At 36.4% G+C, this 144179-nt stretch overlaps 1 long non-coding RNA gene across 2 annotated transcripts; it reads left to right on the plus strand.

The window, feature by feature from the left end:
- Positions 1 to 1045: 1045 nt before the first annotated feature.
- LOC129531738 (uncharacterized) lies at positions 1046 to 52972 on the plus strand. Of its 2 annotated transcripts, none has more exons than XR_008677123.2 (4): positions 1046 to 1217; positions 3495 to 3589; positions 43028 to 43243; positions 52777 to 52972. It is a non-coding gene; the product is annotated as an uncharacterized lncRNA (long non-coding RNA). The 2 variants fall into 2 exon arrangements; XR_008677122.2 differs by lacking the exon at positions 3495 to 3589 and adding an exon at positions 17453 to 17590.
- The last annotated feature ends 91207 nt before the right edge of the window (positions 52973 to 144179 follow it).

Raw genomic sequence — 144179 nt, forward strand, 5'->3', positions numbered from 1 at the left:
ATGAGGGATATCCTCTCCTCTGCTCATAGGTGGACTGATTCACTGAATCTTTTGGCTGTAACGAATGTCAGGAAACCAAAGTAACTGGGCTGGGCCTGGGGATGGGGTTGGGGCTGGGTGCAGGGAAGGTTGTGTCAGGGCTACGTGGGCGGTGGAGGCGTTGGGGTGGGGTGAATGTTGCAGAAACCTCTGTGCTCCTCTGGCAGGCATTTCAAAATGTGGCTTGGACTGAGGCACAGGCCCCGTCCAGGTTCCCAGGTCTTCTTTGAGTTCCCTTGGCACTCAGAGAAAGGCCACTTGTTCCCCCTTTCCACCGGGCACATGCCTAGACACAATTGTTGGTTTTGCCATCACCCCATATGCCTCCGGTGACGCACATTCACCTCATCTTCTGTGGGATACGCCAGTGCCACGCGTGATCGCATTGTCTCCACCTCAGCTTCACACCGTCCCTGTTTGCACCTGTCCTGGAAAGCTGTGTCCTCTTGCAGGAGCCCTAGGACTTTTAGAAGCGAGGCACGCCCTGCTCTTTCAATGGAGGAGGGAGGCAGAGGGCTCACGGATCAGTGAACTTTCAGCTGACACCACGCCTTGAGGGCCATGGGATCATTCTGTGCTGCAGCGAGGACCTGCCTGCCTCACCAGATGTACTGAGCCCATCGTTTCTCACCCGGAGGAGTCCAAACTAGGATCTGAAGAGGAGTCCTGAGAACCCAGCAGGCGCCCTGAAGATCCCCCTCCATCGGTGGAAGTCAGCTCAAGGAGGTCCTGAAGACTGGACTTCTGAGGGTTTGGCCCTGGGACAGGATACTCAAGGACTCCTCTCCCACCCCGCCCCAAACTGGACCTCAGCCCCCACGCCACAGCCCCCACGCCACAGCCCCCACTTTCTCCCCAGAGCTGAGGGACAGACAGAGAATTGCGACTAGAAATTCGATCGATTGGTACGAGGGACCACGTGGCCAGAGGCTGGTCAATGACCAGGCCGCCCGGAATGAGCTAATAAAGGAAGCAATTTGTAACTTTCAGTAGCTCTCTAGGCCTGGGTACCAGAGGGAGGGAGGCAGGCAGAGGAGGGGAGATGGGCACCCCCAGTCTTTCCATCCTCCTCATTCGTCTAGGGGCACCCGAATCCCCTATTCCTTATTTCCCCTATCACTCAGACACCAGCAGATTCCTTTGCCCACTCCTGTTGGCTGCCGCGGCTCCAAAGCGAGGTAAGCTGGTCCTCTACCCCTCAAACTCTTCACAACCCTCACCCCATTTACTAGCACCTGCAAACCACAGCCTCCCTTCCTGTCCCATTAGTGAATTTAAATCGGATTTTGTTTTTCCTCTTGGTTGAAAGAAAAAAATCTTTTTGTATTCTTTTGTGTAACCTATCTCAGATTTGGAGAAAATTTTAATTCAAATTAATACACTTACATTGGGGGGGTGAGTGGTACTTTCCTCCTTTTCAATAAATTTCTATACTTGCTACTTTACGGAGAGTTACTTTTCTTTGGGGATGAGCTACACCTTATGTTTTCACATGTGTTACTTCTTTAATGATAAGTTCAACTCCTTTCTCCATTCCATCCTCCAATTTTGCTATTTATAAATATCACCTAATGGATTTAGAGTTTATTCATTTTTCTCCCCCCTCACTAGTTTTTCAGCTGTTACAGAATCACCACAATTTATTTTTCTCTGTATGTGGATGAGGTTTTGTGTTGATTCCTCTTTTTGTTTTGTAAATGAATTTATTGTTTGGGAAACTCTTGGGGGCGTGTGTGTAAAAAAGGTCTTTTGATTAATTCCAACCTCTCCTCTTCTGAAGAACAATTTGCCTGAAATGTTTTGTGTATTTTCCTCATTTTTATTATGTTTAAATTTGAGGCATTTTACCTTCTTTAAAACCTGACCTCTTTTTAAAATTTAACTTTTGTATGTTAAACCATTTTTAAGGTTTTTATTTTATAAACTGCAATGGTTAGTAGATTTACTTGCCTTTCCCTGACCTCCTTCATGCTCCTGCCTCCTCCATCTCAAAACTCCCATCTTCAGCTTCCACAATTCTCAACTTCCAACGGACTCATCCTCCCCTCTCCTCCCAGCCAAGGAGGGATGCGTGGGAAGTAGACAGTGTCCTTCTTGGGTCAGAACTTATGCTCTGGTTCTAGTTCAGGACACCTCCAGTCTGACCTCCAAGCTGGCAAAACGAGTGAGAGCAGAATTTCTGTTCAACTTTTTCATTTGGGACTAAGTTCTTTCCACTTGGCTGTATTCTGGAGAACTCTGATACATGAAATTGAATTTTGAATTCTCATCTTTTCCCTAAATTCTAAGAAAAGTGCAGGCAGATTGTTTTTCTTCCTTAAATGTAAGCTTTTAGCTTAGGAGTCAGCCCTTTTGGTCTTTTACCTCCTGGGGGAGACTTCTCAGAGAGACACACAGTGTTGATTCTTCCTTTTAGTTTTGGGTAAGGTAGAAAGGGCAGGGATTGGGGAAGCCCATATTGATCTCTGGCTCTAGCTCTGAACAAAGAAGGGTAGAGAGCTGGCCTGGGGACTTGTCCCTTTGGTCAGTAAGGTTTGGCTTAGGAGAGGGTTTGAAGTAAATCCCAGCTCTGAGGAAATTCTTCTTTTTAGCATTACTGTGAAAATAAACTATTAAAATCGTGTGACATGGCTTCAAACTATTCAGATTCCTTGAAGTAACAAAAATAAACTTACAAGAGTAATTTGTGTTTCCCAAAGATCTGCCTCCAGTGACCGTCTATTTCTCTCAGGGATACAGAACCCAACTGGGCAGAAGTAAAACTGTCGACCCTCCCCTTTCAGTTCCCCAGTCACATTGACATTCTGGGCACATTTGGCCCAGCCCCCGTCCCTGCGTCTCCCAAGTATGAATCTAAATTACTATTAATAAGGGGCCGCTCCAAGTTAACTTGCATTAAAAGAATTCATTTCAATTTGTTAATATTAAATGAATGCTCTGCACTTTAGCTCCCTTCTGCACCCTGGATTCCCAGATAAGTGATGGGAAGAGGGGGCAGGGAAGTAGAATGAGGATTTTATTTCTGGCTTTCCAGCTTAGTCACTCTGGAGCCTCCCCTGAGGGTGTGCGATTAGATGGCACATGTTGCCAAATGTGCGATTGGCAAAACCCTGTCTCTACCAAATTGTACAATTTTACTTTAATAAACCCTATGGAATCAGACCTTACATAACTCATGTTCAAATGGTTTAATCCAAAGATCACGGTGTAGATAACAAAAATGGTTTCTTGGGTTTTGTTTTGTCTTGTTTTAATGCATTGACAGCATGTGATCTCAGGAAACCCACTAGAGATGGAATGAGTGCTAGGTTTTTGGAAGGTGGAAAAGATGAAAGAATGAGAATGTCTGGTTCTGTGTAGGAATACTCAATCTATCCAGCTCCGAGGTGCTTCTTTTTCTTTCTTTCCTTTATCATCAAAAGTCTGTGATTTATTACAGCTCTTCTACTTTCTAGAAGCTGCTGGATAAACAGCCTGACCAAAGAGGTGAGAGTGGGTGCTCTGCTCCAGAAATGCTTCCAAGAAGGATGCAACAGAGTGTTCAGGGAAGGTAAATTATCTCAGAATGTCAGTGAGTTAGTTGGTTTGGACTTCTGTAACACAATCCTTATAAACAACTTAGACACAACGAAAACAAATCTTTCTCACGGTTCTAAAGGCTGGGAAGTCCAAGATCAAGGCACAATCCAACTAAGCATCAAGTGAGGGCCTATTTCCTGGTTCATAGATGCCCTCACATGGTGGAAGGGGCTGGGGAGCTTTCTGGAGCCTCTTTTCTAGAAACACTAATCCCATTCATGAAGGCTGTGGCCCCAGGACATAACTGCCTCCCAATGACCTCACCTTTTAGTACTATCTTCTTGGGGGTTAGGATTTCAACACACACATTTTGGGGAGATACAAACATTCAGACCACTGCAGTCAATGACCTGTCAAGTTTGGAATGATCTTTCTAAGCACGGGGAGTGTAAGAAAGCATTTTCAGGACGGGATGGGAGTGAGAAGGCACAGTGCTGTTTTATTTAACTCCTTGGTATTCTGTATGATTTTTTTTTTAATTCCATGGCATTCTGATGTGGTTCACTTCAATAGAAGAGGCTTGCCCTAACTCCTGTTTGATTTGTCTTTGTGATTGATTTTATGGGAGTTGACTTGGAGATTCAGTTTTGCAGTTTCTGAACTTTTTGGCTTAAAAAATCAGAATGCATGCCATCGGCATTCTGAGTTTTCTGTCATAATTCAAGGGCCACCAAATGTTTGCAGGCAAAGTCCTAATGTAGTAGAAATTACAACAGCAAAGCCTGAGAACAAAAATATTTTAGGCCTTGCTCCAGTTATCATAGTAATATTTGACTCATTACCAAACAAAACATTGAAAACTTAAGTACTAGTCTTTCTTCTGCAGCTAACTGATTATAGAAATGTAAGCTTGAGATTTACTTCTTCTCCGACCTCAGTTTCCTTTCATATGAAACAGGTTCTTCTTCAAAATTCTATGATCCTTTGTGTTTGTCATAATGATACTTTGCACATTTTCTAAAATAGTAGTTAAGGACAGATTTGCCAACATCAAAAGCAACAGTAACAAAATGAGTCGTCTCTTTAATTTAAACTTCACCTACTCACAAGTAAGAAAGACACACAAAAACCACACAATAATATCAATATACAATACTTTGCATAATTACATAAATGATCTCATATCCTTAGGCTGTTTTTTCCATTATCAACGGGGTGATGTTTTACTTCCAATAACTTTTAAAAAAGTTTCTTGTCCACACCATTAAACACCGCAACCTAATCTCACATTTAAAGCATTAATGACTGTCACCACAGCTCTCTGCACTGGGTAGATTTGGGATGACAGCTGTCACTGCAGCAGGATACATTTTTTATAATAGTTTTATGATTCACCCTTTGAGATGAAGATTTGGACACCTGATACCAGCCTATGATTTTCTCCCTGTAATTTTCAGAATGGGTAAAACCAAATAACAGCCTCCCAGTCTCATAGGTCTTATGCCAAGTGTTTCAGAAATGACATCGGTGGGAATTGAAAACCATACTCATTTTTTTCATAGCATATGCTGAGCACTTTCATTTGCTAGTATTAGTTGATTGGGGGGGTGGGGTGGAGGCTGGCTTTCCATCAAAGTCATAGCAAAGCTATAGTTTTTCTCCCCATTTCACCTTCACATTATTATGGAGGTGTTTACCAATCTTGTGTCAGTTCAGTCTCAGCAATTTTCATGACAAATATATGGCCAAAAAAAAATCTATTCATCAGTATCCTGAGGATGCTCCTTTAAAGACCAGAATATGCTAACAAAATTTGGCTTGTCCCTATGGACAAGTTAAATGCAAGTAAGAAGGGATATAAGTAAGGTGAATTTTTTTAAATTGGCTTAATATTGACAATTTATAAGCTGATTTCCTGGATTTAGAACAGCAAAGAGGAAGAGTTAGTTCCTCCCTTGACTTTTGGTATAGATGTAAACTTTGTTTTTGATCAAAGCTCATTAAATTTGGGTTCTGGAGCCTGGGCAACATGACAAAACCCAGTTTCCCTACAAAAAACACACGCATACACACACACACACACACACACACACACACACACACACACACTCACACACAAATTAGTCAGGTGTGGTGGTACCTGCCTGTAGTTCCAGCTACTGGGGGTGCTGAGGCGGGAAGATTGCTTGAGCCCATAAGTCGGAGGTTGTTTTGAGCTGAGATCGTGCCCCTGTACTCCAACCTGGAGACAGAGTGAGACCCCGTCTCAAAAATAAATAAATAAATAAATAAAAATAAATTAGGGTTCTGAGAAATCTGTTTGTGCTCAATCCAGGTTCAAAGTTCCTTCTCTCTCCCAATGTGGCCCCTCATTCAAGACACAGGCTTCTCCTTCTCCTTTTAGACCAGTTCCCTGAAAACATCAGACTAATGACTAGTCCATCCTGGATGGTTGCATGAATGAGGAAATTTGCAAAAACAGGTACTATCATTCTTGCCCTGGCAGTAAAATCAAAAGGGGAATATTCAGTATTTTGCAGGGGGCTGAGATTATGATCTTCATACAAACAGGGTAATGCAAAAGAAAACAGGCTGCTGCTTTGTAAAGCAAGAGCTGTTTTATGTGAATGTTTAAAACCGCAGCCTGAATGATGTGTGTCAAGAAGTCGAGGGCAAAGAATGGATACAACGGTCAGTCACTACCAACATTTCCATAGCCTCACATGCAGTTAAATAAACTTCAGCTGGATGGAAGAGACACATTAACCTTCTCTGAGCAAAATAAAAATGAAGAATGACACTATGCTCATGTGTTCCTCAGGGGCTAACTCAGCCTCTCAAAGGCAAAATCCTCAGCCTCTTGCCACTCACGTGACATTCTGGGATTACATTTCCTGACCACAAAGTAGAGTTTGAAATAATTCCAATGAAAGAAAGGCATACGGGTGGGTGGTGTGGTGGTAGAAAATGTAGGCATTGGGGCGTCAGTGGCAGCCTGACTTCCTGGTATTTGGGAAGAGCGTGTGAGTATTTGTGAGATGCATTTTGAAAACTTAAGAATAAGTGGGAAATTAATGGTACAACATTGAGGAAGAATAGAAAGAGCAAAATTACTGATATTTAGTAGTAATAACAATAGATGTTAGGATGTTCTGTGTGCAAGATCATGCAAATTAAAGGAAAGGGGATCTGAAATAGCAGGATCCTCCAAACTACCACTTTGTGGTTTAGTGTTCCTCACTGAGAAAGATTAAGGAGCAGTAGCTAAAATGACCCCGAATTAGAATGGATCCTTAAAAAAAAGTTAAAATATGGATTGTAATTGATAACATTATTTACACAAATACAATTAGAGATAGTGTAAAGTAATATTGATTTCTCCTTGAAAAAACCTAAGGGATTTGTGAAACTTAGAAATAATATAATTATCAATTTGTGATGTAAATTCATAAAGCATTGTAGCATTCTTTGTGTAGGGCTTCACACAAAGCATGCTAAGTTTCAACTGGACTGTTACCAGTTTAGAAGGTTACCAAATTCTACTCTCTATGAAGGCAATGGAATATGGTAGAGGAATAGGGGCTCTGAAACCGAAGTACCTGAGGTTCACATTCCATCTACTCTAGCTGTGGGACCTTGGGGATGTGATTTAAACTAACCTAAACTTCAGTCACATATTCTTCAAAAGTAGAAATAAGAATGCAGGCATCACAAAGATGTTAGAAGGATTAAATTTCATAACATTTACAACTGGTGAATAGTCCCATCTCTGCTTGGAGAAGTGTCAAGGTTAAGAGAGTTGACTTTTCTCCAATCAGTGTTTGTAACATTGCTCTTAGATCTCTGCTGTTAGTATCTTAATGAAATTTCGGGTGGGTCTGTCAACTTTCAGATTACTTTGAGTCTCAAATCATTTTTGACTTAAAACATTAGTCTAAAAGGAAAGACTAAGTTCTCATTTCCCATTTGGAGTTCTGGCAGGATGTCTAGTGAGTTTGTGTGCCCCTATGCCTAATATGGAGAGGAGAGACGAGAACTGGAGAGCTGGGATGCTGGAATAGCCTGCACTCCACAGATCGACAAAGCAAGACATTTTCATGGACCCTACAGCTCACAGGGCTTAATTTTGTTTCTCAACCAAAATGCCAAGATCAAGCTGAGCTGAAATACTGACTGTTTGGAGAATGGTATGATCTCCCTCTGGAAGACCTCTCCTTCCCTATATTCCCTCTCCAAGGACAAGTTATTTCTATGTGTTGGGAAGGGATGAAAAAAGAGAGAAAAGAACAAGTCTCTGTAATTAGTTGACTTTTTTTGGTGGTGGTCTCTGATTCCCACTGATAGACTATTGATGTCCTCTGTGCCAGACATTTAAGGAGGGTTCATGTGTAAATTCTTCAGAGGAGCTATTGCACTTCAAGGTGCCTGACGTGGGAGATGAAACTCTGTTGGACATCTCCTACCCCTTCCCTCTTCCTACTACTGGCCCCATGTCCCAAAGCCTCTTAGGTGGGGTACTAAAATGATGGCTCATGCCTAGCATTTGGCAGAGGCACCTGACAGCAATAACTTAAGCATACCTTGAGAATGATCCTGTATGGCAGACACACCTGAATATGTGTTCTGAATTCCAAGCTAAAGAATATGGAAATGGCCAACCCAGAGATCTATTCCTTATCTATGAGGAACATCAAAACCTTCTGCCTGTCTTGTGGAACATGGGCCATACAGGGGATTGAGGTCCTTTGCTTCTGGTTAAATGAACGTTTTCAGTTGCAAGATTTAGGGAGAGGGTTGTAAGTGAAAATGCTATATAAACTGCATTCTTTTTGCAAGAGTTTACAGTTCTCCTGTCCAGCCCACTGTCACTGGACCATCCCTGTATGTAAGGTTCCTGCTTAAAAAATCCTTTGTCTCCTTTGCTGGCCCTGGGTCTCTTCTGCCTCTTGAACCTGGTGCCATTCCTCCTGAAGTTAATAGGGGTCTGGCATGGCACCTATCTACCTTCAATGTTGGGTCAACCCCACGAGCTACAGTGTCCATAAAATAACTCCAAATGGGAAACAAGAAGTTAATCTCTTTTTCTTGCAGGTATTTCTTTTTGTAAATTTTTTTTTTTTTTTTTGGTGGATATGGGGCTCCTATGTTGCCCAGGCAAATCTTGAACTCCTGGCCTCAAGTGATCCACCTCAGCCTCCCAAAGTGTTAGGATTACAGGCATGAGCCAGATATCTCAACTCTTGATAAGAAAATATCTTGGAACATTCCCTCATGTGGCTGGAGCGGGGTAGGCGGGAGTTCACCTACCATAAAAAACCGGCTCCCACAAGTCCATAACTCCACTGGGTCAGCAAAGGTCGCTGGTGGCTACCATGCTGGCAGCAAGAATGATTCTTTTACTTCCTAGTAAGTCTCAGGAAAGTACTGTTACGTTGTAAATGACTTGCTTTCTTAGAGTGTCCATCTCTCTGCTTACAGTATCCATCTATTCTTTCATGTTTTCCACTTTTTCCATTTGAACCCATAGCAAATTAATCATTCAAAATTCCTGGTCTGATACTTCCAAAAATCTCTGCCATATCTGAGTCTGGTTCTTGTGCTTGTTTTGTCTCTTCAGACTGTGTTGTCTGCTTTTTACCATGACTTGTAATGTTTTTGTTAAAAGCCAACAGGATGTATTAGGTATAAGGAACTGGGGTCAAACAGGTCTTTAGTGTGAGGTTTCATGTTTGTCTGACTAGGATTTAGTCTCTGTTGGCTGTTTGCTATTCCTGTAATGTCAGAGACTAAAATTTTTCCTAATGTCCTTATTTTGGTCTTTGGGTTTATTAGAGACTCCATCTGAAATAGACTCTGAGCTGTACAGTTCTTTTAATGAAACTCCTTGGCATTATACAGGAGCCTGTAGAAGGGTCAGAAGGTGGGAAGAGAGGGGAAGTGTTTTATAATCCTTTATTGGTTCTCAGTCTTTTACTTATCCTGAGTTGGATATGCCCCTTCCTCCATGTCGAAGTCTAGAAGGAGCTGGAGTTGGGCAGTTCCCTTCTTCAAATCATGGGTTAGAGTGGCCTAGAGTCAGGTATTTGGTATCGAGTACCAACATTGGGTAACTGCATGTTGGTTAAACTCCGGTGAAATAGATTTTCTCGAGGGAAGGCCTTTTTTAAGGAGAAGAGAACACTCTAGGTATATGTCAACTGGTTACCTTTCCCCTCTCCCTGTCAGTGGGGATCTTTTTCTATTCTTCACAGTAAAAACCTGGGTGGACTTCTTGAGGTGAAACTCATCCAGTTTTGGGGTCTTTGCTGAGCGTGTGACACCCCCCTCCACCCCCCAGCATTTTTACCTCTCAAGCTAGTCTGCACAGCATTCCCAACAGTTAGTCAAATCCTCTACAAGTGTTCCTACCAGTTTCTGGCCCTGGCATTGATTTCTCTGCCAGTAAGCTATGATCCCCCTGTCTCTTCAACATTCAAGGTGGCAATTTGTCCTATGACTTCAGTTCGCCAGTGGATCTAAGGGGAGTCGCTTTTTATTTTGTTAGCCTTTTTGTCATACTGTAAGGATGGAAATAACAACATCCAAACTCTTTAATTATTGGTTCAGAAACCAAAAATCAAGTGCAGGCTCCTAGCTCTGTAACCTAGTGCCAGTGTATCTTTATACATTCATATAAAATGTCTAGTATTTGGCATGGGGCACAATAAGAACATCACTTTGATAAAAGTTTGCTCCTTTTTATAAATCCTTTAATCCTGAAGTTGAAAACATAGCAGGAATCATGGAAACAGTTTGAATGTGAAGAACAGTAAGAAATACAAATGTACCAGGAATCAAAACTGTGCTAAAAACAAAACAATACAACACAAAACAAAAACTACTTGTATAACCATTCTGAAAACATATGACTTCTGAGTTTTACTGAATAATAACTAAACATTTAGCTTCATGGAACAAAAGTAAAGAGCTGACAGAAATGAACAAAAATACGTAGATATCACTGAGATGGTTGTATTTTATGGCAACCCTTTTGGATAACAGGACATATGCAGAGCCCTCGTCCATCACCATTGCTCCACGTATATACTCAGACATACTCAGGAGTCTGTCCAAGTCAAAGTGTAGCCTTAAGGAGAAAGAAGTAGAGAGGCTCAAGTGTACCACCTATGTCTACTGTTAAAGAACAAAAGAGACCTCTCTCTCAGAGTTTGTGGCTGGAGGGTTAGAATTTCAAAAGAAATTCTAACTGTGATGTATCTAATCTGTGTCCTCCCACATGAAAACCTTGATCCAACTACTTGTGTTGTGAGAAGGAAGTTTATGTGAAATGTGATGTTGTTGGCCACCACTAAGGGTGACTCATTGTTTAACCTTCCAGGGAGTTTTGAAAAATGTGTCTTAGAATCAGCTTATGGCAGATGAGAGGTGAAGAATTTATCCATTGGCCCTTGTCTTCCGTCAGTCAAGGGTGGCCCAAGGAGCACCAACCTCCTGGCTCTCCCCAGCTCTGCATTCTGCAAGCCTGAGCACTTCATGGTCCCCCTTCCCTGAGGCATCAGGGAGGTAGGGCAGGGAACAGAGTGATTTGGGGATGAAGCTCCATCAAACCATACTTGTGTGAAGCTGGTCCTGGCAATGTGTGGGGGCTGAGATTTGACAGTGCAATACAAGATAGTGTGACGCTTAATGGTAGTATGTAACTCCAGTTTGCAAGAATCAATTCCATTTCCTGGGGACCCAGCAATGTTTAGGAAATCTTGAAAATACAGTGGAGCTAGAAGCAGCTAGCTATCTTCCTTCTATTTTCTTGTGAACACAAAGTTGTTTGTTTCTAAATAATAATAAGACTATTTCATAATCATCTCAAACACCTGGATCAACCTTCCCTGATGCCATTTTATTGACTCCCTATGATGAAGCTGTGAAATTGTATTTGAACATGGAACAGACTGGAATAATGTTTTATTTTTTCCTTACTTCTTTTGATTTGTAAAACATTGCTCTTTTTCTATCATTCTGGATCATGCTTCATGGTATAATTATTGACCCTACGGGTTTGTCTTCATTTATATAGCACCATGTATAAAAAGCCTTTCTCAATTCAAGAGAAATTGAGAAATTGTGTCCATAAATTCCCTTTGTAATTTTGTTTCATCATTTCCTTTAAATATTCAATCAAGCCATCAAATGTGTTAGACTAAATCTTGTACATGTGTGTGTCTCACGGTGACTCACTTGAATTAACTTGTGAGTTTCTAGATGTCTTGTCATTTTGTTCCTGATTACTCGAATCCCTCTCCAACTCCAGAGGTTTGTGGTCTTTTGCTGCCATAGATAGAAATGGTGGGCTGCCAGCAGCTTCAGATCTTTCCTTGCATATGACTTTATAAGAAGTTTTTTTTCAAGGAATGAATTTTTCAAAGAACACAGTAGCATTTCATGACCTGAATTCTCTGCCATACACAGTAATAGAACTCGATATGAGTCTATTGAAAAGTTAGTTACTCCTTTTCCCAACTAATTATATGAACTATTAGGTAAATATGAACTCCAAAGAAATCCCCAAATTTATAATATTCGTTGTTATAAGTAAATGTTTTCTTCCCTATAATCTTGCTATCATGAGCTAATGAATGTTTAACTTTTTAAAAATTTCAAGCTATTAGTCAAAATGTAAAAGTCTAACAATGTGTATTAAATACATGCTATGTGGGTGTGAAGAAATTCTGAGAAACTTTCCTGTAACTAAGTCTTTTAGAATCTAAAGAAATGTTTTGGTTCTTAGAAAAAAACCTTTATGAAGCAACCCACCCAAGGCCTTAAGTTCCTCCAGGCAGGAGGCCACGCCACATCTCTCTTATTGTGACAGTAAAATGTGATTAAAGCAATCCAAAGAAGCTATGGCCTGCAGACTCAAGAGTCTAACATTTTTATCAGGTGCAGCAAAAGATGCATTTTCCAGTCAATAATCCAATAATGTCCTTGCCCTTGAGTCTTGACACACCCATCATCTTGGTATGAATATGGGGGCTGTAGATGGACAGAGGGGACTGAAGATTGCTTTCCATGAGCTTTCCTTAAGGACTAACATATGATGCTGAACAGAATAAAGACCTACAATTCAATTTTATTTACTTTAAAATCATGCCTATATATTGAAACGCTAATACTCTATCACACCTATATAACCATGCAGATAACAAGGGCTCTGTATGTTCACATTATAAACTCATCATATATTTGCAGACACTGTAACAGATGGCTTTTAGCTCCTGACTGAAGATAATACATAGCTGCCATGCATGTTCAGTGTATTAGACCATTCTTTTAAGAAAACTTGTGGGTACATAGTGCATATCTTCATGGCTTACATGAGATGCTTTGATACAGGCATGCAATGTGAAATATGTATTAGACCATTCTTGCATTGCTATAAAGGAATACCTGAGAATGGGCAATTTATAAGAAAAGATATTTAATGGCTCATAGTTCTGCAGGCTGTACAGGAAACATGGCAACAGCATCTGCTTCTGTTGATAGAAACTCTAATAGTGTCTTTTGTTATTTTCTCACTGAAATGCTTTGGATAGCTTATTTTGGGAACAAATTTTATCCAAAAAATAATTGCATCTGCTTCTGAAGAGGCCTCAGGAAGCTTTTATTCATGGTGGAAGGTGAAGCAGGAGCAGGCATGTCACATGGTGAAAGCAGGAGCAAGAGAGAGAGAAAGAGAGAGTGGGGGTGAGGGGCACACACGTTTAAACCACCAGATCTCATGTGAACTCAGAGCAAGAGCTCACTTATCACCAAGGGGATGGCCCAAGCCATTCATGAAGGATTTGCCCCTATGATCCAAACACCTCCCACCAGACCCCCCCTCCACCAATGGGGATTACCATTCAACATGAGATTAACTATATCACTTAATTTCTGCCTAGACAGGGCCATTCATTTTTTCTGTAATTTGTTAAACATAGTTTTTTAAAATGTTAAGCTGGGAACTATGGTGGGTGCAGAGATGACCTAGGCACACAGTCTGTCATCAATTAACTTCTAGTCTAATTGAATAATGCAAAAATATACTTAAATTTTAAGATACAAGTATGGGAGAAGGTCAGAGGGGAATATGACTGATGGATGGAGAAGTTAGCCAATAGGCAGGCTTTCCTCCCAGAGAGAGTACAAAGGATGAACCTCCAGGCTCCAGAGAGAATGAGAGGGGAAGGCACACGCAGGTGGCGGTAGTCAAGGGGTTGCATGGGGAGGAAGCCTTTCTGGTACAGTGGAGAGTGGGGGCATTTTGTCACTAGGGCATTGTTTCAGAAATGAGGTTTTCGTGGGGTCTGCCATTTAAAATTCACGTTACAGTATGTAAATGCTCAGTCAGGTACTGAGGCCGAAAACAAATCAGGCAAATAACTCTCTTGGAAGCCTCAAAGGATAATCTTTACAACCAATTATTTTTCGGATAAAATGTGTTCCCAAAATAAGCCATCCAGAGCATTTCAGTGAGAAAAGAACAAAAGACACTATTAAAGTTATTTAAACTGTTCAAATGTCACAATACGTTGTGGTCAAGAAGAGGAGCTTCTAGTCAGTTGAATTCATGTACGTTTTTATTTCCAAATAGAGATTTGATATCTCTGCATATGTATGTAAGTATATAGATATAGATATAGGTGTATTGGTATATGTTTTATATGTATGTATATATAGAGAGAAATTAATATGTGTATGTATTTGCACATATACACACATACGTGTGTGTGTATATATATAACCCAAGTACAGAAGGACGCATATGTGTATTATATATATATGTGTTTTGAGAAAAAATTCCCTGTCATGTACCATATATAAGTGTATAAATGTGTGTGTGTGTACCACATTACCTATTACCAAATCCACCCAAAGCCTACTGTCTTCTCTCTTTCCTGGCAGTGGTTTCCTGCTTATGATCAGCTATTACATTACTTGACCATCTTTCCTAAACTTACTTCGAGTCCCTGAACTTATGAAAATTTGGGGATATTAGTAATTTTCAAAGCCATTGACACAAGAATGTGATTGTAATATAAAATACTTCCATCCTATTTCCATAGATTTATCACTTTATTTAAATAAATAAGAATTTGTTCGTCATTTGGAAATGTTTCCTAGAAAGTCAGCTAAACACACGCACACACATTTATACACTTACATATAGGAGGGAATTTTTTTCTTAAAACAGGACACTTTCAACTCAAGCAGTTTAAACAGAATATAAACAAGATATACTGTAAATATTAGGATATAGAGAATTTAGTTATCTTTTTAGGCTTAGATTTATTCTATGATGTTTTCTCTGATACCCAAGTTTAACACTTACTAATGTCTTTTGAGTAAAAGGAAAAAAGAATGAGAAACTTATTTACTGTCATATATCCTAATTCCTTGATCACTCATTTCAGCCACCTCATCATTTCACCAAGCACTGGCTGAATCTGTCTCATGCCTCCACGCACTCACTCCCCTATTTTTTTGTGAAAAATAAATGAAAGGATGCATTTAATTCTTTAGATTCCACTATTTGGTCAATAAATTACCTGTCTCTGTCTTTCAACATTTACTGTCTCTTATGCTGACCTCTTTACCCTTAGTGCTTTGAAAAATGTTCTGATATTTATCTAAACTTTCCTGCAATCTTCCTTTCATTTTTCATCTTTGCTTTTCTTATATATTTTTTACACTTGAATTCATTCTATAATCTCCTCTGTTACATCTGGATGTAGTGTTTTATATTTCACATATTTCTCTCTCATACCTTGATTGCTTTCTGCACCTCCTGATTTATCCACATTGACTTTTGTTCACTCCGGCTGTACTTATTGGTATGTGACATTCCTAACCCTTGGGCATACATTAATTTGTCATTAAATATTTTCCATTTCCCCTTGCTGGCCTTTGTAGAATTCCATTACTTTATCCCCCTGGATTGTTCCCACCTCTTATCACACTTTTGCAAAGAATGTACTCTCCCCAAATCTAGCATTTTTATTATTCAGTATTTGGATCCAAACCAGGATCATTTTTATGGTTGGAGTGACTATTTTGCAGTGAGCTGTCTCTGTGGAGGGCACTAAACTTGGCATGGAGTGCCCTTTTTTTTTAGTGAATTCTCTTCAGACAGAAATTTAGATATGCCATTTAAACAAATTTAGTTTCACCTGCCAATAGAGGAAATGTGTTGAGCAGGTTCATCACCCTTATGTAATAGAACATGCTTTCAGTTTGACCTATGTGCATAAACAGCAGGCCTATTACCAAATCCACCCAAAGCCTGCTGCCTTCTCTCTTTCCTGGCAGTGGCTTCCTGCTCATCATTAGCTATTGCATTACTTGACCATCTTCCCTAAATTTACTTTGAGTCCCTGAACTTATGTACATTTGGGGACTATTAGTAATTTTCTTTATATATATATATATTTTTTTTATTATACTTTAGGTTCTAGGGTACATGGGCACAACGTGCAGGTTTGTTACATATGTATACATGTGCCATGTTGGTGTGCTGCACCCATTAACTCTTCATTTAACATTAGGTATATCTCTTAATGCTATCCCTCCCCCCTCCCCCGACCCGACAGCAGGTCCCAGTGTGTGATGTTCCCCTTCCTGTGTCCAAGTGTTCTCATTGTTCAACTCCCACCTATGAATGAGAACATGCGGTGTTTGTTTTTTTGTCCTTGCGATAGTTTGCTGAGAATGATGGTTTCTGGCTTCATCCATGTCCCTACAAAAGACATGAACTCATCATTTTTTATGTCTGCATAGTATTCCATGGTGTATATGTGCCACATTTTCTTAATCCAGTCTATCATTGTTGGACATTTGGGTTGGTTCCAAGTCTTTGCTATTGTGAATAGTGCCGCAATGAACAGATGTGTGCATGTGTCTTCATAGCAGCATGATTTATATTCCTTTGGGTATATACCCAGTAATGAGATGGCTGGGTCAAATGGTATTTCTAGTTCTAGTTCCCTGAGGAATCGCCACACTGTCTTCCACAATGGTTGAACTAGTTTACAGTTCCACCAACAGTATAAAAGTGTTCCTATTTCTCCACATCCTCTCCAGCACCTGTTGTTTCCTGACTTTTTAATGATTGCCATTCTAACTGGTGTGAGATGATATCTCATTGCGGTTTTGATTTGCATTTCTCTGATGGCCAGTGATGATGAGCATTTTTTCATGTGTCTTTTGGCTGCATAAATCTCTTCTTTTGAGAAGTGTCTGTTCATATCCTTTGCCCACTTTTTGAAGGGGTTGTTTGTTTTTTTTCTTGTAAATTTTTTTGAGCTCTTTGTAGATTCTGGGTATTAGCCCTTTGTCAGATGAGTAGATTAGTAATTTTCAAAGCCATGGACACAAGGATGTGATTATAATACAAAATACTTGCATCCTATTTCCATAGCTTTGTCACTTTATTTAAATAAATAAGAATTGGCTCATCATTTGGGAATGTTTCCTAGAAAGTCAACTTAACTATTTACTGGCATATCTTCTTTCTTCCCCCTTACTTCTTTCCACTGTTCCTGTTACAATAAACTTCCTTTTATTCTTCACAAAGAAAACTCATAAAATTCAGTTTTTGTCAAGGAGTCTTCCACAAAAAGTGCTGTTAACTTTTTTTTCAGTTTTAACTCCAGATGCAAACCCACTTTCTAACATGAGATAGCTCTATAGTTATGTGTGTGCAATCACACACACATCGTTTTTCTTTTTACTACGTTCATTGGCAATTGACAATGGTTGTTCACAGTTGATAACTTGAATATGTTTTAGATCGAAAAGTAAGAAAATCAGCTGACTGCTTAATGTTGTTGTTTTTTTTTTCTTTTTGGTGTCTGGAAAGTGTCTTTGTGACTGAGAAGGCCAGAGATGTAGTGAGAAAGAACAGTGCCATATTTGGAATCTGCTAGTCTGCTTCAAATCTGAGTTTGACAAGCAATGATGAGTCCACGGGCATTTATCCCTCCTCTCAGAGTCATATGTAGGTACACTTATCTGTAATGAGCATCTCCTATGAAGGCTAGAGATTGCATACTCAAGCCACTGGCCATGTGAGAATTGGCTAAGAAGTGATAAGTGCATATTGAGAATATTGACAAAATATTTATTATTAAGTATTGAAATATACATTATAATTGGTTGTGATAAAAACTATTTGTGTAGGTTGTGGAAGTATTTCACAAATCCTTCAAATAAATTATCTCATATGATTTAACAAAATTCCTGTGAGGTGAGCAGGAAAGTATTATAATTATGATTTTACATTATTGAAAGGCACCTGTGTCTAGATATGACCTTGGATTTAACATTTTAGAGTTTCAAATAAATCTGGGACTAGAGTGAATGAAGAGTATAATCATAACAGTGTAAAGTTGAGTTAATTGTAATGACTTTGAATATATTTACTTTGAAATGCTCAGTATTCACATTTAATGATTTCGAGTGTATGATCATATGGAGAAGTCTGTGGAGTACAACGTGCAGCACTTTGTTAATTTTCACATGATATGGAGAGAGCGTGGATACAGCCGCACCAGAGGGAATATGGCTTTTCTTCAGGCTATAGTCATGATCTTGCTCAAGACTAGGTCTCCTTGCCCCTGGGTCAGTGGTTTTCAAACTTCAACATGCATCAGATTCACCAGGAGGCTCATTAAAACACAAACTGCTAGGCCCACTCTGAGAGTTTCTGACTGAGTGGGTCTGAAGTCAGGCTGAGTATTTGCATTTTTCGTGAGTTCTCAGGTGGTGCTGATGTTGCTGCTCATGCTGGTCCTAGGACCATCTTTATAATCACTGGACTAGAATGTTCCCATCATTTCTTTTCATCAATAAAAAGGCAATTCTGTTAGAAAGATACTGAAGGTTGAAGACTAGTTATTATTTCTTAAACATTTTATTTTGAAATAATTATGGATTCATGGGAAGTTGCAAAGATTGCACAGAGAGTTCCTGTGTCTTCTTCACCCAGTTTGCCCTCACCATTAGAACTTAGATAATTATAGCACAACTATGAAAATCAAGAAGTTCACATTGCAGTAAAGCGTGTGTTTGCTTCTGTGTCATTTTAATCACATGTGTAGTCACCATCCTGATCAAGACAGGTAAATATTCCTTCATCTCAAAGATCTTTCTCCTGTTCCCTTTTTATAGTTGCACTGACCCCTTTCCACCTCCTCCACCATTCCAAACCAAAGGCAAACACTAATCTGTTTTTCAACTTTGTAGTTTTGTCATCTGAAAATGTTACATCTATGGAATTATCAGCAAAAGGGAGTTCAACTATTTGTTGGGTGTATCAGTAATTCACTCCTTTTCATTATTGAGTGGTATTGCCTGGTGTGGGTGTCCCAGTTAGTTTAATCATTGATCACCCATTAAGAGACATTTGGTTTTGCCCACTTTTCGGCTATTATGAACAAAGTTGTTATGAGCAATGATGTACAGGATTTTTGCGTAAATATATTTTCATTTCTCTGGGACAGATGCCCAAGGGTACAAAAACCAGATTGCATGGTAAACATATATTTACTTTTTAAAGCAACTTCCAGACTAATTTCCCAAGGGGTCACTGGAAATTTCCATCAGTAGTGCTGGAGAAATTTAGTTCCTCAGCATCTTGTCTAGCATTTGGTGTTGTCACTACTTTTATGTTAGCTATTCTGAGAGATGTGTAGTGATATCTAATTGTGGTCTTAATTTGCCTATCTCTTATAGCTAGTGATTTACACATCTTTTCATGTGCATATTTGCCATTCACAGCTCCATTTTCATGAAACATTTCTTCATGTCTTTTGCCCATTTTCTTACTGGCTGTTTCTTAGCCACTGAGTTTTGAGAGTTCTTTATATATTTTAGATATGAGTTCTCTGTCAGAAATGTGGTTTGCAAATATTTTCTCCAAGATTGTGGCTCTTCTATTATTTCTCTTAACAGGGTCTTCCAAAGAGAAAATGGTTTTAATTTTGATGAAGTTCTAATTTATCAATTGTTCTTTTGTGCTTTTGGTGGCATATCCAAGAACTCTTTACCAAAAATTAGAACCTGAAGATTTTACCTATTGTTTTTTCCTAAACATTTTTTGCTTTTGTTACTATTTTTAATTGGCATATACTAATTTTACATATTTATGGGGCACAGTGTGATATTTTCATACATGTATACAATGTATAATGATCACATCAGAGTAATTAACATATCCATCACCTCACACATTTCTCATTTCTTTGTGTTGGGACATTCAAAATATTCTTCTGTTTGAAAATATATAATAAATTATTGTTAATTATAGTCACCCTGTAGTACTATAGAACATTAGAGCTTACTCTTTCGATCTAGCTATAATTTTCCATCTATTAACCAACTTCACACTATCTCTTCCATCCCCTTATTTAGTTTCATGTTTTACATTTAAGTATATGATCCATATTGAGTTAGCTTTGGATAAAGTGTGAGTTTTAGATTTAAAATCTTGTTTCCTTTTTCTTTTTTGCTTGTGGGTATCTAATTGCTCTAGCACTATTTGTTGATAAACTATTTTTTTTGCATTGAATTGCTTTTGTATCTTAGACCAATACAATATGATCAATATGATTTATAATAGTACAATATTATTTTTTGACAATTTCTGGATTTTCTGTTCTGTTATGTTGATCTACCTGTAGATTGCCAATACAACACGATCTTGATGACTATGATTATATAGTAAGTCTTGACAACAAGTACAATAATGCCTTTATTTTATATTTATTATTTAAAGTTGCTTTAGCTATTCTAATTATTTTGTATTTCCATGAGAGTTTAGATCTTTTCTATATCTATAAAAATATCTTCCTGGGATTTTGATCAGAATTGCATAAGCCTGTGCATCAATTTGAGAAGAATTGACAACTTCACCATGCTGTCTTCCAATCCATGAATACATTAAGTTTTTCCATTTATTTACTTCTCTTTGATCCCTTTAATTAGTGTTTTTTCACTTTTTAACATTCACCTCCTATACATTAGATTTACACCTGCATATTTCAATTTTTTGATTGATTGTAAATGGTATTGTAATTTTAATTTTTTTCCATGTTTTCACTGCTAGTATAAAAATGAGATTGATTCAGTGTCTTGATCTTTTATCCTGCAACTATGCTGAATTCAATTATTAGTTCTAGGGTTTTTTTACTCCTTTAGATTTTCTATGGAAACCTTCATGTCATCTGTAAATAGAGATAGTTTTATTTCTTCTTTTCTCATCTATATGCCATTTTTTCTTTTGCCTTATCATGCCAGCTAAAATTTCCAGCACTATATTGAGTAAGTTGGTAAGAAAGAACATCCTAACTTTGTTCCTGATATTAGAGAGAAAGTGTTTAATTTTTTACCATTAGGTATGTGGTTAGCTATAATATTTTGGTATATTTTTTCAATCAAGTTGAGAAAGTCCCCTTTAGTTCTAGTTTTCTGAGTTTATTTTTAACATGACCAGATATTGAATTTCGTCAAATGCTTTCTTTTGCATCAAATATTATTATTTAACTTCTTTAGCTTGTTAATATGGATTAATTAACTTTTGACTGTTGTTCCAGCCTTGTATCTGTGGAAGAAATCTCTCTCAATCATATTGTATAATTATTTTTATATATTGCTGAGTTCTATATGCTAATATGTTGTTGAGAATTTCTGCCCCTATATTTATGAGGGTTTTGTAATTTTCTTTTGTGGTATTGTCTGTATGATTCTTATATAAGAGTATTACTGGCTTCACATAACGTATTAGAAAGTGTCTCTTCTTATTCCATTTACTGGAAGAGATTGTGTAGAATTGATGCTGATTCTTACTTAAATGTTTCACAGAATTCTCCAATGAAAACATTTTGATCTGAAGATTTCGCCAGGTGGGGGAAGGTGGGGAATTTAATTATGAATTAAAATTTCAAGCAGTTATAAAGCTATTAAAGTTGTATATTTTTTATTGGGTGAGTTTGCATCATTTTTGATTTTCAGGAAATTGATCAATTTCATCTAAGCTGTCAAATTTATGTTTGTAGAGTTATTTCTAATATTTCCTATTATCCTTTGGAAATCTGCAGAGTCTGTAATAATATCCCATATTTCATTCCTAATATTAGTAATTTGTGGCTTCTCTCTTTTTTTTCTTTGTCAGGCTAGCTAAAGGTTAGTCAGCTTTGTTGATTTTTGTTAAAATAAGACATTTTTTCATTGTCTTTTCTCTTTTTTTGTTTTCAATTTCATTTATTTCTGTTGTTATATCTTTTCTTCTGCTAGGTTTATGTTTTTCAGTTCTATTTTCTTGAAGTGGGAGCTTAGATTACCAATATAAGACTTTTTCTCTTTTTTTTTTTTTGGAGACAGTCTCGCTCTGTTGCCTAGGCTGGAGTGCAGTGGTGCCATATCAGTTCACCGTAAGCTCTTCCTCCTGGGTTCAAGCCATTCTCTTGCCTCATCCTCCCGAGTAGCTGGAACTGCAGGCATGTGCCACCATGCCTGGCTAAATTTTGCATTTTTGGTAGACAATTTGGTAGACAATTTGGTAAATTGTACAATTTGGTAGAGACAGGGTTTTGCCATGTTGGATTTTTAGATCTATGAACAAATTTGAGTTCATGTTTATATGTAGCATGAAGTAGAGATTGAGTTTCTTTTTATTGTTTGCATGGAAATCCAAATATTTGTTGCAAAGGCTGCTTTTCTCTATTGAATTTAAAATATATTTATTTGTTATTTATGGAATCATTTTATAACTTTTTCATGACTACATTTTTGGAAAATAAGTGAAATACGTTGAGAAATTTTTTTAAGTAATAGTCTTTTTGTTGATATTCTTTATTTTAGATATCATTGATTTAAAATATGTTGGTGTCTTGTGACTCTTAAACATCTTTTTCAGGCATAATTGACATATAAATTTCATATATGTAGGTAGTGTGATTTGATAAGTTTTGACATATGCATATGTCAATGAAACTACCAACACGTTCAAAATGACGAACATATCAATCACCCTTTTGTAATCCCTCCCTCCTCAACCTCCCCACCCTATCTCCAGTTAATCACTTATCTACTTTCTGTCATATAGATAATTTTACATTTTCTAAATTTTATGCAAATGGGATGGCAGCATATGTACTCTCTTTTGTCTGGGTTCATTCATTCAAAATAATGAGTTTGAGATTCATTCATATTGGTAAGTACATAAAAAATTCATTTCTTTTTCTGCCAATTAGTGTTTCATTGTATAGAGATACTACAACTTATCAAGCCATTAACCTATTGATACACATGCAGGTCATTTCTATTTTTTGGCAATTACAAATACCGTTGCTACAAACATTTAAGTACAAGTCTGTGTAGACATATCTTTTATTTATCTTGGAAAATTACTTCGAAATAATTAGCTAGGAATAATAGCTGAATCATATTAATATAATAGATGTCTACCTAACATTTCAAGAAATTGCCAGACTATTTTGTGAGGTAGTTACATAACTTTACATTCCCACCAGGAATGTATGAGAGTTTTGGTTTCTTCATATTCTTGGCAACACTTAATACAATCAATATTTTAAGTTTTAGCTATTCCAGTGTATGAACAGTGGTACATCATCATGGCTTTAATTTGCATTTCCCTAGTGATTAATGATATTGAGCATCTTTTCATGTCGCTATTTGCCATCTTTATATGCTCTTTAGTAAAGAGTCTAGTTTATTAAATTGTTTTTCTATTGTTACATTTTGTGTCTTCAAATACTTATTCTAGCAAGAAGTCCTTTGTTGGATGTGTAATTTGCAAATAGTTGTAACGTTCTGATGCTAAGTTTTTTGGTTTCTTAACAGTGTCTTTAACAAAGCATTTTTTAAAATTTGGTTGAGTTCAGTTTATCAAATTCATATTTTTTAGATTATGCATTTTGGATCATGTGTGAGTACTTTCTGCCTTACAACAGGTTACAGAGATTTTCTTCTGTATTTCCTCTAGAAGTTGTATTGTCCTATATTTTCGATTTAAATGTAAATTTTTACTTTATGTGTGAGGGTTAGGTCAGCATTCCATTTTAAAAATATGGATTTACAGTTGTTCCAATGGCATTTATTGAAAACAATATCCTTCTGTATTGAATTGTTTTGCACCATCGTCAAAATGGGCAGAGGAAGATAGGATGGAATAAACAGGTTTCCTATTACTCTAAGTACAGCTAAAAACTCTGGACATTAAATTTGAAACAAGCAAAGGATTAACTCTGAAAAATAGAAGAATACAAACAGCTTGAATCTTAAGACCGAAGGAATGAAAATAACTATGAGTTTATTGGGTTTTCTTTCTGCTTCATGTATCCCAAAATAGGTGTTGGAGAAGCTGGCAACCTACAGATGCCAACAGTCAAAGAAGAAAATTATTCCCAAGTAAATCTTCCTTTCTTTAGCCAAAGGAAAGGATAGCTTTGCTTTACATCACAGGAAATTTGCAAACAATAGCCACTCTACTACTGCCAAGTACCAACATAAACACTGTGACTACACACTCCACCTCTGACAGGAAAGGCTGAGTGGAGACCCTAGACTTCCACTGTCAGAGGGCTATAACAAGGCCTCCAGCCCTGTCTCTGAGGCCAAGTGGGTACCTGGGACTTCATCCCTGTGAGATCGTAATTAACCTAAACTTCTACCCTAGCTGTCAGTACAAGGTGGCACTTTTCCCCCAAACCTCTACACCCACCAGAGCATGTCATACAAGGTCTGATAAGAAATAAGATTTATATAAGATGCAGAATCTTATAAAACTCAAAAATGTCCAGGTCTCAATTGAAAATAACTCATTATACTAAGAACCAGTAATATCTAAATCAGAATGACAAAAGACAGTCAACAAAAAGCAACAAGAGGTGACACAGATGTTAGAATTTTCTGAAAAAAATGTTAAGCACATCGTAAAAATATAGTAAGTCTTCACAAAACATTGTCAACAGGTTCTTGGAAACTTTGACTTTAGCACAACAAAACAACTTATAACAAACCAATTTCACCATAAGTTAATTGATATAAATGATACTTGTTTCTACTGTATATTTCTGGTCACAAAAATATCACCAAACTTCTAAATAAAGAAAAAAGGCTCCAAATATTAAACATTGAAATAAATGTGAGTGATACATACACTGAAGACAGATTTATAAAAAAAAGTAAGATCATTATTTACTCAATTATTTCAGTTCAAGGTCACGGGTGACCAGAGCCCATCCAGGCAGCTCAGAGTGCAGTGCAGGAACCAACCCTGAACAGGACGCCATGCCATTTCAGGGTTCACTCACACACACCTACACTTGCTCCGACAAGGGCCACTGAGACACACCAATGAACCTAACCTGCACTTATTTGGGATGTGAGAAAACCCAGAATACCCAGAGAACACACACAAAGACAGGGGAAGAACATGTAGACTCTGCATAGACAGTGGTCCCGGCCTAGAATCAATTTTTTTTCTCATTGTGATGGTTAATATTGAGTGTCAACTTGATTGGATTGAAGGATGCAAAGTACTGTTCCTGGGTGTGTCTGTGAGAGTGTTGCCAAAGAAGATTAACATTTGAGTCAGTGGACAGGGAGAGGCAGACCCACCCTCAATGTGGGTGGGCACCACCTAATCAACTGCCAGAATAAAGTAGGCAGAAGGTGAGAGAAGCAGACTTGCTGAGTCTTCCAGCCTTCATCTTTCACCAGTGCTGGGTGCTTCCTGCCCTTGAACATCAGACTCAACAGGTGGTTTACCAGGGCATCTGGGGCCTTCAGCTACAGACTGAAGGCTGCACTGCCAGCTTCCCTACTTTTGAGGTTGGGGACTCAGACTGACTTCCTGACTCCCCAGCTTGCAGACGGCCTATTGCAGGACTTCACCTTGTGATCATGTGAGTCAATACTCCTTAATAAACTCCCCTTCATATGTACTTTTATCCTATTAGTTCTGTCCCTCTAGAGAACCCTGACTAATATACTCATCAATGTTATAATGAAATAATGTTGAACAAAACAATGTTAACAAGGGCCTGCTATTCTTTAAAGAGAAAATACATATGTAATTCAAAGAAGTGAGAAATAGACTGTCTGAGCAAATAAATAGAAAATGTAAAGAAGAAGCAAATGGAAATTTTATAATTCAAATGCCATAACAGAATTTAAAAAAAAAAACTCCTTGGATGGGCTGAAGAGCAGAATAGAGAGGGGAGAGGAAAGAATCAGTGAACCAGACCATAGAACAATATAAATTAGCCAGTCTGAACACCAGAGAGAAAATAAAATGAAAAAGAAAAATGAGCAGAGCTTCGGGAACTTGTGGGATTACAACAAAAGATAGAATGTCTGTATCCTCAGAACTTCAGAAAAGGAGCAGCAGAGTAGGACTAAAAAAGATTAGAGGAAATATGGTTTTATTTCACAGAAATAATGGCTTTTCCAAACTTAACAACAACAAAAAAAGGTTAACCTATGAATTCAAGACTACAAAAAAAAAAAAAAAAGAAGCAGGGTAAGCCCAAGGAAATCCACACCAAGAAACATAATAGTTAAACTTTTGAAAACTAATGGCAAAAATAAAATCTTGAAACAACCACAAGAAAAAATGTCAGATAACTTTTTTTTTTTCCGGGTACAATGGTGTGATCTCGGCTCACTGCAACCTCCGCCTTCTGGGTTCAAGCAATTCTCCTGCCTCAGCCTCCTGAGTAGCTGGGATTACAGGCATGCACCACCACACCAGGCTAATTTTGTATTTTTAGTGGAGGCAGGGTTTCTCCATGTTGGTCAGGCTGGTTTCAAACTCCTGAAAATGTCATATAACTTTTTATAAGGAAACACTAATTCAAATGGCAGTGGATTTCTCATCTGAATCATTGGAGGCAAGAAGAGAGTGGCTTAGTTTATTTTAAATGCTGGAAAAAAAACCCTGTAAACCACAAATTCTATAACTGGTAAACATGAATACAGACATTGTCAGATGAAGAAAAACTAAGGTAATTTATCGCTAACAAACTTGCTCTTAAAAAATAGTTAAGCTCATTAGAGAGAAAGAACATGATAACAAAAGAAGTCTTAAAATTTCTGAAAGGAAAGAATTACATTAAAAAGTTTAAAAAGAGGAGTATAAATATAGTATCTTTCTTCTTGTAGGTTACTTAAATCATATTCAATAGTAGAAGCAAAAATTATGAAAACATCTGATATTTGTCATTGAATTATATTCAATGTATGCAGAAGAAATGCTTAATACAATTATATTTTTTATATGGAGAAGGTAAAGTAATGTTTCTAAACTTTTCTCAAAGTGAAAAAACGTTGATACAGGTCGACTGTGGCAAATTACATATGTACATTTTCATATGTACAGCAACTTGTCTTCTGGCTAATTTTATTTGTCAACTTGACTAGGCCATGCTACTGACATATATGGTCAAACTCTTCTGGATAATACTGAAACGGTATGTTTTCAGATGAGGTTAACATTTAAATCAACAAACTTTGAGTGAAACAGATTTCCCTCCGTAATGTGAGTGGGCCTCATTCAGTAAGTTGAAGACCTTAAGAAAAAGACTGCTATCCCCCAAAAAAGAGCGAATCCATCAAGAAGACTGTCTTCAGACTCCAGCTGAAGCACCAACTCTCTCTCTCTATATATATGTATGAATTTTATACATATATTCATACACATATATATGTATGAATTTAAAAAAAAAACTCATTGAATGGGCTGAAGAGCAGAATAGAGAGGAGAGAGGAAAGAATCAGTGAACCAGACCATAGAAGTATATAAATTAGCCAGTCTGAACACCAGAGAGAAAATAAAATGAAAAAAATAAATGAGCAAGGCTTCAGGAACCTGTGGGATTACAACAAAAGATAGCTACAACTGCACATACACACTGAAAATAAAAGAACTGATTATATAAACAATAATTAAAAATGAAAAAGTGACATATTAATGTCAGAATAAAGTAAATTCAAAGCAAAGAATATCCCTATAGAAAAAAAGAGAGATTATGTAACAGTAAAAAAAATAGAAATAAATTATTAAAAATGTGTGCATACATACAAGCACACAACAGAGCCTCAAAATACACTAAACAAAAACTAAGAGTTGAAAGGACAAATAGACAAATAGACAAATCCACCAACCTGTTTAAGGACTTCAACATCTTATCTCTCTCTCCTCTCTCTCTCTTTCTATATATATACATATATACATATATATATACACATATATATGTATATACATATATATGTGTATATATATGTATATATGTATATATATATACACACACACATACACACACATATACATATATATCAACTTCTCAATATATGTATCGAATATATATATCAATTTCTCTCTATATAAATATAGATATATATAAATAGAGAGGAGAGAGAGAGACTGCTAGAGACAAAGATTTATGTTATGAAATTATGTTAAAGAATTGGCTCACCTGATTGTGAGACTGGCAGGTCCAAAACTATATATAAATATATAGATATAGATATAGATATAGATATAAATATAGATCTATAGATATAGATATAGATATCTATATATAAATATATAGATAGCTAGAGAGAGAAAGAGAGGAGAGAGACTGCTAGAGACTAAGATTTATGTTATGAAATTATATTAAAGAATTGGCTCACCTGATTGTGGAGACTGGCAGGTCCAAAACTTGCAGGGTAGTCTAGAAGCAGTCTAGAGACCCAGGAAAGAGTTAATGTTTCAGCTGGAGTGTAAAGGCAGTCAGCTCGATGAAGTCCCTATTTTTATGAGAGGGGCAGTCTTTTTCTTATGGCCTTCAACAAAATGAATGAGGCCCACTCACATGATGGGGGAAACTGTTTCACTCAAAGTTTATTGATTTAAACATTAACCTCATCGAAAAACATACCTTTTCAGTATTATCCAGAAGACTTTGACCAAATATCTCAGTAATGTGGCCTAGCCATGTTGACAAATATTAATAAAATTAGGCAGAATGTTAGGTATTGGTATGTTGCTGTAGGTATTAAAATGTACATATGTAATTTATCATAGTCTACTGGTATCTACATTTTACCACTTTTAGTGAAATTTAGAAGTATTAGCTTACCTCTTCCTTATAAAAAGTATACTTATGTTAAGTATTTCTTCTATAGTACCATTTCATATGGTTTTATAATTTTTGCTTCTACCATTTATACACACACACACACACACACACACACACACGCCGTTTCTCTGAAGAACCCTGACTCCTACAATTAGTAAGAAAACTATATAAAGAATCAAAACATTACAAATTAAAATGCAATTATAACAAATATCCATGCAACCCACAGGTAGGTAAGTAGGTAGAAAGAGAGACAAAAAATAAAAAAAGGAAATAAATAAAAAGTAAATGCTAATAAAACTGATTTAGCTTTAACATACAATACCTATCATATGGCAGAAATTGATAGAATGAATAAAAGAAACTGAAACATATTCAAGTGTCCCTACACAAAGCTCACTTTAGATACAACAGCACATATACACTGAAAATAAAAGAATTGATTGTACAAACAACAATTAAAAATGAAAAAGTGACATATTAATGTCAGAATAAAGTAAACTCAAAGCAAAGAATATCTCTACAGAAAAAAGATCATATGACAGTAAAAGGAAAAATAGAAATAAATTATTAAAAATGTGTGCATACACACACACACACACAACAAAGCCTCAAAATACACTAAACAAAAACTAAGAGTTGAAAGGACAAATAGACAATAGACAAATCCACCAACATGTTTAAGGACTTCACCATCTAATTCTCAACAATTAAAGATACTAAACAAAAATTAGCGGGAATATGGAAGAACTAAACAACAGAATCAAGCAATAGGATGATACATCTTTTTTTTTTTCAGTGACACTGGAATGTTCAACAAGATGAATCAAATCCTGGATTATAAAACAACCCCCAACAAATTTAAAATAATTGAAATCATGCAGCATATTTTCTCTGATCATAAAGCGATCTGCTAGAAATCAATAACAGAAAGACAAATGAAAAATCTCCAAACATTTGGAAATTAAATTACAGACTTCTAAATATATCATTGATAAAAGACAAATTCTCAGAAGCAATAAATAGAAAATACATAGAGTTAAATGAAAATGAAAATACAAAATATCATAATATGCAGAATGCACTCAAAGCTGTGTTGAAAGGAGAATAACAGCACTAAATGCTGCCACTATGAAAGAGGCAAAGTTTCCAAATCGCTAACCTAAGTTCTCACCTCAAGAAACTAGAAAAAGAACAAAATAAAACCAAAGGAGACAGAAGAAAGGAAATAACAGAAATTAATGACATTGAAAACAGAAAGACAATAGAGAAAATAAATGAATAAAACGCTAACGCTTAAAAAATCAATAAAATTGATAAACCTATTGCAATATAAGGAAAAAATAGAAGACAAAAATAAATATGATCACGAATATAATATTGGATATTTCTGCAATCATTTAAAGGATAATAGAAAAATATGAATAATTTTATGCTCATAAGTTTGACAACTTAAAAGAAACGTATCAATTTCTCAAAACCTATAAACTACCAAAACTCAGCTGAGATGGAATAGACAACCTGAATCATCTTGTAATCATTAAAGAAAATGAACATGGACATATAATTTTTAAACCACAGGAAAAGAAATCTTCAAGTCCAGAATAATTTACTGCAAAATTCAAACAGTAAATAATAATTAATAAAAAGTTTACACAATATCTTTAAGAAAATAGAAGAGTGAATATTTCCCAACTCATTTTATGAGGATTATATTACCTTGATTCAAAACCAGACAAAGACAGTCCAAATAAGCAAAACTATGGGCAAATATAGCTCATGAATTTAGACACAAAAGTCCTTAATACAGTGTCAGTAAATCAATTCCAGCAATGTAGTTTTAAGAGTATACATCATGACCACATGGAATTTATTACAGATAAATTCTTCAACATTAACAAACATTAGCAATGTGATTTACCCTATCAACAAGCTAAAGCAATTTGATTTTTAAGTAAAATTATTAAGCAAAATACTTGAAAAATTTAACACTCAAGTATGGTAAAATCTCAAGTTAGGAATAGAGGAAAACTACTTCAGTTCATGAGGAATATTGGCCTGTAATTTATTTTTTCTTTCAGTGTCCTTGTCTGGCTTTGATAGCAAGGTGATAAGGATCTCATTAATTTGAAAATTGTCCTTCTTCAATTATTTTAGTAGAGTTTGAAAAGGATTGGCATTAATTCTTCCTTAAATGTTTGGTAGTATTCACTAGCGAAGCCAGTAATTCCTGAACTTTATTTACTTTGTTGAGAGGTGTGTGTTTAGTGATTCAGTGTCCTTACTCTTTATTGCTCTGTTCATATTTTCTGTTTCTTCATAATTCAGTCTTGGTAGGTTGTATGCATCCAGAAATATATCCATTTTTCTAGGTTATACAATTAATTGGTGTAAAATAGTTTATAGCTGTCTCATATGATTTATATTTCAGGTATCAGTTGTAAGGCCTCCTCTTTCTTTTCTGATTTAATGTAGTAATTCTCTTTTTTTCTTAATCCAGCTAAAAGTTTGTTGATTTTGTTTATCCATTAAAAATAAACTCAGTTTATTTCATCTTTTAAATTTTTCTAGTCTCTGTTTTGCTTATTTCTGCTCTGATACTTCATATATTCTCCCTACTGCTAACTTTGAGCTTAATTTGCTTTTATTTTTCTAGTTTCTTGAGAAGTACTGTTAGGTTATTTACTTGATGTATTTTTTCTTTTTTTGATGCAGGAATTTATTGCTATAACCTCCTCTCTTAGAACTGCTCTTGCTGCATCGTACACATTTTGGTGTGTTGTGTGCCTCTTTTCATTTGTCTCAAGATACATTTTTTAAACTTACTTTTTAATTTCTTCTGGAATCATTGGTTGGTCAAGAGTATGTTGTTTAATTTTCATGTGTTTCTGAATTTTCCAAAATTCCTTTTGTTATTGATCTCTAGTTTCATATAAGAGTAGTCAGAAAAGATATTTTATATTATTTCAATCATAAATTTGTTAAGAGTTAGCCTAAAATATGCTATATACTAAAGAATTTTGTTTTTGTTTTTTTGCACTGGAGAAAAATGAGTATTCTCTTTTGCCGTTGAATGAAATGTTCTTATATGTCTGTTAAGTCCATTTGATCTAAAGTGTAGTTTAAATCTAGTGTTTCCTTATTGATTTTCTGACTGGATGATATATTGATTACTGAAAGTAGAATATTGAAGTTCTGTACTATTGTATTACAGTCTCTCTCTTCAGACCAATTAATATTTGCTTAACATGTTTAGGTGCTCTGATGTATATAGTACATGTGTACTTATAATTGTTATATCATCTTGATGAAGTTATTCCTTTACCAATATATAATAATATTTTTTGTCTCTTTTTATAGGTTTGAATTAAAGTCTATTTTATCTGATGTAAGAATAGCTACTCCTGCTGTCTTTTGGTTTTCATTTACATAGAATATCTTTATTTATATCTTCTCTTTCAATCTATATATATATATCAGTAAACAGGACCCAAATATATGTTGCCTATAACACACTTATTTCAGTCTGTTATATTTGGGTCCTGGGTACTGTTTTTTTTCTTTTTAAATGTATTCAACCACTCTATGTCTTTTAATTGGATAATTTAGTACATTTGTATTCAAGGTAATTATTGATAGATAAGTACTTACGATTGCCATTTTGTTCATTTTCTGATTATTTTGCTGATCCTTTGTTCCTTTCTTCCACTCCTGCTGTCTTTCTTTGTGGTTTGATGATTTTCTGTAGTTGTATGCTTTGATTCCTTCCTCTTTATATATTTTTTTAGATCTCCTATACATTTTTGCTTTCTGCTTACCTTAAAGTCTACATAAAACTTATTATAGTTATGACAGGATATTTAAGCTGATAAATTCAATCACATACAAAACTATACTGTTACTACTTTTACCTGCGTTTTATCTTTTTGATGTCACAATTAACATTATTTTGTATTGTGTATCCCTTAAAAATTATTGTAGATACACTTATATTAATAGTTTTGTTCTCTAACCTTTCTATTAGAGATATGTTATTTACATGACACTCAAAGTTTTACCGTATTCTGCACTTGATAATATACTTACTTTTACCAGTGATTATTATATTATTGTGAATTTTTTTATTACTAATGAGATTCCTTTTGTTTCAGCTTGAAGAACTTTCTTCAATATTTCTGGTAAGATAGGTCTAGTGATATGAACTCCCTGAGCTTTCATTTGTTTATGAAAGTCTTTATCAATTTTTCATTCCTTAAGGACATCTTTCTTTTCTCAGTGAACTATTACTGGTTAGCAATTTTTTTTCTTGTTGTGCTTGTAGTATATCAATTCAGTCTCTCCTGGCCTGCAAAGTCTCTGCTGAGAAATCAACTGCCAGCCTTACGTGTGATCACTTGTATGTGAGAATTTTCTTCTCTTGCTGCTTTCATGAGTCTCTCCTTGTCTTTCAATTTTGACAATTTGATTATAATATTTCTTGGCATAGTTCACTTTAGATTGCATTTCACTGGAGTTCTTAGAGCCTCCTGTACCAGGATACTTATATCTTTCCTCAGATTTGGCATATTTATTTAAATAATCTTGTGTCCCTTTCTTTTTCTTTTCTCCTTCTTAGACTCCTATAATGGAGAAAGTTAGCTGTCTAGATGCTGTCGTACAATACATGTATGCTCTTTTTATTCTGTTTATTCTTTTTTCTCTATTGATAGCATGTCTTTTTGTTTTCAGATTTTGTCTACTTGATAAGTTTTCATGTTGTTGTTCTCTATTGCATTTTTTATTTCATTCATTGTTTTCTTCAGCTCCATATTTCTTTGTTTTTTTAATATAATTTCAACTTCTCTATTAAAAAGGCTGTTTTGTTTCACTTATTGCTTTTCTGATTTTGTTAAATGGTATCATTCTGTTTTCTTGAAGTTCACTGAGCTTTCTTAAAATGATTATTTTAAATTCTTTGCCAGACAATTTGTAGATCTCCATTTTCGATGGGTCAATTACTGGGAAATTATTGTACTCCTTTGGTAATGATATATTTCCTTAGTTTTTCATATGCCTTGTTGCCTTGTGTTTATGTTAATTTATTGAAGCAATTACTTTTCTAGACTTTACAGACTCTTTTCAGTTGGGAAAGACCTTCCCTTATAGGTGGGTGCAATTCACAAGCTGAGAAGGTTATGATTGTTCTGGCTCCCGTAAGGACACTGCAGCATATTCTCAGTACAGCCCTGTCAGGTAAAATCAATGTTGGCAAATATTTCAGGGAGCCCCAACAGGCAACTCTGTGGATATCCTCATTGGTGGTGAAGGATGTTGGAATTTTCAATGGCAAAGGATGGTGAAAGATGTTGAAATTTTCAACATCAAAGGCTTCTGGAGTCCCGCTGATCTATTTTTCTTCCAACAGGAAAGTCATGGCCAAAGGAATCCCTCTTGGCACTGATTCTGGCTTGAGAGCATGCTTGCACCAGAGTCTAATGCACAACACCTGTGGAGAGGCCATGGCTCTGAGTTCTGAAGGATAGGCATGCATGGAAGGATCATGATTTGTGGGTCCAGGGCAGTAGTGCCAACAGTGCCTGGAGTGCTGGCATCCCAACTGCTGCATTGGTGTGTGCGGGGTGCAGACTAGCCTATAGGAGCAGTGTCTCCAAGTCTGATGTGTGAGCATATGCAGTGTAGCCACAGAGCTGGGGTCTGAAACACTGGCAAGCACAGAGCAACTGCAGAGCTGAGACCTGGAGTGTGGACACAGGTGGAGCAGATGCAGCTCTGGAGTCAACGGTGTGCATTTAGGTTGGGAGGGGTGGCTCTGGCTTTGAATTAGCACAAGATTGGCTGCTTCTTGAGAAGGGGGACAGGGGGCATAGACACATCTCCCTCCTCAAAGGATCCATGTCTGGGATGGCTGTTGGTTACCGAGTGGCAAAAAAAAATTTCTGTTGTCATTTACAGAGCAGGCCCCTGGAGACCACAGTGGCGCTCTCCACGTGGCTGATAATGATATTCCCGCTTTCTTTGTTCCTAGACATCTCCAAATGTTTCAGATATGCTGCTCTGCTCAGTGATCTTTTCTGTGTGTCTTTTCTTTTTCTTTTCCTCTCCCACATATTGCTGAAGGTTTTTAATTGGGCCAAGGAGGCAGCAGAGCCAATGGTGCTTGCAGTGGCTGTGGCAGATAAGAATGTTATTTGCAGTCTTTGGCATGTGCCTACAGGTAAATCATGGCATACATCCTTAGGTTTTTGAAGCAAAACTCTGCTATTCTCTACAGATAAATACCCTCATTTTAAGAACAACTTTTGGCCTGCTACTGTGCCTTAATAGAGACTAAACTGTCAACCATGCCCCACCAAGGTACCATGCGGCCTGCGCTGCCCATCATAAGCTATGTGTTATATGGCCCACCAAGCCTTAAGTTGGGCATGTACAGCAACACCAACACTTCACTATCAAATGGAAGTGGTATATATAACACAGGGCCCAAAGAGACCCAGAAAGCACAAGTTACTTGAAGAATTGACCTAAATGTCTATTGTTCTCACCTCCTCTAAACTATCTTCTCTCTCCCAGCCTGTATCTATGGCCTCATAGGGAGTTCCCTAAGATAAACAGAGAGTGAAAGAGAATACTCAGGCCTAGTTTACAGATGGTTCTGCATGATATGCAGACTCCACCAGAAAGGGGACAGCTGCAACACTATTCCCCCTTTTGAGGACATCCCTGAAGGACAGTGATGAAGGGAAATCCTCTAAGTAGGCAGACCTTTGAGCAGTGCTCCTGGTCGTTAACTTTGCTTGGAAAAAGAAATGGTCAGATGTGCAATTATATGCCAATTTTTGGGCTGTGGTCAATGGTTTAGCTGGATAATTAGGAACGTGAAAGAAATATGATTGGAAAATTGGTAACAAGGAGATTTTGGGAAGAGTTACGTGGATAGACCTCTTTGAATGGACAAAAAACATTAAGATTTTTGTGTTCCATGTGAATGTTCACCAAAGGATGGTCAAGTGGGTAGGATGGCCTGTTTTCTAGATCCTAGTTATTCTCTTTTTTCAGCCATCCCTGTCATTGCATAATGAGCTCACAAAAAAAGTGGCTATGATGTCAGGGATGGAGGTTATGCATAGGCTCAGCAACATGAAGTTTTATTAACCAATGCCAACATGTCTATGGCAACTGCTGAGTGCCCAATCTGCTACCAGCAGAAACCAACCCTGAATCCCAGATATGACACCATTCTCCTGAATGATTCACCAGCTTCCTGTTGACAGCTTCCATCACTGCACTGGACCACTTCCATCATGAAAGAGGAAGCACTTTGCTCTCAATGGAATAGACACTCTGGATACAGATTTGTCCTCCCTATAGGTAATGCTTCTGCCAAAACTACCATCCATAGATTTGCAGAATGTCTTATTCATGTTATTTCACGCAGTGTTGCTTCTGATCAAGGAACTCACCTCACAGGAAAAGAAGTGTAACAATGGGCCCACGCTCATTGAATTCACTGACTTACCATGTTTCCCACCTTCCTGAAGCAGCCCATTTGATAGAATATTAGAATGGGTTTTGGAGAACAATTTTCAGTGCCAGCTAGGAGAAAAATCTTAAAGGACCAGGGAAATATTCTCCAGAAGGCTGTATATGTTCTGAATCAGCATTCAATATATGATACTGTTTCTCCCATAGCCAGATTTCATGGGTCTAAGAATCAAGGGGTGAAATTTGGGGTGGTACCACTCACCACTATACCTATTGACCCACCAATAAAACTTTTGCTTCCTATTCTCATGACATTATATGCTCTGCTGGCCTAGAGATCTTAATTTTAGAAAGAGGAATGATTCCACCAGAAGACACAACAATAAGTCAGTGGAACCGGAAGTTAAGACTGCCCCCTGGCCAACCTGACAATTCTTCTGCTTCTGAGTCAACCGGATAAGAAGGGAGTTATGATGTTGACTTGGGTGATTGATCTAAACAACCAAGGTGAACTGAACTGCTACTCCACAATGGAGGTAAAGAAGAGCATGTCTGGAATACAGGAGATTCCTGGGGTATCTCTTAGTATTACCATGCCCTGTGATTAAGGTCAATGGGAAACTACAACAACCCTATGTAGGCAGAATTACTAATTGCCAAAAACCTTCAGTAATAAATTTTTGGGTCACCCTAACATTTGAGTAACACTTTGTATTAGTCAGGGTTCTCTTGAGGGACAGAACTAATAGGATATATGTATATATGCATGGGAGTTTATAATTGACTCACACGATCACAAGGTGAAGTCTCACAATAGGCTGTCTGCATGTTGAGAAGCGATGAAATCAGTAGTGGCTCAGTCAGAGTCCCCCAACCTTCAAAAGTAGGGAAGCTGACAGTGCAGACATCAGTCTATGACTGAAGGCCTGAGAGCCCCTAACAAACCACTGGCGTAAGTCCGAGAGTCCAAAAACTGAAGAACGTGGGGTCTAACGTTCGAGGGCAGGAAAATTCCAGCATAGGAAAAAGATGAAGGCCAGAAGATTCAGCAAGTCAGCTCTTTCCACCTTCTTCTGCCTCCTTTTTCTAGCCATGCTGGCAGGCAATTGGATGGTACCCACCCACTGGGTGGGTCTTTCTGAGGGTGGATCTTCCTATCCCAGTCCACTGACTCAAATGTTAATCTCTTCAGGCAACACCCAGAAACACCCAGAAACAATACTTTACTTCCTTCAATCCAATCAAGTTGACACTTAATATTAACCATCACGCACCTGTACCTGTAACATGAGATACAGAACTACAACAAACTGAGGTGTTTGCTGAAAGCAAAGGAAATACAAAATGGGTAGCGGAAGAAGATAATTATAATACCAGCTACAACCATGTGACCAGTTACAGATGCAAGAACTATAATTGTCATCATGAGTATTTTCTTTTTATTTTGTCATGAATGTGTTTGTGTGTGTTTTTCTAAACACACAAATACACACAAAATGTTTTTCCCTATCTGTCCTATTCTCTTTTCATGTGACATGAGATTTATTGCCTTTATAACATAGTACTGAATGTTGTTAATTTTATGCCATAGCATATAAGTTATTGGATATCAAGGAGAAGTACCTCAGTTCCTATTCTGGGGAAATGTTTAGTGTGTGCTTAGTTGTATACAGGACAGTTGTATTATGACAGAATTATTACCTTGTTATTGCCTTTATTTGGATATTAAGGATGGTTTAAGGAGCTGCATATGAGTCTGGTTAATAAAAGTAGAATGTTGGTGATTAAATTTATGTGTCAACTTGACTGAACCACAGGGTGCCCACATATTTGGTAAAACATCATTCTGTCTTTAAGGGTGTTTCTGAATAAGATTAAAATATGAATTGGTAAACTGAGTAAAGCAGATTACCCCTCTAATGTGGGTGTGCCACATACTGTCAGTTAAAGGCCTAAATAGAACAAAAAGTGGAAACTCCTGTTGCCTGACTACCATCATGCTGGGACATTGTTTTTTTTCTTGCTTTTAGACTCAAACTGAAACACTGGATTCAAACTGAAATATTGGTTCTTGCTATGTCTCAAGCCTACTGACTTTTCCATTGGAACTACATCATCAACTTTCCTGGTTCTCAGGCCTTCATAATTCAGACTGGAACTATATACCATTGGATCTCCTGATTCTCTTGCTGTTGGCTTTGCTGCCTACAGATACTAGAATTTGTCAGCCTCCGTAATCACATAAGCCCGTTCTTATAAATAATAAGTACATAAATAGCATCTCCCATTGGCTGTTTTTATGGAGAACCCTGAATAACACATTCATTTTAACAGTCTCTGTCTTTTATTTTTGGTGTTTAAGATATTTATAATTAATGGGTTATTGTTATGTTTTGATTTATGTCCAAGATTTTTAATTGTTTTCTGCCTATTCTAATTTTTATTCTTCTGTTTCCTTTTTCTGACTTCTTTTGGACTATGTGAACCATTTTAACATTCTTTTTCAATTTATGTACATCATTTTAAACTATTTCTTCTTGTATAGCTTTTTTTAGTGATTGCTGTAAGTATTACGCATACGTAGCCATTTTACATTCACTTAGATTCAATACTTTATCACTACACTTTGAATGTAGACATCTCACTGTCCTTCAAATAGCTTCATTTGCCCTTCACTCTCTATGGTACAGTTTTCTTTCACATTATATCTACTACACTAAAATTTTCATCAAGAATCATTATTTTTTTCAATAATTAAACATTTTAAAGAGCTAAGAGAAAATTACCTTGGTATATTTACTTTTTAAATTTTTTCTTGTTCTTCCTTCATTTCTGATATACCAAATTTTCTTCTAGTATAATTTTTTCTTCTTGTTGAAGAACTTCATTTAGCAATTGTTTTAGAGCAGCTCTGATGTCAATAAACTCTTTCATCTCAGGATTTTCTTTCATCTGAGAACATCTTTATTTTACCTTCATTCTGAAGGATATTTTCACTAAATATAGAATTTTGGCTTGAGAGTGAGATTTTTTCAGCACTTGACAATTTCCATGGTTTCTGGTGCAAAATTCACTGTCATTTAATAGATAATGCAGTTTTCTCTGACTTCTTTCAAGTTTTCTTTATCTTTAAATTTCAGCAGTGATGTGATGTACAGGTGTCTAGGCATGGGTTTCTTTGAGTCTGTCTATTTTGTGGGATTCCAAAATTCTTAAATTTGCAAGTTTATGTCCTTCACTGAATTTGGGCACTTTTAAGCCACTTCATTATTTTTCAGTATCACTTGCTTCCTCTTCCCTGAAAACTCTAATGACACAAATGTTGGACCTTTCATTACTATTCCATAGACTACTGGGATCTGCTTAATTATTAAATTTTTTTTCTCAGTTGCTCAGATTGGATGATTTTCATGTAAACTGACTCATTCCTCTGTAATTTTCATTGTGCTATTTCGGCCATCCAGTAAGTTTTTTTTTTAATTTTGCATTTAAAACATGTTTAACTTAAATGTTTAAAAAATTAAATTTATTTCTAATATTGCCTTTTTTATGTTTTCTATTTTAATGTTGAAGATTTCTATTTTTCCATTTGTTTCAAGAATTCTCAGACTTGATTGCTGTACCATTTTTACATTAGCTGTTTTAACATTTTGCCAAGTAATTTCAACATACCTAATTTCAGCATTGGCCCTTTCTCATGTGAATTGACATTTTCTTGGTTTTTATATGCCATGTAATATTGGATTATATCTGGACATCTTGGATATTATGTTACAAGATTCTGAGTCTTGTTTAAATCCTTTGGTGAATATTGACATTTCTGTTTTAGCAAGTAATCAACCTGGTAAAGTTCAGGCTTTACATTTTAACTCACCTTTTCTGGACTGTGGTCCCAATATTAGTTCAGTTTTCGAAGACTTGGCAGTGTTATATAAATCTGTCCATGTGTTTGCCACCCAGTGGCCATTCTGGGACCTGGGTGGTGGCGTAGTGTTAGTTCTCCAAGTCTTTGTTGTACTGGTTAGGATTCGATCCATGTATATACAATTCAGAGATGAGTTTGGGAAAGCAACTCCATGAAGTTGTTTATGCACTCCTGGAGTCATTCTTGAGCTGTAACATATTCATATGTGTAATACCAGCACATGAAGGTCAAAGGGGGCCAAAGGTCCTATGGTAGGATCTACCACAGTTCTAACACAGTTGTTTCATATATTTTGTCTCTGTTTTTATCTGCATTCAATAGGTGAGACAGGATGGAGTGTGCTTACTAAATCTTACTCATAAAATAAATCTTCCAACTAATGTATTTCTAATCTCAGACAGTATTTTTTATCTTTAAAAGTTTGGTATCAATCTTTTAAAAATTCTCTCATTTCCCTACTTAAGATGTTCAATTTCTGCTCTAAATTATTGAATCTAATAATAGTTACAGTAAGTTTTAATCTACTTTTCTACTAATTATGTCATCTGTATTATTGCTAGGTCTATTTCTATGGATTTTTAACTTGTCATTTTAGTCATAACCTTTTCAATTCTTTGCATCTTGGTAATTTTATATCAGATGCTCAATATTGGGAAAATTACCTTGTTGGATGCTAGAAATTTTAGTATACCTGTAGCAGTGCTTGATCTTTGTCATGGGTTGCAGTAAATTATTTAATTATACTTTGATATCTTGAGGTTTGCTTTAAAGCTTTGATTGGCAGATATAGAGAAACCTTTCATTTATGGCTAAATATGCCCCACTATTGAGGCAGTGTCCTTCTAAGTACTCTAACCAAGACTCCTTGAATTATGAAATTTTCTGTTCTTATAATGGTGTTACAAACATCCCCAGCCACCTAAGCTCTGTGGTCATTTCCTCTGTTTCTTTCAGGTGGTACTTTCCCAATCCTCAGATAATTTCCTCACATGCATGTGTTATCTAGTAATCAGCTGAAAACTTGGCAGAGACTTTCTGAATATTTCTGTAGCACTCTTGTATTCTTTCTTTCTCTCTCTGTGTCTTCTTTCTATCATCTTCTCTCTCTCTCCTTCTCTCTCTCTCCACACTCTCTCACCCTACCCTTGAAAGCTCTTTCCTTTATAACAAGGTGTCCTGTGAACTCTAGCTGTCTTAGCCTTCCTGTACTCCACTCTCTGTCTCATCAATTCCGATAGTCTACCAGGCTCTGATGAGGTACTCTTTCTCTGTACTGCATCCTGGAAAAAAGTTTTCCAGACAGTACACAGAAATTACACCAATCACAGAGCTCAGCTCACCTCATCTCCGTCACTTCTCTCAGGAACTACCATCCTGTGTTGCCTGATATCTGATTTCTGAAAAGTATTGTTATATATATGTAGTCCTGCTTTTCAGCTGGTTCAAGGGACAGCTAAATCTCTGTTACTCCATCTTGGTTGAAAGCAGAAGCCCCAAATAATGGACTTTTAAAAAATAAAATACCCTATCTTTTATAGATTTTAAGTTTTTTTGTTATATGTATCTATTTACTGAATTTAACCTGTAATCTAAACATATAATTGTCTCTTACCAAAAAATATTTAATCTTAATTATCTCCCAGCTAGTTTAACAATAAGGTCTCATTTTCATTTTGCTGTCTGATTTTCTTGACCAAGGCAAGAATCTGAACATTTCCAGTGGTTTCCAATCAAATAAAATATTTCATGTTTAAAAACAACCACAGCTATACATGCAGTAATTATCATGATGATAATAATAATAATAGTTACTTAAGTAATTATTTTTTGCTAATTTTGGATCAGATCCTGAGTTGGGTGCTTTAAGCATGTTTAGCTTATTGAATGTGCATAGCAAACCAACATTTCTGTTAATGACCTAACTTTACGTATCAGGGACTTGAGTCTTTCATAGATCAAATACCATTTTAAAGTCATGCAGCTGACAATGCCACTGCCCAGACAGGAACCCAGGTCTAATTGTACCTAGAGCTCATCCTTCTGTTTAACTCTCTCTTGTTAACTGATTGGTGGAGACAGTAGAGATATATCAACTTTCGACTCCTAAACACTTTTATTACTATCAAATTTATAGTATTAAAATTGGCATTGTAACCAAAAAATAATTCAAAGGACCGATGTTGTGATCCAATGAGGCAGCTCCTCATTTGCTTGAGAATGCGTCACATCCCTATATCTGATACAGAACATCTCATGTAGCATCATCATTATTTGTTTACTTTGCATCCTTCCCAGAAAGCTGTGAGCTGCTTGTGGGCAATAGCTATATTTTATTCTTATCTGTATTCCAAGTGTCTCTCAGGGTAATACCTGGCTCTAAAAAAAATGTTCAATAAATGCTTATTAAATGAATGAATGTTTCCAATCTACTGAGCTAAAACTCATTTATATTTCATTGCCTACAAAAATAAAGAAATAAAAGAAAATTTATTTTCTTTATAGGAAATTAGTATGTAAAATGATATTATAAGGAACATAAATTTTATGTTTCAAACACACCCAAACTCAGATCCTTGTACTCCTCTACCCCGACATAACTACATACCCAACACCTCCACACCCACACTGCATGGTTGCAAAGATTGGCTAGCAGAGATTTTTAACTGGGCACCCATTAAAAGCTTCACACTTAGTGAGCAAATTTCAAAAGGACTATGTATTTCCTGGAATTGTTTATAAAATGTTATATATGTGTGCATTTTTCTTGGTGGAAGATGAATAGTTTTAAAAATATTTTCAAAGGGATATGTGGTTCCAAAGTACTAAAGATTCAATTAGTTATCTCTTAAGCTATCTCTTTCTCTCTTTGCACTAACAACAGGAAAAAATGAAAGATACGAGTGACGCATGGAAGGAAGGAAGCAAGTAACCAAGAAAGAGAGAAAGGAAAGAAGGAAAAAGTTTGGAGAGATGTAACAGCAAACTACAGTATTTTCTCCATTTCTCAGAGTCTCTTCCTTCATGAGCCCACTCCTACCACAACCATTCCACCAAAATAGCTCTGCCGAAGGTCCTTGCCAAAATAAATCTGCCAAAGGTAACCTCTGTTCCCAAGTGCAAAGGATTTGTTCCAACCCCTAAATTATTGGATGTTCTGGTATATTTAATATTGTCTCTTTGCAACTCACACTCCAAGCTTCTTTCCACCGCTTTCTCCTCCTTTCTTCAGTCTGGTGTTTTGTAGAATTTGACCTTCAACCCTCTTCTTATAATATATTCACTGTAGCTGAACTCATCAAGGGCCACAGTTTTTACCATCATTTCTTATGTTAGGAAATTATTCATCTGGCTCTCTAGACACACCTTGCCTATTCAGAGTTATACAGACAGATGCCAGTTGGACATTGTCCTGTGGATGTTCCAGAGGTTCTTCATCAAATCCCTTGCCTTATAGCATACTTAGGCACATTCTTTCTGGGTTCCTTTTTTGACACATATCGAGCCCCTATGCTCCCACCATACCAAACTGATTTATTTTTTTCCTCAAAAACATTGTGTCTCTTTCACTTCAGTGACTGAGTCCTGTATGTTTTCATGAAGCTTCTTGGAGACGGCATGCTCTTGGAAGCCTTTCTCTTGCTTCTAGGGAACTCTGTTTAACTCTATCTTAGCACTCATCACAGAGGATTGTTTGCTAGTTTCTTGACTACTAGGCTTTTAGCAACCAGGCGGCAAGGACTCTGTCTCTCACCTCTGTACCAACCATGCAGCAGCATCAGTCAAAGGCTGGTCATACTAAGCAGTTCCCCAACAAAGGTTTGTTGGATGGTGGGAGGACAAGTCACTAGGGCAGAATGAAATAGCAAAGAGGACACTAGCAGGGGAGGGCTGCTCTGTCTTAACCTAACATTCTCACCTTTCATCTGTTCAACCATCTTTGAGTATTTGCCTCATTTCCCTCATTCAATCAACAATATCATAATTTCATTTGAAGATGGCATGTACTTACACATAAAATAACTTTTAGAAATATGAATGGCTATTAAAATGAAAACACCACTTATTTAGAAACAGACTGAGTCAACTTTATGTCCGTGTTACATTGATCCAAATCACATTTTGAAAGAACTTTATTTCTCTAGGTATTAACTTCTTAAATTTACTAAAGCATGGATTCCTCTATGACAAAAAGTAAATTATAATGAAATTTGATATTAACATATTGAGATATACTATGAAAATCGTTTATGGGCTCCTTGGAACATTTATTAAATTCAATGAAAATGAATGAACATAAAACTGAATGGACTTGTGCCTGTTCTTTTATAGCTCTTTAACCTGGTAGACCCACCTCTGATTATGAAACCACTGTGACATAAAAATGTGCAGTTGAATTTCCCAAAGGGTTCTGCCCAGCTTCTGTTACATACTACTTTTTAATTTTCTAAATAAACTTTAGTTCTTATACATACTTCTACTACCACCCCTGATATTTAGAGGAGTCGATGTATTAAAAAATAATAATTCCAATGGTGGTTCTTGGCCATTTCTCAAGCTGCCAATGAATGTGTTCTTGTGAATAGTGGTAGTGTTAGCAGTAAAAAATAAATAATTTAAAAATAGAGTAAAACCAGAGCAAAATTATCTTTAACAAATTTGTGGTATAAAAAAGAAAAGATTGCATTAAGTATAAAATTTGACTAAGTCGTTCTTGAAAAAAAAATTTTAATTTTAATTTATTTTAACAAACAAAATGAACTACTGATCCTCAATCACATAATTTAAGGTTTTTGGGGGGTTGGGGGAGCACTGTTCTCTGGGGCAGATTTCTCTCCCTTGGGATTAGAACAGCATACAAGATACAGCCATTTTTGAATAGGAAGCTTCACCCAATGCCTTCACTGGTGCTCTATCTTTATCAGCACATACACAATATTCTGTCAGGTTTGCCCTCCTAAAACCATATATCTTTATTCAGATATTCTTTTGTTGCCCAAAACATGTAGCATAAAGTCAAACAGATTTATGAAGTCATTATGTAATTATTATTTTTTGACCCGTAAGAAAAGTAGAAAAGCACAAAGGCAAAGAACAATAAATGCTTAATGCCTTACTTTCTATCTCTTCTCTTGAAGAGAAATAGGGTACTTTACCGTTGCCCGGTTTTATTTATTATATACCACATAATTGCAGAAAACCCTGGCTCATGTTTGTCAATAATAACTGCTATTAAACTTTGAATGCAAGTGAATTTTCCTGTTAGGAGAAAAACTAGAAGTATTTAGCCATCATTAAAAAAAAGGACTGTAACAATTTTTAACAAGTTGACATCTTTTTTTTTGTTATATGAAGAAGATGTGAGATAGTCTTAGATATTAATAGTTAATAAAATGTAGTGCCTGTATGTTTAGGAATACTCCCATTATCACATATATCCCATAACTTAAAAACATCAAGTGTTAACTAAATCAAAATAACTAACAATGGAGGATTCATATTATAAATTTAAAATTTCAAAACAAACATAGCCCTATAGAAATCAAATAGTAAAACCTGTAAAGTAGAGGGGTATGCCTTTCCAGATTCATTATACCTTTGTTACTATAGTTTATCTGATTTGCACTTTAAAAAATTGAGGACTGTATTAGTACCTTCCTCATCTGTATGTCAGCACATCACATACATGCATTTAAAACAAATGGAGGCGGGACTTCCAGATTCACAGAATGAGGACCTATGTAAATCAATCTATCCATAAAAGTAACAAAAATACTAGCAAAAATTGTAAAGGTCAACTTTTTTTATAGCAGTCAAAATTGACCAAAGTCTTGTAACAATCGGTAAGTATTTATTTAAAAAAATTAGAACTGCTGAATCTTTATGAGAACAACACAGTCTTCAGTATTGTAACTTGACCTACTCCCATTCCCTTCTCTTCAGTTTTACAGTAGTCTGAGAACCAGCAGCCTCAAAACAATGATAGCTGTGAAAACTACCAGCCTTGTTGTTGTGGAAAGGGAAGATTGGGTTTACAGTTCCACAAACAGTGCTAGTCTCAAAGCATCATCACTATTGACCTATCTCCCAGCTCTATCAGAAGCCCTATTTGCAGAGTATGTCATTATTTGACAAATCTCCATGCTTACTCCATGGGAAAAGCCCTGTTTCCCAGGTGTTCATCATAAACAATCAGCAACAATTGTTTAATATCACAACTTCATGAGGCTGCAATATCAGTGAGGAAAACAAGAACCTGGACAAAATCTTTAAAAAAACACATAAGAATTTAGAGACTATGATATGGGGCATAGGATGTCAATGGGACTTTTGAAAGTGTTGATATGGATTTAGAAAACCCTACACATCTGCAGAACCATTTGTATGCATGCCCAGGAGAGACCTGAGAGAGCTACAGTTTCTCATTTTATTCATGTTGAGGCCCTGAACATGCAGGAAGTGAGTGGTAAGGCACAGTTGTAAACTGTCTACATGGTAAACACTTTCCCAGCACACACTTATTGGAAGAAGGGGGAAGATAATTCACTGAAAAATAGCAAAAACAATACAGCAACAGTAATAAATGCCAGAGAAGGGAGTAGGCAGGCAGGAATCTCTTTTATAAAATTTGTACATGATTTTTTTAAAATGTCCAATTTTCAACCAAAATGTATATGATACACAAACTAACAGGAAAGTGAAGCCCCTATATAGGGGGAAAACATAAATCTGCTACATAAGCAGTTGATGTAACAATTCTTGAGAGAGACAGATGTTGGGACTACTGAAAAAAGAGCTTAAATCAACTGTTATCAACATATTGGAAGAACTAAAGAAAAACATGTGTAGATAATGAATGGATAGTATGATAATGAAGTCTTACCATATTAAAAAATATCAATAAAGAGATGGAAATTATACTAATGGACTAAATATAAACCCTGGGGTTAAAAAGTGTAATAAATGAAAATTCATTAGTGAGGTATAGTAGCAGGGTATAGTAGCAGAATATAGTAGCAGAAGAAAAAAATCAGTGAACTCAAAAATAAATAATAGAGAATATTCTGTCTGAGGAACAGAAAGAAGAAAATGAAGAAATAATTGTGGAAAACTTCCCAAATTTGATGAAAAACATTAATATAAAAATCTAAAAACCTCTACAGACTTCAAGTAGGATAAACTCAAGAAAGTACACACCTAATCACTTTGTAGTCAAAGGTAAAGAGAGAAACTGGTAAGAGAAAAAAAAAATGACTTATCACATAAAAGGGCTCCTCAATGTGAGTCATGGCTGAGTTCTCATCAGAAATCATGCAGTCTGGAAGGTAATAAAATGAGACATTCAGGGTGTTAAAAGAGAAAAATGTTAATCATGAATCTTATATTCCACCAAATTAACTTTCCAAATTAAAAACAGAATTCCTTGCTAGCATACCACTCCAAAAGAAACACTAAGGACATTGTTCAGGCTCAAATAAGAGGAAATTAGATAACAGATTCAACCACAGGAAGAAATAAAAGCACCAGTAAAGGTAACTAATTTGGTAAATATAAGAAATAGTGTAAATGTATTTTGGTAATATTTTCTCCTCTTATATAATTTGAAAGACAACTACATAGCAATTATTTTAAAAATGTGTTGATGGGCATATAATGTCTAAAGGTCTCATTAGCATGACAATAATAGCACAAAGAAAGGGTAAATCCAGCAGTGTTAGAACAAATCTTTGTATATTATCTAAATTACATTAGTATTAATCTAAGCTAGATTATTTTCAATTAGAATGCTAAATGTAACCTGAAGGCAACCATCAATGCAAAAAAATATACATACACAAATACAAAATAAACAATGGGGAAATTTAAATGGTACACTAGCCAGGTGCAGTGGCATGTGCATGTAGTCCCAGCTATTCAAGAAGCTGAGTCAGGAGTACCACTTGAATCCAGCCTAGGCAACACAGCAAGACCCACTATCAAAATAAATGAATTTATATATATATATACAAAGTTATATATATATATATAACTTACATATAATTAAAATAATATACTAGAATATATGTATTTAGCATAAAAGAGCAGTGACAGAGAAAGTAACAAAGGTGAGACATATAGAAATAGTACCAAAATGACAGAGATAAATCCTACTTTATCACTAATTACATTAAATATAAATGGATAAAACCCTACAATCAAAGATAAAAATTGGAAGAATGGATAAATGTATGACATGGCTATGTGCTGTCTACAAGTAAGACACTTTGGATCCAAAGATACAAATAGATTGAAAGTAAAAAGATGGCAAGAGATACATCATGCATACAGAAACTTAAAGGGAGCTGGGGTCTATAATATTAGACAAAAAGATTTCAAAACAAGTATAATAAATATTAGATTAGAAATAAATACAGGACAGAGAAACAATAGACTTTATCTTAAAGTCTATCAGGAATTATAATATATACTTCTTCGATGAAAGGAATAAATTCCTATAAATATAAAAACAACTGAAAATTATTCAAAAAATAGAAAATCTGAACATACATACAATAAGTAAAGATATTAAATTAGGACTCTTAAAATTTCCCACAAAGAAAACCCAAGGGCAAGATGCCTTCACTGATAAAATCTACCAGACATTTAAGAATAGTTAATATCAATCATTTGAAAACTTTTCCAAAAAAGTAGAATGCAAAATCTTGCAGGATTCAATAACAATGTACAAAAATCGTTGTACTTATCGACATTCATTATAAACAATCTGAATCTAAAAGAAGACAATTTGATTTACAGTGCAATCCAAAATAGTAAAATACATACGGAATCTAACGGTAAAGGACAGTATGACTTGAACACTGAAAACTAAAATACATTATTGAAAGCAATTAAGTGAATACAAGATTTCTTCTTAGAGTAATAAATATGTTCTAAAATTGGAATGTGTTTGATGGGTGCACAACTGTGAATACGCTCAAAAACATTAGATTGCATATTTCAAGTGGGTAAATTTTATGGTATGTAAATTAGATCTCCATAAAGCTGTTAAAAATTTTAAAAAGCTGCTAAGATTGTATTATATTTGTGTTTTTAAATTTGCATCTTATCCATAACACTGTATATTGCCCAGTGATGTGAATTCCGTCCCACCGTTAGTTGAATCCCCAGTTAATACCCAGTTTTTGGTTTATTGATACAGACAACTAAACATTTACTCAATACATAAACAAAAATGTCATGTTTTCAAATTATAAATCTGAATTAGGGCAAAAGATTGTCTTTTTAACTTTTTAACTCCTGTAGAATCATTACCTGGAATAATACTGCTCCATCATGACCACTCAACATGTAATTATTGGATAAACCATTAATATACAGACAGACAAACAGATAACCTACTCATTTTGCTGGGCAATATGCTATGATGATAATTTTGAAGGCTCCAGAATAGGACCAAACTTTTTCTGTCTCTGGAACTATCTGATGCTGTGCTTTAGTAATTTGAGATTTACAATTTGTATTTGACATACAGCTTCATTTCATGTTTTAAATTTGTTTGTCAAAGAATGCTCTAATAAATCTAAAACTTTTATACAAAATTCTCTTCTGTATAGTTCACAGTATAAATTACGCATAAGATGATAAATTTTTTCAAGACAGTCTTATCCAGTTCTACCACTATTATCTACTACAAGGTCATCTCTCAAAATATATCAATCAAAAAATTCATGTTTGGGATGCTTACCAAATTCCTTCCCCAAATAAAATTCTTCTGTTTCCTCCCCAAAATAAAGTCTCATTGCTGTGAGAGAAAATAAGGAAACATAATCCCCAGATATTTTAGAAATCTTAGAATGGACACTCTCATTCTGCCTTTATTCAGTTTCTGTTTTAATTCCTGAACATATGCATATTGCTTAGTATGGCACATCCGCTTAACAGTATATTTTCTTAATATTCCATCAGGTAGAGTTATTTTTTCAGAAGGAGACCCTTCTCAAGTGGGTCTTGTTGGCATTTTCCTGTTCTTATGAATCCCTGCATGGCTATTGATCCCTTCTTAAGAAAATCTATAACAACCATACACACACACACACACACACACACACAAGATAACTTGTTAAAAAATATATACACACGTTAAGATTATATTGCAAATGAGTAAAGGAACAGCTAACAAAATTCCTGCTCAAAGGAGGATTTATCCTATTGCAGGGGCTAGGACTTCTTCAACCTGTACACATTCCCATTAGCAAAGCGGGGTTTTATTTTCTCTGATAACATCTTCAGGTGCGTGTGTGCGTGTCCTGGGGGTGTATTCCAGTGGCCTGCCTGCTGCTGGTCACAGCGGATCCTGAGTCTTTGGCTGCTCTTTTGGTTCCCCGCTATCAGCTTGAATTTTTTGAGAGCAGGGTTCCAGGAGCTGCAGAAAAGGCCAAAGAGGGCTGACCTAGATGAAACATCATCAGTCATAATAAATACCAGATAGAAACAATTTTCACGTTGTTAGATCATCAAAAGTGAAACAGAGAAAGCTGAGGGCTCACCTGTAACCTTTAACTGTAAATAAGAAAATTACTATATTCTATCAAAATGTGTGTTCTTGTTCCGTTGTCTGGACTGACTCTGTCTGCCCAAGTACACCCTTAGTCCAGGTAATGGCTCTATCATGAATGGTGCCTTTCATATATCTAACATAGAAAAAGCTCATTTGGCTTCAAGCACTGTAATACAAATGTTCTAATTTAATGCGTGAGTGGTTTTGATTCGGCCAGTTATTATTCATATTGTTGGTTATGGCTATGGCCTCAATGAGTCTTTTGAATCAGTACCTTAGTTATAATACCTCAGGTTTTCATTTCAGTTTGTATAGCTACTCTTTTCATTCTATTTCCAATAAATATATCTTAACCTTTGTATCTCTTAATTCTGATTGATTCGTATTTTGTCGTTTGAGGTCATCGCTAAAACAGTATCAGGCATCCACCTGGCTCTCCAACTTGCAGCGATGGTACCTTTCCTTCTTGCACTTAGTTCTCTTGCCAAGAGAGACCACTCCTGGTGCCCATTAAAGTGAAGCATTTCCCTGTCTCTGGACTTTAATTCACCTGTTACATTGAGTGATCAGGTCTCTCCTGATTGCATCAGTCTGATAATCTTTTCAAATTCAGTTCTAAATTTAACTTTAACACAGACCTTCGCTTCTTTATTTCATCAGTTGCAAGCAAACTCTTGTTTCTGACTCTGTATCCCTGGCGTATGTTTTGGACTCTCTGGCATGGCAGGTCGTATGTTTCTTTCCCCACTACAGTGTTGTTTATGTGCTTGGTTTATACCTGCTCCTGTCCTTGAAGGTAACAGCCTTGTCGACTCTTTTATCTCACAGGATGACAGTTGAGACTTGTTGAATATAGTAAGTGTTTCACTAATATGTGACATATGAATAAATGAATCAAAGAATTAAAATGAATATGTTATAATGGCAAGATACATATGACTAGTCCTTAACTTGGGTGACTTGGGACAAATTGTGAATATATCCATTAAATAGTAATTCCTCCTCTTATAAAATAAGGGGGATGGATAGTATTACCTCTTCACTCCACCTCTAATGTTGTGTAATCTGTCCAGTGGGGAGTGAAGGAGAAGTAGTATAGGGAAAATAAGCTTGTTCGGTCAAATGCTTTGCCTTTCAAAAGAGCATGTGTCTTGGTAATATCATTCTGATGGAGTGAGTCAGGAGAACCAGCTTTGCCCTCAAACTGCAGGAGCTGGTACTCTGGGTTTCCAGTCTTCTCCCAGCATGGTATAGTAAAATGCATAACCTAGAGAATGTAATTGTTTTTTTCTATGCCATTTTCAACCTGTTCCATCGTGAAAAAGTTACTTAATCTCTCTGTACCTCATTTCATAAATGGTGAAAGTAAGATAATAATACCAATGAATAGATTTTTTAAAAGGATAGCTAAATTCATGAGCATGAGAGTGTTATAGTGTTTACAAACACAAAGCATCTGGAGCCACACTCCCTGCATGAAGATCAAATTCCTGTGTGACCTTGGGAAAGTTATTTAACCTCTCTGAGTCTGAGTTTGTTTCTGTGAACAACGGACAATATCACACCTATGTGATAAAATGTTTCCAAGGACTAAAAGGCTTAATAATTAATTGAAAGACTCAGAACACATGATTACTTTCAGTAAGTGTTAATTATGTTCATTAAGTGCTCAATCATTACTTTATTTCACTTATCAGTGTCAAATGGGTGGTAGTTTTTGCCCCTCCATTCAAGGATTATAGAATATGAATCAAGAAAACCCAAATGTTCTTGTACTTCATTGCTATCCTCTATAGCATCTTGTTTATTGTACATTAAAATGCCTTCTGGTTCCCTGGTTGTGGTCCTCTTTCTCCTGACAACCCAGACTCCTTTGCTGTCTCTGATCCATTTAATAGTTTGATTTCACATTGTCTGTCCTAGACAATTCTGTTCCCTTCTCCTGTCATACACTAAGTTTTCTTTCTTGACCTTCAAGATTTTCTTGAAGCCAACAGTACATTCTAGTTCAGTTTCCAAATCTTACCATGTTTGTCCTGCCTTATTTACCTATATTTTCTTTTGTTGAATTACAGACCCAGCAACCAGGATTTCATGTCCTTTAAGCTGCAAAAGACATCTGGAAAAAATGCTGTGAATTATGAAATTTATATTTGAAAAATATTTAAGACCTGAAGGCAGCACAAATGCTGTCATAATTATTCAAATCCTGCCTAACATATATGCAATCACGAGGCTAAATGATGAGGAAAATACGTGGTATTAAAACAAACGCAGAAGTAGAGCAACCTTTATATGGTGAATATGAGAATCAAACCGAAATTAAAAAATGTAACTAATACTTCTGTAGTATCAAATGTGTACCTGAAGAAATGGAAATCATATTTGAACCCAAATCTTTCTTAAAATTTTTTATTGATAGATATCTCATATCTGTACATATTTGGGGGATACTGACGCATGTATACAATGTGTAAGGATGAAATCAGAGTAATTGGGAGGTGAACCCAAACCTGGAAGTGAGTATCGCATATGACAGGTGACCACACATTTCACAGTCACAACACTGAGAGCTGTAGCTGATTGTTGAGCTGCTATGCCACACTTGTGCTTTCCATATGTTGTTTTAGACTTCGTCAATGTAGCTACTAATATTGCCATTATAGAGAGTAATTTAAATGAAGTGAGGCACCCTCATTTCATTCAGTTGGGTCTCATCAACTAAGCATGCCCAGCATGGCCTTCCATGTCTACTCTAATAGCATCTGCTGTCACTGTCTCCATTTCTTCTCCATCATCTTTCTTCATTCCACTTGTTACTGCTTGGCACTGCAATATATCTGCACATGTGCATTTACTGTCAATGTCCCCTCTAATACTTAAGTATCATGAGGGTAAGTGCTTTGTCTGTTTGGCTTATCATTGGAATGCCAAACCACAGAACAGTGCCTACCATGCAGTAGAGGTCCCAAAAATATTTGTGTAATAAAAAAATAAAAAATATGAAATCAAATACTTTACCTTACCCAAGAATACACAATTAATAAGAAGAAAAAGCAGGACTTAGACCAAGCTCTGCATTATGTAAAGGGCATTTCCCTCCCCTGTGCCCATGTCACTGCTTGTATTTCCAACAGTGTTTTCCATCAATAACCTTGACCTCAGAGTGGCCTCACATTTTATTCTATCCAGCCCTCCAGGCCACCTCCAATTCAAAAACAAAAACAAGAGTAAGGTCTAATCTATCTCCATGGCCAAGGGTATTATCTAAGACACTGTAAAGAGGATGCAGCAGGAGAGGCACTTTTTAACAGAAAATGTGATTGATGTATCCCTAACTTACTAATTGCATTTTATAGAGAGAGTTTACACACACCGCTTTTCACAGAGCTCTGAGGAAAAAGAGAAGAGAAGGGAAGAACATTAAAAAGAAGAGTATGCCATTCATGTTGACTAATGAAGGCATCTCTATCTTCTGTGACCACCTTTTCATGTGTTCCTTTTTAAACTGCAATCAATGAAAAGGACAGACATTCTCGGTATTAATGGACATTTGATTAGGCAGAAGTATGCCTTCCCCATGCTAATGATCAGTAATGCTCCTCTGTGTGTGAATTTCATTGCCCTGAGAAAAATACGCCTTTCATTTGCATGATTTAAAAACCCCTCCCAATCATCTAACATTAATTCAGCTAAATATTTTTAACTCAAAAGACCGTTGAATACAATAGTGCATGTCTTTTCCCAAAATTGCTTTGAATTTTCAATTGTGATACCTTGAAAACTGGGATCTTTATAAACTTTGATGATGACATTGACTTTAACAGCAAAAGGATTTCTACCCCCATCTCATCGCTTTCTATTCTGAGCCTATTCTCAAGATTGCTCACACCTAAGCCCAGTTGGAACCCAGGTGCCGTTTCTGTTACTTAACTAGCAGCTGTGTCTTTTGAATCATTGCCCCTCCGTTGAAGATGGGACAATTTAAATACGTTTTTCAATAAAAAGGATATGTCTAGCAGCTGTATAGGAGCTGATCTCATCCCTTCTCTTTTATCTCATATAACACTCACCACAGACTAACATAATGGTCCTCATCCATGAGAATTTGTAATTCATGCTAACCAAAGAACAGGAAAATTCAATGAAAGAAACAATCCTTTAAAATGTTATTTATTTCCCTTCTTTCACATATGAAACACTGAAATTCCATGGCTAGTTGTTATAAAATAAGGCATAGGAAATGAAGTAAAACAGTTCTTAAATTTGAAAAAAATACATTGTCCCACAAAACAAAATAGGTAAGGATATAAACTGTTAGTAACCTTCTGTTTATTCTTCACAGTGAAATTTTAGAGAAAAATAGAATCTTGCACACGTTGCAGATTGGTACTCTTTTTTTCTGAATTAACTTCAAATACTTTAATATGTTCAGGTTCAAACTCAGAGAAGGGAATGTAGTCCTTCTGTTAGAAACTGAACTCTGTGTTTTCAGTAAGTGGTAAATTCTTGCTTCTTTAATAATCGCTCTCTGGAAAGCTAAGATCAGAAAAACTGAATATTTGCTCTATTTTTATGTTTATTATGCAAGGTTATCATTTTCTTTTTGAAGTTTGCATCTTATCCCTTGAATTTGCTGTGTCTGTGAGTTCATTGTAAGAGATGGATCTATAACTGTGTACATTTATTAATGTATTCAGTATGTTCTTTTGTCCTATGCTGGATAATGTTGAACACACAAGGGTGAGTAGCTTACAATCATACAGGGAATGATTACATAAATAATACAAATAACACAAGACATCATGATGTTTGGATCAAGTAGAAGTCCAGATTTATGGCTATGGAATTCCAAGGATAAACTGACTAATTCTCTCTTGGAGATGTTGAAAAGATTTCCAGGAGGAAAGAAGTGTTGGTTGAGCCTTCCTTTGCTGGGCTGAAGCAGGCCTTGTAGAGGAGGGTGAGCATTATAGAAGAGCTGTGCTAGGCTCTGAGTTGGAGAAGTGTGAAGAACATTGATAGAGGAATACGCACTAGTACTCCTTGTAGCTGTGGAATGGAATGATCATCAGAGATTAGTGGCAGAGAGTTTATAATGGGAATCTGGGATTGGATCATGGAGAACCATGTAATTTAGGACAGCCTCTCAAAATTATAAATATGTGAAGAACTTAGATCGCATGACAAACAAAAATTATTTTGAGAGCAAATGATAACATGATTATTTTATTTTTATCTTAAACCCACCATTTATTTGGTACTACATAACAATGCTAACACAGAGCACTTATCATGTACAAAGAATTCCATATATATGATTCTATTTAATTCTTACAATAATCTTGTGTGCTAGATAGTGTCATTGCTATTTTAAAGAGAAGAAATTAAGACCCAGGGAATAAAAGTTCTTCCCTAAGATCACAAGTCTTATGGTGGCAAAGCCAGTATAAGACCTGGGCTGGCTAGCATAACGCTTACCTCTAACTATGCTAGGACCCGTAGTAGAAAGGCCTGTGAGTCAGGTATTTTCAACAAAAGAAGTTGCACCTTTAGAAATAGTTCATTTAAATGAGATAAACAAGGAAGGTAGGACAAATAGAAAATGTTTAATTATTACATGCATCTTACTACTAACTTTAGAGACTTCTTTCCCCAAGACCTTTGCATCAAAGGGACATCATTGAATGACTTCCCAGAGGTTCAGAAGAGACAACATCAATGACAAAGAACCAGTGGGAATACTACACAAACAGTCTTCATTTTATGGATTATCTAAATGACACCTACGCAAAGAAAAAAAGTGTTTTCATAGAAGGATAGTTTTTTTCACTTCCACAAATATTTTTACGCATAGCAGCTATTTTTATACATATCAAGCAAACAGAGGATAAAATCCTTCTTTTGGGCTAAAAAGCATTAAATGCTTTGCTCAGAACTCACTGGTAAATAATCGTCTGGGAATGATTTCTGGGAAAAGCTACATTTCATGGAAGCTGCAATTATGAATTCAACAAAGTTATGTGGGGTGGAGGTGGAAACACCTCCTCTTACAGTCTGGGCTCCACTTTACCTGCTCTGAGTCTAATGCTACCCCTTGGCTATGCTCTCATTTCTTTGCTTTCTTTTTTTTTTTTTTTTAACTTTTACTTTGTAAACATTGCATCTTTTAAAACGCTAGGAATCCAAAAACTAACACAGCATTCAAAGTGAAATTAAATCAGTGGTTTATATAGCATAATGTCATAATATTTTCCATACTATTTTCCCTTGCCTTATTAATATAACCATCAGTCTATTAGCTTTAACTGCTCTGAAGACTGAGCAGATGTCTTCAATGAATACTCCAGCCATAATTACCCCTTATTTTTTCCCTGAGAAGTTCAGCTAATTCAGATCTTACCAATGTATATGAAAAGTTTAAATGATTTCTCCCCAAATGCATTACCTTTTTCTTATCTACATTAAATTCCATCTGTCATTATGTTGCACAGTCTCACACTTTGATTAGATCCTTCTGGAGTTTTTAACAATCCTTGCTAGTTTTTCACTAACCTAAATAATCTCATGGCATTTTATAGAAGAACTTTTTAACAGTTATGACTTTTTGCCAGCCTTGCCTTTGTAGGGATTTGCTGTTAGTATTGTGTATGCATACAAACGTGATAAGTGTGATGGTTCAGCAATGAAAAAACACAGACACTTAAAAATAAAAACATACAATAGAAACAAAATCAAGTCTGGAAGCCTTTTACTGCCTTTTTGTGCAGTGTTAACATATATGTGTTTCTGAAATGATACTGATTAATTGCCACTAGAAGAAATAGGAGAATTCATTGACAGTTGTATTTTCCACCAAATATTGCATCTGAACATCCTATTATCTATGATTTCCCAATCAATGGAAATAATTTTAATTGAAAAAAAGTTCTCTTGACCTTCATTCTTCAAAGATGTTTTAAATAAAATTATATGTCATTATATTATTTTCCACCAAATGGAATCACCTGTCTGATTTTCAAAGCACAAATTCGTTCTGAGACTATTAAGAACTCCTAAGTAAGCTTTTCCAGGAACAAGGGTAATTGTTTGCTTACAGTTTCTTCTAGCCAAAGGTAGAAGTAGAAAGTTATCTACTTGATTTAGTTTCAACTTAAGGATTACTTTTCCTCTTCCCCAACAAGGATCATCAAATCCAAACCAAGTTCTTGAATTTGGAAAGGACTAAAGGTCGTTGTTTTAACCTTCAACTCAATGGAGGCATCTCTTCTATTCATTCATTTACTCAAGAAATAGTAAATGAGTACCAAATCTCTGTTAGGACTGGGAATATCACCATGAACAAAACAGACATGGTCAGTGACCTTTGGAATCATTCTAGACTAGTGACCATATCACTGGGCTGGAATCCTCCCACTCCTAGGGAATAGTTAAATATAATGTATATGGGGATAATTATCTCAGGCATTATGTTAAGTAATTTGCCTATATTACCTAGTTTATCATTTATTAATTTTCTACACAGGTACTCACTCTCCTTTTAAGGATGAAGAAATTGAAATTTAGAAAGACTAATGGTCATGCCCAATGTAATGCAGTCAGCAAATGAATGAACTAAAACTGAAATTCAGGTATATCTCATTCCAAACCCCTTACTTCTGTTCCCTGTGGATCCTAAAAATTGCTAGAATTCTACCTTACGTTAATCTCCAATCACATTCTTGGAAAATTTGATCTATAGCTTATGGCTGTATCATATGAAATGTAAAAATTTTTTTGTTTCATATAGAAATGTCTTAAACCATTGAAGACAGTTATCAAGTTCATTGTATTTTTCTCCCTCAAAACTTAACTTCCACACAAACCAGTAGTTACAGATCTCTTAGAATTCTATTTTGTGGATTTACATTTTTTTTTTTACTATTCTTTTTTTTTTTTTGAGACAGAGCCTCATTCTGATGCCTAGGCTGGTGTGCAATAGTATGATCTCACCTCACTGCAACCTCCCACTCCCAGGTTCAAGTGATTCTCCTTCCTCAGTCTCAGCAAGTAGCTGGGATTACAGCCATGTGCCACCACACCTGGCTAATTTTTGTATTTTTAGTAGAGACGAGGTTTCTCCATGTAGGCCAGGCTGGTCTCAAACTCCTGACCTCAGGTGATCCACCTGCCTTGGCCTCCCAAAGTGCTGGAATTACAGGCATGAGCCACCATGCCCAGCATTTTTGCTATTCTTTGTACAATGAAACCTAGAGATATGTATACACTTAGTAGTTTATTATCTCATTTGAGGTGCACAAAACCATGGAGTTACGTATTAATCTTTCATTGAAGAAACCAGGCCTTGGTGAAATTCAGCTTAGTCAGGCAACACAGCAAGTAAGGGGCAGACAAGGATGGCAAACCAGTTCTTCTGGAGTCTGCCAGATCAACTGTAAAATTAATCATTTCTTATTGATTTAAATTACCATTGTTTATTGATCGGTATTTAAACATTAAACAAAATTAAAATGATTTACAATAAAAATGAGTATTTACTTTATTTGAAAACATGCAACTCACCTGTAGTTTTGTTTATAGGCATTCTATCCTCCTTTGAGAATACTCCTCGGTTGCCTAACGTCTCAAATCCAAAGGAGTACAAGAATATTCTGTTTTCACATAAAGCCAAGTTCAAATGCAAGCTTGGCACACCTTTGGGAGCAATATACTCAAAGTTGCCTCATGGGGAGAGAGGACGAGAGGGAAGTACAGAGAATACAGCCTTGGGATAAAACAAGAAGAGGGAGAGGTGATGTCAATGGCATCACAAGGTTTGAGAGCTTTACATACACACACAAAGGAGATACTGTTCCTAGAGAACACGGCCCTACTGACACCCAGGGTGTGTGTGCCCGTGCAGGAGAGTGTGTATGTGCTCCTTCTACAAGAGTTGGGTACATTTTGTTAATCTTCAGGCACTGCTCTGTGCTGTGTAGAAGGAGGATACAACTAGCATAAGGCCCTCTTCTTTAAATAATTCACATCTCTATTAGGCTCACATATATAATAATGTATGTGTACATGTACATAAATATGCATAAATATATATATTCACACCTATTTAATTATTTATGTTTGGGTAAGTAAGGTCATTCCTGGAACAAATCTTTCTTCTCATGTTCTGGGAAACAGCTTTACCCACCCTGTAGCACCTGGCGTCTCCAGAGCACCAATCACAATAATGACCATGATTCGTTGCATCGCAGAAATGCTTCAAGTCACAGACGTACACTTGGAAGGAGTTGGTACAAGAGCGTGCTTTTATGAGATTTTTTTTTCAGGGTCTTCTCACAGCAAGCACTTCAGACAAGCAAATTATTTTGATTGATATTCCTTGTTGCTATTATAACGTGCAGGTCATTATAACCTTTAAGAAATCTACGTGGGAGCTCAGGTAGACCAAACAATAAATAAAGCCTTTCGTTCAATGCTAGGATTAGCGTCTACCCTATCCAGGCTTTAAGTGTGAAATAAGGAAAACCCATTGAGAAAAGAGATCTCCTTGCACCTTGACATCTTCCCATGGCTCCAGTAATGAGCTGGAGAATGAACTTTCAATATTTGTGCCACCATTAACCCTTCTGAAGATCAGAAGAGGAAGCCTGCAGTCTAACAGGACTGTTGTCATCAACTGGTGCGTGCAACTTCTGCATATCTTAATAAAAATATATCTAAAATTTAAATTGCATTATGGTTAATGAAATTTTAAAAAGCAGTTGGTTGGTTACCGAGGGATGTGTTCGCTTTTGTTTTCTGAAAGTGCTAGCTTTTCTGGAAGGTTTTCTTAAGTATCTGTGGTATTTGCATGTTTGTGAACCTTGGTGGGGTCAGTGACTTCTCTTGCATGCTTCTCCTTGGTAGCTTTTCATTTTTATCTAGGCCTGGTCACAAATCTGTTACTGAAAAAAATCACTTAGATACTTTGCTAAGATGAGTATAACACATTCCCCAAAGTGTTTCTCAAGACATGCTTAAACGAGCCCCTGCCTACCTACTGTATCTTGCTGCAGAATATGACAGAGATTGTTTACAATACCTTCCTAGAAGCCAACTCATAACATTTTAATTTAATGGGATACATACTCATGTTTCAATTAAAAGCAAAATTATTATGTTCCTTAGTTTGTGTGATTTTTTTGATAGAATAGTACATTTATATGGTAATTTTCCAAAGATCAACTTTATTTATCGGTAAGAAGCTATTCCAAGATTGTTGTATATTTTCTTTGCTTCTGAAATGTTATCACACTTAATTGCCTGATCTTATTTGGGTTGCAATCATAGTCATTAATTAGTAGGAAGGTGAGGGACAGCATCATATCTAACTATCTGTTATGGCTGCTTTAATGAGGAAAATACCTGCCATCATTTTAAAGGCATCTTGTATACTTTACAAATACAGCTTGCTGTAGCATTCTCATTTAGGCTGTGAACATCAAAGGAAATTGATGTCAGGTGTGAACAGAAGCTGTTGAATATATCTGCAGAGGAAACTGAGTGGTGTGTCTGGATAGGAGAGATGAAGGGCAGCTTATAACATTAACAAAACTACAGGTAATTAGTGTAAACTTTTGATGGCTGGTATGACTCAAGAATAAAAAATATTATTTATATCTTTATCCTGTAACACTGCAAAGTTCAACATATGTTCGTTGTTTTCATTTCTACCTCTATAAGAAGACAGAAAATAAAATTGAATAATGAAAATTCATTTTTTCATCATATATCTTTATATATTATAGAGAAAACATGGTTTAGAATCAAAAGAAAACTGTTTTATAATTATAATCAAAATAGCAATTTAGAAGTTTTAAGTACCTTCCTTGCTTCCTGGTATATTATTGAATTCAAAGAAACAAATGGAAAAGTGAATGATTGACTACTAAAATAAATGGCTTTGATAAGTGTTTCTTTTAGCACAAAAAATAAATATTTTTAATTTGTAATATTTTTGAATGGATTTTTTATAAACTAAACTTAGATATAGTGCATGTGTAATGCAGTGTGCTAAAATAATATTTACATTCCAAAAAGGGTGTTACAATACATTATACCACAAAAAGCTTCCTTAAGTAATGTCAAACTGTAGACATACCTGGTAGACTGTAGCAGTTCCCAAGAATTGTATGTGACACTTCCTACCCCCATTAGTAAAATCATCATTTCTGGACTGATCATTGACAACAACATAATTGATAATAGCAAGGTGCTTTCCTTGGCTTTGAAAGGGTAGATTTCAATTCCTAACCCATCTCTTTAATGTTCTGTTTTTCCTTATACCTCACCTTGCTTCCACAAAGGCACTGCTGAGGAGAGCAGATGTTCTCCAGAAATCAGCTTCTGCTTAATATTCAGCCAAAAGGGGGGTTCCTCTGTGCTTGATACTACAATTTTTCTCTACTGTGAATAAATGATTTTAGTCATCATGCTTATGATATATGACTACTGTTTACTTACACATACTGGTCACTTATTTGTAGATTTGGTTGATTAGATCCAGTTTTCTCAGTGATTATTGATTGCATTCAGAACAGCTTCTGTTTCCCTATGAACAGATCAATAGAACTGACAAGCCTCAGTTTCACTTAAGATTATTGCAATTCCATGTACTAAACCCTTCAACACTTACTTATAGGATTATCCAACTTACCTATTTCACTATCCTTTTGTGGAATAATATTTTTGGTGTCCATCTTCCTAATATCTCTATATTTTATAATTGTGTAAGATAATTCTCACAACTTCATATGATCCAAAGTAGTCTAAGTCTGCACTGCTTGATATAGCAAATAGCCTCTACACACATGTAGCGACTTAAATTAGTTAAAATTAAATTTATTTAAGAATTAGTTCATCAGTTGCACAAGCCACATTTCAAGTGCTCAGTGGAAGTACATTTTACAGAACATTCCCATCATTTCAGGAAGCTCTTTTGGACAGTTTAGTCATGGTTTATGTGTTACAGTCCTACATCATCTTGCTAAGACAGCTACTTCAATCACAAATAACTTGCTAAGACATAAAACTTGCCAAAGTAGGAGATTCAGCCCACTTACCTACATAACGCTCTGGTGACTTTGAAGTATAACACTTTGAGAGAAGCAGCCGTTTTTATTTTTTTCCTTTTCATTTTTATAAAATGAGATAAGATCTTTCAAATGAGAAATGCTTCATCTAGCCTGAAGTAATAATTAAGTATAGATATATATTTTCAGTTAGCAGGACATTTTATACAAGACCTGGTCTATACCAACTTCAGAAGAAGATCAAATTCTCCAACTTAGATTTGTTTCTGTTAGCCTGAGTTCTTTGTAGCTCTCTGGCAACTGCCTACTGGGTTTCCAATTGTGGCTTTACCACGTCCTATTTGTGTAATGGGATAATTATTTAATTTCTTTATCCTAGTTGTAAAATGGGAATAAACATATATGTAGCTCTTAGGGTTGTTGTGAGGGTTTAATTGGTTAATATATAGAGAGAAGTTTAGGGCAGTGGATATAGTATCCTATTATTGTATATTCATTATTATTTGTATTGAATAGTTTGATGATCTGCTTCTACACCTAATTACCTGATCACACCATATTTCAAACAAATATTAAGTAAAGATTATAAGTTAATTCATCATTATAGTGCACACGGAGCAATCGATATACTTTGTGTGGGAGCCTTCATACATCTGTCCTCAGCCCAGTGTACCTGCAGCTATGACAGTATCCTGGTGCCAACGTTCTATGGAAAGGGTGGCCAGATGCATAGTGGTCATGTTCCATGGACTGAGATAACCTGGCTAAATTCAAGCTCTCTTATTTAATGGCTTTTTATTATAAGATAAATATTTACTCTAAGGCTTAGATACTTTTTCTATTAAGAAGATCAAATTCATGCTTATCTCTATGGATTCTGATTGTGGAAATTCAATATGTATTTAACACAATACTGTGGCACATTGTAATCGCTCAATTTGCTTTATTATATTTTTAAATCTCAGGTCAGACTCTAAGAGAGTTCAGACTGGAGATCCTTTATCCATTCATTTATTAATTTAATGCATGTTTATTGATATCCCTATTTCAATGCTCATATATCACAAGGAAGAAACTCAATATTGGAGATTCATCAAGGAACAAGAGAGTCAAGCTTCTTCTCTTAGCTCCTATTTCACATCAAGGGGAGGGAGGAATAGATTTTGAAAAACCAGATAATGGTAGTTGCTATGCAGAAAATTTAAATGAAATAATATGATAGCTATGTCTAAGAACCTACCTTAAATTGGAAAGTAAATAATGCCCTCTCTGAGGCGGTGACACTAAAGTTAAAGTGTGAATGACAAAAGGCCACATAAAGTTCCTTTTGTATTCTCACAGCCACCGATTTATTTCATTGGTAGCGCTTCCATTCTCTATTTGCATGTTGTTTAAACATAGAAAGGAGTTTGAAAAATATAATCTCTATTTAGAATGGAGGCCTGAGTAATCTCCTTAAACTAACATAATCATCTTGATTGTAACTTTGATATTCCGAGGACAATACAAAGGCCAGCTTTAAAAGAAAAAATAGGAAAACTCCCTGAATTTTACTCATTTATAAGACCCAATTAATAGGCCAACTTCTTGCCCTATCACTCTAGTATTACTAGAGACCCAAAGAAGTTCCTAGTTGCCAAGCCCAATGTTGGAGCCCTAATCCTATGCAGCATTCCTTCTGCATTTTACACTGTCAATCCTTCTTTGCTTAAAGTTCTCCACCATCTTGATTTCTGTCACACCTAATGTCTCAGTCTGTTTTGCATTGCTATAAAGGAATACCTGAGGCTGGGTAATTTATGAAGGAAAGAGGCTTATTTGGCTCACAGTTCTGCAGGCTGTACAAGAAGCATGGCACCAGCATCTGCATCTGGTAAGAAACTCAGGAAGATTCCAATTATGGCAGAAGGTGAAGGGAGAGCAGGCGTGTCACGTGGTGGAAGAAGGAGGAAGAGAGAGGAGAGGGAGGTGCTAGGCTCTTTTTTAACAATCTGTTCTTTTGTGAACTAGTCAAGCGAGGCCTAACTCACTATGGCAAAGCCATTCACAAAAGATCCTTCCCTGTAACTTGAACATCTTCCATGAGGCCCTACCTCCAACATTGGAGATCAAATTTCAAAATGAGATTTGGAGTAGACAAATATCCAAACTATATCACCTCACTCTGTTTTCCCACCCTTCTCAATGCCTCTTTCTCTTCCTAAGTGATCTCATCAATCTTCATAGTTCTACTCACTGTCGGTAGGCTGATAACTCCCAAATCCATAATCTCAGCCCCAGATACCTCCCTGAGTTTCAGAATCCTCTCCTCTGGATTCTCCATAGCTCCACCTGAATATCCCACAAACACAACTGCTTCTCTACACCAAGCTCAACTCCTCTTCGCCTCCCATTCCCCAGCATGCTCACCTTCCACAGTCCTCTCTCAGAGAATGGCAGTGTCATACCCCCAGTCTCACAAATTAGATTGTTCCTCTTTCTGGTGCCATGTGTGCAATGTAAACCCAAATAAACTAAATTAAGTAGACCTGGTGAGTAATAGCATTGTTACACAGTATTCAAATGTTATAGGTAAATGTGTTTCAGAGGTATGTCTGAATATGTTTACCATCGCAGCTGTACAGAGTACATTAGAGGACCAGTCCAGGGCAGAAAGGTCAACACTGACTTTTCTCATTAAATATGTTGCTTCTTTTGCATTTAGTTTGACAGTAGAAAATTTCATAACAATTCTTGGTAAGCTCTGATAGTTTATAGTTATTACTCTACCTGCAGTTTTTTCTCATGGAAAACCTGTAGAATTGGGGAGGGAAACATAACTTATTTAAGCCTATGAAAAAAGAAAAAAAAATGTGAGTACAAATATGGAAAATATAAAAGATGAAATGTGTTGGGACAATGTGTCCTGGAGAACAGATGGCTGCTGGGGGGAGGGAGGTGGTTAAATAACTGTCCTCAAAGAAAAGGAGAGTCTATAACAGGAAGTTTCTATATAAATCTTCCCAGAATGCTAAGGAAGAGAAATTTAAACTAGATGTTGAACTGACTTTATTTGTTTCTTTTCCATTTTCAGAACTCAGTGCTTTTGGATAACTGGACATTTCCTATACTGCAATTTCTTAGGTTCATTCATCTGGGAATAAAATCGAACGTTTATAATATGCTTCTAAACAGCTTACCCCTCTTAAGATAAATAGTCTCAATGTTTGTAAAACTTATTTTCCCTATACTTCACCCATTTCACAATTCCCCATTGTCTTTACATTTTTTCCCTCTCAATTAAGAAATGAGACTGTATAATTCTCATTTTGATCTTCACCAATAAAATATCTCCTTATGTTGTCTGTATATAATCCAGAGTTGACTGATAATTGTATCAAGCCCACCACTACAGAAATATTCCAAAGGACCCAAATGTTCAACCCTGTTAATTACAATGAAAATCTAAATCCCATCTTGGAAAGTCAGCCAGATTGACAGAAAATAATAGTTCATTAACTATCAACCAAACACATTTTAAATGTTTCAAAATGAATTTTAAATGTTCATCATTCTGGACATGGAGGGGGGTTCTGAAGAAAGCTGGAGTAGGACCCCTCGGCAGTGTATAACATTTTCGCTATGAAGTTAAACAATAGAAGAGACCTCCCAATGTCTTTTCATGTGTGCATTGCTGCTACTTGCGTGAATGTGCAGTAGTTAAGCAATCTAAACCACTGACTGACCCAGAGAGAAAGCTATTGCATTCTAGGGATGTCCTTGAAATGTCTTCACCATTATCCAGCCAGTTTTCTTTATCTCCACAAGAGCTAATGTCAGCACAACTCTGTATATCTCTTTATTCAGAATGCTCTCTGCAAACAGAAAAGGTGGATCTGAAATGTATATGCACAAATAACCCATGCAAAAACGCAGTGGCATCCTAATGTCCTGGGGTAAATGCCTTTAGGCCAAAAATGAGGGAGCCAGAGGAGAAGAAATGAGGTGGTTAACATGAGTCTGGGTGAGAGTGAAGGAAAAGGAAAATTAGAAGAGAGATGATTCTTTTTTAAGGTCAAAAATACAATTGACGTGAAGATGCTCTACCGAGGAGATCACACTGACCAAATTTGTGTCATGTAATGTCAATAGCCATCACAGCTGTGATAAGATTAAGAGTGCCTCTGTGATTGGTAGCTTGTGTCTCTGGAGTTCCAGCACTAGAATTTTCAGGTTCCACTGCAGGAAACAGCCCTGAAATCACTTCTTGAGGAAGCCCCTTTTGAAAGATGTACTTAGGGACTTTAATTAGTTTCTGAAATTTGTGACAACCTTTGGAAAGATAAAAAAACATGACTTAACTACGAATTCAGGGAGGTGATGTGGGACAGAGTGCTGCCGATCTTGCTGGCAGCCACAAGACCCTCTTCGCTAAACAGTCAAATGTAACTGAATTTCAACAAAGGCAGTGCCTGAAATCAGGGTGGGGAGAATGGCTTTCCCCCACAGCATGGTGCACAGAGAGCAGGTTTTCTTCTTAGAAAGGGAAATGCTTTACACTGACTGTCGTCGTGTCTCCTCGTGTCTTTTTCTACAGATAGGAACACACACACACCATACACACACACACTCACATACACACACGTGCGATTTATTTTAATAACCTAGGAAGGCATTTCTTTCTGAAGGAAGGTGAAATGACCAAAGGAGTTCTGGGATTGTAGCCATTTTACATGTATTGATTTATTGATCCTTATTGTCTTATTAAATTATAAATCCAATTTAGAAGAATTACGTGAAAACAGAAGTTGCTCTGCTGCATGTGTTGGGTGATAAAGGTCTTTATCCTTTAGAATAGGACATAAGCAATGATAATCAGGAGAACCTGAACCATAATTCAAGTTGAAAAACTATAAGAGGAAAAAGAAATGCAAATCTGTTTCCAATCAGGTAAAATATAGAGAAGATTCACTTTCCATAAATACGAGTAAGATTTGTTTTCACCAAAAATGAGGACTAGAGAGAAAAATTGTGCTTCAAAGCTTATCATACATTTGTCATTAAGTCCTAGTCTTATTGTTTTCAAGCTTTTCGCCTACATTTTAGACTAACCCTGCTTATTCCTGTGAATCAAGTAGCGATCTCCTGCAGCGTGGAAGAAAAAATAAGACATGGGTAATGTGAAAATCTGGATCAATATACTAGTTCTTGGCAATTATCCTGCAAATTCTGCCAGGTAATAAAAGTGAGTAGGGCACCCATAACCCAGAGGTTTCTTTGTTTAGGAAAATAAAACCAAGGAACTTCATAGACCCCCAAATGGGAATTCTATATCTTGACAAGTAAAATTTGAGATGGAAATTATCTACTGCACCACACTTATGGAAATTACTATACTCACTCTATTATCTGCAATAGGGTTGTACAAGGTAGCACCTTCTAACTGAAATATTAAACAGAGACTTTCCATCGCTGTCATATTTTGCTTAATTTTTATCCTTATAGCAGAGCTAATAGTTACAACAAAAAGGAAGCATGAAAGTTTTACTATCACTGCGTCTGCTAGGACTTTTTATTGGGTTTAGTGACGCAATTTTAAATGAAACACGCTGCTTTGGGATTAACACTTCTAGTAAAGTAAAGGAAAATCTACAGATACTTAAAAATCAAATCAAAATTATTGACAAGCTCAGGGAAAATGCCAGATTCAGCCCTGAGTAGCTACAATCCCTCTTTAATAAATTCCAGTCTTCTTTATGGAATTGGTTAACCCCTTTATTAAGCCTTCTCTTGCTTATATGTCTTTCATTGATATTTGGACCCTGTGTACACAATACTATAACTCGAATTGTTCCTTCTCATCTAGAAGCAGTCAAACTCCAAATGCTGCTGTCAGCTGAACCACACATGGACACGCCATTCTTCTGAGGACCCTTAGATCGACCCTACGAGGAGTCCTAGCTGCTGTTCCCCATTTGATGCCCCCTTTCAGCAGGAAGTAGCCAGAAGGAGTCGTCCCTAAAACCCCCTAACAGCAGTTAGCGTGGCATCTCTACAGGGGGAATGTTGTGGGAGTTATTAAGAAATTATTTTAGGTAGATAGAGAGGAAAAAGGGGTCCTTGGGAAGTTTTTGTTTTTTAAAGCATCTCCGGAAAAGTTTCTTGTAAAGACCCGGCTCTTAGAGCCAGGCCAGCAACCTTTGATATGCAAATGCAAAAATGCCTGCCATTAGAAACTGGGTCTACCCAAACAGGACGATTCCGGAGATTTTCTTGCCCTTTCCCTACATGTTCCTGGCAACGTGTCCGCCCCCATGTATCCCCACGTGTGTAGAACATCATGGTGCCCTGCATTTGTATATTAAAAGGCTAGGGTGGGGGGACCAGCTTTTTTGAGGGCGATGTGAATGACATGCCTAGTCAAACCAGTCCTCTGAGCCCTATGCAAATTAGACACCGCTTCCTCCAACCTTTGTATGTATACCTAGTTGGTATCTGTGGCAGGTGGGGTCTCTTCTGTCGGCTTTGGAGCCCCCCTCTCTCTGTCTCTGTACAGGGGAGCTTGTTCCTTTTCCCTTCCTTCTTGCCCCTTCTTGCCTATTAAACTCTCCACTCCTTAAACCACCCCCCCAAAAAAATACTAGTAAGATTTAATTTGCATGCAATTTATTCAATCAGCCATTCACTCTACAGATAGTTTTTAAGGACATGCTTCTATTTGAGGTCGTGATGCTGGAAATCTGGAAAGGAGACAGTGATGCACTGAGTGTTCCCTGCAGCCTCAATGCCACACATGTTATTTCATTTGATCCTCACAGTTTATTCATGTCTTGTTATCCTTGCTCTGTAGAAAACTGGAGAGAAACTGAACTTACCCAAAGGTTAGGGAGCTGTGAAGTGGTCACAGCAGAATTTGAAGCTAGGTCTGTCTGATATCCAAGCAGCACAATTTCTCCTTATAATTTACTGACTCATCTCCACCCAAGATGAAAGAGGGTTCCAAAGTACAGTGAATCAGACAGAAAGCATAAAAAGTTATGAACACCATTATTCTTAGAGGAAAGTCAAGCAGCCGCATGTTCATTCTAAATCTATCAATTTGACTATAGCTGGTTCCCTTAGACTCTATTAGTCTCCATATGTGAAAAGTATTTTTCCTTCTCCTGAACATATTGCTTTGCTTTATTTACTTATTTATTTATTTAACCACTTACTTTTTAACTTAACTGCCTTATTTCCAAAGAAATGTGACACAATTGTAATGTTCATGCATGTATTTATATGCATATTTGTAAGTATGTATGTTATATACGTATGTATACATCCTTTGACAACCTTATAATATTCAGTAAATGTCAAATAATTGATTCCATAAAAAATACACACAACATATCTAAACTTCTGAGATTATAAGACAAAATGAAAGTATAACCATTATCTGTATAGCCCTTGAAACTTTGGTAGAACATAGGTCATTATCATAATATTTCTGTTACAATTACTGAGAAAATCAGTCTGTTAACAAGATGATCATTTTCTTTCTTAAAGGTATTCACTTTCCTATCAAAATCCCCAAGAAAAGAAAAAATTCAGTTGTCCTTAGAGAACACAAGCAAAATGCTTGCCACAGAAGCACAGAGGCCACAAGGTTAGAAAGCGGAGCTAATGACACAAAAGTAAAAATGTAATGTCCATACAAGGCTGTTGCTTCTCTAAGAAAAACAGATACCCCACTTACTGGTCTCAAACTGGACATGTGTCTAAATTCCTGGCTTGCCTTTTATAGGTAAGAGTCATTTGCTTACAGTAAGATCAAGAAGGTTTGCTGAATGCACAAGCCTATAGGCACTACAACAAAAATACTTCAAGGCATATAGACAACTGAAAACAGGTCAATACAGTGGTTTTAAAGCATTTAAAAAAATTCTTTGACACTCCTCCCATTGAAAGATGGAGTCCAATACTCATCCTCTTGATTATGGCCAACTTCAGTGCCTTTTTTTTTTTTTTTTTGAGGCGGAGTCTCCCTCTGTCGACCAGGCTGGAATGCAGGGCCACCATCTTGGCTCACTACAATCTCCGCCTCCTGGGTTCAAGTGATTCTCATGCCTCAGTCTCCTGAGTATCTGGGACTACAGGTGAGTGCCACTACATCCAGCTAATTTTTTGTATTTTTAGTGGAGATGGGGTTTCATCATGTTGGCCAGGCTGGTCTTGAACTCCTGACTTTAAGTGATCTGCCCACCTCGGCCTCCCAAAATACTGAGATTACAGGCATGAGCCACTGTGCCTGGCCCTCAGTGACTCATTTTTAATTAATGGAACTCAGCAGAAGTGACATGGCAGGACTTCAGAGGTTAGGTTAGAAAAGGCAGCATGGCTTCTACCAGCTCTCCCTCTTGGGACCTGTGTCCCTGGAAACCAGCCACCATATTGTGCAGAAGCCCAGCAGACACGTGAGAAGGCCATTTGTAGCTATTCCAGCCACATCCATAGCCAAGGGGCCAGCTGAGACCCAGTGGCCACAGCCTGCAGCCACTGCCAGCCACAGGAGTGAACAAGCCTCCAATGGTGCCAGCTAGCTGCCTTTGAGCTTCCTAGCTGAATCCAACAGGAGCAGAGATAAGCCGTTGCCACCAGCCAAGCCCAGATTTTACATTTGTCAAATAGAATAACTGATATTTGTGTTGTTTTAAGCCACTGAATGTTAGGATGACTTGACACTTAGAAATAGATGAAGGGATCAGATGGTAGCACTAATTCCTAACACACAAAATAAATATTTGTCCATAAGAATAATCTCTTACTTGACTATAATAATATACTTTCCATTAATAATGATGCCTCTGGGGCCTTCCATTCTGGAAGAGCAAAATTAATTCCTGTGTAGGCCTCACATGATAAAAACCCAGTGGAAACAATATATTGAGTTTGCCTCTCTCCCATTGTCTATTCCCTTTAGTACAGTCATGGGCTTTCTTCAGGAACAAGGATGACCCTCTGACCTGCTACCTTAATTGGTGGATATGTGGTACACATATTCACAAAGGTGTGAGAGGCCTGTGATCATTACACTCACATCAGCAGGACGCTTACTGAATTCCTGATTATGCGGTACTCTTCACATTAGATGTGTGGCCACATTTTCTAAACTAATAATGAGCACACATGGTCTGATAGAGAGAGAAACCACATGAGATATACATTAAACTATAATTAGTTATGCGTTTAATAGATATATTTAGTAAACAGAACAAAATAACATAAGTTCAGGAGTGGCAAAATTGTTGTATTCATTTGTTTGGACTGCTGTAACAAAGTACTGCAACCCAGGTGATTTAAACAACAGAAATTTATTTTGTCACAGTCCTGGAGGCTGTAAGTTGGAAATCAAGGTACCAGTAGGGCTGGTTTCTTCTGAGGCCTCTCTCCGTGGCTTATAGAAGGCCATCTTCTCCCTGCGTCTTCACATGGTCTTCCTTCTATCTCACTGTGCCTTAATCTCCTCTCCTTCTGACATCAGTCATATAGGTTAGTGTCCACCCCAATGTCTTCATTTGACCTTAATTACCTCTTTAAAGACCCTGTCTCCCAAACAGTCACATTCTGAGATATTGGGGGTTGAAATTCAACATATTAATCTGAGGGGGACCACATTCAGTCCCCAACAACTAGGAAAAAGAAAATGCATTGCATGACTTCCTTCTTCCTCTTCGGTTCACCACACCTCCATATTTGTAGTACATACTATTTGCCAAGCCTGTGATGAGTATTTTACACATGATCTCATTCATACTTTGTGGAGTGGCTAGTTTTATGCCCATTTTATGGATAAGGAACCTCAGGTTTACAGAGCTGGTTTAATTTTCCTAAAATAAGGGAGGTTGTAAATGGCCAAACCCAAGTTTGTGTGACTCCAAAGTCCGTGATATCTTCATCAAGCACGTGTGCTGCACAGTGAGCTCATTCCACTCAGCAGCCCTTAGGAGCATCTCTCCTATTCACACAAGAGCATGTTTGGCTGGGTGTGGCAGCTCATGCCTATAATCTCAGCACTTTGGGAGGTTGAGATGGAGTAAAGCTTGAGCCCATGAGTTCGAGGCTGCAGTGAGCTATGATTGCGCCACTGAACTATAACTTGGGCAATAGAACAAGACCCTGTCTCAAAAAAAAAAAGCATGTTTATTTTACTTTTACTCAAAATAGATATTTTTAATAATGACATATTATATACAATAAGAAATCAACAGATGGTATTTTTAAGTGGAATGAAGTGGAAATAAATTAATTTTGCCATTACTCATAAGATATTGTCTAGAGAAAAAAATATATATTATAAAGTTAAAATATGAATATATATACAAACATATATACGTATTTAAAGGTAACTACAAAGCAGCTGTGGTAGTATTTATACAAGAGAAATTGGCAAATGCTATATACATTTTTCTGAAGAGCAGGTTGTTAAACATTTACCCCCTTACCACTGCTAGAAAACATTAAAATGCAAAACTTTCATTTTCTCAAAAAGAAACCCTATGATAACACAATGGACTACATAAAGAAAATTATTAAAAATAAAAACCAGAAAACATTGAATAAAATATGCTTATAAAACTAAGAAATACCTACCATATAAATAAAGACAAAATGGGTTAGTCTGTGAAACGTAAAAAGACTCATTGGGTTTCAAAGCAAAACCCAATTATAATGTATATACAAGATGCTCCCAAACCACCCACTGCCCAAAAAAATGACATAGAATGCTCAAAAATATAAAGATGAGAAAAAGAATGCCTGGCAAGTGTAAAACAAAATGAAAGTTGTGATTGTAATCTTAAAACTGGGCAAAGCATTACCAGAAACTGGTAACACTGGGTGTCCCTATGAAAAGGATAGTAGTGGGATAAATTACCAATGATTAATGATTCTGCATTTCATTTGAAACAATTTTAATATTTCAGTATCACATGTGTTTATCACTTATTTCAAATAAAAAGAATAACCTATTCTTTAGAAAGCAACATGCCTCATAAGCCAATGGGTCTCAGACGTTTCCATGCATCAGATATGGCTGGAGAGCTTGTTAAAATGCAGATCACCGGGCTCCATTCATAAGCAGTACTTATTCAGTAGGCCTGGGATTAAGCCCAGGGATCTGCATTTCTTATAAAATCCACAGAAGATTCTCAGTCCAACTTGAGAACCCATGACATAGTCATACTCATGGACAAAAGGGATTCCCAGGCAGCTGAATCCATGGAGTACCTTCCCAATTTGAAAGTGGAGGGCTAAGCGCTAAGAGGCAATTAGCAACTGTGATGTATCCAAGTAAGAGTAGCATGTCCTCAATCACATGAAAGGGAGTTCCCTTTTATCCGGAGATATCCACAAGGCCTGTGTAAATCAAGATATGAACGTTCAGATAATGGCATGCTCACACCGTCGCCTCTGAATTTCCTTCACCTTCCTTCCTGTACTCGTAACTCCTCCTTGGGGTTTTTCTCCACAGCTTTTCAGAGCCCCAGGCTTCAAACTTTCTACCATTGCTCCCTGAAGTCTGCCTGATTGCTATTCCATTGTCCAATCCTTGCCTTAGTGAATACGACCAACTAATGAATAGCAACAACAATGACTTACATTTCCAAAAATCTTTACTGTTTATAAAGTTTTCTCTCATATCTTGTTTCACTTGAGAGTTCCTTCAAATGGAATGTCACATAATTTTTTGGATTGAAAGTCATTTAATTAGAAATGGCTGATGCAATCATAAATGCCTAATGATAAACAATGATCAACGTTGAAATTTTAAAACATGACACAAGTTTGCAAGGAAAGATGCTGGGATAAAATGAACTTTTCCAGGACCCCTCAATTCCACACATAGCTGCTTAAATGATCCATGGGTGCTAGATTTTCAGCAATTAGATGCTTTGTAGGTATCTTGGGTTAAAATGCAGTCAAATAATCTGTATTTATTGAAAAAATTTTGTTCTAATTTGTATTTGTGTCAAATGCCTTCCTGCTATATGAATATCCATTTCAAATCTTCCAGTTCCTGGGGTGGCTAAGGAAGCCTGCAGTGCTGACCTATGGTGGGTAGTAATGGACAACACCTGCAATACATTCTACACATGGACTATTTGAAGGGATTGTCAGCTCTTTAAGCAGAGTACTGGTGGCTTCTTGCCCAGCACCTGGGACAGGGCCTGACATACAGTAAATGCTAAGGTCCTGGTTAGCAGCATTGGATGCACACTGAAGTCACCTGGGAAGTTTGTAAAAACAGGAATGCCAGGGTCCCTTCAGAGATTCTGATTAATCAGTCTAGGATGTGGCCTGGCATAAGGATTCTTAATAGCACATCTGATGCTTCTATTGTATCATGAACTTTGAGAACTGCTCTGCTGAAGCACAACCTAAGAGCACCAAGTGCTCCTACGTCTGAAATTCAGAAAATGAATAGTGGTGAAGATTTGCAACTATATTTTAGCAAAGGAAGGTGCATTTAGTTGATCAAGTTCTCTCTTTTGGATTTGTTTTCCAGCTTCCCAATTAGGACTAGCTGATCTGAGAATTAAAGATTAATTTTTAAAAAGGAAGAAAGACATAAGGATAAATTTTAAGCTCAACTCAATGCATACATCCCTTCTATCATTCATGTATTATGAAAACCTTGTGTGAAACTTCTAAGTGCTAAGATTGGGGATAAACAAAGAGTAAGACAAATTTGGCTTCTTCTCTTTGATGCTTCCTTAACTAGCAGTCATCTCAGTTCATCTTGAGTTCTTTACCCCCTAGGGAACTTGCTTATTCAATTGTAATATAAATGTCAGACACTGTCCTAAGTGATTTGCATATACTATCTAATCCACAGACAATACAGAGGTTGCTCTTATAGTACATGAGGTACACATGTGTAGAGATGTTCCAGGATCTGTCCAAATTTATGCAGCCAGAAAGAGCTAGAAACAGGATCTAAATCTAGAGCCACCTCACTTCAAAACCCATGCTTTTATCATCTCTTTCTCTTTTTTGGATAAATGTAATTGCTCAGAATTCTAAAATTTTACTCTGACCTTCTGTCAAGTGCCTAGGATATTTGGACTACTGCAACATCAATGGGATTCTCCACCATGAGAAATTTTCAGATATTAGAAAATAGCATCTACGTTCACTTATTTTTATTCACTCCAGATGTCAATCATCTTGGCCATTTGTCTCTGGTTTTATACTCAGTGACCAATGCCCATCTTGAGTTTTATCACTGAGTACTGGACATATCAGGACTAGTGGTTTACTAAGTGCTTTCTAATATTGTACTATTTGATACTCATAAAACATCTGTAGAAGGTATCAGGATTCTGCCTTCAAGTCCAGCATGCTGAAAGAGATGGTCGGGTACAACCACTGGATTTCATGGAACCAAGTGGACCATAGATTGATATTTTTCTCATGTTCCAGCAAACTGAGTCATATCATTTCATGCATCAATATGTAAATGAAACGCAACACTATTAATAAAAACAAGGAGATCATTATAAAATCAAGGACATCTTATACCTTTGGAAAGGAGAATGGGAAGGGAAGGATGGGAGCTTCTGAGAGGCTGGAAATACTCAATGTGGTGGTGGCTTACATGGGTGTTTGTTTTACGACCACTCTTACACAATTTTGCAGTTTTCTGGTTGTATGTTCAGTTATTCAGGAAAAGAGAACTTGTTCTAATGCTTTGTAAAAAAAAGGAACTATGCTTTGTGGCACATTTTGGAATAAATTGTACCTTTCTTTTTCTTTCTTTAGCTCATATTCATAACTTTTAATTGACCACAAATAAGTTAAATATAATTCATCAAAATAAGCTCTAATATACTCAAGATAATGCTGCGATATAAATGCTCAAAAGGAAAAAGATTTCTCTTTTTTCACTTTATTTATGCCATGAAAAGGTATTTTTTTAACTCAAAATCACATCAATAGTAATGATGGTCCTAATGACAGCTCCCAAACCTATAAACCAATATGCCAACATTCTCATTTGATTCTTAGTCAAGCATCCTGGCTCACAGAGAGTTCTTTCAAGGAGTAGCTTAATGAAGTCCTAACGCTGGCCTGAAGAAGAAAGCAAAGAGAAAGCTCAGGCCCGCTGTCATTTCCTAAAGCTACTTTTAAAATCAGGCTATCAATTAAACTAAGCAAAAGCTTCAGAAATTCAGAGAGAATGTTCTGAATAAATAGTTATTTTGCAGTGACTAAAATGGCAGTAGTCACTTTGGTTAATCAGTAACATATACTCAAGAACAGGATCAGAAAAAATAAAATAGAAGGGCCTTATTTTAAAAATCATGTGAATAATATTCTATTATCTCTCAAGGAATAAAAATAGCATTTTTATTAGCTTTAAAAAGCATAATCAAAAGTAATCCATTACTTTTCCAAGTCAATTGCAGACTGTTTCTCTTAATTGACTTTTTCAAGTCAATTGCAGACTGTTTCCTACTCTATCTGCATCCCCACAACCTTTTCTCAATTCTGCCTGCAATTATAGCCTTTCACATCAACAGCCTGGCCTGTGGATCCAAAATACCAAAGCAAGGCTCTGAATTTTTATATATATATAACATCTAGGTATGTGCCAATTTGCACAGATAATTTAATAGTTAAAATTGTGCGATTCCAAATGTTTTAGGTTTTAATTCATATTTAGAATCCAAGAAGATAGTTACACACACACAAACACACACACGAGACACACCCACATTATTACTATATATCTTCAGCCAGAGAACCACACATTCAAGTTATAGATCATCAGTCCCTAGTAACCTCAGTAATAGCAAACCTACAGGAAGAGTTTGTGTGATAAGACATCTATGGACAATTTGTACTTCTTTATGGATAGCTTAGATAGGCTTCAAATAGTACATGTTCTAAATCCAGTGTTAAACCAAAACATAACATTTTAATACTATTTAGCATAATCACTTGGTTGTATGTATGGAATAGACATTGTAGTTTGTGCAAAAAAATATGCATTGTGTAAAGAAACAATAAAACTATTATACTAACGTCTTAATTTTTTTAAACATATAACTAAACGGTAAGACATTACAAGGTGAAAACTGCAATTATACTTCACCAACAACATACAATATAATAAATAGATGCATCTATAGCTGTCCTCAGTGCCATTTATTAATCATTAAATAACATCAGTATTAAATAACATCAGTGCCTGTAACCTCTGAACATTAATTTCTCCACCTTACCCATATGGATAGTTTTATTTATTTATTTTTTGTAGAGATGGCTTTCATGAAACATATTTCATCTTCCTTTATAAGCTGAGAATGTTGCCTTTTCAGATCTTGAAGCAATTTGCAAATGCACATTGCAACATGCCTGCATTGGATGCTGCTATTGGAATACTGAAGAATAGAATGAAAAACAATACTTCCAGTAAGAACCCAGAGGGGTTCCATGAGTTAGTTTTGAGATTTTCAGCTACATTTCAAAAGAATTTTGTGTTTTCTGCCCAAATTGCCAGAGCGTGTTTGATTTGGGGTATACCAAAGCACCGCTACCTCGGCTTTCTTGGTTGTCTGCTTTTAGCATTAAAAACAACTTAGTTAGCCTTCTGCATTTTGGGAGCAGCAAAACACAATATATGCTTTCACGTTTAACAGAGGCTCCGAAATAATAATAGTATCAATGAGTCAGGCTGGCTTTCTGTTGATTGATGGCCTTACTTACAGAAGAAAATGAGTGGATGTGGTGCAAAGCACTTTATTAATCATTTTTAAACTCCGAGTTTCTGAATGGCACTCTTTCATTATCCTCCTAAATGAAATCAACCAGAGTACCTTATTTGCCTATATATCTTAAAATTAAGAAAAAAGTTAATACCCTACATTCATATCAGATGATTCTTCGGCAGTTAAAAGAAAAAAAAAAGTGGTGTGCTGGATTTACTTCTGTTAACGAGCCCAGCCATTAACAAACCACAGAAGCAAGGTCTCCTCTCATTTCTTCTCATTGTTGGTGACTTACTGCCAGATGATAATCAACAAGTGTCTCTTTCTACAGCCAATCAGTCAGTCAATCAGAGCTTTTATTAAATAATTATAATGGCTTTAACATGACATTAAACTCTAAAAAAAATACCGTGGAATGTCCGAACTATAGTCGTTGAAGATATTCACAAAACAAAGGTAAACATGGCTCCGGAATGCTCCAATGCTGTTTTGATTTCTGGGTTTTCCATAATAAAAACATTAATAAAGAGCTGTGTTGTTATGCCTTAGGACTCATCAGCCTACTTTCATGAAAAAGTACAGAGGACATGATCCTCACAGTCTTACAGAGACACAGGCATCAACCAAAAAGGAAAACAATTTTTAGTTCTAAGTTTAGTGAATTTACTAAACTAGGCTGTTTATAGTTTCCAAGCTTGGCTATAGCATGATATTTAGCCTTTGGATAGTGGATGGTCCTACGTGCCTGATGCGTATTAGACATTCATATGACTTATATAGGAAAAAAATAATAAAATGCGGAATATAGAGAAAATAAATTTGAACAAAACAGATAATCTTACACTGAATACTCCCACCTATATTCTCTTCACCAGTGAAAAAGAAAAAAAAAAAAAACTCCAAGAGAGTGAAGGTAAAAATTACAGAAAGGAAAAATTAAAGTGGAAACAAAAAATGTTTGCCAAAGAGAAACACACTTCAGATAAAAATAAACAAAATTCTCTTTGCATTTTTATACTCATAATTTTTCCACTGGGTACATTTGCACAGTTGGAATTAGAAAAAAAAAAACAGCAAATTTCCCACTAGCACATTTGTTAGAAGAGGAAAAAAGGAAAAAAGCCCTGTAGGTCAAGTCTCACAGAGAGAATGCCAAATGTCTTTGTGTCCAGTTATTTATGGTTTCAGATAATTGTACAGAAAATATCAAATTTGCATAGTGTGATTATTGCTGATTATTTATCTAGCAGTCAAAATGTTTCAGTGGTTCCTAGGATGACAGATTGACAAGTCCTTAAAACTCATTCATTTTATGAAATTTGCATGTAATTAGGCAATAATGAAGGGATGTTTGTGGACAGAAGATTATACTACAATATGCTGGAAGCAATTCAAATGCTTGACAAAGTGTTAACATTATCTTCAGATTCAACTAAGCCTTAAATGCTTGGCTAAAAATCACTAAATGCATGAATTGAGTAAAGAAGATTTAGAAAATTATCAATGGAGTAAAATGTGTTTTTTTTTTCCACTCTTTAAAGCACATTCACTCACTAGACTTAACTATATTGGGGAGTATTGTTGAATTCAAATGAGTCAGCAATGGTCTAAGATTTGAAGAGTAAAGGCGGGGAGAAAGGCCAAGATGGTGATGTGAAAAGGGCCATCTCAGGTGTCCACCAATCCTGTCTACGAATTGAGCTCAGCCCCTCTCAAGGTGGTGACCTTGGACAGATTACGCCTGAAACTCAGTGCTTCTACACACCATGGTGTGTAGATTTGAGACAGTAGTCTATTTCCTCAAGTCTGAAAAACAGTTTTTCCTCCCACTTCTAATGGCTTTTAAAGCCTGGACGTTTCCTGCAATTGAGGTTTTCATGTAAAGTAATAACGTTTCTTTTCTCCCCCAGAAAAAAAAAAGTTACATATTTCAATTCATAGCATCTTAAAATTAAAGAATTATAGTGACAAGCACAATGCCAGACGATATAAAGACAGTCACACACAAAAAAGATACCTATTATTATGTGGTCTTCCAGCTGAAATCCTACACCATTGCTTTTCCAGGGTTGAGACGGACATTATAAAATCTGCATTTGAAAGTTATAGATTGTCTCTGATCTGCACACAGAAACGTCTTTTCAAGTAATTGATGTATATTATGTAAAACGCTTCCTTTCAAAACCGGACTACCTGAAGTATTGGATTATTATAGTAATTTAAATCAATGAAAATCTTAACAAAGGTTTATGGAGAGTTATAAGAGGAATAAAAGTTATTTCTTTTGACTGCGGGATCCATAATTTATACCTTGATTTGAGAAGATAGGTGCTCATTACTTTGTGATTTTACTAAGGATTTTTAATAGTGTTTTGGGGGTACTGAGTGTGGGAGAAGACAACCACATTTTAAAACAAAATATCCAACTAATTTTCTGTGCATAGACTGTAGAAAGCCTTGAATTTCGTTCCAAAATGTGTAAACCTAGTTGGTAGACAATGAGGAAGCCAACAGGTGTTTTCCATCAGGAAATTCACCCAATCAACCACACAGACAAAGAGCTTTTAAGATCTAAGAACTCCTCAAAAACCATCCCATTTATATATTTTTGCATCTCATGCTGTAACTCATTAGTCAAAGTAGGTAAATTTTAGACATTACACTTCAATATTGAAGTCATACCAAAATGCTGAAAAGAGTAAAGACATCTCAATCTTTGGTAGACTCTCATAGGGTTCTTTCACTGAGATGGTTAAATTGAAAGTTGGTGAGTCATGGTAAGCTAATAGCCATAAACAACATCCCCACCCCCCCAATATCATATGATTAGTGTCATAAAGCTCAAAGTGGGTTGGTAGCAGAGCTCTGCTCTATGCAGATACTCATGAAGTCAAGTGCCTTCAAACAAACGGTCCCACAATTTTCAGGGCCTCTGAGTCCTGCACCAGACCCATTGCAACCAGTCAGAAGTCAAGACAGACAAAGAGCTGGACGGTGGGGTGGAAAGCATTTTTGAAGTTCAGGCTGGGCAGTGATGGCCCAGGTCCACTCCATGCACTGAATCTAGTCATAGTGATGCTGAAAAGGTGACCTAGCTGTGTGCCAAGAAGAAAAAGGACATAGAATTTGGCATACGCATAGCTTTGTGTCTGCCACATATTGCCTGGTTATTGCTAATAGCTGACCATTGTTTGATTATTCTGTTAATCGGCTGCTATCTCTTTGAAGCAAAGTTTCTCCAAAGACTCCTCTATAGTGATATCTTTAGCCTTTCTCTTCTTATTTTCTCTTAAATTTAACTCTGTTTGGCCTATATCAACAAAGCTGTATTCATCAAGGTCATCAGTGACCTCCACCTTCAAAAACATGATAGTTATTCTTCAGTTCTCATTGTACTGGACCTGCCAGCAGGCTCTGCCTGAGAATATTATCCTTACTTGGCTTCCAGGACATGACTCTCTCCTTGTTTTATTTCCCTTATCTCACTGTTTGCTGCTTCTCAATTTTCTTTGCTGGTTCCTTATTCTTTCTTCAACCTCTAAAAGTTGGACTGTTGTTCTTCCTACATTCGTGTCCACATTATATATTTAGCTCAGATGTCTCTCTGCAACTCCAGATCCATATATCCAATCAGCTATTCGGCTTTTCCACCTGAGTTTCTAATAGACCTGTTAAACTTAACATGCTTAAACTGAGCTCTAATTTACTGCACCCAAACTCCTTGTCCTCCATCAGTGGCAAGACCATCTTTCTACCCGCATATATATTGAAAACTAACAAACAATCAAAAACGCTTGATTCCTCTTGCTTTTGGCTCCACAATGATCTTGGTGGTGGATGCTTTAGGCTTTGCTTTTAAACTCTTTCTGGAATCTGACCACCCCCCTCATCTAAGCCATCAGCACCTCTGTCCAGGATGACTGCGACAGCCCCCAGCTGTTCTTCAGTACCCATCCTTCCTCCAAGTGGCCACAGTGATCTCCTAAAAATTCAGGTTAGATATTTCACTCATTTACTTAACACCTCTATTTCCCATCTTCCTCTGATGTGAGACCAAAGCCCTTCCCATCACTTAAACCCCTTCATCATCTGGCACCTATTCCCTCTCTGGCCTCCCCTTCTTCTGCTTCCCCCACTAGTGCTTCTGCTTCAGCCATACAGGCCTCCAAATACTCCCTCAAACTTTTCAAGGCTGCCCCCGACCCCCACAACTCCTCAACATTTAGCACTTTTTGTATCCTCGGCCTAAGATCATCATCCCAAAATTTCCTTATGGTTCATTCTTTCACTTCCTGAGGTCTTCTCAGTGAGGGTTTCTTTGACAATCTATGTTATATTGCAAATGACACTACCTACCCTCCACCTCAGCACTCTCAATCTCCTTCCCTCGCTCTTCTCTTTGTCCTATCACTCTCAAATATCCCATATATTTTATTGGTTTATGTTGGTTATGATCTCTTTCTTCCAAATGTTGTTTTGGTTAGTGTGAATCCCCAGTGCCTAGAAGTATGCCTGACATGATAGGCACTTCATAAATATTTAATGAAAAAGTGAATGAATGAATTTCCCCAGCTGGTGTCAGGACCAACTTAAAAAAGAAATTAAGAACAGCCTATCTCTAAATCAAAGCATTTCTAGAGAAAAAGAATTCGGTGATAGGACTGAAAGCACTAATGGAGCCTGTCAGCAATGAAAATGCCAGAGTGGGAGATAATGATCGTATGTGGTACATGTACAATCTAAGAATAGGATCCATACCCTTAAAGTCATTAACTCCATAACTGACTCAACTTCCCTACCAGAATAAGAGAGGAGACCCTTGCATTGGATTCCAGGAGCATGGATTTGGTGTGAGCATAGATGGACCCGGCCTGTGAGGCTGGGGCATGGAGAACAGGATATATAGAAAAAATACAGTTTCCTGGGCCACACCCAGTAAGTCAAAACAGACTGTCAAATCCAGGTCAGGAAAGGTAGAATAAAAGAGAATCCACAGGAAGAACAAAATGTGAATTCAAAAGTCATCCTTTGAAGCAATAGTTATAGCAAATGATGGGAGCAATTTATAGGGCATCTGTGGTGTCACCTACAAGTGCATAAGGAGCTTTAGGCAGCTGCTTTGTTCAGACAATAAGTATATTCATATGCAAGTCAGAGCAAAAATCAATGTCCATTGTTGGGGAAGAGGTACTGGTGAAACTCATATCCATAGACTGCTGGTGGAACAACAGGAGCAGTATTTTTTTTTTTTTTTTTTTTGAGACAGAGTCTCGCTCTGTCACCCAAGTTGGAGTACAGTGGCGCAATCTCGGCTCACTGCAAGCTCCGCCTCCTGGGTTCACGCCATTATCCTGCCTCAGCCTCCCGTGTAGCTGGGACTACAGGCGCCTGCCACCACGCCCGGCTAATTTTTTGTATTTTTAGTAGAGACGGGGTTTCACTGTGTTAGCCAGGATGGTCTCGATCTCCTGACCTCGTGATCCACCCACCTCAGCCTCCCAAAGTGCTGGGATTACAGGCGTGAGCCACCGTGCCTGGCTGGGGCAGTATTTTTACAAGGAAAAATAGTAATGTAGAAAGTTATAAAAGTCATATCTTTCATGTAGGTCATACCATAACTTGGAATTTATTCTATGAAAAAATAATTAAACAAAAGAAAATTACTACATGCTCTAAAACACATTGTTGCAGTGTCTGTCAAAACCAGAAATTTGATAACACCTACAAGTTCATCAACAGATATTATGCTGCCTTTAAAACGATAAATTGCAAAGACTGTGTAAAACAGTAGATAGCAGATCTTTTCTATAAAGGGCCAGAGAAAAAATATTTTAGGCTTTGAAGACCATAAGGGAGTTATAGATGATATATCAACAAATGGGCATGGTTGTTGTATCAGCCTGGTAGGGCTGACTTAATAGATAACATAAGCTGAGTGGCTTACACAACAGAAATTTATTTTCTCACAATTCTAGAAGCTGGAAATCCAACATCAAGGTATTGACCAATCTAGTGTCTTCTGACGCCTCTCTTCTTGGCTTGCAGACGGCTGCCTTCTTGCCATGTCTTCACATGCCCTCCCTCTGTGTGCACACTCCTGGCATCTCGCTCTCTTCTTACGAGGACATCAATTCTATTGGATCAGGGCCCCATCCTTGTGGCTTCATTCAGCTTGAATAATCTCTTTAAAGGCTCTGTGTCTAAATACAGTCACACTGTGGGTTAGGGTGCTCACACATGAATTTTAAGGAGGCATAATTCTGTCCATAATAGCTGTGTTCTAATAAAACCTTAATTTCAAAAATAGGCAAAGGGTTGTATTTGATCCATGGGCCATCATTTGCTGACCCCTGATTCAGAAGCATGGTACATATACCTAATATATGAATAGCAATATTAAATTATTTTGAAAGCACAACATGTAACTGTACATGCCAAGATTACAGTTATAAAAATATCAATATGCCCATAGGCATCTGGTCTGGTAATGTTTCCTTTTGTTCATTGTGTTTATTATTAATACTGCTACATTGGTAACAGGAAAAAGGTGGAGAGGATGAGGAAAAATGAAGAGAAGGAAGAAAATACTGGGAGTAAAAGCAAGCATTTAGTGTGCTTTTCCTCTAAGTCAGGTCCTCTGCTGAACGCTTTCTAGCCACTCGTGCATTAACTTCTCACAACAGAGTCAAGTCTTGTTTCCAAACCACTTCACAGATAAGAAAACTGAGGCTGAGTAAGTTAAGTGAATCACCCAGGGTCTAACAGCTCATCTGAAACCCAGGTTTGTCTAACTCCAGAATCTAAAGTCTTAACCATGGTTGCTCTCAACTTCTTTGATTATCCACAGTTTTTATAGTAAGAAAATATGATTAAAGAATTATATTCATTTGCAAATAGTATACATCGAATACAAATTAGACAAGCACCTTATGTAGCTACAAACACAGTAGGATAGCGTTGTTTTGAAAGGTAATAGATGAACCATATGAAATTAACTTTATTATAAGTACAAAATGTTCAAATATGGAAAATTTCATATGATTCAACTTAATTTTCAACTCAAAATCAAGGTAGATCTTGGCTCTGGCATTGGATGCCACTCAGGTGGGCCCACCTCATGAAAGCTTTTCCAAGGTAAACATTAAGGCCTGCCGCAGCCTGGAGAGTCAAATCAGCCCAAACAAGGTACAAAGATTTCCATTTACTGGGCTACAGCAGAGGAGGGTCTTCAAAAGTATTTACACATTCTTTGCTAGCGATGTGCTTCATGTTTGGGTGCAAAATATAAATAGGCTAAAAAATATTTGTTTATTATTTTAGGAAATTTAGAAGTTGTGAAAAATGTCAAATTTAACAACCCCTGAGACTGAAACTCTTTATCCATTTGCCTGACTGCATATGGAGTTTGGGAGATTGCACTGCTAACTTCTACCCTAGGCTTGCCTCTCCAATGAGTTTGAACTCTGAGCAGAAAGGACTGTTTCTCACTACAAGGGAATTCACTGGTCTTAGGATGTTTTTTTTCTTGGCCTCTGAGCCCAGAAATAGGATTAATGCCAAGTCTATTGGTCAGTGGTCAGAAATTGCCACATGTCAATCACTGAAGAGTTGATAGACCATCCTCTCACAATTGCCTAAGTGTTAAGTGGTTCAGAAGCTACTAACCAGTTGAAAAACTGTTAATCAGATAAACTATTAAACAGGAGTCACAGAGGACACTGGCAGAGGAAAGGCTGCATGGTCATCTGAGAGCTAAGGACCTGGGCCTACCTATTGATTGTGGTCCATTGGTGCGCTGGGGCCCATAATCATTAAAGACACCCTCCCACAGAAGCGCTTCCTGGGGCCTGAATGGATACAGCCTCAGTCGGACAGTGAAGAGTTGGAAATAGGCAAAGATTCATGCATTGCTCTAGCATATAAAACCTCTTGTGGAGTTGGAAATACCTGCTAACCAAAATGGACCATGGGAGAGTTAAAGACATTTCAGACAATTCTCGGAGATACCAGTAGTATTTCTGAGTGTGTGTGAGCTCTGTTTGTGGTTCAGGATCAATGGAGCTTCCAAAAAATGTTTTCCATAGTACACTTCTCTTCTGGCCTCCTGGTGGGAAAACACAATGTGTGATATCATGCCAAGGCACACCATGTATGATTAATCAGATTCCATCAGATTCTCCATGTATTACATCTCATGAAAAACAAGAAGTTGAGCAGCATCACCGATGAGTCAGATATTGAAACTCAGGATGTCCCATTCCAGCTCCTTTGCAGAAATTAGATACTTAGTGTAGCCCATGCCCAGCAGAGAGCCAGCATTCATCTGATGTTTGGTTTCATTCTTTAAAAAATTAATGCATTAAAAAAGACTGGCTCCAGGCATGTAAAATTAAGCCAAGGCACTCCCCATTTTACCAGGCAAAGGAGGTAATGATCTTCTCTATACTCATCTCTCTTCTTCTTAAAGTTTTGCAGCTAATATTCTCTATTACATGTACCCTGGACACTCATTAGAGCCTGAAGCTGCTATTCCAACATGTGTGGGTGAGGACATGAGAGGTGTAGGTGATTTTATTGGATCCCACCCTCCTTATGACTTGATTACCTCATCACTCAAAATTACTTAGCCTATTAAATTCAGTGCCCCCCATTTCTCCACCTCCTGCCTCACTTCTGTCCCCCTGACCTTCCTTTTCCACTGAAGCTACTTGTTGTTTGTCTTGCTACAATAAATAAAACCCACTGAGCTTCCAGGATCTCCACGTACAGACCACATTTTTCATCAAATTACATGCTTACCATCTTCATTAAGGTGGAGGTGGGGGAGGGAAACCGAAGGTCAACTGCATGCTGTGATTTATTCTTCAATCAAAGCCCTTAGAAAGAGCACTCTTATTCACCCTGTAAACCAGTTCTTTAAGTGGGTTTCCATGCCTCTGCCAATCATGGAATAATTCCCAAATATGCACATTGCAGGAGGCCCCCTCATACTTTATTAGCAAACTAACCAGGCCGGGCATGGTGGCTTATACCTGTAATCCCAGCACTTTGGGAAGCTGAGACCGGCAGATCACGAGGCCAAGAGATTGAGGCCATCCTGGCCAACATGGCGAAATTCCGTTTCTACTAAAAATATAAAAACTAGCTGGGCGTGGTGGCACGAACCTGTAGTACCAGGTGCTTGAGAGGCTGGGGCAGGAGAATCACTTGAACCCAGGAGGCAGAGGTTGCAGTGAGCCATGGCCCCACTGCAGTCCAGCCTGGCAACAGAGTGAGACTCCGTCTCAAAAGAAAAAAAAAGAAAAGAAAACTAACCAACTGGTTCATTGATAGTTTCTATATTCTAACTGTATCTCATTTAAGTGTGAATGCTATTTCTGAATAGCATTCCCTGTGTAATGTGGCACATCTGTGCCCAAATCCCTAGAACCTATAAATACCATCATTTTTGGAAAAAGGAGTCTTTGGATTAAGTTAAGGATCTTGAGATGAGATCATCATAGATGACTCAGGTGGGACATAAATCCAATGATATGTCCTTATAAGAAACAGAAGAGATGAAGACACACAAAGAAGAAGGTGCTATAAAGACAGAGGCAGAGACTAGAGTGATGTAGCCACAAGCTAAAGAGGCCAAGAGGCCAAGGATTGCTGTTAACCACCAGAAACTGGAAGGGGCAAGGAAGGATTCTCTTCCAGAACCTTCAGAGGAAGCATAGCCCTGCTGACATCTTGATGTTGGACTTTTGGCCTCCAGAACTGTGAAATAATGAATTTTTGCTGTTTTAAACCATCCAGTTTATGATAATTTTTATGGCAAACCTAGGACTCTAATGTGCCCACTCTTTCAAATGCTTTTTGGAAATGAACCTTCTTCAATAATTCCATCCCAAATAAGAGAAAATCTAGTGTGATTTATAATGTGATATGGAGGATGCTTTCTGTAAAGAGGAATCATGTCTGACTAATTCATTCAACAAATATTTAGCCATTCAACAAATATTTATTGAATGTGAGCTCGCTGCCAGGCCCTGTAATAAATGCTGGAGATGAATTCTTTCCCTCGGGGATCTTATGTTCTAATCTTACCAGAGCTATTTGATGAGGGCAGGAGGTGTTTATAAATAAGCAATTAAACAAGGGACAGCTGGTGGCCCTAATGCAGTTAGATTTAAAATGTCTTGCAAAAATTCTGTGCAAAATAAATATTCAAAATGGAGGTAGTCTGGCATCAGAGCAATGCTTGGTTATAGACCAATAACCAGCTCAGAAAAAAGAATCAAGAAATAGAAATGAACAAGCTCTTTTCACTATAGAAAATTGAGCTCTGTGACCAAAAACTTAATTTGAAACTATTTGGAATGAGGAGTATATAGTGAAATCTCCAAGTTGCTGCGGCTAATAAGCTGCTCCAAGTAGTGAGATGTCAAACTGTTACCAGTGAAACCTCACGAATGAGTAGAAAAATGGCCAATGAACTTCGGTATAAGCAAGGACGGGCAAGTTAAAACTGTGGTGGCAGGGGAATCAGCCAAGGCCTTCTTCCAGTGATTAGCTCTTAGCGTCTTTCCTTTTGATCATCCAGAAGTGATTCTAGTTTCTTATCCAAACTGTACACCAGTCCAGCCCATCTTCATCCCCCAAAATTACTTCTAAAATTTAGGACATAATTAATAAAGTTATTGGAAATGAAAACAGAAAACAGAATCAAACATTAAACAATTCTTGTACTTGCAGTGACACAGAAGGGTTTGCCTCTTCATGGCCAAGAAAAGATTCATTGAGTATGGAATGCAGAGGCATAGAGGTCTACCATATAAAAACAGAGTGAATAAAACAGTATTATTATGTGCAGAAATGGAAAGTACACCACCTGGGTTAGTAAAGGTTATGCACACTTAAAGGATATGAGTGATTCATCACTGATTATTACATGAAACTCTAGATAGACTTGAAAGGCTCCCTTTGAAGTTTATTGTGTGTGTGTGTGTGTGTGTGCGCGCGCTGTGTATACATATATACAGCAGATGTTTGATACATATTTGTTGGTTGATTATTAATTGAAAAAGTACCACAGAGCAAACAAAAGGCAAGCTATTTCATCAAGCAAGGAGTAAATTTAAGGAACTTGTTAATCATGAAGATTATATGGACTGACCACAGAAATAGACTCCAAAGGTGGGGGACATGTACTGACGTAATCTACATAAGTTATTGCAGGAAAAAGTTTTCAAGGGTGGGAGAAATAAGAAGTTTCCACAGGATTGGTATGAGGAAAAGATGATGAAACTGTAATAATATTTGGTAATTGATATTTTGAAAATTTCACACTAAAATATTTTGAAACCGAACAAAAGAAACACTAAGTAAAAGAGATCCGTGGTTTGAGCTATATACAATCTCTTTTTATTGCTTTTGTAAATCATTATTTTAAACTTTAAAAATACATATGCACACACACACTCCCTTTTATTCTTTTGGGGGTTTGGGGGAGTAGCATACTCTGTACATCACCCCATATATTGCTTATTTTTACTTGAACAACCCTATGTATTTGTATATAAATAATATTTTCATTTTTTTAAAAAGCTGTATAATATTTTGTTATACACACACAGCATAACTTATTCAACAGGACCCTAGTGATGAACAGTAAGTTCTTCTGAACTTTTCTGTTTTTACATACAGTGTTTCATTGAATAATTGTGCCTCTGTGGGTATATCTATAGCATAAAAATTTCTAGAAGTGAAATTGCTGAATCAAAAAGTCTGCACGTTTTTAATTTTAATAAATGGTACCAAGTTGTCTTCCATAATGTTATATCAATGTATGCCAATGTAATGTCATATAAAATTTCTTATGTTTCTAAACAAATATTTTACTGCCCTGTCTAGCGCTAAATCCTGATATATTCCTGTCTAGGCTCACTTCACTATATTTAGGCAAACTGACTAAATGCAAGATACTATACACTGTATTTCTGGATATTTGTCCACATCATTAGCATCTTCTGTGTGCTCCTGAAGGAAGGTGTCATTTCCCCTGACCTTGCTTGATAGGATTCCCAGAAGAGATCCAGGCATGTGTAGCACTTGAGAAATGCTATTTGATATTGATGATAATGACAAATGACATTTTAATTTACTAAAAGAGCAATTCAAGCTTCAGAAATCTTGGAGTCTCACTTAAAATAATACACAACAACAGTCTACCCTTGCTATCCTTTTCATGGTCAGCTAATAAAAATACTTTTAATATAACAGTTCTGTTTGAATAGTTTTAACTTGATGTTAGTTTTTTATTTTTATAAACTTCAATTTGTGCTGATTCCTTAGGAAAAACAGATTTACATTTGATAAAATATTTCATCCTCTATTTCCTTTGCTGTTTCTGAAATGCAAAGTATATTCATAAAACCCAAAGTGTCTGTTAAAAGTAAGAATGAATGGAGTCCCCAAAAGTGATTTATCTCTATCGCTCGAGGGGCTAATACATCATATGCAGTTATAATGGCAGCCACAGATACCAAGATAACATTGTGTGAGTTGAGTTCGACATATAGAGTACTCCATGGGAGCCTTTAAGTGAAATTTTATATCAGGTCCTCACAATTTATATAATCATGAAAACATTTTATCTAAGTTTTTGTGCCTCAAATCTCAGCTGCAGAGAAGGCTGATATGCATTTAGAGATCTCCTGTCTGGAAGCTTGCCTTGTTGTCAAAGGTAATGCAGGTCATGTACTCACACACATCATAAACACATATAACTGTGTATTGAATAAACTGGTGAAAATGGAGAGGAATCTAAAATTATAGTACTTAGGTATATGGAAATAAATGGTAGATATTCACCTTAAGCAACCTCTGGTAGAAGCAAAGTCAGAATAAGTGATTTTAGTTTTGAAGAACATGTGGCTTACTAACCTTCCCTCAGCCCACAGTACATACAGTAAAATCCATGGTATAGCAGGGTGGTCTGTAGAGATTTTTTTATGTAACTTCTTCAAAGAGTCTCAACTGAACAAAAGAGATAAGCTAAATTTGAGTTAGAATATTTCTGACGGAAGCAAAGAAGGAGAGGTTGGGAAACGTATACAAACGAGAGAAGTTATGATGAGGAAAAGCAAAGAGATAGCAAATGTGGTGCTCAGGGGAAAGAAAAAAAAGAATAGATGTTAAGGAAATACTACACACTGCACAGCAGAAAGTATAGCTTATAAATATTAAAAGTTAAGGATTTAAATTTTTAAAGAGGGGCAGTCTAAATGCTGTGCACATAAATGAAATCCCAAATCCAACAGAATTACATGAACAATTAAGTCAAAATTAAGATGGGATGATTCAGGAGATTGGAAGGAGAGAATTGAAGCCTTGTAGAACCATCAGTTTAAAAAAATTACTCTCATATCTGTTCTTTTTTCTTAATTAAATGAAATTGAGGGAGTGACTTGTGAGAAGTATATTATTTAATGTAGCTCTTCTGATAATGAAGCTCAGATGACTTGAAACAAATTAACTGTAAGGAGCAAAAAGGTGGGTGGTTGATAGTTTTCAACTATCTTGCCATGAGCCAAAAAGTGTGATTAACATGGGCCATCAGTCAGGGTGCCAGAATTAGATGGATCACACAGACAAAGAAAACTGGGGAAAATTGAATAAAGAACTATTTACAAAGGTGTGAGAGGATTAAGGTAAGGAAACAAAGGAGAGTGGACACTCTGGGGCTGGCTACAGCAAGAAGACAATCCCACACCTGGGCATCAGGGGCAAGGTGAGTGCATACTTTCTTGAATCCAGCAAAAGGAACTATGACTTCCACAGAGGAAAACAATGATCAAATTTAGCCCCACAGAAGGGAAGAAGAGGGCTCATGACCTGAAGCACTGTCTTCCTTCCCACCAATTGCCTGGCATTTTTCCCTACTGGACAAAAAAAAAAAAAGCAGAGTCAAGGGGCAAGGGAGCCATGGATACAAGCCCATAAATGCCACATCATCAGGGCAAAGAGCAGGGTATAGGAAATCTAGAAGAACTGAACGGGTACATGGAAAACAACTAGCAAAATGAGCAAACTTTTACAAAAATATATTGTTGATCAAAGTTATTTGTCCTGGAATTGGTTGCATCATTTATGAAGTCAAACTCTTTAAGAGCAAAGTAGACCTCTGATAATGCTGCATTAACTCTTTCTTGCTCAAGACTCCATATGAAGAACTATAGCTTCTTTGATCCCATTGGTCACAGTCAGTCAGTAAGGAAGACAGCACCACCAGTCCTACCTGTATATCTGTCATGGAGCACTTAGCTTTATTCTTCTTCATGACATCAGATTAAACCTTCAGAAGCTATGTAAATTTTAGCAATATTTCCCTTTAGGAAGTTGAAAAGAAAGAATCTAGATAAACAGGTATACATCTGTTGCTATTGTACTTCCAGGAAAATGTCAACTTGAAGTTTAAGTCTTATTAATGTGACTTAGTAGAATCAATTTACTTATTGAAAATAATTTGTAAATCACAACCTATGAAACTGAAAAATGTTGATAATTTTCCAAAATTGCATGATTAATTACTAAGATTGGCATGTGTATTTATGAAATGTGATTGAAAATTCAGAAAATAGACTAGGTCAAGCAGAAGAAAGAATTTCTGAACCTGAAGACAGGTCTTTTGAAACAATCCAGTCAGACAAAGAGAAAAAGAAGAGAAAGAACAAGAGGAGGAGGAAGAAGAAGAAGAAGAGGGAGGAGGAGAATGAGGAGGAGGGAGGAGGAAGAGGGAGGAGGAGGGAGGAGGATGGGGAGGGAGGAGGAGGAGAAGGAGGAGGAGGAAGAAGAAGAAGGAAAAAGAAGAAGAAGAAGGAAGAAGAAGAAGGAGGAGGAGGAAGAGGAGGAAGAGGAGAAAGAGGAAGAGGAGGAGGAGGAGGGGGAGGATAAGATAGAAAATATAATGAAGAAAGCCTATGGAATGTGTGGTAAGCCATTAAATAAACAAATTTTCACATGGGAATTTAGATGAGAAAAGACACAGAAAACCTATTTAGACCGGTTTCAGTGCCTCACACCTGTAATTCCAGTGCATTGGGAGGCCAAGAGGGAAATATCACTTAAGGAGTTCAAGACCAGCTTGGGCAACATAGCAAGGTGCTGACTCTCCAAAAAGCTAAGTGTGGTGATGTATGCCAGTAGTCCCAGCTATTCAGAAGGCTGAGGTGAGAGAATTCCTTGAGCCCAGGAGTTTGAGGTTGCACTGAGCTATGATGGCACAACTGCACTCCAGCCTGAGTGACAGAGCAAGACCCTATCTCAAAAAAAAAATAAAAATAAAAATAACAAAAAGAAAATTTAAAAAAATTATTACTTAATGAAATAATAGCTAACAGCTTCCCAAGTCTTGGGAGAGATGTGGACATCCAGATACAGGAAGCCCAAAGATTCCCCAGAGAGATTCAATCCAAAATGTCTTCCCAGAGGCGCATAATAGTCAGAAGTCAAAGAACAAGGGTAAATTTTTAAAAGAAGAAGAAAAAAATGTCAAGTCACACATATGGAAATCCCAATTGTTATAACAACAGCTTACTCAGCAGAAACTGTGTAGGCCAGAGAAAATGAGGTGATATGTCTAAAGTGTTGAGAGAAAAAGAAACTGTCAGCCAAGAATACTATACTCAGTAAACTATCCTTCAGAAATAAAGGGGAAGTCTTCCCAAGTGAGCAAAAACTGAGGGAATTCAAAACCACTAGACCATCCCTACAAGAAATGCTTAAGAGAATACTACATCTGGAAGTGAAAGGACAATATTTATCATCATGAAAACACATGAAAGTACAAAACTCACTAGTAAAGCAGACACATAAATGAAAAAGAAAGAAATCAAATGTTATCACTACAGAAAACCACCAAACCATAAAGATAGACAACAAGAGAGGAAGAAAGGAACAAAAAGTATACAAGACTACCAGAAAACAACAAAATGAGAGGAGTGAGACCTTACCTGCCAATACTAATTTTGAATATAAATGGTTTAAATTCCCCAGTTAAAAGATATAGACTGGCTAACAGGATAAAAATAACATCCAACTACATGTTATATGCTGCCTACAAGAAACTCACTTCATCTGTAAAGAGAAACATAGACTGAAAGGGAAAGGATGCAAAAAGATACTCCATTTGAGCAGAAACCAAAAGCAAACAGGAGTAGCTACAATTATATAAGATAAAGCAGGCTTTCATTTAAAAGAAGATTAAAAATAAAGTCAATATATAATGATAATCAATTCAGCAGAAAGATACAGCAATTTTAAATATATGGGCACCCACTACAGGAGCATCCAGTTATATAAAGCAAGTATTATTAATATTAGAGCTAAAGAGAGATAGAAAGCCCAACATAAAAACAGTTGGAGACTTCAACACCCTACTCTCAGCATTGAACAGATCGTCTAAGCAAAAAACCAACAAAGAAACATCAGATTTAAGCTGTACTATAGACTGAAAGGAGCTAACAGACATTTACAGAACATTTCAAAAACTCCAGAATATATATTCTTCTTATCAGCAGATGGAATCTTTTCCAGAGTAGACCACATGTTAGGCCACAAAACAAGTCTCAACCAATTTTTAAACATTGAAATTATATCAGACAATAATAGAATAAAACTAGGAATCAATGACCAAAAGAAACTTTGGAAATTGCACAAATAAATAAAAATTAAACAACTTGCTCCTGAATGACCAATGGGTCAATAAAGAAATTAAGAAGAAAATCAACCAATTTCTTGAAGCAAATGAAAATAAAATACAACCTACCAAAACCCATGGGATACAGCAAAAGCAGTACTAAGAAATAAGTTTATAGAAATAAACACTACATCGAAAAAGTAGAAGCTTTCAAACAAACAATTTAATGATGTACCTCAATGATCTAGAAAAGCAAGAACAAACAAAACCTCAAACTAGTGGAAGGAAAGAAATAACAAATATAAGAGCAAAAATCAACGAAATTGAGGCTGAAAAAATGATGTTTTAAAAAGATAAAGAAAATTGACAAACCATTAGCTTAGATAACTAAGACAAAATGAGAGAAGTGTCAAATGAATAAAACCAGAAACAAACCAAAAAAAAAAAATTACAACAGATAGCACAGAAATACAAAGACTCACTAGATACTATTATCAACAGCTGTGTCCAACAAATTAGAAAACCTAGAATAAATGTAAAAATTTCTAGACACATGTAAACTATCAAGATTGAACTAAGAAGAAACAGAAAACCTGAACTGACCAGTAATGAGTAACAAGATTAAATCAGTAATTAAGTCTCCAAGAAAAAAAAAGCACAATACCAGATGGCTTCACTGATGAATTATATCAAACTTTTAAAGAAAAACTAACATTAATCATTCTCGAAGTATTCAGAAAAAAACTGAAGAAGAGGGAATTTTCCCTCTAACACATTCTATGAAGGCAGTTTTATTTATCCTGATATCAAAACCAGATATGGATACAAAAACAAAAACACTACAGGCCAATATCTCTGATGACCATGTATGCAACAATCCTCAACAAACTACACGCAAACGAAATCCAACAGCACATCAAAAAGATTATACACCATGATCAAATGGGATTTATCCTAGGGATGCAAGGATGGTTCAACATATGCAAATCAATAAATGATACATAACATCAACCAAATAAAGGACAAAAACCGTATGATCTCAATAGATGCATAAAAAACTTTTGATAAAATTCAACCCCTTCATAATTGAAAACTCTCAATAAATTATGTAGAGAAGGAATATACCTACCTTAGCATGATAGAAGCAAACCTATAGCTAATATCATGCTGGAAAAAAAAAAAGAAAGTGTTTTCTCTAAGAACCAGCCCATGACAAGAAGGCCCAATTCAACACTTTTGTTCAGCATAGTACTGGGTATCTTAGCCAGGAGAATTAGGCAAGAGAAAGAAATTAAGGGCATCCAATTTAAAAGGAGAAAGTCAAATTGTCCCTTTTTTCAGATTACATAATATTTTATGTAAAAAAAAAATCTTAAAGATTCTACCAAAAACCTCTTAGACCTCATAAACAAATTTATTAAAATGTTAAGATACAAAATCAACACACAAATCAGAAAAATTTATACAAAAATAATAAACTAGCTGAAAAAGAAATCAGGAAAGCAATCTCATTTATGATAGCTATAAAGTAAAATAAAATACCTAGGAATAAATTAAACCAAAGTGGTGAAAGATGTCTGTGATGAAAATTACAAAATACTGATGAAAGAAATGGATGAGTACACTTAAAAATAAAAAGACAAACCATTTTTATGGATTGGAAGAATTCAAATTGTTTAAATATTAATACTACCCAAAGTGATCTATAGATTCAACACAATTCCCATAAAAATATTAATGATGTTCTTCACAGAAATAGAGAAAATTTATACAGAACCTTAAAAGACTCCAAATAGCCTAAGAAATACTGAGCAAAAAGAACAAAGTGGGAGACAACACACTATCTGATTTTAAACCATACTACAAAGCTGTTGTAACTAAACCAGCATGGTACTGATATACAAGCAGACACATAGGCCAATGAAATAGAATAAAGAACCCAGAAATGAATATATTTATTTACAGTCAACTGATTTTTGACAAGGCACCAAGAACATACATTAAAGAAAGAACAATCTCTTCAGTAAATGATGCTGAGTAACCTGGATATCTATATACAGAGGAATAAAACTAGTGTCTTATCTCTCATCATATAAAAAACTCAACTCAAATAAATTAAACACTTAAATATGAGAACCTAAACTATAAAACTAATTTAAAAAATAGGAGAAATGCCTGAGTACATTGGTCTAGAAAAAAATTTTATGGATAAGACTCCAAAAACACAGGTGAGAAAAGCAAAAATAGGCAAATGGAATAATATCAAACCAAAAACCTCCTGCACAGCAAAAAGAAGCAATCAAAAGAGTGTAGAGACAACTGACAGAATGGGAGAAAATATTTGCAAACTATTCATCTGACAAGGGATTAATATCCAGAATACACAAGGAACTCAAACAACTCAATAGCAAAAATGATTAATAATAATAATAATGGTCCAGTTAAAAAATTGACAAAGGGTTTGAATAGACATTACTGTTAAGAATTCATGCAAATGGTCAATGGGCATATGAAAAAATGCTCAACATCACTAATTGTCAATGAAATGCAAATCAAAACCACAGTGAGTTATCATCTCACCCCACTTAGATTGTTTCTTACTAAAAGACAAAAAAAATAGCAAATTCTGGTGAGGATGTGGAGGAAAGGCGAATTCTTATACATTGTTGTGAAAATATAAATTTGTACAACCATTAGGGAAAACAACATGGGCCAGGCAACGTGGCTCACACCTGTAATCCCAGCACTTTGGAAGGCCAAGGCGGGTGGATCACCTGAGGTCAGGAGTTTGAGACCAGCCTGACCAACATGGTGAAACCCCGTCTCTACTAAAAACACAAAAATTAGCTGGGCATGGTGGCCAGGCACCTGTAATCCCAGCTACTTGGGAGGCTGAGGCAGGAGAATCACCTGAACCCGGGAAGCAGAGGTTACAGTGAGCCAAGATAAAGCCACTGCACTCCAGCCTGGGCAACAGAGTGAGACTCCATCTCAAACATAACAAAAACAGAACAAAACAAAACAAAACAACCATGGAGGCTTCTCAAACAAACTAAAAGTAGAACTACCATATTATCCAGTAAACCCCTTGCTAGGTATTTATTCAAAGGAAAGGAAATCAGTATATTGAAGAGATATCTACATCACCATGTTTATTGCAGCAATATTCACAGTAGCCAAGATATGGAATTGATTTATGTGTCCAACAATAGATGAATGGATAAAGAAAATGTGAGCTATACACACAATGGAATACTATTCAGCCATAATAATGAAATCTCATCATTCACAGCAACATGGATGAGCCTTTAAGACATTATGTTAGGTGAAATGTCAGGCACAGAAAGATAAATACATGTTCTCACTCACATGTTGGAGCTAAAAAATTTGAGCTCATAGAAATAGAGAGTAGAATTGTGGTTATTGGAGGCTGGGAAGGACAGGGGAAGGATAGGAAGAGGGGGGTTAGCTAATACAAAATTATAGCCAGATAGGAGAAATAACTTCTAGTGTTCTGTAGCATAATACAGTGACTATAGTTAACATTAATTTACTATATATTTTCAAATACCCAGAAGAGAGGATTTTGAATGTGTCCAAAATGAAGGAATAATAAATGTTGGAGGTGACAGACATGCTAATTATAATGTGACCACTGCATACTGCATATATGTGTATCAAAATATCACTCTCTACCCCATAAATATGTACACTTATTACGTACCCACCAAAAATAAAATTTAAAAAAAAGGAAAAGGGAAAAAATAAATTTTAACCAATAAATCTGTCAAACATAAATTTTATTTATATTTGGATGCATCATTCCAGACATTTTTATATAAAAATGAGGGTGTACATATAGCTTAGGAAAATCAGATATGCATTTCAAAAATAAGATTAATATTTTACTTACTCTAAAAGTATTTTATATGTATTCTAAAGCCCTCATTTATTAAAAATATGTAATACAAATGTAGTTACATTTATATAAACACTTATTTTAAAAATATTACATATTAGATATATAAAATCAGTTTAATGTTTATAATTCATTTTATATAGTGGCTGTTTTTCAAAACAATAAATATATTTTCATAACATGACTGTCAATACTTTCTGAATACAACTTGCTTACATTCAATTCTGTAACTTTTCCTTCTTTCTGAAATTTAAGATTTGAATTTTCTTCCTTCTGATTATTATAATGGAATCATTAAAATTTTATTATTATAAATTATTTAATTTAAAATTTTTATAAGTAATGATAGCACCTATCTCATTATCTTTTTAGGATTGATTTACAGGAAAATTTGGTATCATACAACATACACATAAAGCATAAAAGTGAACATTTTTTATGTTAAGATTTCTCCATGGTTGAAACATTATTTTAATCACCATTTTAATGGCTATATATCTGTAAAATTTATCTGTCACCATTTTTTGAGAAGTTTAATTATTGAATATATGGGCCCTTTCATATTTTTAAATCTTTATAATTTTTAGTAAACATAGTATCATTTTGAAAACAGAAAAAGAATAACAAATAGCCAAAGAGGCTGATATTCAAGAATTAAGGGATAAGAAGAGGCGTAGATTGTAAGTGCAAAAGAAAGTGAGAGAAGGGACCAACTCAGTGGGATCTGTGATGCTGGGCCGGGCTCCACGATGAAGGTACAACTTGGGTTAAGTGTGAAAAATTACACAGAACTTGACAACAATAAAAACTAGTGACAACAGCAATTCAAATGAATAGATACTGAATATATATATGTGTGTGTGTGTGTGTATGTGTGTGTGTGTGTCAAACAGAATAGAATATAGAAATATAGAGAATAGAATGGATAATAGAAATAGAATATGGAATGTAATAGAATGCAGAATAGAAAGTATATTGGTTCTAGATATCATCACAACCTTATAGTAAGTTAATGAGTTAGAAAATTTCTTCAAGTCCCTGAACAGCTCCACTAGGGTTATTTTATCATCTCCTCACTTTATCTATTCCAGAACCTAGCATAGTGCTTGACATGCAGTAGGTTTTCAATGAAGATCTGCTAAATTAATTCCTCCCTATTTCTTCGCTGTGACACTTATGTAAATCATGTATTGTTTCATCATGAAATTAATTACTTAGTGGTGGTGTATTAACCAGTGTAAGAGCTGAAAATATAAACAATATTTTTAAAGAAACAAAACAGGAATGACTTGATTAGGCTAGAATTTTTTAAATAGAGATTTATATTGCATTCTGAGTTCTGATTTGATTAAATGGTGTTTTTGTTTTTTAGCTGTGGCAGATTTTCTCTCCAGATCTCTAGTCTCCTGAATCCTAGTTTTCAAGGCCCATCAGTCCACAGGTATTTCTATGCCACAATTACAGGATCTGCACGATGAGCAAAGGGAAAGAGGGGCTGGGGAAGGGATGGGGAGCTGAACACATAAAAAGATGGGTAGGGTCTCTGCCTTTGGCCTTCATCGTCCCCATACGGGACAAGGCTAAGTCATACTGTACACATGCAGAAGGATTCCAGGCACTCAATCTACTAGTGCCAAGCAGGAGGAAGCGAGCTATCTGTCCTAAAGGAATTTAGATAACAAAGAAGTAAATAGCAGTCAGAGGAACTGGGGAAGGCTTTGTGGAGAAAGTGTGACCTAATTTTAGTAGGGGGATTATGAAGGATTTGGATAATTAGAAAGCATGGTGAAGACTTCTCATCTTCAAGGCAAAACACACTCAAAGGCAGAGGGTCTGGAGTGAGAATAGCTTGTGAAGGACAATGAGGCTGCTTCCTACATGGAGTGGAGGCTGCGACAGGGAGCAGGGCAATTCCACAGTGACTATAGAGCCAAATAATTTTCTTAATGAACCCATGCCACTTAATTTGTCCAGCCAAATGATGGTAGAATTATACTGGGAAAACCGTCTTTGTCTTCATTTCCCTACATGTCCATTGAATAAATAAAAGAATAAATAAATGATTGCTGTCCTCCTAGGTTAGTTTCCAAAGGAGTCTAATGTGTGTGTGCGTGTGCGCATGTGCATATGTGTGTGTATTCTAAGTATGCTACTATTGTTCAAAATATTCTGAACCTTTTTCTCAGTGACCATATTCTTTCCAGTATTCTCAACAATGGTGTTTTAGTTTTTAAGGATGGACTTGATATTGGTAAAAAGGTTTTATATTACATAGTCAAATGTAAGAAAGGGCAAATAAGCTTGATAATGTATGTTTGAATCATCTCGAAGCACCAGTAACCAAATGAGGTGAATCTTCTTGTGTGATTTGGAAGTGGCTTAGAAATGTGTGGCAATAAAGATACTCCTCAGGGAAAGACCAAGAAAGATAAGGAGGAATTTCTCAGGCTCAGTTACCAAATCCTTACCACATTAATAGCCTCTCCCTACTGACAGTCTCTTAAACGTAGAGACCCCCTTATTTAGACAACTTTGTATTTGGATTCACTTCATCAGAAGAACAAATACAAAATTTGAACTAGAAAGTTAATTTCCTGGGTCCTAATTAGAAAATACGATGTGGGGAAACTTATTTAAGTTCCTGTATTTTGAATTGCACACATATCTGCAAGTTAAATAGTTCTGTTATTCACCTACATATTAGATTCTTTCAGCTAAAAGAAATTCCTAATATAAAGTTTTCCATCTTCGACTTCGAGTTTGCACTATTTTAAGGTTTGTGGTAATTCATTCTTGTGTGGTTAAATGTCATTCTCATTGGAAGGTGTCTATGTTTTTAATTTCACTTCTTTCCTGGACTTGGGACTAGGGTATAAAAACAATGGAAACTTTGTTGAAGCTTTTTAAAAAACATATTCCAACTATTTAAGAAATAGAATATTTATGTTAACATATGTTTAATACAGGTAGTGGTTACATATAATGTTATTTTATGTGTTTATGTATACTTGGAATATTTGACAATTATAAATACAATTATTGGATATAGTGCATTAAAAATACACTTGAAATCCTTAAGAAAAGGAGCACAGACCACAAATTTTGCAAAAAAAGAAATTAATGACTCTTTGCACCATCATTAATACTTTATAAAATCAATTATAAAAAGACTTGTCAATAGAAAGAGATAACTATACAAGCTATCTGCTATGTCACAAAATTCTACCTGGTCACAAAATTCTCAACAATTTATTTGTCGGTGAAAATTAAATTAGCTGCTCCCGTGAGTTATAAGCAAAAGGGTCCTAACTCAAGTTGCTGGAGTCCTCCGCTCCCCCTTAAGGGATCCATCTATGCAAATTCATGCTGCTTAAAAAATAATATCCAAATTCACTAAAGAATACAAGCAAGTTCTCTTAGATATTAAGAAGATGTATTCAGATGGCTGTTGAACCTATTTGGATCCTTTCACTAGGAAACCGATTTCCTTATTTACCTATGCCAATATTTTTTCTAGTCATTTGTCATTTACATAACACTAAGCAACCAGTCCTGGGAATGTCCTAAACAACAAAAAAGCCTCTATAACAATTTTTGACACAGGGGATTTCATGGAGAAGTCCGTGTATTCATCAGCGGCAGATTCATTGCACTTTCTGTTTAGCTAGCCATTTCCTAGTGGAACAGTGATGTTTTATTTGGCGAGCAATAGCTACTGGAACAGGAGAGCAGTTGTATTCATGAAGCCAACTATTGGAAAGAATTTCCTTGCTTATTTTTTTCGTGTGTGTGTGTGTTTGTGCTTGTACATGTGTGTGTTTTTCTTCAAGATCTTGGGTGCAAAATCTACCTTATTTGTTTGCGAGAAATTTGAAAATGTGTCTGTACATGGTTTACATTTGTGATTCTTCTACAGTCACTTTTGTTAATTTAATTACCAGATATATTTTAAACAATTTGATTGGCAGTTTTTACGGCATCAAATTTGTTATTATTGCTATTTGTAACCTAACCTAAACCCATCCTGTACCATCACATCCTTACCAAAGAACAATAAAAAAGATTTTCTTTTTTTCTTTTTTTTTTTTTTTTTGAGAAGGAGCCTCACTCTGTCACCAGGCTGGAGTGCAGTGGCACAATCTCAGCTCACTGCAACCTCCGCCTCCAGGATTCAAGCCATTCTCCTGCCTCAGCCTCCTGTGTAGTTGGGACTACATGACACGCACCACCACGCCCGGCTAATTTTTGTATTTTTAGTAGAAATGAGGTTTCACCATGTTGGTCAGGATGGTCTCGATCTCTTGACCTCATGATCCACTCGCCTCGGCCTCCCAAAGTGCTGAGATTACGGGCGTAAGCCACCATGCTCGTATTATCTTTTTTGAAAAGACAAAAAGAGAGGGTGTGGGAAGGAGAACCTAGTTAAAATAACAACACAACTGTTCCAATAAAATTTTGTTTACTAAGATACATGAGGTGATAGTCTAAGTTCTAACACACCATGTTTTCACATTTCATATCTCTTTTAGATGATTTCATCAGTCATAATAATATAAAATACAAGTTAGCACTTTATTGATGGTGTGCCTTTAATAGATGAATCTTGCAAGCAAACATTAACTTCTGGCCTTTGAGATCACCTTCTCTTTCTCTGACTCACACTCTTGTCGCTTAAGCTATATTTAATTATCTCCACAGAAGAGAAAATGATTGTAATAAAAGGGAACAGTTCCCTCTTTTGATATTTGATTCATTTTTCTCCTCTTGTTCAAGAAAGATGAAATATTTGGAATAATCTGGTATATACTATGATCTCTTATAATTTTGCACTCTTTTTAACTGCATGTGGTGATTAACATGCTTTGATTTATTTTGACAAGGGATGGGAAAGTTGTTTTTAAGAACAATAGTCTGCCAGAAATATTTTAAGAGCCTTTTGCTATGCTAGAAGGGTAAACCACGTCAGGTGTTTCATGGGATTGAAAGATGATCTCCAATCCCTTTTTACTCTTATTTATCCCAATGTTTTTGAATAATCCTTAAGATAATCAAGAAGTTATTAACTGTGCTATTAAATACAGTGCACGAGAGTGACATTCAAATATGAAAGCTACTTTAAAAGAATCACAAAGCAGAAAGTGACCTTGGTTGCCATTTAATCCAAGTCAGAGAGCATTTAAACTCTGCCGGAATAGTTTAACCTCATTCTTAAGATCTCTAGGAAAAAAAAATTATTCATTTTCACAAAGAAACCTATTCAAATGTTACCTTCCCTCAGGGAGGCAAGATGTCCAAATTACACTTTAATACAAAAATGGAATGTTTTTCAGTGACAGTCTTATTAGTAATATTTTGACATCAGTATAGCTACTGGGAAACTGAGGCTGTAGATTAGGGATGCTGGTTTTCATTTATCTGAGCATGTGTCTCTTTTTTCACTGAGGTCAAAGTAACACATTTGCAGTCCTGATATACTTACAGGAATAAGACACTAGTAGGGAAATGGGCAGAAAGGCCACTCACAAGCTATTCAAGTGAATTACCAACTTACAAAGGGTGTCATTTATATTAAAATCCCTTTAGTATTTTGAGAGGCAGTCATCATATTATCATGGTCAGTTATTTGCAGCTCTTGGATTTTTTCATACAAAAGCATATACTGAAGGCTCAGTCTGGTGACATAAAACAGAGTCTGATATTTTTAAAATCTGTACTGTGCATGTCAGATTAACTTGACATAGTTGCTAAATACAAGTATTTTTTTATAGAAAGTGACTAAGAAGCTTTACTCAAAATGTCACAGTGACTCCTCAGAACCATTCAGGTCTGCTAATGGTCCCCCTCAAAAATTATTAGTAATAGTCTTGATAATCATTAAAACTCTGTTGCAAATAAGTTTGAAAAGATACTCAATATCATATGTCACTAGGGGATTGTAAATTCAAACAACAATGAGATAGACACTACTAAATACCTGACAGAATGATTAAAATCTAAAACACAGACAACACCAAATGCTGACAAGGATGTGGAGCAGTAGGAACTGTCATTTATTGCTGGTGAAAATACAAAATAGTACAACCACATAGGAAATTGTTTGGCAGTTTCTTACAAAACTAAACATACCCTTACTGTATGATTTAGCTGTCACATGTCATAGTATTTGCCCAAATGAGGTGAAAACTTAAGTCCGCACAAAAACCTTCACACGGATGATTACAGAAGTCTCATACTTAGTTGCTATAACTTGAAAATAATCAAGATGTCCTTCAGGAGCTGAACGGATACATAAATTATGGTACATCCATACAATGGAATATTATTCAGTTGAAAAGGAAATGAGCCATGAAATCAAGTCATGAAAAGACATGAAAGAAACTTACATGCATATTCCTAAGTGAAAGAAGCCAAACTTAAACAGTTATATACTGTAATATTCCAAGTATATGACATTATTGAAAAGGCAAAACAATGGAGTCAGTGAAAGGATCAGCAGTTGCCAAGGGTTCAGAGGGAAGGCAGAAGGAATGAATAGGCAGAACACAGGGGATTTCTAGGGCAGTAAAACTATCATGTATAATACTGACATAGATATATGTCATTGTACGTTTGTTAAAACACAAAGAACTGTACAACACAAAAAGTGAGCCTTAATGTAATCTATGGGCTTTAGTCAATAATAATATGTCAATATTGGCTTAACAAATGTTCCACACCAATCCAAGATGTTAATAATAAGGAAAATTAAAGGTTATGGGAGGAGACTATATGGAAACTCTGCACTTTCTTCCTAATTTTCCTCTAAGCATAGAACTGCTCTAAAAAATTAAGTAACAAGGAGGTAGAGCAAGATGTCAGGATAGAAGGCTTCACCAATAGTTTCCCTCACAAGGGCAACAAGTTAACTGCTACCTACACAGAAAAATACACCTTCATAAGAACCAAAAATCAGGTGAGCACTCACAGTACCTGGTTTTAACTCCATATTGCTGAAAGAGGCAGAGAAGAGATAGAAAAAAACAGTTCTGAATGGTTGACGCCACCATCCTCTACCCCCTGGCAGTGACAGTGTGTTGCAGAGAGCATCTCTGGGTGCTGGGGAGGGAGAACACAGCTATTGTGAGGCACTGAACTCAGGGCTGTCCTGTTAGAGCACAAAGGAAAACCAGACCAAATTCAGCTGACACGCCCATGAGGGGAGCATTTAAACTGGCCCTAACCAGAGGGGAATCACCAATCCCAGTGGTCCGAGCTTGATTCCCTCAAACCTTGCCACCACAGGCTACAGCACTCTGTGTCTCCAGGTAAACTTGAAAGGCAGTCTAGGCTATAAAGACTGCAACTCTTAGATGAGTCCTAGTTTTTCACTAGGCCCAGAGACAGTTTACTCAGAGGGCATGCAACATACAGAGACACCAGCTGGGGCAGCTAAAGGAGTGCTGGCATCCCACCTCCTGACCCTCAGGCTGCAGAGCTCCCAGCTCCAAAAGACACCCCTTCCTTCTGTGTGAGGAGAGGCGAGGGAAGAGTAGGGAGGATTTTGTCTTGCATCTTGGATACTAGCTCAGCCACAGCAAGATAGGGCACCAGCTAGAGTCATGAGGCCCATGTTCCAGACCCAAGCTCCCAGACAACATTTCTAGACATACCTTGGGCTAGAAGGAAACCCAGTGCCTTGAAGGAAAGGGATTCACCCTGGCAGTATTCCTCACCTGCTAACCGAAGAACCCTTGAGCCCTAAATAATCAGCCATGATACCCAGGTACTACATAGAGGGTCTTGGGTGAGCCTCTGAGTCTTGCTGGCTTCAGGAAGCAGCATAGCCACAGGGTGATAGAGCACCAAGCAGACTCTTTGGGTCCCTGAGTCTAGGACTTGACTCTTGAAAAGCATTTCTGGACTAGCCGTGGACCAGAGGGGAGCCCACTTCCCTGAAGGGTGAGTCTCAGGCCAGGCAGCATTCACAATAAGCTGATTTAAGAGACCTTGGGCTTTAAGGGAGCATCAGCATTAGTCTGGCAGTACTCTGCATGGCCTGGGGTGGCAGTGGCTACCAGGTGAGGCTCCTCCACCTTTGGAAAGGTGAGGGAAGAATGGGAAAAACTGCCTCTTATGGTGTATGGTACCAGGGACCAATCCTGGAGAATCAGACATATATAACCGTTCAGACAGATAATTCAAAATAGCCTTTTTGAGAGAACTCAAAGAAATTCAAGATAACATAGAGAAGAAATTAAAATTCTGTCAGATAATTCAACAAAGAGATGGAAATAATTTTTAAAATATCAAGCAGAAAAACTGGAGCTGAAAAATAAAATCGGCATACTGAAGAATCCATGAGAACCCTTTGATAGCAGAATTGATCAAGCAAAATAAAGAATTAGTGAGCTTGAAGAGAGGCTATTTGAAAATACACAGTCAGAGGAGACAAAAGTAAAAAGAATAAAAAACAATGACGTATGGATACAAGATCTTAAAAAAAAATGCCTCAAAAGGGCCAATCTAAGAGTTATTGACCTTAAAAAGGATGTAGAGAAAGAGACAGGGTTAGAAAGTTTATTCAAAGAGATAATAACAGAGAGCTTCCCAATCCTATAGAAAGATATCACCATCCGAGTACAAGAAGGTCATAGAACACCAAGCAGATTTAACCCAAAGAAGACTATAACTCAAGGCATTTAATAATCAAACTCCCAAAAGTCAAGGATCCAGAAAGGGTCCTAAAAGCAGCAAAAGAAACAAATAACATACAATGGAGGTCCAATACATTTGGAAGCTGGCTTCTCAGTGGAAACCTTACAGGCCAGGGGAGAGAAGCATGAAATATTTTAAGTATTGAAGGGAAAAACTTTCACACTAGAATAGTATATCCTGTGAAACTATCCTCCAAACATGAGGGAAAAATACTTTCCCAGACAAACAAAAGCAAGGGATTTCTTCAATACCAGGCATGTCCTGCAAGAAATGCTTAAGTGAGTACTTCAATCAGAAAGAAAAGGATATTGATGAGCAACAAATAATCACTTGAAGACATACAATTTACTGATAATTGTAAGTACACAAGAAAATAGAATATCATAATACTGAAACTATGGTGTGTATACTACTCTTTTCCTAAGTAGAAAGACTAAATGATGAACCAATAAAAATAATAACTACAACAACTTTTCAGGATATAATCAACACAATAACATAAACAAAACAACAAAAAAGTGAAAAAGTTGAGGGACAAAGATAAGGCATAGGATTTTTATTAGTTTGCTTTTTCCTTGTTTGTTTGTTTACACAAATAGTGTTAAATTGTTATCAGGTTAAAATAATTGGTTGTAAGACAGTACTGGCAAGCCTTGAACCAAAAAACATACAATGTATATATAAAAAATAAAAAATAAGAATCTAAATTATATAACCAGAGGAAATCACCTTTACTAGAAGAAGACAGGAAGGAAAGAAAGAAGGAAGGGAAGACCATAAAACACCAGAAAATAAATAACAAAATGGCAAAAGTAAGTCCTTACTTGTCAATAATAACATTAAATATAGATGCACTAAACTCTCATATCAAAAGACATACGGCAGCTAAATACAAGAAAAATCAACACCCATAGATCTGTTGCCTACAAGAAACACACTTCACCTATAAAGGCACACCTAGACTGAAAATAAAGAAATGGAAAAAGATATTCCATACCAATGGGAAACAAAAAAGAACAGGAGTCACTATACTTATATCATACAAAATAGATTTCAAGACAAAAACTATAAGAAGAGACAAAGAAGGTTACTATATAATGATAAAGGGGTCAATTCAGCAACAATTTTAAATATATATGCAAACAACACTGGAGCACCCAGACATATAAAGCGAATATTATCAGAGCCAAAGAGAGAGATAGGCCCCAATACAATAGTAGCTGAAGACTTCAACACTCTACTTTCAGCATTGGACAGATCATCAAGAAAGAAAATAAACAAAGAAACATCACACTTAATCTGCACTATATACCAAATGGATCCAATAGATATTTACAGAATATTTTATCCAAGAGCTGCAGAATACATATTATTTTCCTCAGCACATGAATCATTCTCAAGGATAGACCATATATGAGGTCACAAAATAAGTCTTAAAACATTCAAAAAGTTGAAATAATGTCAAGAATCCCCTCTGACCATGATGGAATAAAACTAGAAATTAATATCAGCAGGAATTTTGGAAATTACACAAATAGCTGGAAATTAAATAATATGCTCCTGAATAGCCAGTGGCTCAATGAAGAAATCAAGAAAGAAATTGAAAAATTTCTGGAAAAAAATGATAATGGAAGCACAACATACCAAAACGCATGGAATACAGCAAAAGCAGTACTAAAAGGGAAGTTTATAGCTATAAGTGCCTATATCCAAAAGAGGAATAACTTCAAATGAACAATCTAATGATGCATCCTTAAAAACTAGAAAAGTAAGAGCAAACCAAACCCAAAATTAGGAGAAGGAGAGAAATAACAAATATCAGCGCAGAAATAAATGAAATTGAAATGAAAAAACAATACACAAGATCAATGACACAAAAAGCTGGTTTTCTGAAAAGTTAAAAAAAACCTGACAAACCTTTAGCCAGACTAAGAGCAAAAGAGAGAAGATCCAAATAAAATCAAAAATGAAAAAAGAGACATTACAGCTGATACTACAGAAATTCAAAGGATCATTAGTGGCTATTATGAGAAACTATATACCAATAAATTTGAAAATCTAGAAGAAATGGACAATTTCCTAGATACATACAACCTGCCAAGATGGAACCAGGAAGAAATCCAGAACTTGAACAGACCAGTAACAAGCAATGGAATTGATAAAAAGACTCCTACAAAAGGAAAGCCTGAGACCTGATGGCTTCACTGCTGAATTCTACCAAACATTTAAGGAAGAACTAATACCAATTCTACTCAAACTATTCTGAAAAATATAAAAGGAGGGAACACTTCCAAACCCATTATATGAGGCAGGTATTACCCTGTTACCAAAACCAGACAAAGATACATGAAAAAAAAAGAAAGTTGAAATTAAGAAGAAAATTGAAAAATTTCTTGAAACGAATGATAATGGAAACACAACATACAGAAACCTATGGAATATAGCAAAAGCAGTACTAAGAGGGAAGTTTGTAGCTACAAGTACAAAAGATCTACAGGCCAATATCTCTGATGAATATTGATGCAAAAACCCTCAACAAAATACTAGCAAACCGAATTCAACAATACATTAGAAAAATTATTCATTATGACCAAATGGGATTTATCCCTGGGATGCAAGGATGGTTTCAACATATGCAAATCAAACCAATGTAATATGTCATATCAACAGAATGAAGGATAAAAACCATATGATCATTTCAATTGATGCTGAAAAAGCATTTAATAAAATTCCACATCCCTTCACGATAAAAACCCTCAAAAAACTGCAGCTAGAAGGAACATAACTCAGCATAATAAAAGCCATATATGACAGACCCACAGCTGGTAACATACTGAATAGAGGAAAACTGAAAGCCTTTTCTCTGAGATCTGGAACACTACAAGCATGCCGACTGCCACTACTGTTATTCTACATAGTGTTGGAAGTTCTAGCTAGAGCAATCAGACAAGAGAAAGATATAAAGAACATCCAAATTGGAAAGGAAGAAATAAAATTATCCTTGTTTACAGATGACATAATATTATATTTGGAAAAAAACTAAAGACTCTACAAGGAAACTATTAGAACTGGTAAACAAATTCAGTAAAGTTGCAGGATACAAAAGCAACATACAAAAATGAGTAGCATTTTTAAACACCAACAGTGAACAATGTGGAAAAAAAATTAATCCCACTTACAATAGCCACATATAAAATTAAATACTTAGAAAGTAGCCAAAGAAGTGAAAGATTTCTATAATGAAAACCATAAAACATTCATGAAAGAAATTGAAGAGGACACAAAAAAATGGAGAAATATTCCATGTTTATTGATTGGAAGAATCAATATTGTTAAAATGTCCATGTTACCCAAAGCAATCTACAGATTCAATGCAATCCCAATCAAAATATCAATGTTATTCTTCACAGAAATAGAAAAAAAAATCATAAATTTTATATGCAACCACAAAAAGCCCAGAAGAGCCAAAGTTATCCTAAGCAAAAAAAAAAAAGAAAAAAGAAAACTGGAAGAATCGTGTTACATGACTTTAAATTATACTGCAGAGCTATAGTAACCAAAGCAGCATGGTACTGCTATAAACAGAGACACATAAACCAATGGAACATAATAGAGAACCTAGAAACAAATCCACACACCTACAGTGAACTCATTTTCAACACAAGTGCCAAGAACATACACCAGAGAAAAGACAGTCTCTTCAATAAATGGTGCTGGGAAAACTGAATATCCACATGCAGAGGAGGGAAACTAGACACCTATCTCTCACCATATACAAAAATCAAATAAAAATAAATTAAAGACTTAAATCTAACATTTCAAACTATGAAACTACTACAAGAAAACATTGGGGAAATTCTCCTGGACATTGGTCTGAACAAAAGTTTCTTGAGCAGTACCTCACAAGCACAGGAAACCAAAGCAAAAATGGACAAATGGGATCACATCAAGTTAAAAAGCTTCTGCACAGCAAAGGAAACAATTGAAAAGGTGAAGACATAACGCACAGAATGGAAGAAAATATTTATAAACTACCCATCTGACAAGAGATTAATAACCAGAACATATAAGGAGTGCAAACAACTCTATTGGAAAAAAAATCTAATAATCCAATCAAAAGGTGGGCAAAATGTTTGAATAGACATTTCTCAAAAGAAGACATACAAGTGGCAAACAGGCATATGAAAATGTGCTCAACATCATTGATCATCAGAGAAATGCAAATCACAACTACAATGAGATATCATCTCACCCCAGTTAAAATGTGTAACATCCCAAAGACAGGCAATAACACATACTGACAAGGATTTGGACAAAAGGGAAACCTGCACACTGTTGGTGGGAATGTAAATTAGTACAGCTACTATAGAGGACAGTTTGATGATTCCTCAAAAGACTAAAAATTGAGTTTCTATGTGATCCAGCAATCCCACTGCTGAGTATATACCCAAAAGAAAAGAAATCAGTATATTGAATAGATGTATGCACTCCTGTCTTTGTTGGAGCACTGTTTACAATAGCTAAGATTTGGAAGCAACCTAAGTGTCCATCAACATATGAAGGGATAAAGAAAATGTGGTACATATACATAATGGAATATTATTTGTCCATAAAAAAAATGAGATCCAGTCATTTGCAACAACATGGTTGGAACTGGAGGTCATCGTATTAAGTGAAATAAGCAAGACACAGAAAGACCGCATGTTCTCACTTATTTGTGGGATCTAAAAATTAAAACAATTGAACTCTTTAACATAGAGAATAGAGGAATGGTTACCAGAGGCTGGGAAGGGTAGTGGGGGCTAGGGGAAGGTGGGGATGATTAATGATTACAAAAAATATTTAGAAAGAATGAATAAGACCTACTATTTGATAGGACAATTGGCTGACTGTAGTTAATAATAACTTAATTGTACAGTTTAAAATATGTTGATGAGTATAATTGGATTGTCTGTAACTCAAAGGATAAATGCTTGAGAGGATAGATATCCCTTTCTACATGATGTGCTTATTTCACATTGCATGGTTGTATCAAAACATCTCACATACCCCATAAATATATACACCTATTATGTACCCACAAAAATTAAAAATAAAATAATTATGTAAAAATAAAATAAATGAAGGAAAAACAAAGGTGCAATGATCACATCTCTGAATTAGTTATTTATAAGGCAGATTGCTTATTAATATCTTTTTAACAATGTGTCCACATTATTCTCACCAGGGTTTCAGAACTTCAGAGGTAGGGACTCTATTAAAACTATTATCGCAAGTCACAATATTCTCAAAAAAAAAAATCGACTAGGAGGAATGGTTTGGTATCAACTTAAAGCAGATTTCTGGGAATATTAGCCAACACAATTTGGTATTTTCAAGTAATTCAGTATTCACCATGCTGTGTGAATCCGCTGGCAAACAAAAATAATTCTGCTATGTTACTAAGCATTAACATATCGATAGGTAACATTGCAATTCAAGGTGGTGAAGAAATTATTAAATAGCTAATAGCATTAAGGATGCATATGTTTACTCATTTTACAACATAAATCCTATCCTTTGAATTTTTATACAAGTCAAGGACGACGAAAATTACATAGAACTAGACAATTGTAAGTTCCTCTCATTATAATAATTACATACAATATCTAGAGGTGAAATTGACTGAGAAGCATTGATATAATGTTGAGCCATTAAGATGTCTGTCCTTCTAGCGTGAAATAAATAGCAAAGCATTAGTAACTTAGCTGTGGGAGAGTGACATCAGAGGTTGAGTAGGATATCCCAGCTTTCCTTCCCCCTACAAAGAGCAACAATTTAGCAGCTATCCATGAGGGAAAGCAACCCTGGAAGAGCTCAAGAGTTCACTTTGGAAAAAACAAAAATACCTCACAAGAATAATCATGAAAAAAATGAAGAACAGTTTCATTTTGCCTGCATCACCCCATTTTCCAGGCCAGCACTGCTCAACATGTTGAGGGATCTGCCTGACTTGCCAGTGTCTCTCGCAAGGAAAAGGAGAGTAAGGAGAACAACCAGCTCACTCAGCTGTTTGGGGCACTGCCCAAATAATTACCTTCATTTCCGTTGAGATCACTGGGGAGACTAACATAGCTGAGACATCGAGAGACAGCTGGGAAGAAACAGGGGCTATCAGTATCAGCCATGTGGCAGGAATCACCGCAGTCCCCAGTGGTCTGCTCTGCACCGTACTACCACAGACTTTCGCACTGAGGAACTAAGCAACCTCATGGCCACTGTTTACTCCCCATAGCTTTCACAACTGTGGACCCTGATAGTGGTCACTGTCACAGACCTCAGCATCTTGCTCCACTGAGAACTCCAGCACTGAGGAAACCAATAGCCAGCACAGGCACAGCGGACTCCTTGCAGCTTTTACCTCCCAAGGGCCTGGAATGTTCTTCCTGGCTCCCACCACTGTGCTTGCACCCACAACTCACTCCTTTAGTTAAATGAGTATGCACACCCCCACCTCAGGCCCTCAGCTGCCCTAGCATGCACAGGGGACCAGGCCCCTACTGCCAGACCTCAGCTATTCCCTGCAACCATGCAGGTATATGCTGTAAGCCACCCCCATGCCACACCACAGGTACTCCTGCAGTTCATCTTGGCCACTGCCCCTGGCCCTCACCCATGCCATCATGCATAAACCTGTAGCTGATTCTCGCCACCATGCACATGCCAGCAGCTGGCCCATATCTGAGCATGTGCACACCACTGGCTCTGGTCCCCACTGTTGTCTGCCCTGGCCTTGTGTTTGTGCTGCTAGGCCCAGAAGCACTGCTGAGGCTCCTAACACTCCTTTAGCTACCACAAATCTCCCACAGCTCTTGCCAGCAAGGACCACATAGTTGTTTATGTTGTGAATCCCATCTTCCTGAGTTGATGAGACACTGCCCTATCTCCCCCTATCGGACCTTGTGCTGCAGATGAAGGTTTTTCCTTACCAAAGCCAGTTTATCAAGTCTGGAAGAGAGGGCTGCTTCTTCAAATACAGACACTCTCACAAGGCTTTAAGGATCACAAAAAATTAGATATAAAAAATGACACTGTTAAAAGAACATAATAAACTTCTGGTGGCCAACCCCAAATAACTGGAGATCCTCTAATTTCCAAACAAATAATTCAAAATAATTTTTCTAAAGAAGCTCGGCAAACTAAAAAACAACAGCTAAACGATTAAACAATATCAAGAAAACAATACAAAAACAAAACAGGAAGCTCAAAAAAAAGATATAAAACATGAAAAAACAAACCGAAATTTCAAAACTGAATAATACAATGACTAAACTAAAAAATACAATAAAGGGCTTCCACAACAGAACAGATCAAGCAGAAGAAAGAATGGAAAACCCAAAGACATTATTTGAAATTGTACAGTAAGAGGAGAAAAAAGAAAAAGAATAAAAAGGAATCAAGAAAACCTATGATATCTGTGTAAAATCATCAAGAAAGTGAAGTTCTCACAACAGGATATTCAGAAGAAGAAGAAGGCGAGAAAAGGACAGAATGCCTATGTAAAGAAATAGTAGGTAAAGGCTGGGCGCGGTGGCTCATGCCTGTAATCCCAGCACTTTGAGAGGCCAAAACAGGTGGATCACGAGGTCAGGAAATTGAGATCATCCTGGCTAACATGGTGAAACCCTGTCTCTACTAAAAATACAAAAAAATTAGCCAGGCGTGGTGGCGGGCACCTGTAGTCCCAGCTGCTTGGGAGGCTGAGACAGGAGAATGGCATGAACCCAGGAGGCAGAGCTTGCGGTGAGCTGAGATTGCACCACTGCACTCCAGCCTGGGTGACAGAGGGAGACTCCATCTCAAAAAAAAAAAAAAAAAAAAAAAGAAATAGTAGGTAAAAATGTCTCCAAAATGGGGAAACATTCAGGTACCTAAAGCTCAAAGGTCTCTAATAAAATGTAACCAAAGATTTCACCAAGAAACATTAGAATCAACAGCGAATTATCAAGGTTAAAGAGAGAATGTTGAAAGCAGGAAAAGAAAGGAAGCATATCACATACAAGGGAATGATAATAACACTATCAGTGGATTTCTCAGCAGAAATCTTACAGGACAGGAGAGAGTGGGATGATATATTCAAAATGTTGAAAGGAAAAAAAAACTCACAACAAAGAATACTTTACCTGACAAAACTGTCCCTTAGAAATGATGAGAAAACAGGATTTTCCCAGACAAAAATAAAGTTGATGGAATTTATAACCACTAAACCTGCTTTACAAGAAATGCTAAAGGGAGATCTTCAAAATGAAATGAACGCTGCTAGTTAATAAATAACATGGAAACATGTGAAAGTATAAAACTCACTGGTGAAGGTAGATAAATAGTTAAATTCAGAGTACTTTAATACTGTAATGGTAGTATGTAAACCACTTATAACTCTACTATAATGGTTAAAGGACAGATGCATGAAAGTAACTATAACTGCAATAATTGTAAGAGTTACACAATATAAAGTTGTATGCTGTGACATCAAAAACAAAATGCGGGGCAACACAATAGTAGAACTTTTGTATCCAATTAAAGTTAAGTTGTTATCTACTTAAAGTCAACTGTCATAACTACAAGATGTTTTACATAAGCCTCATGGTAACCACAAGGCAAAAACTGACAGTATATACACAAAAGATAAAGAGAAAAAAATTCAAAGCATACCACTACAGAAAACCATCACATTGCAAAGGAAAACATCAAAGATAAAAAAAGAAAAATGAAATAGAAAAAAAAAAAACAAATAATAAACAAAATGGCATGGAGAATGGTGTGAACCCAGGAGGCAGAGCTTGCAGTGAGCCGAGATCACGCCACTGCACTCCAGCATGGGTGACAGAGCAAGACTCCATCTTTAAGATTAAAAAAAAATTACTTTAAATGTAAATGAACTACATTCATCCATCAAGAAATAAAGAATAGCTGAATGGATTAATTTAAAAATCAGGGCCCAACTGTATGCTGACTCCAAGAAACTTCCTTCAATTTTAAGGACACACACAGACTGAAAGTAAAGGACTGCAAAAAGATATTTCATGCAAATGGAACGAAAAGAGTGCAGTGGTAGCTATATTTACATCAAACGAAACAGACTTTAACTCAAAAACTGTAAAAAGAGACAAAAAGGGTCATTAGATAATGATTAAGGAGTCAATTCATCAACAGCAGATAAAAATTGTAAATATGTATGACCCAACATTGAAGCACTAAAATATATAAAGCAATTATTACACGATTTTGAAGGGACAGATAGTCCACAGTACAATAATAATAGAGGGCTAGTGCACTTTAAACAATGGACAGATTATCCAGAAAGAAAATCAATAAGGAAACATTGGACTTGAGTTACATGTTAGACTAAATGAACATAATAGACACATACAGAACATTTTATCTAACAGTAGCAGAATATATATTATTCTCAAGTGCACATGGAACATTATCCAAGATAAATACTATGGCAGGCCACAAAACAAGTCCTAACAAACTTAGGACAACTTAAATCATATCAAGAATCTCTTCAGGCCACAACGGTAAGAATCAATAATAGTAGGGACCCAGAAAAATTCACAAGTATGAGGAAATTAAATAACATATTCTGGAACAATCAATGGGTCAAAAAAATCAAAAGGGAAACAAAATAAATCTTCAGGTGAATGAATATGAAAATATAACATACTAAAACCTACAGAATGCAGCAAAGCAGTTGTAAGAGGGAAGATTATAGTGATAAATGTCTACAGTAAAAAAGAAGAAAATTCTCAAATTAACACCCTAAAATTACAACTCAAGGAACAAGAAGAACAAACTAAATCCAAAGTTAGCAAAAGGAAGAAATAATAAAAATAAGAGGAGAAATAAATACAGGATAGAAAACACTATTAAAAAATCAACAAAATTGAGTTAGCCTTTTTGAAAAAATAAACAAAATGTGTAAACCCTTAGTTAGACTATGAAAAAAGAGAGAAGACTCAAATAAGTAAGGTCAGAAATGAAGGTACAGACATTACAACTGACATCTCAGAAATGAAAAGGGGTATAAGTGACTATTACGAATACTGATGTACCATCAAAATGGATACCCTAAAGGAAATGGATAAATTCCTAGAAACATACAACCTACCACAATTAAATCAAGATAAAACATAAAGCCTGGACAGACTGATAACAAATAAAGAGACTGAAATAATGATTTAAAATGTTAAAAATGATTTTCCAGGCCAGGCACAGTGGCTCACACCTGTAATCCCAGCACTTTGGGAGGCTGAGGCGGGTGGATCACAAGGTCAGATCGAGACCATCCTGGCTAACGTGGCGAAGCCCCGTCTCTACTAAAAATACAAAAAAATTAGCCAGGCGTGGTGGTGGGTGCCTGTAGTCCCAGCTACTCAAGAGGCTGAGGCAGGAGAATGGCATGAACCCAGGAGGTGGAGCTTGCAGCGAGCTGAGATTGTGCCACCACACTCCAGCCTGGGCAACAGTGCAAGCCTCCATCTCAAAAAAAAAAAAAAAAAAAAAAAGATTTTCCACAAAAGAAAAGCCTGGGACCAGATGGCTTTGTGATGGAATTCTGCCAAGAATTCAAAAAATTACTATCAATTTTTCTTAAATTCTGTCAATGCAAGTAGAGGGAATACTTCTAAGCTTATTCTATGAAAACATCATCACCCTGAAACCAAAGCCAAACAAAGCCACCACAAGAAAAGAAAATGGCAGGACAATGTCACTGATAAATACAGAAATCCTCAATGAAATACTAGCAAACTGAACTCCACACATGTAGAAGATTATACATCATGATCAAGTGGGATTTATCTCTGGAATGCTAGGTTGGTTTGACATCCACATATCAATCAATGTGATATATCACATTAACAGAATGAGAAAGAGTGACAACCTGATAATCACAAAAGATGCAGAGAAGGCATCTGACAAACTTCAACCTAAAATTTCTCAACTTATTAAATCTAGAAGGAAATGTCCTCAACATAATAAAGGTCATAAATGAAAAGCCCACAGCTAACATTATAATTAAATACTAAAAGCTTTTTATCTAAAATCCAGTACAATGCAAGGATGCATATTCTTACCATTTCTATTAAACATAGTACTGGAAGTGCTAGCAAGAGCAATTAGAGAAGAAAAAGAGATTTAAATGTATCGAAATTCGAAAGGAGGAAGTAAAATTCTTCCTATTTGCAGAAGACATGATCCTGTATGTAGGAAATTAGATTCCATTTAAAAAAAACTGTTAGAACTAATAAATGAATTTAGTAAAATTGCAGGATACAAAATCAAAATACAAAATATTAATTGTATTTCTTTACATCTATAATGATCTATCCAAAAAGGAAATCAATAAATCAGTCCCCTTTATGACAGCACCTAAAGAACAAAATACTTAGGAATATATTTAACCAAGGAGGTAAAAGATCTGTACACTAAAAACAATAAGACATTGATAAAAGAACTGAAGAATACACAAATAGATGAAAAGATATACATGTTCATGGGTTAGAAGAATTAATGTTGTTAAAATATCCGTATGATACAAACAGCTATAACTGGTTTAATCCAATCCCTATCAAAATTCCAAAATACTCTAAAATTCATATAGAACTACAAAAGATCCCAATTAGCCTAAACAATCTTAAGTAAGAAAAATACTTACTTAAGATTGTATTAACTATTGTGGCATTGCACTGCCTGATTTCAAATTATGTTATACAGCTACAATAATTAAAACAGAATGATGCTGGCATGAATACAAATATCTAGACTGAATAAAGAGCCTAGTCAGGTATTCTTCAACAAGGGCACCAAGAATACATGTGGGGAAAGGAAATTCTCTTCAACAAACAGTGTTGGGAAAACTAGACATTCACATGCAGAAAACATGAAATTGGACCCTTATACCATACACACATATCAACTCAAAGTAGATTAAAGATCTAAAAGTAAGACTTGATGCCTTAAAACTCCTCAAATAAAATGTAGGGGTAAATCTCCTTGACAATGGCCTTGGCCATGATTTTTGAGGTATTACACCAAAAGTTCGGTATGCAGAATAAGAGAAAATATTTGCTACTATACATCTGATAAAGGGTTAATATTCATATCCAGAATATACAAGGAACATACGCCACTCAATAGCAAGAAAATAAATGACCCAACTAAAAAATGGAAAAATGACCTGAATAGAAATTTTTCCAGATCACACATAAAAAAATAACCAATAGACATATTAAAAGGTGTTCAACATCACTAATCATCAGGGAAATGCAAATCAAAACCACAGTGAAATATTACTTCACACCTGTTAGGATGGCTATAATTATATCAATAAGAGATAAGTGTTGGTGAGGGTGTGGACCAAAGGGAAACCTAGTACACTGTTAGTAGGAATGTAAATTGGTACGATCATTGTGGAAGACAGTACAGAGGATCCTCAAAAATTTGAAAGTTGAACTACCATCTGACCCAGCATCCCTCCATTGGGTATATACTCAAAGAACTTAAATAAGCACATAATCAAGTTATCTGCACTCTCATATTCATTGCAGCATTATTCACAACAGCCAAGATGTGAGAAAAACATAAGTGTCCCTTGATGGATGAATAGATAAAGAAATTGAGATACACACACACACACACACACACACACACACAAACACACGGTAATTTTTCAGCCTTTAGAAAGAAGGAGATCCTTTCACGATAATATGAATGATGTACCTGGAGGACATTGCGCTAAGTGAAATAAGCCAGGCACAGAAAGACAAATACTGCATAATGACACTTACATGCAAAATGGAAAAAAAGTGAAATTATTAGAAATAAAGGGTATAACAGTGGTTGCCAGGAGCAGGGATGACAGAAATGGAGAGATGTCCCTCAAAAGTTATAAAGTTGCAGTTATATAGAATGAGTAAGTCTGGAGATCTAATGCACAGCCTGAGGACTACTGTTAACAATATTGTATTATATAATGGAAATTTGCTAAGAGTAGATTTCAGGTACTCTTACCACACACAGACAGACACACACACACACACACACACACACACACACACACACACACACACACACTTAAAAGAACTCTGCTGGCTATACTGTCTAGGGTTTATGTAAAATAATATTAAAACGAAGCAGGTTGAGAAAAGCTCTCAAGCGTCTGTCTCTATCTCAGTGTTATTTTCCCCTCAGCCTTTAGTCATGGAAACAATGACTTTCAAAACCCCCGTGTTTTGTTTTATTTTGCTTTGTTTTCCTATTTCTATACTTGCTCTGACAGATTTTAATGTGATGTCATATGATGTAATATAGGTGAAATATTAAGAATTTATCAAAAACGAAAAAGAAAAAAGAAACTTAGCAGTGTTAATATTGAATGCTTAAATATACCTATTAAGAACTTGCCAGAGCCACAATGTAAGGGAAACAGTTATTTTCTGGGCATTGCAACTGCCACAGTGAAGCCTTCGGATTTTCTATACCCACTAGTATAATTCAAAGACTCCTGACAAAAGGTTGTGCCAATATTCATTAAAATAGTTAACTAAAAGCAGTACATTTTATAAGCCAGTAAGAGCACGGTGGTTAATGTTAGCAATTGTTTTGCCTTTTTAGTTGATTTATTCACTTAACAAATACGTATTGAAGCTTTCATATTATGTTCCAGATAATGTTCTAGAAAATTGCAGTTAATCTGCGAAGAAACATAGATGACATTTGCATTATAGATTTTCAATTCTAGTTGTTGAGGTTTTCTGCCGCAGGAACTTAAAGTGGGATTAAACTCAACATGCTTTTAGCTTCATAAAGAAGACCTATTTTTGAAAATAACCTCATACCCTACCTTTTCAGAAAGTCAACCACAGAGTCTTCTATGCGTGTCTACAAACGGAAGAAACAGAGGAATGAAAGAGAGAAAAAACAAAACAATAAGACAAAAAAGGAAATAACACATTAACTTAAGGAAAGAGAAACATGAGACTAATTTTCTTTTAAAATATTATACAAAATACATAATTTTCTTATAAAACACATTGGAAATGCATTCTTCTCTGAGGGCCTACTCTGTGTTAGACATTACATGAGGTCTCGGGATCAAACAGTGTGAAAAACATAATCTGCAACCTCATGGAGGACACAGTCAGGGGAGAAAACAGGTATTCGTCACAGAAAAATATGAATCTATAAATATAAGCTGCAAACCATCATGTTAAAAAATGTACAGGGAACTGGGCAGAAAGACTTCCCTGCCAAAATGACATTTGAACTAAGTTCATGAGGATGGGAAAGAGAGGAGGTGACACATTTCAAGCAAAGGAAATAGCAAACGCAAAACTCAGAGGTGGAGTATAACAAAGTTGTAGCAGGAGGAAGTTCAATTGGAGTGTTGAAATAAAAAGAAGACAAATGAACTCAAAAAGTGAACTTAGTTTTTTGATGATACACTCAAAAATTGAAAGTATTTAATGGATAGAGAGTAGAAATGTTTTCATAAGTGTTACTCTACTTTCTATACGTTTTCTTTTTATTTATTATTTTCCTACAATCTGGGAAGTAACGAACATTTGCACTCACAGTTCTCTCATTGGTTTATCAATTACCTTAGTGATAACCAATCTCGTCACATGCATGTCCTGATTCCAGATTCATATTTTGAAAAATGCTGATTGTTAGAGTAAGCCATCTTATAAAGGCACCTACTTCCAATTCAGGTGGCAGTAGTAGAATTTTTATTTTACTAGTATTTACAAATTAAAATCTTCGTTCAAAAAAATTATAATGTCTACATGGCAATCATGTGCCTGCATATACTTATGCATATGGAAAAATGGGGAATTAGAGCTTGGGAAAGTGGTTGATCCTTCGGGTGGCTTTCACTAGACAGGAAAACTGATTCTGTCCCTAAGGTGCTCTTCAAAGAGCAAAGTCAGAGAGCTGAATAGGAAATGAAGTGAATTTCAGTGACCCTCGCTGGCCTGAACCACAGGAGCCAGTAAACACAGGATTTCCACTCTATGTGTAGCTTTCTTCTGTGGGGGCCCCTTGGCTATATTTTCACAGGCAAGCCTTTCCCCCTGAAAAAAATCATTTAATATATTGCTATGTAATGTACACAATAGCTTTAATTATCATATATTAACATGTTGATTTGAATTATTACTGTAACAATTGGGGGGCAGTGTGTAGTTTCAGAAATAAATTTGAAATAGAGTCCAAGCAGGTCACGCAATTTCCTTTGGGTTTTATTAGTGATAAAACTACAAGTTCTTCACCCAGGTCTCCTTGAAGAATGATATATAAAATACAGCTTTCATCCTATCCTATAATTTTCTGTGTAATGGAGGTGCTTCTTTTGTCACATATCAGAAACAATACTCAGGCAAAGAGATGATGAGCACAGCCATATCATGATGTCATACAAGAGAGATTCGACCTTGTCACCTAGATCCATTTTCATTTTGTTCCAGAAACTTTACTAACACTGATAAAAGGTTTAACTGTCATCCCATGGCTGCCCTAAAATTATATGTATATGAACATATTATAAAACTGGACTATACCCATATAAAAGCACATCATGGCAGTAAAATTGCGAAATGATCAAGCATCATATCCTTGTAGAAGTTTTTTGTTTTGCTTTTCTATAACTAGAGATCTCTTGATCTTTCAAAAGAACTCTCAGCTTTTGTAATGATTTCTTCTTAGTCAGAAATACATACATAATTGCATATAGTTTTACTAATATTGGACATTGGATTGCCTTTTTATTAACAATGCGGAAACAACTCAGGTTAGATTAACATGTGCACACTTAGTTAAAGAGATTAAAAAGTTTGAAGAGCCTGCTGTTTCAAAGCATTTAAGGAAGTGATCATACAGTCTTGATTTTTTAAATGTTTATATTTTGAATTCGATCTTAGAAAATGTAGTTCAAATACACAAGACTTAACGCCAAGAAAGAACTTAAAAGAAAGCCTAGGATTTCTGATTCTGGCCATGACGGAAGAAAAATTATTGGAATAGCCTCCCTTTAGAAACAATTCTGATACTGGATAATGTATATGAAACAACTGTTGTCAGATGCTAGACAATAGGCAACAGAGTGGAGAGAGACTCACAAAGTGACTGCTTCAATATCCGCCACTTTCTGCCTGGAGGAACTTACTGCGCTACAGTGTAGGGAGGGGAAGCTCAGGCAGAGTGTGATGGTTACCCTGAGGGGAGAAGCCCAGATCACAGTGTCAGGCTGCGGAGGTGGCTGGAACATGAGGGGCAAAATACCCAGAATAGCCAACTCAATGTTGAAGGAGAGCAAAGTCTTTTGGACGGATGCTATCTGCCTTCAAGTCTTACCATAAAGCACAGTAATAAAGATAGTGTGGTACTGGTGAAAGATAGACAAATAAATTGATGGAACTGGATACAGAAACCAGAAAGAGATCCACACAAATGAAGTCAACTGATCTTTGATGAAGGAGCAAGGCAGTGCAATGGAGAAAAGATCTTCTTTTCAATAAATAGAGCAGGAACAACTGGACACCCACATGCAAAAAACAACAACACACTTTATACCCTTCAAAAAAAGGAACTGGAAATGGATCACAGACATAAATGTAAAACATGAAGCTATAAAACTCCTAGAAGATAACATACAAGAAAATCTAGATAACCTGGGGTTTTATGGTGACTTTTTAGATACAGACAGAATTAAAGGCATGATCCATGAAAAAAGTAATTGATAAAATGGATTATTTTACATATTATCTGTGGATGCTTTAATGCTATAATGTCAGAATTGAATAGTGTGACAGAGATCTACCAGCCATACAAAACGCAAAGACTAAAATTTTTACAACCTGGCCCTTTACAAAAAAAAACAAAAAACAAAAAAAAATTGCCTATCCCTACCTTACACAATTAATTTTTCTCAAAGAGTGGGCCTCTGACTTAAAAAAAAAAAGATTTAATTCCAAGCTCTTACTCTTTATGTAACATCAGGCAAATTATTTAGATTGTCTGGATATGTTCATTCAGACAAATTGACAGAGAGACAGAGAAAACTAAATGAAATGGCACAGTTTGCAAATCATGTTTCCTGTTTGAGGATTATTTGTCAGATTGACTATTGATACATATATCATGAAAAAAAGTATGTAAAATGGCTGTTGCAAATAATGGTTTAAAATAAAAACCTTAAACTGAAATGTATTCAATCCCACTTGCTTTTAATGCTGTGAACTTCCAGAGAGGAATACTGCATTCAGGGCCTGAAAGCCACCTCTGTAACCCCTATTGTCATTTTAGTATCAAACTATTCTGCTTCCCATGTTTTATTAATGGTGTGAACTTGGGCAAATAATTTACCCTTTATAAACATATTTTGTCATCTATAAAATGGGGACAACAAGAGTACACAACTTGCAGGGTTATTTTGAAGACTAAATGACATAAAATATATGCATCATAGTAGGGCACATGAAAAGCACTCAAAAAAATGAGTGTTATCTTTTCTTTCTCCTCTTGCACACCTTCTTACCCCACCCTTGCACCATTTCTTGATCCTTCTTAAATGCTCTAAAAATTATCAGCTATTTGCCCTCAAATATTTTATCCTAAAGATATTAACTAAGTATTGTTGTTTGATGTGCCCTTCCTTTAACTATTAAATATCTCTAAACTACTAGATGGAAAAAAAAAAACAGTCCTTCTATTCTTTGGGTCACAGTAACTCATTTTTTTAAGGCTAATCCCTTACTTAATTTAGGAAAATTTCTATTTTCCCCTGTCAAGAAGTCTTATTTATTTTTTGAAATTATATGCTACATTAATATATGGCAGGACTTATATTTTGGAGTTTGGCCTCTGGAAAGTCAAATTAAATTTCTTAACACATAATTCTTATTTATAGGATTCATCATTTTGATAAGAAAGAGAAGTCTCATATAGGACAACATAATGCTGAATAAGAAATCTTGAAAGTGAATGCTTTAGAAGGGAATCGATGCAGTTGTAATTCTGCACAATAGAGTGGTCAAAGTAGGAGTTCCTAGAAAACAATGTGGTTATTTAAATTCCACCTTGAAAACCGAGTGACAGTTTGCCCAGGGAACTATTGTGTTCTAAATTCCATCGCAAGACAAATCTTGCCTTCCCACAAGCCACTGAAAAGCCTTTTATTTTGTCATCTTCTTCCAAAGGCTCCTCAAAACCTTCCCAACAAACCAGGATTTTCTGCCGTAAAAAACAAAGGCTGTGTTTTTAAAGAAAAGGAATATATCACCTCCCTCAAATTAAGTATCATGAAAATGAAAATTCTAGTAATTTCTCATCAATTTCAGAAACTAAGCAATCTGAACACTTTTTAAAATGCTGTCTTACACCGAATTATTTTAACTTCTTTATTCTTGCCCTCTTTGTTGCCAGCTGTTCCACAAAATAACTACTTAACGCCTATTATAAAAATAGACTTCACTGGCTAATAAAATCAGTGACACGCTGTGAAACTTGCCTAAGAACCCATGTTTCAGGGCCATCTACTTAATCTGAACTTCCTAAATATGCATATAATTTTTAGAATAATTATATTTTAGAAGCCACTCTCAGAAATTATCTTCCTAACAAAAACACTAGAAACAGCTTAGAAAGGGTCTCATATAATATACTAATGTAAACACCTACACGCATTCACACACATACACAGGGTTCTTAAGGCTATGTAGTACTTTCATTAAAAAGTAGATTCATATTTTTGCTCCTAAGATCTTTGACATTCTTTAAAATAAACATTAAGAACTTAAACATAATTGCATTTTGTAAGTTACCCAAAGCTAACTTCTTTCCCAAAGTCACTGCACATTTCCACAGGGCTCTGGCTTTTTGTCTAGCCCCAGGGAGACCCCCCCCACACACACACCAGTAGAAAAACACCCAATTCAGGACAAATGTGCTGTCCTCCTGTGTGTCCTTCACCACTGGCATCTTTACTCCGGCTAATTCTTCCCGTGTGGAACACCTCCTTCTAAAAGTGCTGTAGAAAAAGCCTTACTGTGATGTGTAATCATGGCACCCACCCTTTTCTAGTCTTGCTTAGAGTCCTTCTGTAAATCACAGAAACCAACCGGGAAGTTGGTGGGGCTGGGAGTGCTGTACACTTCTCCATTAGGTTCCAGGTGATTCCCAGGATGCTGGTGGACCAAGGAGGCCACCAGCAGTGGAGCTGCACCAAAGGAGCTGGGCGGCTGCAGCTGGGAGAGGTGAGTGGTCTGTGAATGCCATCTACCAGCCTTGGATACCAAAAAATCTGTGGCAATATTAGAGAACCCCCATCCTGGCTGGAAGCCTGGACTGACAGATTTGAAAATGATCACTACAATTGGGGAAAATCTTCCCAGGCTCTGTGCATATAAAAAATGTTAAGGTTATCTCACACTCCTTTCTAGGAAGACAGAGCCTCTCCATCAAGGAAAGCTGCTGTGGAGAGAAACCAAAATGATCAGTGTTGAAACACTGGGATTGGGAAATCTAGAAGGAATGGTGCTCAGATGACAGGTTGAGGAAGCAAATCCCAGAAAACATGCAGCTGGACACAAGACTTCTTCATCAATATAATTAACTCTGAGAAACAATAAAACAACTGCAGGGTATATTTTGAGTCCTTCCAAGTTATTATAACTGAGTGGGGAGAACGGGATCAGTGAAGCTAGAAAAACTATGTTGGCTAACTTCATCTCCTGACACCCCCTAACCAGAAACCCTTTCCTAAAACTCCAGGAAAATCCACCTCCTGTAAACATAGGCAAAAACAACAAAAATATAAAGTTATCAAAAGAAAAAGGTGGGAATAACATTAATAATACACAAACACACAAGAACGTACTAGAAAACTGTGGTTGAATGCACCTACAAGAAAAATGTTTTTATATTGGCCAGTGAAGCCCAATCAAACTCTATGCTGTATTAAAGAAATAATCCTTTAACAAAATGATTCAGAAAAGTAAAAATAAAAGGGTGGGCAAATAACTATCAAGCAATTAAAAAATGGACCATACACTTAATATTAGACAAGTTTGAATTCATGTCAAACCATTTTAACAAGACAAATAATGACACCTAATAAAGTCTAAAATACACAGTGAAAATATAATACTATAACAACACAGAAGAGGAGAACTAAACTACCTCTTTCAGATTTAGATAATTACAGATTAAGTAGACATTATCAATAAAGGCAACAGCCATTTATAGTATAGATACTATGTATACTACGCTTTGGTAATTGACAAGATACTTTCACTTGTAAGTGCACATGGAATATTTGTAAAAATTTCCTATATATTAAGGCCTGAAAGAAGCCTCAATAAATTAATAAAAAAATACAAACTGCATTTTCTAACTTCTAAACAATAAAACAAAACTTAGTAAAATGAAGAGTCTTTTGAAAAATTAACAATATCCTCCATGAATAAATCTATGGGTCAAAAGGAAAATACAAAATAAAAGTATAGAATTCCTAGAAATTTTATAATGAAAACAATATTAAAGAATGTAGAATATGGCTAATATTGTCCTTGGAGGAAAGATCATGTCATAAAATAACTATATTACTAAAAGTGAAATAACATAATTAGATATCAAAATCAAAGTAATTAAGGATTAAAGCATTAAAATATTATTATTATTAAAATAATAATACTGTTATACAGCTTTGACTGTGGGCATGTTAAAGTATATTACATATTTAAAAGATAAAGTATATTCAAAAGAAAAGAGCAACCATCAATTTAAAACAATCTGAAACTAGCAAACTTAATTAGTTCTCAAGTTGGTGACACAATTCACGAAGCATAGAATTATTCTAGTTGACTATAGGACACAATATGTTCATTGTACACCCACACATGTACACATAAGAACATGTTCTAAGAACAAAGAGAGCCATAAATTTACCTTCTGCTATTAATGAGAACAAATATTCTAGTGCAAGGGAAAAAAAGTAAGTATAAAATCAAAAATATTTGAGGAAAATTCATGTTAGATTTTAGTTAAGTAAAATTCTACGTGTTAGAAATATCTATACAAATTCCTGTTTCATTTGAATAACAATTTACTAGCTCTGTCCTTAAACATTTTCAGAATCAATGATAACCCAAAGGCAAAGAGAATTCCTAATCTCTGGATTTTCTCCTCCATATCTTATTCTCCACTAAAATGAACTAGAGCTTCTTAGAGCAGTGGCTAATTCCAGATGTAAAGCAGGAAACATACAGGTTGAGCTTAGAATGTCTTGTGCCAAAAAAGACATTATCAAAGCCTGATGGGTCGAGCGTAAAGGACAAAGAAAGCAACATAAAAGTCTTCCATCAACTAAAGGTGGACAAATTTTAGCATCAAAAAAATAATTTATTTAAATTCATTGAATGTGTAAAAACCCATAGGTCCATAATAAATTTATGGAAGAGAGAGAGAAAGAGAAATATCTAGGGCACCAACTCCTTACACAGAAAATTGAAAATTGTCAATGAAAAGAAAAAAGTTAAGCATTTATTCCAACTCTCCTGCATACACTAAAATTCACAATAAATACATAAGGCTATTTGATGAAATGAATTTCTCCTTTAGAGAAGAAATGTAGTTAAAATGTGCAAGGAATGACAAAGTCAGAAAAATCACCAATTTTGCAACACCCGATGAATAAATTCAATCGGGGAGCTATTCTCAGTGGGGTAAAAAATTGATGAGGAATTTGGCAAGGAAGAGACCAGGGTTTCAACACCTGAAAATTATCAATCTCAGCATCTCTAAAACTGGAACAACCAGACTGTGTGAAACATACAGCAACTGCTTATGACAGATTTGGCTGGGGGGGCAGGAGTGGAATAAGTTGAACCTGAATCCAATCAAGCCTCTAGAGTGTATATGAATACTGTTTTTTAATACAGGAAATATTGGGGTAAAGGGAAAAGTTTCAAGCTAAATTACAACACAAAGAAGAAAAAAGGGCTATCAAAAGTTGGGACAGTCTACCGGACTACTACCTGTTTTCTACAGCAAGTCATTAACATCAAAATAAATAAAAAGATGGCAGCAAGGGATGGAGACTGTTCTAGATTTTAAAAGCCTTAGGCATCATGACAAGTTAATGTGATGCGTGAATTCTGGATTCTGATTTGAACAAAACAACTTTCGCAGACATTTTTGAGACATCTCATACCACAGAAGTATTGTTAATTTGTCAGGTATGATGAAGGCAGTGCTGTTACATAAGGGAAAAAAATATTTTTAAGATGCATACAAAAATATATAGGGGTGAAAAGATGTGACAACCTGAGATTTGCTTCAAAATACTATAGCAAAGGAAAAGAAAGGAAGCAAAACACAGAAACAGTTAAGGTAAATGCAGCAGAACTTTGATAAATAAATCTGATTGATGAGTACATTACATTCGTTATGCTGCTCTGTGTGCTTTTGTGTTTATGTGGAAATACAGTTTCAAAAAAATTTTTTTTTTGAGACAGAGTCTTGCTCTGTTGCCCAGGCTGGAGTGCAGTGGCTCGATCTCTGCTTACTGCAAGCTCCGCCTCCCGGGTTCACGCCATTCTCCTGCCTCAGCCTCCCAAGTAGCTGGGACTACAGGCACCCGCCACCATGCCCAGCTAATTTTTTTGTATTTTTAGTAGAGACAGGGTTTCACCATGTTAGCCAGGATGGTCTCGATCTCCTAACCTCATGATCCGGCCCGCCTCTGCCTCCCAAAGTGCTGGGATTACAGGCATGAGCCACCATGCCCGGCCCTCAAAAAATGTTTTTATAAAAGATTGTCACAGGGAGGCAGCCCAGTATCTCAGAAAAGGCATTAGGTTTGAAATCAGACAGACCTGAATTCAAATCTAGCCCTAGCATTTATTCTTTGGTTTGGAGAAAGTTATTTATTTCCATTAGACAATTTATACTAACTTCTGTTGCCTCACCTATAAAACAGGAAATAGATTTTCTAAGCCAATACTTGGATAATGGGAAGATTCTCCTTTTAACATCATTTCCTGGGGACTAGTCAGAAAGTTTCTCATGGCTCCTACAATGTCTAAATTACCTTTAATCTCAAAGGAGTTGCTAGTTTTCCTTAATCTATGAAGGGTTTATAAAATATACCACTCCTATGCAATGCTAGTCTAATTATCATTAACAAGAAACTCTCCTACTGAGGATTTCTTGGAAATCGTGCTGTTATTACGGAAGCTAGCATGATTATTGTGATATATTAACAAAATTGTGGTGTGTAATTATTCACCGTATCAATACAGCTAAAGCGCACTGTAGGCCATTCAGGCATGTACGCCTACTGATATGAAGGAACTAGAGATGGTCCCAAAAGAATTAAAATTAAGGAAATGTGCATATTATGAGACACTTTCAGCAAAACTGGGATAAGGCATTATTTATAGAAACATGTAATGATCCTCTTCAAAATTATATATGGTAATTTAGAGTAGCATGGCCTACACTGTAGGGCAAAGGGTGAAAGGAAATACAAATAAAGAAATAATTCAAATTCTTCAATTATAGATCTCTCCGTGCAGAACATATAGAATTGTGTTACAAACGATTCTCTTAGGATGTAATAGAAAAAATGTTTATTTCTAAGGATAAGTGAAAGGAGAGATATAAATGTTTTAGCTCTGAAAGAACCATTTCAAAAAAATGTTTTGAGAGTTTGTTAGTAAACAACATGGAAAGAGTTCAGGCTACAAGAGACCATTGTATGGGATCTTCTTTTAAAAAAGGAAAGAACAAAATCTCAAATGCTCTTTAAGAAGTTAGAAATTACAATATAAAATACATGTATGTATTACATTCTATATGTTAAGGATTTTAGCTGATTTTAGCTAAAATATAGTCTAACTTCTTAGGGAGCAACAATTTACTGAAAAAGACTGAAAAAGGAAATAAATATTTAAAATATAGAGTGATAAGCATTTGGCACAAAGAATTATGGAAAGGAGAAAGAAAGAAGCAGCCTATGATTGATTGGATGTGTCCACTGCAGAAGTGACATTTGATCTGAGCCTAAATGGATGAGAGAGATTTCATCATGGAAAGAAGCGCATTATACACTGAAGAAGAAACAAAAGGGCACAGAAGCTTGTGTTCAAGGGAAGGTGAGTTGTTCCTTGTGCCTAAGTAATAGACCACAACGATCAAGATATAGACTGTTCACCCACTCTGAAAGTTTCCCTTTGGGATTAGCCCCGACCCCCTCCAATCATGGCCCCAGGCAACCACTGATCTTTCTGTCATTTCTAGAATTCCATATAAATAGGATCATACTGAAGATAGTTTTATCGTGGTTGACTTCTTTCACTTAACATATTTGTAAGATCACTGGGTCATTTCATGTATAATTTACTTCCTTCTTGCTTGTTTCTGAGTAGTATTCCAGAGTGTAGATATACCACAATTTCTTTCTCTCTTTATCCATAGCTGGTCATTTGGGTTTGGGGCTACTACAAGTAATGCTGATATGAATATTCACATACACATTTTCTGTGGATGCATGTTTTCAATTTTCTTGGATAAATGCATAGGAATAGAATTAGGTACAGGTATTTTGACTGTTTCCAAATAGCTGTACCACTTTGCATTCTCCCTCAAGTAATGCCTGAGAGCTCCAGGGGCTCTGTATCATTTCCAGCACTTGGTGTTGTCAAGCTTTTGAACTTTAGCTATCTTTACAGGTATATAATGACATTTTGTGGTGGCTTTAATTTGCATTTCCCTGATAACTAGTGATGTTAAGAATTGTCTGATGTGCTTAAAAACCACTTGTACATCTTTTGAGAAGTGTCTGTTCAAATATTTTGCCCATTTTAATCAGCTCTTTTCCTTGTAAGGTCCTCACTCTCTTCAGTGTTCATAGTTTGGCAGTTTCACTTTTCTGCTTCTCCAGGGAAGAAAATCTGGGCTTTTTCATGTGTGCCCCTGCCACTACTATTCATGCTGTGCCAACTGGCCTTCGTCTGAAACTAAAAGCTGGGGAGACAGGAATGCACTTAAATAGCTCTCCCTCTTTCCTCTTCCAAATGTGAATTTCCCATCACAGTCTGTCTGCTTCCAATCACTCCCCAGTACCTTTTAATGTTGCTTTTTTTATATTGTGTCCAAGTTTTCTGAAGCAGGGGGTTATTCAGAAGGATATTGGACCATCGTATGTGGAAGTTTGATATATTTTCCTTTTCAGTATCATTCCATCTAAAATAGTCTCCAAATGTCTTCCTGTAACTGTGTAACTTGGGAGTTTTTCTAGGTGTCTTATTGTAATTGGTTTCTAATTTAGTTCACTGTGGTAAAAAATAAAAAAAATAAAAAAATAAACTGTGTGGTTGCAACCCTTTTAAATGTATTAAGGTTTATTTTGTGGCTATCACAGTGAATGACCATGTGGATGTGAAGAACATGTGTATGGTAGTCTGAAGTTGTTGAGTGAAGTATTATAAACATCAATTGGGTTAAGATATCATCCAGAACATCTATAACTTTGTTTATATTTTGTCTACTTATTTTTGATCTTTCTCCAGTGCCTTCAGAGAGTTGTTTTGTATTTTGTCCAGAATTTATGGTTGTTATCTGTGAGAGAGCTGATTTGGTAAGAGCTTTCTTGGTCATATGAAAATGAATCTTGCCTTGTTTATTTTTAAATTCTCTTTATAGTATATTTATACTTCCTGAAATGTCTATTTTCAATCTAATCAAAGATTTTTCTTAGTTTATTCTAAGATTTCCCAAGCCATGTTTTATGAAAGAATATTCTTCTAGATGTTAATAGTTGTTTTGTTAGTGGAAGAGGGGTATAGAATGTTTTGGGAACAGAAGTTTTGGGAAACACTGCATTCCATGGTCTCTTCGTGGAGACCTATGAGGCTCATTAGAAAGTAAGTTCTTTCTGAGAAATCTTGCAGTAGGGAAATATGTTAAACTTTGTTAAATCAACATCTACTCATTTGAATACAAGGCCTATCCTTCACATAATACTTCACATCACATATAACCAAAGTTAGTGGGCTCCTCATCTATTTCATCCCACTCAATTTCATGTGCCAAGCTTTCCATGACAGGTTATTTTCCTGTGGCTTTTTTTTTTTTTTTTTTTTTGCTTTCTTGCCCATATTTCTATTGTCTGAACTAATGAAAGGTATGTTAAATCTACTGGAAACCATGACCCAATGTTATAAACATAATTTTGCCATAAAGCCAAAGTATTAAAAAAATTGTATTTTAAAGGTTCATTTTACAATTGTATCTCTTACTCTTTGGATCTTATAAGCAGTCCACTTTTCCAACAGTGTGAAGCCCTAGGTTTCTAGCATCTTTCTCTTGCTTTGTCATTTCTCTGGCGAACTGGCCCGTGCATCCTGGGGCTCACCTCTTGTGATACCTTGCCAAAGACAGCTAATAGCAATTAAAACCCACGATTAACCTTCAGTTTTCCAGTCTCCTCCCCTTGAGCACAAATCTCTCAGGTAATCTAAAGATCTGCCTCTCCAATATTTTGTGATCATTTGCCATCTATACAAAAAGATCATTTTCTTTATCACTCAACCATGTAGGAATATTGTTCTATGTAGGAATATTGTTGCCAGATTATTTTTTACTTTTTTTAACTTTTATTTTAGGTTTGGGGGACAGTACCCAAGGTTTGTCACATAGGTAAATACGTGTCACAGGGGTTTGTTGTACATATTATTTCACCACCCAGGCATTAAGCCCGATACCCAATAGTTATCTTTTCTGCTCCTGTCCCTCCTCTTACCATCCCCCCACAAGTGGACCCCGGTATTTTATAGTTTTTATGGAACATCACTTCAGAACCAATTGAAATGTTATATGGCTCTTTTTTATCACACCCATCTGTAAATCTGTATGTGCACTCGTATCTTCAGCATTATGATCAATTTCATTTTATAGGCTGTTCTACAGGATTTTCTGTTCACATGGAAAAATATGTTACGTCCACTTTCTAATGTCTGTTAGATCACATCACTCAAATATTCTGTTATTTCTAATAGGTTTTATTTTGGTATTAGATTTTTTAGGTAATAATCTGACCTAAAAAAACATGTATTTGTATTTTCTCTCTCATCATATTGACATACCTCTTAGCCAATGTTAAAAAAATACTGGTGATAATATCATCCGTACTTTATTCTTGAGTTTAATGCCTCCAAAGTTTGTCATTAAATGTGATGCTGGCTCTTGGATTTCTATATATAATATTTATAATATAATAATGTAACCTTCTAAATATATTGAGAATAGACTTTGAATATTATCAAAGGCCCATTTGCATCTATTGAGATAAATTATCTAATTAATTAATTAAGCACATATTGCCACTTCTTACGTGCCAGCACTGGGACTGCAGAGGTGAATAAGGGCAATGCAGCCCCTGCCTCTATTGATTTTCCAGTCCAGAGATGAAAATTATGTTTGCCACTTCTACTTATTTATTTTATGTTCTAACATTATATCATTCTTATACTACTGCTGGAAGCAGTACTTTTATACCTTTCCTCTCCAACGCACACCCTGTGCTCCCATAATAAAATCTCCAAGGCTTGATCAACCAGAAAACTTTACAATGAACTTTCTAGCTTGTGCTATTTGAGGGACAGAAACTACCACCCAGCTCCATCCCTAACTCTTCAATGATCTCCTCATTGATACAAAAATTTACTTTTCTTATTTCAGTTTTTGTCAGGTGAACCCAATAATGTCCTTGATAGTATATTCTTTTCCTCCAGTACAGCATCAGCCTAGGGTCAGGCACTACACTTAGTTCCAAGTCTTTATTGCTTCCTTTATTCAAAAACATTTCCACAGATTTGTTTTTTATAACTTTGACACTTTTGAAGACTATAGCTCTTCTCTTCCCCCTTCTCTTTCTTTCTTTTCTTTTTTTCTTTTTCTTTCTTTTTTTTTTTTTTTTTGATACAGAGTTTCACTCTTATTTCCCAGGCTAGAGTGCAATGGCGTGATCTTGACTCACTGCAACCTCTGCCTCCCAGGTTCAAGCAGTTCTCCTGCCTCAGCCTCCCGAGTAGCTGGAATTACAGGTGTCCACCACCACACCCAGCTAATTTTTTGCATTTTTAGTAGAGATGGGGTTTCACTGTGTTGGCCAGGCTGGTCTCGAGCTCCTGACCTCATGATCCGCCCACCTCAGCCTCCCAAAGTGTTAGGATTACAGGCATGAGCCACCATGCCCAGACTCCCTCTTTTCTTTTAATAGAATATTCTTCATTATGGGTGTTTCTGAGGTTTCCTCATAATTAGTTTCCAATTATGCATGTTCAGCCATAATATTACACAGAGATGACAAGCCCTTTGTGGCATACCACATCTAGAGATACAGGAAATAGTCCTACTAAAGTCTGAACACTGAATCACATGGCAATAACATTTTCATCATTATGCAACACCCTGTCTAATATCTAATGCCACACATCTTAGAGTTTTTTGCTGCCATTAGAGTTAACACCCGCCCTCCAGGTACAATTTTCTTTTCTTGTCAGTTTATGCCAATTATGTTGTGATAACAAACACCCTCCAAGTAGCCTCGACACCACAACAAAGTTCCTTGCTCCCTCACGTTGAATGTCAGCTGTGGGAAGGCCCCAGCTTTGTTCTGTTGCACCTTCACAATGGGACTGAAGATGAAGGGGCAGCCCTCGCATGAAGCATGCTGCTCAGGAGCAGAGGGAGGGGGGTAATGGGAGCACCACCTGCCTTTTAATGCATCTTCTTGGAAGGAGCATGCATTGCTTCTTCAATCATTTTATTGGCTGAAGCAAGTTGTATGGGAAAATATTACATCAATTGGTGAGGGGTAAGTATAATCTCTCACAAAAAGGAACAGAAAACACTTGACAAAAATAGCACAGTCTACCAGAGTAACAGTCTTAACCAGGAGAAGAAATGAAAAAAACAAAAACAAAACACAAAACACAAAAGACAAAAAAAACAAAACAAAACAAAACAAAAAAAACAGTATGTGAGGGTTTGGGCCTGGTGATAGATGGATTCAGTTCTAGGCACACAGAGCCTACGGTGACATTCAGTTACTTATGGACTTCTGCCTCAGGGGAAGGTCTTGGTTCAGATTTGATCATTCTCTAAGTAGAGGTTGCCTGGTTGCCTAAAATAGAAAATCCACTCAAGCAGGCAGAGAAACAGTCAAACTCCTTCTTACAGCCCATATCAATCTCCCCATCTGCCTTCTGTGTGACAATGCTTGGGCTGCTCTCCACCTCACACATGTTGCTCCAGGGACACATAATTCTTCCAGATCAGCAAACAAATCAGGCCCCCTTCTTCATTCTGGGCCTACCTTGCTCTTCTCTCTTTCCAGGCCTCTCTGCCTGCTCATTCAAAGGGCTCCCACTTCTAAACCCTAGGGCTCGGCATAAAACTCATTTCATCTAGAAACCTTTTCTCATAGCTCCTTCTAAAGGAGTCCTCATTTAGACTATATTTTTCTCTAGCACAGCATACTGTGCTTTATACTCATCTTGGTCCTTCCCAGAATCTGTAATTATTTTAATTATTTATTGCTGTATTTTTATCTTGTTCACTTCTTAAAGTGCAGCCTCCTCAAAGGAAGGAACCATCTCTCTTTGGGTCACCATTTATTTCTAAATCCTTGGCACAATGCCTGGCATACAGTAATTAATATTTTGTATTAATATTTCAGTGAGTTTATTATAAAGATAACGTGGTAAATTTGTTAGGTGGCAGTTTGGCAATAAAAAGATGCTTTAAATATGTTATGTCTTTGTTCTATAAACATCACTCAAGGCATCTCTAGGTTTAACAAATGTGAGACAAGTGAGCAGTTTGACTTTGATTTGCTGTAACTGGAACGTGAGGATTAATTAAGTTTGTTTCTTCCATTGTCTTATTTTTAGATAAGCAAGAATTTGGGTCAACAGGCTCATGGGCTAAGGAGACCCCTGGGAATATAAGGATCAAGAGAACTACCTCTTCCCTTTTGAGATCCAAATGCTATTATTAGCACACCTCTTTGGGGCTGAGATGGTCTTAAGGCCTCCAAAGAGAGGAGGAAAGACTGTGGACTGTCTACCTACAACAGAGAGGGTGCATTGGGCCATCTGATCTTCTGAGCCAGCTGCCCCACTGTGGTTATTTATTTATTTATTTATTTATTTATTTTGAGATGGAGTCTCTCTCTGTTGCTCAGGCCAGAGTGCAGTGGCATGATCTCAGCTCACTGCAAGCTCTGCCTGCCGAGTTCACACCATTCTCCTGCCTCAGCCTCCCAAGTAGCTGGGACTACATGTGCCCGCGACCACGCCTGGCTAGTTTTTTGTATTTTTTAGTAGAGACAGGGTTTCACCTTAGCCAGGATGGTCTCGATCTCCTGACCTCATAATCTGCCCATCTCAGCCTCCCAAAGTGCTGGGATTACAGGCATGAGCCACCACGCCCAGGCCCCACTGTGGTTTATGAGTGTAAACTGGAAAGTTTTATTTCACTTGCTCCTTTGTGAGCCATTGGGTACATCTGTGCAGGAATCTAGACTTAGGTGTGTTAGGATGCTGTTGCAGCTGCAGTCAAGAGACTATCTCACAGTGTGGGCTTAGTCTTCAACACTGGCTCTGCAGCAACAGAGCAAAGGCTGCTATGTGTGTGGAGTTTCTCTATAACCACCCTAGTTAGTTCTGGTCCCCTTCCAGCTAACCACCTGTCTTTCCCACCCTCCACCACTTCTTTTCCCTTTTTGCGTCCTTTCTCCTTCTCTTGGCAGTGTGTGTGTTATCCAAGCCTGGACAATCAGAGACAACGGTTCTCCTGGCCACAGTGGTTGGCATGAGGTGGACACAGGACAGTGAGAGTCCTCCCCAGAACATTTCTAACACAGGAATCAGCAAAGATACCCTCACTGTCTTGGGTCACAAGTCACAGGCAAAGGGTGGAGCTGGTTTTGCCATTCATCGGCAGAAGAGAAGGAGAAAAAGCACAACATTCAAAGAGGAAAAGGAGAGAGACCAGGATGACATTCCTAAGCCCCAGATCTCCAGGTTTCTACTCTATCTGAAGCCAAAGCTAAGCCTAGATTGTTCACTTACAGAAACCACTCATCACTGAGTTTGCTTATTAGTATGAGTTCGACCTTGTAATTTGCAGCTCAGAGTCCTCACCAATATAGATTAAAAATATATGAAAAAACAAAATGTTTTCTCCCAGGGATACAGAATGGATATAGGGTAAATGGCATTTGGAAGAGATGATTTCTTGCCCAGTCACCATCCAGCAAGGAAAGCAAAACAAACAAATTACAAATACAAACAACACAAAGAATAAAGACAGGAGAGAAGGGGGGGAAATGAGAGAGAGAGACAAACGGAGACAGAGAGACTATCTCCCCCTGAGCCTGATTAGATTCCAAGCTGCCGGTGAGACACTTATGGCAGAGTAAAATGTGGGTTTTAAGAAGCCACTACTCTGTGATGAGCAGGCAGGCCCCCGATTTATGAAGACAGATATTATTCTTTAAACCTAACGTGTAAAAATAAATAATTAAGAGTTAATACTTGTTCTGGCATTTGAATAATAAAATGACTAGATTATATATGTAAGTTTCTTACATCTCGCCGTTATCTGAGCCTTGAATAAAACATAACCTGGACTACCACCACTAAGCTCACAGCACGGGCCTTGCTAGGCCAGCTAGAAGAAACCAGCATTAAAGGCTCAAACAGGAACTCCCCTGCTGTAAAGCACCTGCAAGTCCAACCTAGTACGTAGAAAGCAAATAATTATACCCCTTAACAAAAAGTTAAGCTTATGGTTTACCAGGATGTTGTGTGTGTGTGTGTGTGTGTGTGTGTCTGTGTAGTGCTCAAGAAGCGATTGTCAATGCGTTCCTTGCTTAACAAATCTCATTAGCCATCTATTTTAAACCATTTGGGAAGCCACTCAAAAGGGGTGTTTGAAGAGGGTTTGGAGAAGGAGTGACATAAGGATCTGGCAGGGTTAATGGAAACCAGGAGGGTGGTGGAGCATCCAGAAGATGCAAGGGGAGGGCACAGCTCCCGGAGCCGGCAGAGAGCTGTGGCTGTCAGAGAGGCCTGCCCCACAGGAGCTGCGGCCTCCGTAAAGAAATGCAGCCAACCCACAACCCAGCAGGGAGGAAAAGGGAATAAATACCCTGACCTCCCTCTCCCCCACCCCCGATCTTCTGCCAGTGCCTCTATATGGCTAAAGTTAACTCCATGTGGGAGGGCAAGGGAGACTGTCCCTATGTGGTCCCTGGAGAACAGACTAAGGGGCACAAAGTGGGTGGAGGAGGACAGAGAGCAGATTCAGAGCGGGAAATGGAAAGTACTCTGCTCTCCTTTTCAAGCACAAATTATTGTCTCTTTTAGTTTAACAACACTATGTTTTTGAGAACTTGGAAAACTTATTAGGAGACTATTTGAATTTTGACATTACAAAGACTGACTGATGTTTTCAGCACATACATTATATGAGCATGCCCTACTGGTATATTGCGTTTCACTATTTTCCTTTTTTGATTACTTTATAAAGTTAGCGGGTTTTCCGTTCAACCTTGCTTTTGTATGGAATTAAAATACATTTATACAAATTGGTTTCTTTCAAGAAAACTTCCTTGGGAGTAGGTGCCACTTCTGGATGTGACGTCTCCAAGAGTGGATTAGACTGCTACATAAGGACCTAACATTCTCAAGACAGCCAGCTCTTCTTGCTGGCTTACTCAAACAGATGATTTCCTAGAGGTATTGGTAAAGAGGCTGCTCTGTCTGCGAAACCCTAAAAACCAAGGGGTTTCCCACCCTCTGACTATAATAGAGTCCTCTGACCCTTGCAGTTGGTCTACATTTTTTCACACACATACAAAATAATTTTTGACAAATTATAACCACTCTGGCCAGGAGAATGAATTCACATTATTTACTGGAAAACAGGGCCAGATAAGAACTCTGAAAGAAATCATTTAAAACATTTGAGTCAAGTTCCTTTATCAGAAAACATCTATATATTTTACAGACATCAAAAAGAGGAGCTATAAATAACTTGTCACTATGCTTTGGGTCCTATTAATAATACGTGGATTTCCTTCAGCCAATTCTGAGTAAAGACAACTGAGATTTAAGAGCAAAGAAATGGAAAGTTCAGATCTTGTGAAGTAAATAAGGCACATTTTGGATAAATGTTTAGGGAAATATTTTCCTGCAGGCAGTCGGTAAGCCAGTTGAGTGGCTGTGATAACACTGAGGATGTTCCCATTCTCAACTTGTCTGTGTCCATCTAAGGATAAACCTTGATTGTTGTTTAACTGTGCAGAGTTCAGGTATTCACACCTCTCTTCAATTAGACAATTCACAATTCCTCTGACTATTATCTCAACCCAGGTGGCTCCACTGACTCGACTATGTTTCAGCCCATGCAGTGGAAAAATGATGAACTGGAGACAGCCTGTCGGACTCTGAGAGTCATGACACACTTATTTCAGGGAAAATGTAGCACTTCATCTTCACAGCTCCTGATGAAATAGTACCACTTTTGCTGTAGTAATCAAAAAAGTTAAACTCACAGTCTTCTAGATACAGATTTAAACATTATTAATGCGAAATCTTTAAACTTACAAGATAGATCTACCTGCAAAAAATATGGTAAGAGCAAAGATGGCACAGGCCTGACAGGACTGGCCCCTTCACATGCACTGCTGTCTAGCTGCTACAAAGACTCAAGAACCATAAGAAATTAAAAACTAATTTCAAAAAATTAAAGAAGCAAAGAAAAGAAGAAACAAAGGCAGGATAAGAAAGTACAAGGAGAGGAAGAAATAACAAGTTCTTTCAACAATAAAGTGAACAGAGTGCTGTGTTTCACAGCCTGGCTGCACTTGAAAATCCCCTGGGGACTTTAAAAATTCTGAGATCTGAGTTCTGAGCTCCCCCAAGACTGATGGCATCAGAATCTATGGAAATGGACATCGGTTGGGTATTTTGGTTTAACCTTCCTTCAGGTGATTCTGATGTATAGCAGACTTGAACGTCACTGATGAGATGGTCATACTTGGCTTAATTCTTTTAATGTAGATATATGTAGATATATCTACACATGTAGATGTATATATGTATATATATAATATGTAGATGTAATATAGATAATGTAGAGATATATAAACATAAATATATGTATACACATCTATACCTACATTATCTACATATCTACATTATCTACATATGTGTATATATGTATATGTATCTATACATGTATATGTATGTGTATATATGGATATATATGTGCAATATACAAAATATTTTAGTTCATATCTCTTCTAGATTTCCAATTATTGAAAAGCATTACTCTCATGTGATTTATTATTTGCTTTGCTCATCAGGACTTTATTATATTAATAATACATGTTCTACATTTTGGGGTTTCCATTTTTAAGAAAACACAGATTCTTTATTATCCTTATTAATGAAATAAGCAAAAAATAATTTATGTCATAAGATATTGTCCAACATAAATATCTTTTTACTATAACTTGATGCCATCTTTGCAGAGAAGAAAAGTTTAGGACATCGTCAAAAAAGCAAAAATAAATACATATATAGATAGATAGAATAAAACAAAGTACCTATACATATGTTACTCTTTTTCACCTAAAAACCGTTCTGGATTATTTACTTCTGATGTTCATAAACTGTATCACTGAAGTTTTGAAGACTTAAAAGCTATTAAAGCCGTAGTGTTTAGACTGAGTTCTCTGTTAATGTTAAACCCAATAGTAAAGAAATACCAGAAAAAAAAAAACAAACAAGAAAAATGCTACTTTCAGGACTCTGTTCCAATAAGTAACTTATGAGAGACACTTGCTTGTAAATTTCCATGAATCTTGCCTTCGTGGAATTTTCCTATTGAATACCAGGACTGCAATACAAAATGTGGGCTTCTACGAAATGCTGCTGTAGGAATGTGTGCTGTAAGAAGAGCCCCACTTCCTTCTGTAATAACCAGTTTTCTCCTAACCAGAAAGGCATGGGCTTTAATGCAAAGCTCTACGGATTTACTGTCCTCCATGATGCTTGGGCACCACAGAATACTGTCGGACTGCATTATGCGAAGGGATCACAGGTACCATTGCAAGTGAAAGTTTCAGTATCACACATACCAAGGTCTTGATAGCATATGATGGCGTAAAATTTAACAATGTATTTTTCTAACTGTTGAACATTAACTCCTAAGGAGCCCAGGGCTAACATATAAATAGCTAAGTGTTTAATTGCCCAGTTAAAGGCTGTTCACATAGTCCACTTATTCTTCCACGTATAAACAATTTGAAGGGCTTTTTTTTTTTTTTGGTAAATTCATGAAAGGTTTTTTTCCCTTGGAGTTAATACCTAAAGAGGAAAGAGAAGCCAATGGCATGCAGTTCTTTTAGTCGGCCCACATGCGGAAAGCTGTTAGGCCTCCCTTCACTTAGTCAAACTCCAAGGAGCAAGTGTCAAAACCCTTAACTGACTGTGAAACTGACAGATGCACTTAGTCACCAAAGAGCTTTGACACTGCTTATCTCCAACCCTTCCTAAAAACTCTGCATTTAAAATTATTTTTTTTAATGAATACAGGAAAGATATTGCTTTCCTCAGAAGATACGATATTTGTTTATGATTATGTATCTTATTTTAAACTCCAAATCCAATGTCTATCTTCACAGGATTCCTTTTATATTTTTAATAGGAGATTACGCAATAAGAATAAGTAATAAATTGAGAGAGACTAACCTAAGAAGCATGATAGGAGGGCAAATGTAGATTGTAGTTAGGAATGCTTGCCATTTAGAGAAAGTGATTTATTGCACTGGACAAATTTTACTTTGGGTATGAACACTTAAAAAATGCAGAATCTAAAATTAAATCAACATCCTTTCATGATTCAAAGGTCATCAAAATGCATAAATTCACATGCTTAGTCTGCCACTTTTCCCTAAAAAAAGAAAACATTATACACTAGTAAACTTTTTAAAAAATCTAATGGGAATTGTATGAAAATATTGCCTTAGTTTATGAAAATAGAGGTGATTTTTATTTCCTTTTTTATGCTTTCTTAATATTCTACAATTAATATACTATTTTATTTATAATAAAAATGCTAAATAAAGTGTATGTTTTGTATCTTAGAATTTTCCCATATGTTACATATGTGACTCCTTAGCACAAATATGAAAAACAAATTATTTTTTTGATAAGGAAATGATAACAGAAAGGCATTTAATTTCATTGACATTTGATGG

This window comes from Gorilla gorilla, chromosome 12, assembly GCF_029281585.2.
Source record: "Gorilla gorilla gorilla isolate KB3781 chromosome 12, NHGRI_mGorGor1-v2.1_pri, whole genome shotgun sequence".
NCBI lineage: Eukaryota > Metazoa > Chordata > Mammalia > Primates > Hominidae > Gorilla > Gorilla gorilla.